Here is a 144,179-nt window from a genome sequence, read left to right on the forward strand (position 1 = left end):
TCAGATTTTTCAGATGCTGGATGAATAAAAACAAGAAAGTTAGTTTTTTAAATTTTTTTATTTTTTGCGCAGTTCACTGTGTGGTAAAACTGATTAGACTAATTTTTTTTCGGGTCAGTACAGTTACAGCGAAACTAGACTTGTATTGATTTTTTATGCTTTGTCACTTGTACGAGGGGCTGCTAAATCTTTCGCTTTGTGATCTTTTTTGTTTCTATGGTAATGAATGTTACATCACATGAAAGCCTAATGTGTCTAATATATGTTTTCAAAATTTTGTGTTTGTTGCTTATGGCAACAGTGTTCTACGCACGCGGGAAAACAAAATGGCCGAGTCTAATGCGATATTCACAGCAACTGAGAGCAGAGGAGTGATAAAATTCTTGTTTCTGCAAGGAAAGTCTGCGATTATATACTCATATATAATGTTTAGGTTCGAGACACCAATACATAACCATGCACCAATTTTTTATTTTATTTGATTTTTTATTTTATGGTAAAAACAATTTATCTGTCATCCTTTATTATATTTTAATTCTTGATAAGTTGTTTTTGCAGAAGTAATAGCTGATAATTGATGAATCTGTTGATATATCTCATTGTTTATTTTTGAGTTTGGTGAATCCCGCCAAGTCTTTTTCTTTGTGGGTGGTTCTTTGACATCATTGCAGCGGTATATAATGCCGACATGTCCATGCTATCAGTAGATTTGATGTTTTTTTGCCCGATGTCTTGATGAAGGGAGCTGAGTACTCCGGAAACTCTACATGAAAATAAAAAGACATTAATCATTCATAAGTTCTGGAGGTGGTGCACAGCTGCATTACCCAATTTCTTCCTTTTCAATTCCAACAGACATTGGGGGATCAATGCCCTTCATATTCGACAGTTAAGAACTCAGTTGACAAATTTAAAATGGGCCAATTTATCACCAATGATGAGGAATGTCCTGGACGACCGAGAGTGGTTGTTGTTCCGGAGATCGTTGATGCTGTGCACAATGTCATTCTGGAGAATGGACAAATTTCAGCTAAAGCAATAGCAGACATCATGGGGATTTCCAGTGAACGTGTTTGTGTCATTATCCATGAACATTTGTACATGAGGAAGCTACACACGTAGTCAAAATTGTTGGTACCCCTTGTTTAATGAAAGAAAAACCCACAATGGCCACAGAAATAACTTGAATCTATGATAGGCTCCCTGCCAGAGCCTGTTAGACCCTGTATATAGGAGAATCTAAAAGGCCACAATACCATGGGATTATCAGATGACATCAGGATATCATGGCAAAGATTGTCACCCATGATTACAATCGCGGGCGGGCCTATCTCCTGCCAAAGGGGGTCCTTTAAACCACTTTAAACCCTATTCTCATGTATCATGGTATTGTACTGCAGCACCTAAGATCTGTCAGTGTCTCACTGACAGAGCCTGTTAGATCTTGCATACAGTAGGATCTAAGAGGCCACAATACCCTGGGGTCTTCAGATGACATCAGGGTACCATGGCAATCATCGTCATCTGTTATTACGATTTTGTGGGGCCTATCCTGACAAAGGGGGTCTTTTAACCCCCTTTCCACCCCAGACATTGCTGTCGTGACTGACAGCGGTATTTAAGTGGTTAAATTATCCTCGATCGGTTCCAAAACCAGCTGTGGGTGATACCCGCGGGTGTTACCTGGCATGTACAATACAGTTGTCACCCGCGGGATTTTTGGCCACAGAGGGGGGGCGCTATTTACTTATTCCCGATTGCCATTTTAAAATGGCGATGAAGGAATAAGGCCCCTTATCGGTCTCCTTTTTTTGCATATCAGCGGTTGTTAAGGGGTTAAGTTTCAAATTTCTGTGAGGCATGGACTGTGCTCTGATTGGAATACTCAGCCGGATTATCGGATCTTGTTGACCTAATCTAACCGCCTCACATACAGTATACTAGTTCAGATAGAGACGCAGCCGCTGAATCGTGTATTGCGATCTGATTTCCTGGATGTATGAAACTGGCCTTGCCTGAATTATGGCTGAAGTTGGCAAATCCCTGCAACTTAAAAGTCATATCAGATTAAAACGGATGGGATACAATTTAGCTATACATATATATAGTAATTTTATATACTGACTTTAAATTAAAGTTTAAGAAATCTAGACGGGCACCGAAGTTAGGGAACAGCATCCCACTTTTCTGGATGGAAATTGGACAAATTTTTTATAGTTCCCTGACCCCAGCCTTATGCGGGCGTCATACGAGACAAGTGCGATATGTCATTGGGGTCAAGGTTTTCGTGACGCACATCCGACATCGCTTGCGACGTCATCCCGTGTGACACCTATGGGCGTCTGTAAATGATCGCAAATCGGTTACGAATCGCGAATCGCGTACAGGTCGCTCATTTTTAAAAAATCGTTTATTCTACTTTGCGCCGGTTGTTCATTGTACCCGGGGCAGGACACATCGCTCCGTGTGACACCCCGGGAACGATGAACACAGCTTACCTGCGTCCTGCGGCTCCCGCCGGCGATGCGGAAGGAAGGAGGTGGGCGGGATGTTTACGTCCCGCTTATCTCCGCCCCTCCGCTTCTATTGGCCGGCCGCTGTGTGACGTCGCTGGGACGCCGAACGTCCCTCCCCCTTCAGGAAGTGGATGTTCGCCGCCCACAGCGCGGTCGCTCAGCAGGTAAGTACATGTGACGGCGATTTAACGACTTTGTGCGCCATGGGCAACTAATTGCCCGTGACGCACAAACGATGGGGGCGGGTACGATCGCTCGTGCAATCGCACGATAGATCGTACCGTGTGAAGCCCGCATTAGATGCGGTGCTTAGAAAGCTGCTGTGTCCTCTGCAGCTCTGCACTGCATATGAACAACTACAATAAGGCTGTGTGCACATGTTGCGTTTTTTACCGCGGAAACGCTGCGTTTTGAACCACAGCGTTTCAGTGGCAAATTGCATGCGTTCAGCTTTCCCAGCAAAGTGTATGGGAAAGCTGAAAAATCAGTGCACACGCTGCGTTTCTTTCCGCAGCGTTTTGGATGCCAAAAATCGGCGCGGAAAGAAAAGCAGCATGTCACTTCTTTTGTGCGTTGTGGCTGCGTTCTCTCCCCCATTGAAATCAATGATGTGGGGTCAGAACGCAGCTACACCGCATGGACCTGCTTTTTTGTTGCGGTCCGCGGGCTTTGTCGGCACGCCAGAACGCAGGCATTTACCTGGAAGTGAGGTCAAGAGGTTTCCTGTTGACCTCACTTCCTGGCAAAGCCCCCGGTGTCGCCAAAGTGCCCGCCCCGACCCCCCTCCCGAAAATCCAACATGGCCGCGCGCACAGTAGCGCTCCGGCCGCCCTGCTCCTATGTTATCTGTCGCATGTGCCTTGAAACATGCGACAGAAAAATGCACCCAGGCCCTGCCAGGTCACCCCCTATTCCCCCCGGTGTCATACATACCTGTCCGGTCGCAGCGCTGATCCCCCGCGGCTCCCTCCTCCTTCACAGCAGACGCCGGCCGGTCACATGTGCTGAGCAGCTGACAGCCAGCACTGTGTTCAGAGAGCTGTGCTGGCTGCTCGCACTCTGCAGCTGTGACCCGGGGAGAGTGGGTGCAGATTTTTGCACCCACTCTCCTCAAATGGAGGGTCTGCCCTCCTAGAAAATGGGGGATACGTTCCCTGAGCGTGCCCCCATATTCTAGAAGGTCCAGAGCCGATGTGGGACATCCAAATGGATTTCTGCGGACCCATTTTTTTTATTAAATTGGAGAACAAGGGAATGATTTGGGGAGTGTTTTTTCTAATAAAAAATTTTTTGTTGTCTTTTTTTGCTTTTGTTTACTGTCAATTAGTTATGTCGGGTGTCTGATAGACACCGTGACATCACTAATTGCTGGGCTTGATGCCAGGTGACATTACACATCTGGTATCAACCCCATTTATTACCCCGTTATCCAACGCACCAGGGCGCGGGATGAGTTGGGGCGAAGCGCCAGGATTGGCGCATCTAATGGATGCGCCACTTCTGGGGCGGCTGCGGCCTGCTATTTTTAGGCTGGGAAGAGTCCAATAACCATGGCTCTTCCCACCCTGAGAATACCAGACCCCAGCTGTCAGCTTCACCTTGGCTGGTGATCTAATTTGGGGGGACCCCACGTTATTTTTTTTTTTATTCTTTATTTATAAATAAAAAAAAAAAGCCTGGGGAGCCCTCCAAATTGATCACCAGCCAAGATGAAGCTGCCAGCTGTGGTTTGCAGGCTACAGCTGTCTGCTTTACCCTGACTGGCTATCAAAAATAGGGGGGACCCCACGCCATTTTTTTCACTTTTTTTTTTATTGGATAAATACTAAGCTAGGCACCCTTTAGTGCCACATGAAAGGTACTAAAGGTGCCAGCTTAGAATATGCAGGCGGGGGTGGGACGTTCTATATATTTGACATCCCTTCATCCATTGACGCTTTTTAGGCTGTGTGTCCACAATCAGGATTTGCAGCGTTATGGGCGCTGAGTGTTTTCCCTGCGTCCATAACGCTGCGTTGTGCAGTAGAAGCACAGTGGAAGGATTTTTGGAGATCCCATGCCCACTGTGCTTCTTTTCTCCGCAGCATAAACTGACCGGTAGCGTGGCTTCCCGAGCCTCAGCATGTCAATTTATGCTGCGGAGACGAGAGTGTTCTCTGCAGGTAGCATAGAGCTCCACAGCAGCCTGAACCCAAATCGTGGGCATGGGCAGCTGCAGGAAGGCTGACACTGTGTACTAGACGCCGTGTCGCTGGATCATGGCCACATAGCCTTAGGCCCCTTCAGTGGCGTAACTAGAGTTTGATGGGCCCTGATGCGAAATTTGGACCGGGGCCCCCCTCTACGTACCCCGACACTTAGGGTACGGGATAATGACACTGACACTCAGTGTACAGGATAATGACGCTGACACTTGGCTTTTACCCTCAGCACCCAGGTTTCCCATGATCTGAAATCCCTCTATCAGCACCCAGCTTTCCTATGTTCTGATATCCATCTTGTCCTCGGCACCCAGCTTCCCCATGCTCTGCTACACATCTTACCCTCAGCACCCAGCTTTCCCATATCAGAGCATGGGAAAGCTGGGTGCGGAGAGATGTATAGCAGATTATGGGAAAGCTGGGTGCTGAGAGAAGATGTATAGCAGAGCATGGGAAAGCTGGGCGCTGAGAGAAGATGTATAGCAGAGCATGGGAAAGCTGGGTGCTGAGAGATGTATAGCAGAGCATGGGAAAGCTGGGTGCTGAGAGAAGATGTACAGCAGAGCATGGGAAAGCTGGGTGCTGAGATATGTATAGCAGAGCATGGGAAAGCTGGGTGCTGAGAGAAGATGTATAGCAGAGCATAGGAAAGCTGGGTGCTGAGAGATGTATAGCAGAGCATGGGAAAGCTGGGTGCTGAGGGAAAGCTGTATAGCAGAGCATGGGAATGCTGGGTGCTGAGAGAAGATGTATAGCAGAGCATGGGAAAGCTGGGTGCTGAGAGAAGATGTATAGCAGAGCATGGGAAAGCTGGGTGCTGAGAGAAGATTATAGCAGAGCATGGGAAAGCTGGGTGCTGAGAGATGTATAGCAGAGCATGGGAAAGCTGGGTGCTGAGAGAAGATGTATAGCAGAGCATGGGAAAGCTGGGTGCTGAGAGATGTATAGCAGAGCATGGGAAAGCTGGGTGCTGAGGGAAAGCTGTATAGCAGAGCATGGGAATGCTGGGTGCTGAGAGAAGATGTATAGCAGAGCATGGGAAAGCTGGGTGCTGAGAGAAGATGTATAGCAGAGCATGGGAAAGCTGGGTGCTGAGAGAAGATTATAGCAGAGCATGGGAAAGCTGGGTGCTGAGAGATTATAGCAGAGCATGGGAAAGCTGGGTGCGGAGAGAAGATGTATAGCAGATCATGGGAAAGCTGGGTGCTGAGAGAAGATGTATAGCAGAACATGGGAAAGCTGGGTGCTGAGAGAAGATGTATAGCAGATCATGGGAAAGCTGGGTGCTGAGAGAAGATGTATAGCACAGCATGGGAAAGCTGGGTGCTGAGAGAAGATGTATAGCAGATCATGGGAAAGCTGGGTGCTGAGAGAAGATGTATAGCAGAGCATGGGAAAGCTGGGTGCTGAGAGAAGATGTATAGCAGAGCATGGGAAAGCTGGGTGCTGAGAGAAGATGTATAGCAGATCATGTGAAAGCTGGGTGCTGAGAGAAGATGTATAGCAGATCATGGGAAAGCTGGGTGCTGAGAGAAGATGTATAGCAGAGGATGGGAAAGCTGGGTGCTGAGAGAAGATGTATATCAGAGCATGGGAAAGCTGGGTGCTGAGAGAAGATGTATAGCAGATCATGGGAAAGCTGGGTGCTGAGAGAAGATGTATAGCAGAGCATGGGAAAGCTGGATGCTGAGAGATGTATAACAGAGCATGGGAAAGCTGGGTGCTGAGAGATGTACAGCAGAGCATGGGAAAGCTGGGTGCTGAGAGATGTATAGCAGAGCATGGGAAAGCTGGGTGCTGAGAGAAGATGTATAGCAGAGCATGGGAAAGCTGGGTGCTGAGAGAAGATGTATATCAGAGCATGGGAAAGCTGGGTGCTGAGAGAATATGTATAGCAGAGCATGGGAAAGCTGGATGCTGAGAGATGTATAACAGAGCATGGGAAAGCTGGGTGCTGAGAGATGTACAGCAGAGCATGGGAAAGCTGGGTGCTGAGAGAAGATGTATAGCAGAGCATGGGAAAGCTGGGTGCTGAGAGAAGATGTATATCAGAGCATGGGAAAGCTGGGTGCTGAGAGAAGATGTATAGCAGAACATGGGAAAGCTGGGTGCTGAGAGAAGATGTATAGCAGAGCATGGGAAAGCTGGGTGCTGAGAGAAGATGTATAGCAGAGCATGGGAAAGCTGGGTGCTGAGGGAAAGAGCCTTTTTCCCTCACCACAAAACATTGCCATCCCCTGCTTGTATCTTTGTCCCCCTTGTATATAGTTCTCCAAATACTATAATGGCCCCCACATACTGTAGCCTTCCATATAGTATAAAGGGTCCCACATAACCCGTCATATATTAGAATGCACTCCCATAGTCCTCCATGTATTACAATGCATTTCCCATAGTTCTCGATGTATTATAATTCACCCCATAGTTCTCCATATTTTATACTGCACCACAGTCCTCCATGTTTTATTACCCCCATAGTCCATGTATAAGGTAGGCTCCATAGTCCTCCATGTATTATAATGCAGCCCCATAAATCATCATATTGTATTATGCAGCCCCATACTCCTCCATGTATAATGCACCCCTATATTCCATGTATAAGGTGTCCTTCATTTTGTATAATGCAGCTCCATAGACCTCCATGTATAATGCACCCCTAGTCCATGTATAAGGTGTCCTTCATGTTTATTATGCAGTCCCATAGACCTCCATGTATCATGCAGCCAGCCCCCCCCCCCAGGGCCTCAATGTGTCATGCAGCCAGCCCCCCCAGGTGTCATGCAGCCAGCCCCCCCAGGGCCTCCATGTATCATGCAGCCAGCCCCCCCAGGTATCATGCAGCCAGCCCCCCCAGGTGTCATGCAGCCAGCCCCCCCAGGGCCTCAATGTGTCATGCAGCCAGACCCCCCCTGGGCCTCAATGTGTCATGCAGCCAGCCCCCCCAGGGCCTCTATGTGTCATGCAGCCAGCCCCCCCCAGGGCCTCTATGTGTCATGCAGCCAGCCCCACCAGGGCCTGCATGTGTCATGCAGCCAGGGCCTCCATGTGTCTTGCAGCCAGCCCCTCCAGGGCCTCCATGTGTCATGCAGCCAGCCCCACCAGGGCCTCCATGTGTCATGCAGCCAGCCCCCCCAGGTGTCATGCAGCCAGCCCCCCCAGGGCCTCCATGTGTCATGCAGCCAGCCCCCCCAGGTGTCATGCAGCCAGCCCCCCCCAGGGCCTCTATGTGTCATGCAGCCAGCACCCCCAGGGCCTCTGTGTCATGCAGCCAGCCCCCCAGGGCCTCTGTGTCATGCAGCCAGCCCCACCAGGGCCTCCATGTGTCATGCAGCCAGCCCCCCCAGGGGTCATGCAGCCAGCCCCCCCAGGGCCTCTATGTGTCATGCAGCCAGCCCCACCAGGGCCTCCATGTGTCATGCAGCCAGCCCCCCCCCCTGGGCCTCCATGTGTCATGCAGCCAGTACCCCCAGGTGTCATGCAGCCAGCCCCCCAGGGTCTCTCTGTCATGCAGCCAGCCCCACCAGGGCCTCCATGTGTCATGCAGCCAGGGCCTCCATGTGTCATGCAGCCAGCCCCCCCAGGTGTCATGCAGCCAGCCCCCCCAGGGCCTCCATGTGTCATGCAGCCAGCCCCCCCAGGTGTCATGCAGCCAGCCCCCCCCAGGGCCTCTATGTGTCATGCAGCCAGCCCCCCCAGGTGTCATGCAGCCAGCCCCCCCCCCCAGGGCCTCTATGTGTCATGCAGCCAGCCCCACCAGGGCCTCTGTGTCATGCAGCCAGCCCCCCCCAGGGCCTCCATGTGTCATGCAGCCAGCCCCCCCAGGTGTCATGCAGCCAGCCCCCCCCAGGGCCTCTATGTGTCATGCAGCCAGCCCCCCCAGGTGTCATGCAGCCAGCCCCCCCAGGGCCTCTGTGTCATGCAGCCAGCCCCACCAGGGTCTCCATGTGTCATGCAGCCAGCCCCCGCCTCCATGTGTCATGCAGCCAGCCCCCCCAGGGTCTCTGTGTCATGCAGCCAGCCCCACCAGGGTCTCCATGTGTCATGCAGCCAGCCCCCCCCCCCGCCTCCATGTGTCATGCAGCCAGCCCCCCCAGGGCCTCTGTGTCATGCAGCCAGCTCCACCAGGGTTTCCATGTGTCATGCAGCCAGCAAAATAAAAAAACAAGTACCTCTCTTCTCCTTCCGACCCCTAGGACCGCGGTAGTTACGCCCCTGCCCCCATATGTCACACCCCTGCTCCCCATACATACAGCCTGTACCCCCCCATATCACACACACTACACCCTCATATGTCTCACACCCTGCTGCCTGTACCTCAACTTACCCCTCTCAAACACTCTGCACCCCTTCACAACCTTCTGTCACAGTCTGCAGCCCTCATATCCCACTCACCCTGCACACCCCTCATGTCCTCTCTTTTTTCATTACGAGTCATATGTCCAAAATCGTTCAGGATTCAGTATCTTCTGCTTCCTCCCCGGCATCCTGTGTCTCCTCCCACACAGTCACATGGGCGTGACATCATCGCAGGTCCTGGAAGGATGGATTCCCTGTGCTGTGCAGGAGCACTTCTGCTCTGCCGCAGGTCAGAGAGCCCCTCTCACAGGCCGGCCCCCTGACGGTCGCGTAGTCGGCCACTACACAGCGGCACTACACATAGGGGCCCGGCAGCCGGCTCTGCAGAGCGGCTGCCGGGCCCCTATAACCCTGCGGGCCCGGTCACAGTGGCGACCTCTGCGACCGCGGTCGTTACGCCCCTGGGCCCCTTTCACACGTCAGTGATTCTGGGACGTTTGTGCTTTTTTTTAAACGTACCAGAATCACTGACATACGCAGACCCATTCTAATGAATGGGTCTGCTCACACGTCAGTGATTTTTCACTGCACGTGTCTCCGTGCAGCGTACCCGCGTGTGCGTGATTGCCGCACGGAGACATGTCCATTTATTTCTGGCATCACTGATGTTCCACGGACCACGCAGTGGTGTGATCCGTGAAACACATGCCAGAAAAAAACGTGCTTTTAAAATAAAAATCATTTTAACTCACCCGGCTCCAGCGATGTCCTCTGCAGCCCGTGCAGCTTGCTGCTTCTGAGCCGGCTCATTATTGTCGCGCATATTCATGATGCACGACACAGCCGACCCGGAAGCAGCTGCTGCGGGGGTCAGCGCCGGCCGGATGCTGCACCGCGGGAGCGATCAGCACCATGGAGAGCGGGAGCGGGTGCAGGTGAGTTAATCTCTAAGTGCAATCACGGGCCACGGAGAACGGAGCCCGGATTGCACTTAGACAACCCATGTGTGCCGTGATTCACGGCACACGGAGGGACATGTGCGTGTTTTACACGCCAGTGAAAAACGTCAGTGTTTTTCACTGACGTGTGAAAAGGGCCTAAGGCTATGTGCGCACGTTGCGTACAAGCCCTGCAGAAATTTCTGCAGCGATCTGAAGAGCACATGTGCGCTTTAGATCGCTGCAGAAATGTCCGTAGTGAGCGCCGATTCCATGCGCTCTGCCTGCAGCTCCTGCCATAGACCGTGCAGGAGCTGCCGGCAAAGCGCAGGAAAGAAGTGACATGTCACTTCTTTTTGCGCAGCGCTTCGGCAGTAGCCGAAGCGCTGCGCTCTTAAACGCCACGTGCGCACGGCCCCTGCACAGTCTCCATAGACTGTGCAGGGGACGCAGGACGCATGCAGTTACGCTGCGCTACAAAGCGCAGCGTAACTGCATGTTTTTACGCGACGTGCGCACATAGCCTAAAAGTGAGAATATTGTTGCTACAGCAACATTTTGGGTGAAGTAGCTGTGGATTCAAAATGCTTAATATACTCCTGAATAAAATCCTTGATGGGTGCAGATTCCAAAATGGGGTCACTTGTGGGGGTTGTCTGACGTATAGGTACCTAAGGGGCTTGGTGCGCGAAGTTATTTCAACTTTTCCAAAATTCAAATGGTGCTCCTTCCATTCCAAGCCCTTCCATTTATCCAAACAGAATGTGGAGAAGGAAATGACATCACAGGTTTTTTTTTCCAAAGGTCTGTGTTCAACCAACTTTATTAACACTGACAAGTCTTAAAAAACGCACCTAAAAAAACGCATGAAAAACGCATGAAAAACGCATGCGTTTTCGATGCGTTGTTTCTCAAAAAGCATTGTTTACAATTCTCTCCTCTGCCAGAGGGTGCGTTTTTTTCCGCGCGGAAAAAAAAGCAACGTGTGTGCACATACCCTAAAGCTGTACTGAAGGGTTTTTCTCACCTGACAAGATGTTGAAAGAGGCAGCTTATCTGCTCTCTCTTATCTCTAAGTTACTTGCCCTTGCCAACACTTCAGATAACAGAAGTTCACACATTCCTCACAGCGCTACAAATTACACTTCCAGTGAATGGTAGAAAATTGAGTCATTTTAGACCTCAAAAAATGCAAACATCCTCTTCTGCGCTGAACAATCTATATAACCTATGATTTCATGTATATAGTACTGCACGTAGAAAGATTTTCCTGTCCATTGTCCCAACTATGATCATCTCTGATGAGGGCAACTGCATTGAAATAATAGTGAGATAAGATAAGCCTCCTTGGAAGATAGAGCCAGCTCTACACTGCTGTCTCCCTCATCACACCAGTAGAGATCACACACTGTTTTTGCAGCATTTTTTGAAGCCAAAATCCTGTTCTCTTAGGCTATGTGTCCACGAGAGAATGTACCTGCGGATTTTTCTGCATCAAAATCCGCAGCTTTCCCGCAAAATCCGCACCTTTTCAAAGGTGCGGATTTGCTGCGGATTTACCGCGGAATTGCCGCGGATTTGATGCGGATTTTGGTGCGGATTTTTTTTCCCCAATTTTAAAGCCAAAATCCGGATGAAAATCCGCAACAATAATTGACATGTAGCAGATTTTTCCGGATCAAAATCCGCACGAAATCCGCTGCGGAAAAATCCGCAGCGTGGGCACAGCATTTCCAAAATGCCATAGAAATGGCTGGGAAGTTCCTGAGCTGCAGATTTTCGGGAAATCCGCAGCTTTTCCGCGAGAAATCCGCGTCAAAATCCGCACATTCTCCGCAGCGTGGGCACATAGCCTTAGGCTATGTGTGCACAGTGCGTTTTACACAGTGTTTTTCCCCGTTTTTCGGGTGCGTTTTTGCTCAGAAAACTGCATGACTTTGCTTCCCCAGCAAAGTCTATGAGTTTTCATTTTTGCTGTCTGCACACAGCGTTGTTTTTTAGCTGCATTTTTGTGGTGCCCACAAAAACCCGGCCATGGCGCCGTACGGGAGCGGGCATGGCGCCGCACAGGAGCGGACATGGCGCCGGGCGGGAGGTGGAAGCAGCTGCGAAATTAAAAGTGAACAGTAGAAAAAAAAAAAGTCATATCTGCAGACTCTTGGTGCCATGTCCGCTCCCAGCTCCTCTCCCGGTACTGCCGCTCCGGCTGTGTGCAGACTTCCGATAGCTGTAGGACCTGGTGGTGATCACCTGATGCGATCACCTGATGCGGCACCTGACGCATCAGATGATCGTAAGTCTCGCAGTGACGCCGGCTTTTTACCGCCCGGCCGGCTTAAACTATCAGCTGATGCTGTCAGGAGACTTTATCAGCTGATTACCGGCAGCTCCTGCAGCGATCGGACGGGAGTCAGCATGGATGTGTGTGTTTTTTTTATTTTTTTTTTGCACTGATGCATCAGCTGATTGTATAAAAGCCGTTTATACAATCAGCTGCTGTGTCATGTGACTCAGGCCCTTGAACCTGACACATAATTTGATCGGTATGCCTTCCAGCAAACCGATCAGATGATATTGGATCTGGATTGGACGGCGCGGGACCTTGAACTAGGATTACTGTGGAGGGGGGGGTCTTTATTTCAATAAAGATGGAGTCACTAATTGTGTTGTGTTTTGTTTCTAATGAAAATATTTTTCAGTGTGTTGTGTTTTTTTTTTATCTTTACTAGAAATTCATGGTGGCCATGTCTAATATTGGTGTGACACCATGAATTTCGGTCTTAGGGCCAGCTGATAATATACAGCTAGCCCTAACCCCATCATTACCCAGCGAGCCACCCGGCATCAGGGCAGGTGGAAGAGTTGGATACAGCTCCAGAAGATGGCGCTTCTATGAAAGCGCCATTTTCTGGGGTAGCTGCGGACTGCAATTCTCAGCGGGGGTGCTCAGAAAGCTTGGGCACTCTGCACTGCGGATTCCAATCCCTAACTGCCTAGTTGTACCTGGCTGGACTCAAAAATTGGGCAAAGCCCACGTCATTTTTTTTTTTTTAAATTATTTCATGAAATTCCGTGTTCCGTGTGGCTGTACGTGTGTGTGCCTGTTACCATAAGGTAACATTGGTGCACGTGCGTTCTTGCCGCCGGCACGTGTCAAAAAGTCCCAAACCCATATCGGCGGCACGGATGTGGGTTGCAGGCCTTACCAGTAAAAATGATGCTTCCATTTTTTCAGCGTTTTAGCTGCATTTTTTGCAGTGTTTTCGGTGTGGATTACGTGTGCTTTCTCTATAGTACATTACTTTTATTCACCAAAAACGCAGCAAAGAATGGTTTTCTTTTTGCAGTGTTTTTTTTTTTTCATTTTCTCATTGCTTTCAATAAGTGAAAAAATGGTGCAAAAAAATCTTTAAATTTGAAGATGCTGCAGATTTTAAAAAAAGCTGCATCTTGATAATTCAGTCGGGATAAAAGTAACAGTCGTGTGCATAAGATTACTGAAATGTCATGGCCTTTACTAGAACTGCAAAAATGATTTTTGATTTACATTAAAAAGCTGAAAAATTAAAACAAAATGCAATGTGTCAACATAGCCTTACACTGCATGATTATTGATCCTTGGAGCACTCATGGTAATCATGCAAAACAGTCTGCCAATCACTCGGTGAACTAGCAAAACGTTGATCCGTCAGGGGAAATTTTTTTTGGTTTCCACAAATGACCATCAACAAAATGTGCATATGAAGCTCGGTCTATCTGTTTGAACAGACTATTAACAGATCACCGATGCACAATAGTAATTTTATACTGCCTATAGTCAGGATATTGTTGCTTTCGGATCCTACAAGAATGAGGAGGATAGGATTTGTCATTCCCTTTACACTAATTTTCTGCTGTCAAAAAGTCACAATTTGGTGCAATGTTTTGCATTTTGGCACTTTTAAAAATCAAAGTAAGTCATGGATTAGCACCATGCACCACATCTACTACTATGTAAGCTGGAAAATGGCATGGCTGGCATAGACTAGAGCATAGAAAGCTTCAAAGATGCACCATATTTATGAAAAGGCATGTGGGCTGCAGCAGAGTGTGGGTTCAAGGTCTGGGAGACAGGGCAAACAAACAGTACAAGGGAAACCGAGTTCAGGGAGAGATAAGCTGGGTAGCGGGACGGTTCAGGGCTAACTCACAAGAACCAGTTGCCCTGTTTAGTGCCCCTGAGCCATCAAGAGCTACAGGGAACTGCATCCTGTCATAGATGCAGGGCCTACCCCCAGGGACCCAGAACACCCAAACATTCATATAATCTCTGTTTTCTCCCCTCCAAAACTGGTGACGGGTTAGAGTTGGACTCAATTAATGGTCACCTAGGGGTGAAACCAATTCAGTCCACTAGACGACAACCAGGGAGGAGGGGCCAGACAGTCAGTAAATGGAGGCGAAAGGAGACGGACGTAAAAGTACTGACTGGAGAGTGTAGCAGTGACCTGTCAGATGGAGGCGTGTGGTTGCCGATGGAGTACGGCAGAGTACTCTCAGAACCATAGCACCGATGGGGTGCAGAGCTCTAGGTCAGGAAAACGCTCCAGGCAGACCTGATAAAAAATCTGCACGGTGAGAGGACCATCCAGAACCTCACCGACCATAAATTCCGGGGCACAGTAACGATGGGAGAACCTGGGAACGAGAACAGAGATCTGACCCAACAGGGTTCAAGTTACCTGCTGTATGGACTAAGACTGAAAGACAAACAGGAGGGGGCCCCCAGATGCTCCAAGCCATGGGTACTCACAAACCAGAGACAGGTGCAGGGAAAGTAAGCCACCAGGTCATCATACTGGCACTGGAACTAAGGGGACCAGTGGTGAGGCCCAGCCTCCATTGGGTTGCAAGCAACATCTCTGTGAGTTAACCAAATACACTGCAATTCTTTGTGTTGCCTACCTTCTTTCTGCGCCCCCGTATTATTAACGGACATAAACAACAACCACCATCATCTGTCCCCTGGGGCTTGGCCCTACCTGCGAAGAGCCGCAACATTCAGGCTGCCATTAACATCAGCCCCAACAGTGAGAGACTGTGCAGCGGCGGATCCACCTATGCAGCCGAGTGGCGTCACGACAAAAACCGATGTGCACAGACAGATGATAACTTAATATATGAAATTTAAAATAAAATTGATGTCGGTAAAGCTACCGCAAATGATATGACGGCGGAAAAAAGATGCTGGAAAAACACTGCCGACAATTTTCTTAAGCTTCTTTCTCAGGACACACAAAACGTGTACACTGGCTTCTGAAAGACGCTGTGTGTACATACCCATAGTGTTTTTTAGGTGGATTTTGAAGTGGATCTGCTCTAAAATCCACATTAAAAAGAGCGTAAAATACGTTTTGAATATTCTGCCTTTTCATTCTAATGAAAAATATAGATTTTTTCACCTTCAGGAAAACTCAATGTGCAGAAAGCCTTAAACTTGCTTCAAATATAGCTCGAGGGAAACACCTGAAAAAATGTCATACCTAGAATGTGCTAAGCTTCAGAAAAAAATGACACAAAAAATGCACTGTTTATGGAACGGTAAATATATTTTCTTACTGGCTTGCAGCCAACACCTGGTATGCCGAGGAGAAACACGGCAAAAATCCTAGGAAAAAACGCTGGCTTTGAGACCACCCTTTTTATGTTTAATGAAAAAAATTAACATTTAAGATCCCAACATTATTTGGGGTTTTTTTGCACTTTTTTATTCTTTCCCTTGTTTAAGAAGCATATTTTTTTATTTTTCCGATTATATAACCATGAGGTTTTTTGCAGGAACAGTTGTCGTTTTGACTTACACCATTAATTTTACTATATAATGTTCATAAAATACTGTAAAAAAAAGTACCAAGTGGGATAAAATGGTGAAAACTCCTCCCACAATCCTGCCATTGTTTTTTGGGTTACTACGATTCTTACGTTTTTGGGTTACTACGATTTTTTAATATTTTATTGGTTAAAACAAAAAAACAGACCCATGATAAAAAAATAAATAGTTTGCGTGGAGATTTTCATAGACCTGTGTATGGCCTTCTTCACACATCCGTGTTACCGGTATGAGAGACATGGACACACGTAGACCCATTAAATTCAATGGGTTTGTTCACAAGTCCGAGTTTTGACATGGACTGTCTGTCCGTGTGCTCCACATGGCGACATGCATGTCCGTTTTTGGCCGGCATTAGGGACGTCACACGGACTGCACACTGATGTGATCCATGTGACATCAGTGTGACATGTACCGGAGGACACCTCACTGAAATTAAATGGGTTTTTATACTTACCTGTCTCTGACTCTGCTGTCTCTGGCACTGCTGTTGCTTCCGAGTCCCCCTCATTATGCCTTGTGAATATTCACTGCACTGATTCTGGACCCGGAATTAACAGCTGCGTTGGAGACACCAGCTCCAGAGTCAAGTAAGTATACAAGCTCATGCTATCTGTATGCTATCCAGATGTCACACGGATAGTGTGGCGCCGCTGAATATATCAGGGTGCCACAGGGTACTGCAATCCTTACCCAGGGTGCAGGGCCTACCCCACCATGGTTCCAGGTTCCTAATAACTAGTGTCACACCATCAGCACTACAAATCCCAACCACACCTCACATCAAACCTGTCAGACACACCAGTGGTTTGGTCAGGCTGGGATAGCGCCACTCACCTAGGGGTCAGGCAGACTGGTGGGAGGGAGGAAGTGGAGAGCAGAGCTTAGAGTCAGTATGGAGTCAGCTCTCAAAGTGAAAGGGAGTTCTGTAGTAGTGAAATGACCAGCCAGGGAGGCCTCTGGCTGTGTAGTCGTGGCAGCACTATATTCAAGGCACATCCCTGGCTTCATCACTTCTTTAATGTTGAGAGAGTGTATGTCGGTGTCTTCATCGGCCGATGCACAAAGAGGCTGCAGGCAACAGTCCAGATGCAATAAAAACGACATTTATTCACAAAGTTAAAGAGGAAAAAAACACTCCGGTCAGCGGATTCCGGCAATATTAGTGGAGCTGGGGACAACCTGCCCAAACGCACCCTCTGATGGGGATATGCCCAGAGTACTTCTCCCACTCTTCAGCCAAGCATACACCGGACCCACACCGGCAGAATAGGCTTTGGGATTGCGCCACTGGACTCCCACTCTTCAGCCAAGCATACACCGGACCCACACCGGCAGAATAGGCTTTGAGGTTGCGCCACTGGACTCCCACTCTTCAGCCAAGCATACACCGGACCCACACCGGCAGAATAGGCTTTGAGGTTGCGTCCACCTCCTTATCTCCGGTGTCCCCTGATGTTCCGCTCACACAATCGCACTTGCCGCTCCAGATGTTCACACTCCGCTGACCCGGATCTTTCTATCTCACACACATTCAGACCTTGCCTAGCAATCCGGCCGACTCCTCCTCCCCGGTGGCAACAGCCGTCCCACCCGGCCACTAGGGGGTGCCCTAACACATCATAGAACAATAGTAAAACATTTTTAATAACAACAGTGCCGGGTTATCTATGCTAGACTAGTAGGGGGTAGGCCCACCCACTACATGCCTCCCCTCTTAAAATCCGAGCCTCCCGGCAAGGCTCTTAAACACATAAAAACATAAACACATAAAAACCTTTCGGTTCAGTCCTCAACAGCGGCACCAGTTCAGCGGCGCTCCCGGTCTTGAGGGGCGCTTGATGGCGCAGCAGCGCTCCCGGTCTCTGGATAGCGCCCGGAGGCTCAACAGCGCTCCCGGTCTTAGATGGGCGCCCGGAGGCTCAACAGCGCTCCCGGTCTTAGATGGGTGCCCGGAGGCTTCAGTAGCGCTCCCGGTCTTCGCTGGAGGGCAACAGGCCCGTCAAACTTTGCAACAACAAAAGAACTTTTTGCCGGTCTTGAACAACACCGGTCTCGGCAGGTGCTGGAGTCAACAACTTACTCTGGGGGCCAGGCTCTCTTCCATTCTTCCGCTTGAGCCTGGATGTAGGCCCCCAGAGATTGTCCCGGCTGGCGGCGGATTCGCCTGAAAGACACCGGGGCGTAGGACGGTTCCTCCGGCACCGCTGCTGCAGCTCCTCTTGGCGGTGATGGCGTTTCTGCCCGGGACGGTGGTGGCGCGGCGGGCGACGCGTCCAGCATGAAAACCGGTCTGTTGTTGACATTTTGCGTCACCGCTACCACGGCTGGAACCCTCTCCGGATCGGGGGTCGGTTCAGCCACTGCCTCTGGGATGACAGCCTTGATGCGCCTGGGGTGAGAGGGCTCAGACAGACTCGGCCTAGCGTGACTCCGGCGCCGCTCTTGCTGCTCCTCCCACTCAATCTCCTCCTGCCACTGCTCCGCTTCCCGGGAGGTCGGCATGCGGGAGACACAGACAGCAAACAGGCCGCGGCTACCGGCGTCCGGCAGGAAGGTGACTTTCTCGCCCGGCCAAAGGGTGTGCAATCGCTTAGGGAGTCCTTCGACATCGAGATGAACCCGGTTATAAAAATAGTCATCCCCGGTCTCTACTTCTCGGATGAAGCCGTATCCCTCTTGCTGGTTAAACTTGACTACCACCCCGGTCACAAACTGCTGGGCTAACTTCTCGCCACCGGAACCGGACAGCATTTCCCGGACAATGGTCTCAGCCAGGAGCCGTTCCTGGACGGGGTCAGGCTTCGGGGGCGGAACACTGGGGCGCGCCTTCTCCGGCGGGGCGATGACTGGGTCCCAGAAGAAGCCCAGGTGGTCCTCCTCTAGACGCCCGGCTAACTCCTCAGCCGACTCTGGCGCCGGGACAAATGGTGTGGCGACGGCGTTAAGCTGCGGGGTGTCCCATGGGAAAGCAGCAACCCCCGGACGGCTTGGCATGGGCGGGGTAGCATAGGTCGCCTTCACCTCTGTAATGGTGCTCCCGGTTTGAGCGTCCCATGAGGTCTTCCAAGAGACCTTGTCCGGTCTTGTAGAGCCTCCCGGCCCAATGGGAAGATCCGCTATCGCGGCCTCGCTAGCAGGGGCGAACCGGGGTCGGCCTCGGCCAAGGCTGATGAGGGCCATAGTCGTCGCCAACTCCGCAGGTTGCCCAAAGTTCTCCATCTCGGTTCTCAACAGAATCGCTGATAATGGCGGTGGTGTCGACGCTGAGACTGGAGGAAGTGGAGGCGGGTCTTCGTTTCCCGCTCTTAAACGGACTCCACCCCCAGCCTCACGCATCATCTTGACTCCTCCGCTGAGGTACTTTTTCCTCTTCTTCAATGCCCTGGAGCTGGCGCCTCCCCTCTTTGGGCGGAGTACTCCATGCTTTCTCTTCGGCACCGGCCAGCCCCAGGCTCTTCTTTCGGCGCCAACTTTTCGCGCCTTTTCTTCCTCACAGATAACGGCTTCCTGGTCGTCACCCTGTACCCGGTCCAACGCTGCGGGTACTTCGTTTTCTTCCCACCAGGGAACTGGGAAACTTCTTTCATAGTCCGAATTCCGTGCTTCAGGCACTACTTGGTCTTCAGACTCCTGGTTCTCCGGCAAGGGACTCGCATCCTGCCGACTACGCCACATGAAATGACCAGCCAGGGAGGCCTCTGGCTGTGTAGTCGTGGCAGCACTATATTCAAGGCACATCCCTGGCTTCATCACTTCTTTAATGTTGAGAGAGTGTATGTCGGTGTCTTCATCGGCCGATGCACAAAGAGGCTGCAGGCAACAGTCCAGATGCAATAAAAACGACATTTATTCACAAAGTTAAAGAGGAAAAAAACACTCCGGTCAGCGGATTCCGGCAATATTAGTGGAGCTGGGGACAACCTGCCCAAACGCACCCTCTGATGGGGATATGCCCAGAGTACTTCTCCCACTCTTCAGCCAAGCATACACCGGACCCACACCGGCAGAATAGGCTTTGGGATTGCGCCACTGGACTCCCACTCTTCAGCCAAGCATACACCGGACCCACACCGGCAGAATAGGCTTTGAGGTTGCGCCACTGGACTCCCACTCTTCAGCCAAGCATACACCGGACCCACACCGGCAGAATAGGCTTTGAGGTTGCGTCCACCTCCTTATCTCCGGTGTCCCCTGATGTTCCGCTCACACAATCGCACTTGCCGCTCCAGATGTTCACACTCCGCTGACCCGGATCTTTCTATCTCACACACATTCAGACCTTGCCTAGCAATCCGGCCGACTCCTCCTCCCCGGTGGCAACAGCCGTCCCACCCGGCCACTAGGGGGTGCCCTAACACATCATAGAACAATAGTAAAACATTTTTAATAACAACAGTGCCGGGTTATCTATGCTAGACTAGTAGGGGGTAGGCCCACCCACTACAGTAGCCCTCAGAGAGTGAGAAGCTAGGGAGTTGTAGCTCCCAGGGAGGCAACAGGTTGGGTCGCAGACGGTGATCCGGGACCACAGGAGTCAGGGACCGGTGGCAGTGACATTGAAAAGGGTGCGACAGGCATAGCCTAGGATGACTGTCGGCATCAGAACCCCAAAAGAAAAGACCGGTACCGAGCATGGCGGGGTCCAGGACCCTAGGTAAGGAGCAGGTTCATCCGTCCTGATCATTAACCTGGGAGGGAGAGTATCTTCACGAACGTCCCTAAGAGCTCAGAGATTGAAGGCATCAGCACAGTGCGGGGGATAGGGTTTTCCAGTAAAGCAACCCAACTGAAATCCCAAGTGCCAGCCATCAAGAGCACAGCTGCCATAGACACGGGTAGCGGTGCCCCAACAGCTTCACGCCAAGGAGCCACAATGAACACTAAAATTGTGCACGGAGGCAAAGGTCTGGACTATCAAGTCACACCGGTGGGAGCCGACACCTGGACGGGCTCCCCTGTAGTGAATGGATGCACAGAGACTTTGGTTTATCTTCAGTGTGAGAGTCTGCTTTGTAAAGCTGCGTTCACACATAGCGATAACGACGTCGCTGTTACGTCACCATTTTCTGTGACGCAACAGCGACCTTGTAAGCCGCTGTTATGATCACTGCTTAGCTGTCAAACACAGCAGACGCAGCAGCGATCATAAAGACACGCGTCGCTGTTCTACATGTGCAGAGAGCAGGGAGCCGCGCACACTGCTTAGCGCTGGCTCCCTGCACTCCTAGCTACAGTACACATCGGGTTAATTACCCGATGTGTACTGCAGCTACATGTGCAGAGAGCAGGGAGCCGCGCACACTGCTTAGTGCTGGCTCCCTGCACTCCTAGCTACAGTACACATTGGGTTAATTACCTGATGTGTACTGCAGCTACATGTGCAGAGAGCAGGGAGCCGCGCACACTGCTTAGCGCTGGCTCCCTGCACTCCTAGCTACAGTACACATCGGGTTAATTACGCGATGTGTACTGCAGCTACATTTGCAGAGAGCAGGGAGCCACGCACACTGCTTAGCGCTGGCTCCCTGCACTCCTAGCTACAGTACACATCGGGTTAATTACCCGATGTGTACTGCAGCTACATGTGCAGAGAGCAGGGAGCCGCGCACACTGCTTAGCGCTGGCTCCCTGCACTCCTAGCTACAGTACACATCGGGTTAATTACCCGATGTGTACTGCAGCTACATGTGCAGGGAGCCACGCACACTGCTTAGCGCTGGCTCCCTGCACTCCTAGCTACAGTACACATCGGGTTAATTACCCGATGTGTACTGCAGCTACATGTGCAGAGAGCAGGGAGCCGAGCACACTGCTTAGCGCTGGCTCCCTGCACTCCTAGCTACAGTACACATCTGGTTAATTACCCGATGTGTACTGCAGCTACATGTGCAGAGAGCAGGGAGCCACGCACACTGCTTAGCGCTGGCTCCCTGCACTCCTAGCTACAGTACACATCGGGTTAATTACCCGATGTGTACTGCAGCTACATGTGCAAAGAGCAGGGAGCCGCGCACACTGCTTAGCGCTGGCTCCCTGCACTCCTAGCTACAGTACACATCGGGTTAATTACTCGATGTGTACTGCAGCTACATGTGCAGAGAGCAGGGAGCCGTGCACACCGCTTAGCGCTGGCTCCCTGCACTCCTAGCTACAGTACACATCGGGTTAATTACCCGATGTGTACTGCAGCTACATGTGCAGAGAGCAGGGAGCTGGCACTGACAGCGTGAGCGGCGGACGCTGGTAACGAAGGTAAATATCGGGTAACCAGGGAAAGGTCTTCCCTTGGTTACCCGATGTTTACCCTGGTTACAGCTTACCGCAGCTGCCAGATGCCGGCTCCTGCTCCCTGCTCGCTTCATTTTGTCGCTCTCTCGCTGTCACACACAGCGATGTGTGCGTCACAGCGGGAGAGCGACGACCAAAAAATGAAGCAGGACATTCAGCAACGACCGGCGACCTCATAGCAGGGGCCAGCTCGTTGCTGGATGTCACACACAGCGACAGCGACGGGACGTCGCTGCAACGTCACAGAAAATGGTGACGTAGCAGCGACGTCGTTGTCGTCGTCACTGTGTGTGACACCACCCTAATCCTTATCCAGCACCACGACTACCCAAAGTGAGTACCCTGTTCCCCTGCACTCTGCGCTCCCAAATATCTCACCAAAACCCTAGAGGCCGGGGCCTTCCCTACTTGTGGAGGGACTGACACCTTGCTGCCCCACACCATCTGTCTCGGTACTTCCTTCGGCAGCGGCGGTACTCCTACCCACCCGCAGGAGGCATCACGAACATATATCCCCTGTAAATACCCCCTTTACATTTGAGTGGCCGTAAGCCCCCGGGTCCGGAGACCCTTGAGCCACACCAACCCCGGATCCGAGACGTTCGACTGCTGCAGGGGCAGCACCATAGCATATGGACAGCACACGTAGAAAACACACACTGACACACAGATGGCCCAGGAACTCCACAACGGACTGTGCAAAAAATGTGGGTTTTTTTGCATGGACATGTGAAAGGGATCTAAGGGCTTGTTGAGTTATCATTCTTATTCATATCTCTCTGGGTTGCATATGACATTTTGATTATTTACTATTGTTTTTTTTTTTGGGGGGGTGGGGACAGTATGGCAATTGAAAACTAGAAATTTTGTTTCATTTCTCTTTCCTTTTTGTATTTAGCACACAGTTTATCTAATCTTACATTTTGTTAGATCAGACGTTTTTGGACACAATGATACCAAATATATATTTTTTTTAACTTATTTTTTAAGGGAATTTTAACTTTTATATCTTTTTATTGTTATTTTGTTTTTTTTTGTCCTCATAAGAGACTTGAAGCTGATTGTTTGCTTATACTGTATACTACAACACCAAAGTCTTACAGTACATTGTGATTTTCTATGAAGCCGAGTCTATGGCTGAGCATCATATGATTAATTCAAGCAGTTACAGGGGGATTAATAATAATAATAATAATAATTTTATTCATTTATATAGCGCTATTAATTCCACAGTGCTTTACATACATTGGCAACACTGTCCCCATTGGGGCTCACAATCTAGAGTCCCTATCTGTATGTCTTTGGAGTGTGGGAGGAAACCGGAGTACCCGGAGGAAACCCACGCAAACACGGGGAGAACATACAAACTCCTTGCAGATAGTGTCCTTGGTGGGATTTGAACCCAGGACCCCAGCGCTGCAAGACTGCAGTGCTAACCACTGAGCCACCGTGCGGCTCCTGCCTACAATGGTAAGCCGATGGAAGTCAGTGCTTACGAGCATCAGCAATGGATTCATTTCACTGCCTCTGTCAGAGATTGACAAGCAGCTTTTAAATGGCTAAAGACAGCAATCATAGCTATCTCTGGCTGCTGTAGTACGAGGCAGATGCTGGCTCAGTAACACAGCCAGCATCTGCCACGTATGAAGTCAGTTTTTACATGGACAGCATTTGGACTGAAAAGGTTCTCCCATCTATTTCCATGAGACGTGCTGCCAATAACGATCGTTTCCATTCCGGCACCAACGATCCAATCACCCAACATATGAGCGTTCTGCTCGATCATCGGGTGGTTGTCGCTATGGTTACATTACCAGATATTTGCTAGACTATTTCCCAATTATTGCCATATAGAGCCCTCACGTCAGCCGAAACAGCCAGTGTTGGTGGCTCTGATGTGTATGGGGACCCCTGCCAGATGATGTTGGGGTAGATATGCATCAATCACATCTGATATCAAGATGATCCTTTTTGTTATTGGAGACATAACTGACATCACAGGATTCATTATTTTGTAAGTATTTCTAAGTACTGCTGCCTGTGCAGAGGTTTGCATTACCATGGACAACCCCTTTAAGGTCTGGACTGAAATAGAAAAAGACTGTTCATATTCACTGACAGCAAACAGACCCTGAAAGCAGCGCCAGCATGAGGAGACTATGCTGAGTGATGGTGAGCGGAGGTAGCAGGGGTCCAGCCTGCAGTGATGGACCGAGGTGTGAGGAGGAGGCGGGCTGCAATCTCCGCTCAGCACTCCCCCCTCCCCCACACTGAGGCGCAGAGCTTGTTTTCATCACGTGACGGGGGCTGCGCTGACCAATAGGAGCAGAGCCCCGCACCCTTCCTGGCCGGCAGGGGGGACGCGAAGGGGAAAGTTTCCTCACACAAGTGGGACTTTTCTTCTGCACGGACCGAGGCTCCGGGGCACTGCGACACTGCGGGCACCGTGCGCGTTATGCCAGTGGCCCGGCCCGGAGGAAGGAGTCGCCGCTAGTACCGGACTGTCATCGCGCACCATGGCCGCCTGCACCAGGATTTGCCTCCCGCTCCTGCTGGCTCTGGAGTGTGCGCTCGGATTGGGCTCTCAGTGGGGGTCGTGCCCGGCTCCCTGCCGCTGCCTCGGGGATCTGCTGGACTGCAGCCGTGGGGATCTACATATGATACCGGAGAACCTCCCGGGGTGGGCCGTACAGCTGTGAGTATACGGAGCCGACGGTGTGCGCGCGGGGCCCGAGAGGAGATGTGGTGTGCGCCATGTGTACCCAGGGCAGTGCCGTGCCCATCACTATAGTGTGCGCCATGTGTACCCAGGGCAGTGCCGTGCCCATCACTAAAGTGTGCGCCATGTGTATGTACCCGGGGCACTGCCGTGCCCATCACTAAACTGTGCGCCATGTGTACCCAGGGCAGTGCCGTGCCCATCACTAAACTGTGCGCCATGTGTACCCAGGGCAGTGCCGTGCCCATCACTAAAGTGTGCGCCATGTGTACCCAGGGCAGAGCCGTGCCCATCACTATAGTGTGCCATGTGTATGTACCCGGGGCAGAGCCGTGCCCATCACTATAGTGTGCGCCATGTGTACCCAGGGCAGTGCCGTGCCCATCACTATAGTGTGCGCCATGTGTACCCAGGGCAGTGCCGTGCCCATCACTATAGTGTGTGCCATGTGTACCCAGGGCAGTGCCGTGCCCATCACTAAAGTGTGCGCCATGTGTACCCAGGGCAGTGCCGTGCCCATCACTAAACTGTGCGCCATGTGTATGTACCCGGGGCAGAGCTGTGCCCATCACTATAGTGTGTGCCATGTGTATGTACCCGGGGCAGAGCTGTGCCCATCACTATAGTGTGTGCCATGTGTATGTACCCGGGGCAGAGCTGTGCCCATCACTATAGTGTGCGCCATGTGTATGTACCCGGGGCAGTGCCGTGCCCATCACTATAGTGTGCACTATGTGTATGTACCCGGGGCAGAGCTGTGCCCATCACTATAGTGTGCGCCATGTGTATGTACCCGGGGCAGTGCCGTGCCCATCACTATAGTGTGCATTTTGTGTATGTACCCGGGGCAGAGCTGTGCCCATCACTATAGTGTGCGCTATGTGTATGTACCTGGGGCAGAGCTGTGCCCATCACTATAGTGTGCGCTATGTGTATGTACCCGGGGCAGAGCTGTGCCCATCACTATAGTGTGCGCTATATGTATGTACCCGGGGCAGAGCTGTGCCCATCACTATAGTGTGCGCTATGTGTATGTACCTGGGGCAGAGCAGTGCCCATCACTATAGATGGTGTATGTACCTGGGGCAGAGTAGTGCCCATCACTATGGATGATGTATGTACCTGGGGCAGAGCAGTGCCCATCACTATAGATGGTGTATGTACCTGGGGCAGAGCCGTGCCCATCACTATAGATGGTGTATGTACCTGGGGCAGAGCAGTGCCCATCACTATGGATGATGTATGTACCTGGGGCAGAGCCGTACCCATCACTATAGATGATGTATGTACCTGGGGCAGAGCCGTACCCATCACTATAGATGGTGTATGTACCTGGGGCAGAGCAGTGCCCATCACTATAGATGGTGTATGTACCTGGGGCAGAGCCGTGCCCATCACTATAGATGGTGTATGTACCTGGGGCAGAGCAGTGCCCATCACTATGGATGGTGTATGTACCTGGGGCAGAGCCGTGCCCATCACTATAGATGGTGTATGTACCTGGGGCAGAGCAGTGCCCATCACTATGGATGGTGTATGTACCTGGAGCAGAGCCGTACCCATCACTATGGATGGTGTATGTACCTGGGGCAGAGCAGTGCCCATCACTATAGATGGTGTATGTACCTGGGGCAGAGCCGTGCCCATCACTATAGATGGTGTATGTACCTGGGGCAGAGCAGTGCCCATCACTATGGATGGTGTATGTACCTGGGGCAGAGCCGTACCCATCACTATAGATGATGTATGTACCTGGGGCAGAGCCGTACCCATCACTATAGATGGTGTATGTACCTGGGGCAGAGCAGTGCCCATCACTATGGATGGTGTATGTACCTGGGGCAGAGCCGTACCCATCACTATAGATGATGTATGTACCTGGGGCAGAGCAGTGCCCATCACTATGGATGGTGTATGTACCTGGGGCAGAGCCGTACCCATCACTATGGATGGTGTATGTACCTGGGGCAGAGCAGTGCCCATCACTATGGATGGTGTATGTACCTGGGGCAGAGCAGTGCCCATCACTATGGATGGTGTATGTACCTGGGGCAGAGCAGTGCCCATCACTATGGATGGTGTATGTACCTGGGGCAGAGCCGTACCCATCACTATGGATGGTGTATGTACCTGGGGCAGAGCAGTGCCCATCACTATGGATGGTGTATGTACCTGGGGCAGAGCCGTACCCATCACTATGGATGGTGTATGTACCTGGAGCAGAGCTGTGCCATCTGATGTATGGGGCAGAACTTTACCCATCACTATACTTGACTCGAGTGCAATGGCCTATATTGTGCTGGGTTTTCAGGAGATTCCACAAACCTAGGAGTTGTCACATTTTGCTAATACTGCATATACTGTACTCATCACCACCAGCCCAGGGCTGCCATATTGGTGGGTCAAAGCCTATGACAAAATGAAGCATAATATGAATTTATTTGAAGAATTTATTAACTACTAATAAAACATTAATTGAAAATAATAAAATATTTGACTAGCACACCTTGAAGACCTCTGCCCCACTGGCTACTCATGTCTTCTCCTGGGGTTTATTGCCAAGTGTTTCAATCTGGTAGAACAATCTTGGTCATTAAAAAAAAACCAAAAAAACAAAAAAAAACCCCTCTGCCTAGCCGTAAAGTAATTTGTCAGGCAAATTCTTCCCACACCTTGGTAATGTAACCCTATCCATGGAAGCTGGGAGCGCAGATCTCCGGCTGCACACATCTACAGCTGCGCTGTTATTTCTGTGGAATGAAGTTACGTATTCATAATGCAGATGTTTTACTCTCTAATTTGATACATTTTTGTTTTATTTACATTGCGATCAGATTACACACTTTCCAGAATATTTGCATTATTTAAAAAAAAAAAAAATATATAGCCCTAATGGGGACAGTGTGTGTGTATATGTGTGTGTGTGTGTATATGTGTGTATATATATATATATATATATATATATATATATATATATATATATATATATATATATATATATATATATATATATATATATATATATATATATATATATATATATATATTTATTTATTATCTCTGCTCTTGTTGATTTCTACACACGGGAGTGGTCCCTCTCGGGTGACAGGACAGGCATTTGGTGTTCTTTGAGGTTTTTATTATTCCTGACACAAATTAAGATTAAAATTTACTGGCGGGATGTGTTTTTATTTATTTATTTATTTTTTTTTATTGCTTCTGTTTTTTTAATTGTTATACCATTTTCGTGGAATAAAAATCTTGCTCCAGATTGGAATAAAATTTGGGGTGTAAGGTATGCCAACGAAGGTTGCTACAATTTTTTTTTATTTATTTTTATTTTTTTTGCCTCCATGGTAGAAACATTAGCTGTCAATTATTTGATTGTTTATGAGTTAACAACCACATGGACTTAACTAAAGTTATGAGATAGTTTACACTGGAGGCGTATACTTTGTCTCCTATGTGAGACTGACCAGTCAGCAACATAGAAGTGCGGAAGGAGCTATGATGTGAGATTATTGAACCTGAACAGTCAAGTTTGGTGTTCGGACTGAACACTGACTAAGGCTACTTTCACACCTCCGGTTTTTGCAATGCGGCACACTCCGGCACTTTTTTTTGCTGCCGGTTGCGATTTTCCTTTAGATAGACTTTAATTAGTGCCGCATTGTGCCGCATGGGCTCCCGTTCGGTCCGGTTTTTGCCGCATGCGGCAGATTTAGGCTACTTTCACACATCCGGTTTGAGCAGTGCGGCTCAATCCGGCTGTGAAAACTATGCAACGGATGTGGCGAAAACACCGCATCCTTTGCATAAGTTTTTACATGCGGCCCGTCCGTTTTTTTCCGGTTGCGGCATGCTACTGAGCATGCGCAGTGGAAAAAACCGCATGCGGCTGCCGGATGCGTTTTTTCCGCATCGCGCCGCATCCGGCCTCCATAGGGATGCATTGGGAAAAGCGCCGCAGCGGCCGGATGCGGCGCGATGCGGTGTTTTTTGCCGGAGCAAAAAACGTTGCAGGGGACGTTCGATCCGGCCGCGGCATCAGCTAAATTTGCCGCATGCGGCAAAAACCGGACCGAACGCAAGCCCCTGCAGCACAATACGGCACTAATGTAAGTCTATGCAAAAAAACCCGCAACCGGCGTTACAAAAGCGGTTTTTCTGCAGAACGCCGTATTGTGCCGGAGAGCAAAAATCCGGATGTGTGAAAGTACCCTTAGCCGATGCGGCGGCCGGATGGAACGTTGCCTGGCACGTTTTTTCGTGCGGCAAAAAAACCCGCATCGCGCCGCATTCGGCGCATTTTTCAATGCATGCCTATGGCGGCCGGATGCGGCGCGATGCGGCAATAACCGCATCCGGCCGCCGCATGCGGTTTTTGCCACTGCGCATGCTCAGTGGCATGCCGCAAGCGGCAAAAACCGGACTGGCCGCAAAGGAAAAACTTATGCAAAGGATGCGGTGTGTTCACCGCATTCGTTGCATAGCTTGCACAGCCGGATTGAGCCGCAGAGCTCAAGCCGGATGTGTGAAAGTAGCCTTAAAAGGAAGGTGTCGTCAAAAAAATTTCATTCTGTTTATTTATTTTCAATAACTGAAAAAATATAAATTATTAATGTTATGTTTAAATAATATTTTTAGTTGAGAAAAATATAAAAAAAAATGTAAGTTTCATATTTTCCACTCTTACACAGCAGCAGCTGCTGAAATCCTACTGTAGAACTAGCTCACAGCTGCAGTAAAAGTGGGTAGAATCTGCTCTCCTGTGTGTGATTTCACCTCCCCCTCCCAGTCTGGGTGTTTCCAACAGTATAAGGGAAGATGAAGTTTAGGATCACAGTGCGGCGCCATTTTGATGGTGACTGCAGATGTCACACCGCGATCACCGCTCCCAGCCGCATGCACTCACCTCAGACCCGCTTCCCCCGCAGCTTGTCCTGTCAGCAATCACAGTACATAGCAGCAGAGGCCCGGGTGGAGAGTGGCGGGGGGGGTGGAGTGGGGGGGTGAGCAGCGGCGGGGGGGGTGGAGTGGGAGGGGGGTGAGCGGCAGAGTGGGGGGCAGCATATCCGGATCAGTTACGGTGCAGTCACCGCTGTCTGGCACTGGTACTCGCCCCATCCATCCTCGCGGCTGACAGGGGGAAGTGGAGCACATAGCATATACTGTGAGCTCCACAAAGATGGCGCTGATCTCCTCCCTCTGCTGTGTTGTGGACAGCCCAGGGGGCGCATCCAGATGACAGCAGACGCTGGTTCTGTGTTGAGTATAGAGGTCGGAGCTAGACAACAGTCTTCTATGCACAAGTGCTGCCATAAAGGAGGTGAGTAACTGTCGTTACTCACAGCAAATCCAAGATGGCAGCCCCCAGTGCTTCAGTAACACTAGAATTAAATCAAAACTAAATAGTGAGTATTTTTTGGACCATAAGACGCACTTTTTTTCCCCCAAATGTTGGGGGTGCGTCTTATGGTCTGACTATTGGGCTGCAGCCGGGAATGAGGGTGCTGCGGTGGAGCGGGTCATCGGGGGCACGAGCAGGCAGTAGCAGCGCCTGCCGTGACCACGTGGTCCCGCTCATTACATATGCACGCCCATCCTCCCGCCCATTTCTCAGCGCTGAAGCCGGCGCTGACAGGTGGGCGGGAGGACGAGCGGGGACGCGTGCATAGTAAAGAGCCGGTCCGCATGATCACCCCTGGCAATTACAGCCTGGAGTGATCATGTGCGGCTGTATTCACTGCCCCCCGCGCGTCATAATCAGCGCGGGGTGCAGTGAATCAGTACACTCACCCGTCCCCGTGTGTGGAGCCGCCCCCTGCTGCACGCGATGTCTTCCTGTCTGTGCCGGTCAGCTGATCTGTGCTGAGCCGGTCAGCTGATCGGCACAGACAGGAAGACAGCGCGATGAAGCAGGGGAACGGCTCCACACACACAGGTCAGCGTGCCAGAGAGGAAGATGTGATCGGTGCTGCAGGGAGTGAGGAAAAGGTGAGTATAAACGTTTATTTTTTTTCTCTGTGCTATAGGATGCAGACCATATACCAGGATGGTATATGAGCACGATGGGGGCATATAGCAGGATGGGAGTATATGAGCAGGCAGGATGGGGGTATATGAACAGGATGGGAGTATATGAGCAGGATGCATGGGGGGTATATGAACAGGATGCGGGTATATGAGCAGGATGGATGGGGGGTAGATGAACAGGATTGGGGTATATGAGCAGGATGGATGGGTGAATATGAGCAGGATGGATGGGGGGGTATATGAACAGGATGGGGGGGTATATGAGCAGGATGGATGGGGGGGTATATGAGCAGGATGGATGGGGGGTATATGAGCAGGATGGGGGTATATGAGCAGGATGGGGGTATATGAGCAGGATGGGAGTTTATAGCAGAATCATGTACAAGGCAGGAGGATCATTACCAGGATGGGGTACCTTAGTAGAGAATTTGGGGACATTACCCCCATAACAGTGTCAGCAGCAGATCATCGCCCCATAACAGTGTGTCATGACCACATTTTTTTTGCTTAAAGATTTATTTTCCTATTTTCCTCCTCTAAAACCAGGGTGCGTCTTAGGCTGCTTTCACACTACGTTTTTTTTAACATGCGTCATGAACGTTTTTTTGCTGCAAAAGCGGATCCTGCTTTTACAGCAAAAAAAACGCATGCAAACGCATGTGTTATTTTAAAGGATCCTGTCACTTTAAGTTTATGGGCAGGCATTGGAGTCATGTGATCGGGAGTGAGGGGAACTGAACGTGAGACTGGGAGCCGGCATCTAACAGCTGTGGAGGCTCGTAACCAAGGTAAACATCGGGTAACTTGCTTGGATACCCGATATTTACATTGGTTACGAGCGTCTGCAGCTGCTAGGAGCCGGCTGCCTGCTCCCTGCACACGTAACCAAGATAAACATCGGGTAACTAAGACTGCGGTTACCCGATGTTTACCTTGGTTACGAGCGTCTGCAGCTGCTAGGAGCCGGCTGCCTGCTCCTTGCACACGTAACCAAGATAAACATCGGGTAACTAAGACCGCGGTTACCCGATGTTTACATTGGTTACGAGCGTCTGCAGCTCTCAGGCGGGGGAGAGAGGGAGGGGGGAGAGAGGGAGGGGGGAGAGAGGGAGGGGGGAGAGAGGGAGGGGGGAGAGAGGGAGGGGGAGAGAGGGACTGATCACCCGAGGCTGGTTTCTGGGCATGCTCAGCAGAGCAAGCAGGATCCTGTCTATCAGCATGCCAGCGTTCACATGCGTTTGTGTGCTGTTTAGTCAGGATCCAGTAATTTGCAGTATTTGGACGCAGCTCAAAAACGCTACAAGTAGCGTTTTTGAAATAAGTTAAAAAAACTGCAAGTCGCTGGATCCTCACTATAACGCACACAAACGCAGGTGAACGCATGTTGACGCAAGTCCATTGCAAATGCATTGAAATGAAAACTCATTTGCACTGGATCCGTTTTTGCGTTAAAAAAACGTTAATCACGGATGTTAAAAAAAGTGTGAAAGCAGCCTAATAGTCTGGTGTGTCTTATAGTCCGAAAAATACGGTAATTTTGTATTAAAAATACTTTATTTCATAATCACTACGAAAAAAAAACAAAACGCAACACCTTCCCTTTAACAAAAAGATTTCCTGTTCCAGTCCTTTTAACTCCCTCGATGGAACATCTGGGTGCTCGGGTATGCTCGGTACTCAGCCCAAGGCAAGCCGCTTGAAGTCTGTGTAGCTCTCCCTGGGGGTAACAACAACATTATCGGCTGTAGTATGTAGAAAAAAGAAGAAACCTCCCCCGGAAATGATCTGTATGTGGTGGGGTGTGGGGCGCCCAACTGCTCAATCACTGGCTTCCAATAGGGTTAAGATCAAGTCTGGGTTCCAAACGAAACTTTTTATCTAAAGTCCGTCAGAACCTGCCAAACCTGATCTTCAATGGGTCCACTCATCTCTACCTGTGATGTCATAAGGGTCACATGACCAGAGTTCACGGATCCTACCAGCCAAGTGTGCCGCCTAAATGAGCACTGAAGGTAATATTTCTACACTTGTGTTGTGTAATATAACTGTTCTACATGTTTGTGCCACGTATTATCTTCAATTCTTATTAGGCTGCACTCTAGCTGGCGGGACCTATGAACTCCGGTCATGTGATCTTGATGACATCAGAGGTCCTTCTGCACTTGTATGTTGATGACTGCTTGTGATTGGTCAGAATCCTAGGAGTCAGAAGTACATGCCTCCGGGGAAAACTATCTCATAACTCTGACTTGGCTGATATCTCTGCAATGTAGAATTAAAATTGAAAAAAAATCCACTATTACATGGTGAGTCCGGTTCAAAATGAAAAGTTGGTAAAACAGTTGCCTGAAATAATCTATATTTTAATGACACTTGTATAATTTGTGAAAACCTTTCCGGTTGTTTCTAATTTTAAGCTACAGATGAGGCTTGAAATGAGATGTGGCTAATTGTGAACAATTCCATCATCTGGAGGCCATGTTATCTTCTTCTGGACGCGGCTCCAATGCCAGCACAAGGGAAAGTACATTCCATATCAATTGTATGAAGGGCTTTTGGCTGCAATGTAGTCCAGAGGGCAAGCTACTCAGTGTGTGCAGTGGTACATTTTTCGTTTTTCTCCTCCTTTCTATATAGTTTATTATTATTAATAATAATAATAATAATATAATTTTATTACATATATAATTTATTATTTTTCTTTTTTTTTTCTTTTTTTACATTCCTTCTTGTAATCCCAAACTTATCCTGGATCTGTAGTAGATCTATTAGAAAAAAAAGATGCCTTCTCATGCATTGTATCAGGGGATTCTTCTCTGGTAGCACGATGTTTTACCCAAGGCTTAATGGGAATTTGTCACCAGCTTTTTGCTCCCCATAATGTAAAGACAGGGACCCTGAATCCAGTGATTTGTCACTTACTGAACTCTTTGCTGTTATTTTGATAAAATCTCTGTTTTCTCTGCTGCAGAGCTAGCAGTTGTACGGAGCTCATGAATATGCTGGCCTGGCAGCAGGACAAGGAGTGCTGTAATGATGATCTACTACTGATTAAACAGTGATTTTATCAAAACTACACTAAGTAGCCCAGTAAGTGACACATCACTGGAATCAGGATCTCTGCTCCTATGTTATGCTGCTCTCGGATTAGGTGGCAAAAATCTGACAGATTCCTTTTAATAAATCTTATAACTGCCTTCCCCTAATGTGAATAGGCGGAAAACCATAACTGAGTTCTAAATTGGAAGTCTGGAGTTGGAATGGTCACAAGTAGGCATTTGCACTAGGTGGCAACTGCCTAAGAACAGCCACAAAGTAAGCATTTTTTAAGCTAGTCCATTCTAACTATATAAAACCCTCCCCCCTCCCTGGCTGGGTGGTCAGGAACATGGCAGAGAAGGCATGTGACTGAGCCAAGAGTGTAGTCTGGTTTCCTGCCAATAAAGTTTGGTGGCAACCTGCCTGTAAGCTGTGGCCAAAGCTCCCACAAAGCCAGCACATCAGCCAGAAGCCTCTACTTACTACTGTCCCTGTCTTTCCTCTTCTTCTGATGTACTGTGCTGTGATCCACCTCCCACTTAGATTATATCATGCTGCCATAACATCTCTGTATAATAGATTTATCTTTTTCCAGTATGTGTTAGTGACTTATTGAGTCAGGATTTGTACTAAAATAGTGTATTATGTTAACATTCATGTTTCCATTCGCTAACTGCGCATGCTGGCTGCAATCCTATGTGTATAAACTGCCTAACAACAAGTCTTCACTCCGGGGTCCTCAAACACCCTCTCTGTAGCACACAGACTCATTCAGATGAGGCCGACTCTCAGGTTTAAGGGATGTGCTTTAAACCTATTCAGGTTTTTGACACTTGTGTGTGTGTGTGTGTGTGTGTGTGTGTGTGTGTGTGTGTGTTTTTTTTTTTTTTTTTTCTTTTTATTATTAGATTTGCGCTTCTTGTCCTTTCAGGAAGAGTTTCCAGAAGTGTCCTTATTCCCAGGCATGCCTTAATCCGCAGGCAGGCTTTATAATGACATGTTAGGCTATGTGCGCACGTTGCGTACAGTTCACTGCAGAAATTTCTGCAGCGATCTGAAGAGCACGTGCGCTTTAAATCGCTGCAGAAATGTCCGTAGTGAAGCCGACTCCATGCGCTCTGCCTGCAGCTCCTGCCATAGACCGAGCGTGGGGCTGCATGCAAAGCGTACGGAAGAAGTGACATGTCACTTCTTAGAACGCAGCGCTTCGGCAATAGCCGAAGCGCTGCGCTCTAAAACGCCACGTGCGCACGGCCCCTGCACAATCTCCATAGACTGTGCAGGGGACGCAGGACGCATGCAGTTACGCTGCGCTACAAAGCGCAGCATAACTGCATGTATTTACGCAACGTGCGCACATAGCCTAACACCTCTGTACACCACTGATAACACAGAATCCATCTTTCACAACAGGTGATGTTGGAGCTGACCCATTCCCCCCCCCCCTCCACCCCCCATTCACAATAACTTTTTATTTTATTTTATTTTTTTTCCTCATTAGGTGGGTCAGAGTCTGTTCATTTTGGCTATGTACAGGTGTTTACTGAAACAGGAAATTTTAGATTATGGAGAAGCTTCAGTGGCCAGTGTGAACAGCTTAGTGAACCTGTCAGGTGCAATATGCAGTGAGAATCACGAGCAGTTCTGGGTGTATATTGCTAATCCCTGCCTAACCATCCCTGTATATACTAGCATAGATAAAGAGATCTTTAGAAAACGTATTTCTAATTTCTAAGGCTATGTGCGCACGTTGCGTAAATACATGCAGTTACGCTGCGCTTTGTAGCGCAGCGTAACTGCATGCGTCCTGCGTCCCCTGCACAGTCTATGGAGATTGTGCAGGGGCCGTGCGCACGTGGCGTCTTAGAGCGCAGCGCTTCGGCTGCTGCCCGAAGCGCTGCGTTCTAAGAAGTGACATGTCACTTCTTCCGTGCACTTTGTCGGCAGCTCCTGCTCTGTCTATGGCAGGAGCAGCAGGCAGAGCGCATGGAGTCGGCTTTTTTTTTTTTTTCTACGGACATTTTCTGCAGTGATTTGAAGCGCACGTGTGCTCTTCAGATCGCTGCAGAAATTTCTGCAGGGCTAGTACGCAACGTGCGCACATAGCCTAAAGATCTATCATATGCTAATGAGCGAGGAGACTGGTCCCCTGGGCGTTATATCCCCCGAATATCCGCCCTCTAGTATGGTAGTACACCCACAGGGGCGTACCGACATGCTATTCAATGCAGTGCATACCTGTGTTTACTGTCAATGCGCTTCTGAATGCCCGGCACTTTCAGTCATGCGCAGTAGTCCTCTTGAAAGCCGGGACGCATACACCCAACTTCATACTGCACATGAACAGAAGTGCCCAGCATTCAGAAGTGCGAACACAGGTATGCGCGGCACCGCTTGTGAAGCTGCATTGAATAGCATGTGGGCGTACTACCATACTAAGAGGGTGGTTAGTCGGGTAATATAACGCCCTTGTTGTCCCTGCGCTCATTAGAATACCATAAAAGATCTTTACGAAAAGTATTTCTAAAGATGTCTTTATCTATGCTAGTGTATACAGGGACGGTTAGGCAGGGATTAGCAATATGCACCAGAACTGCTCATGGTTCTGGTGCATAATGGACCTGATAGGTTCCCTTTTTAAGATGTCTAATTTTAATTTGATCCGTATTACATTATAAGGGGGGGACAGTTTGCTAAAAATTAATTTTTAGCTGTCGCTACATGTTGATTAAAGTCTGTATTTCCTTATATTATCAAAGATGATAAACTCTACAAATAAGTGAACGTAGTGTTCAAGTATAGGTGGCAATGCACATCAATAACTGGCCGGTGAGTTCATCAGCTTTCACCTCTTCCATCTCCCCATACACATGCACTTTTGTGTGTTTTCAGCGTACGGTGGAGAATGCTGCTGCTGGGCTCCTCTGGTGACCTATCTTCAGACCTTGAAGTTCAGGAGCCTGATCCTTCTCCCCTGACATCCTCTGTCGAGGGACGATAGGTCAGCCAAACTATCTGGTGGGTCATTCATACAGCAAGACTGTCATGAGCAAGCCTTCCTAAGTGATGCTTGGTTCCTGATTAATCTTTCAGCCACATGCACACCTTGAGTTTGGGAGTTATTTACCTCAGTATTTGTAGTCAAAACCAGGAGTGGAACAATCGGAGGAAAAGTAGAATAGACACATGGCACCACTGCTGCATTTATTACCACTCCTGGCATTGGCTACAAACACTGAGTAAAAAAAACCTCACCAAATACTCCACGTGTGCACATGGCCTAAAATGGCTGCCAATCACCAGACAAACTAGTAAAACTCTTATGAGGGAAATCTTTTGTGCTGTATATGTTGTGAAAACAGGACCTGCACCCCCAATCTGGTACATATCTATTAGCAGGCTACTAAATGACCATTTACCCAATTGGTGCTACCTCACTGATTCTAGAACCGTTTTTGTTTTTTTATTTATTTATTTATTTTTTTTTCTTGCCCCTCCATTCCTAAGATTTATTATGTTCCGTGGTAACAACGATGGAAATTTTCACTTCAGTCAACTGGGCGTAAACCACAAAACGTCCACAACCAGTGCAGCAGCACCAATTAGAGGGGGACCTAGGTATACATTTTTAAAAAAAAAAAAAAAAATATCCAATGATGGGGCCTGTTTTGTAAATCCCAGTCCCGTGACAATACTCCTGTGGTCTCTGACTCCTGTGTTCCCTGTTTAGTTTCCTGGAGCAATAACATCCTGCAGCAGTCACTTGCCTGTGCAGAACATTGATGCTCCTGGACAAGGAATTAAGACTGGTTGGGAAAAGCCATCATGAGTAGCAAAGGATTTATTTATCAGATGCGTAATGCTTAATTTCCTTAAAGGTACTCAGGTTTTTACCACCTAATCTGAGAGCAGCATGATGAAGGAAAAGTGATCCTGATTCCAGTGATGTCACTTACTGGGCTGCGCAGTGTATCTTTTATGAAATTGCTGTTTAATCAGTTGTAGATCATCATTAGAGGACAACTTGGTGAGCTTCCGGGTAGTCCAGCTCATTCATGAGCTCTGTATAACTGCTAGATCTGCAGCAGAGAAAACTGATTTCATCAAAATGACAGCAAACAGCCCAGTAAGTGACACATCACTGGAAGCAGGGTCTCTGTCTCTACATGATGCTGCTGTCAGATGGGGGAGCAAAAACCTGATGACCGATTTTTACCTGTAAGGTTTTACTCACATTAGCGTATAAATCGGATAAGTGCTGTGCGAGGGGGGGGGATTATACTCAAATATGTGGTGTTCAATGAGGCAATGCAGATTTATTTTGCAACTTATTTCTAAGCAATCCTTAAACCCTAACTCTAACATGGACCTCCCCCAGCCATGGACCCCCAAGCTCAAACTTGCTGCTTCAGTCATATGGGGCTGTGAAGTTTTGGTCCATAGTCACACTGTGACACACGGATGTGTGAATTCAGTGTTACTGCCACATGCCTCTCTATTACAGTTCAGCGCCATTTGTGAATTGTGTTGCAATACTTTTCCCTTCTTGGTTTTGGCTTTGCTGCTCTCCTCTGTGTGTACACTCATGTCTGGCCGGGACGTGCCTTCAGTCCCCATTTTCTCTCAGGAAATTGCTCCTAATCTCTTCCACATGTCAATAAATAGTGCGATCAGGTAGTTAGAAATACCTCTCAAACAAATCTATTGCAGTGTGGGTCACATTTCTATAAGGGAACCAATCTGATCACATGCGTTTTGTGGTTTACGCCCAGTTGACTGAAGTGAAAATTTCCATCGTTGTTACCACGGAACATAATACATTTTTGGAATGGAGGGGCAAGATAAAAAAAAAAAAGCAGTAAATTGTTCTGTGTAGATATACAAATTGTCTCTTCAGAGAGGAAGAAGACTTAACTCTAGCCCACCTATTGGAAGCAGCAAACCTAATAGTCAATATTGTATTGTATTGTACCATCACCCATTCCCTATAGACTGTGAGCCCTCGCGGGCATGGTCCTCTCTCCTCCTATACCAGTCTGTCTTGTACTGTTAATGATTGTTGTACGTATACCCTCTTTCACTTGTAAAGCGCCATGGAATAAATGGCGCTATAATAATAAATAATAATAATAATAATAATAATAATAATATTGACCCTTTAGGGCACTTTCACACTTGTGTTGTGCGGCATCCGTCAAAATGTGTTGTGTAACGCATGTGACTGATTCCTTGCAAAAAGTTTGATAATAAAGGCAACGGATTCCAGTGAAATAACGCGTTGCGGTAAGTTTTCTTTAGCCGACAGCGAAAGAGCCCCCATCATCACCGCACACCCCGGCACTACCGCCCCCATCATCACCGCACACCCCGGCACTACCGCTCCCATAATCACTGCACACACCCAGGCAATACCTCAGTGACGTCCCTGCTGACAGCGCAACTCCCTTCAGTTTCTGCATGGAGCTCGCAGGAGCAGCGAAGTTCTACTGCTGCTCCTGTCAGCTTCATGTAGCAGAGCTGGATGCGTTGTGGGACCTCGTGGATTACACCGGACCTGGAGGGTTATTTGGGGATGTTAATAAAGTGGTGAAAGAGGGTGTGGTGTGGTGTGTTTTTTATTTTTTTTTTTGTTGTGTTTGTTTTTTTGTCTTTTATTCCACGTAAAGTGTTGTTTTGTTTTTTTTTTTTTTTTTTTTTTTTCAGGTGTATGTGTTTATTTACTTTCACTTACAGGTTACTCATGGAATGTGTCTCATAGACTCCTGCCATGATTAACCTAGGACTTGGTGGCAGCTATGGGCTGCCATTAACTCTTTTACCTTGATTGCCACCGCACCGGTGCAATTCTGGATGAGCCAGGTAGAGTCCCGGGACTGTCGCATGTAATGGATACGGCAATTCTGGGCGGCTGCTGGCTGATATTTTTAGCCTGGGGGGCTTCCCATCCTGAGCATACCAGCTTCCAGCCGTGTTGCTTCACCTTGGCTTGTATCAAAATCGGGAGGGGGGGGGGGTGAGACCGCACGCCGATTTTTAACATTTATTTATTGTACTGTACGATATAGACCCGCCCACCGGCGGGGGAAGCAGAAAATACGAGATTGAATAATGAGTGGCCGGCATTTTCAAAAGGGAAAAAGCCACCAGAGCTTTGTGACAGCCATGCAGCGCCAGTGATCGGGGAGTATGAGAGAGGGGGAGAGACCAGGAGTGATTTTAAACGATTTAGATTGATCTGCTGGACATGCTGAGCATGCTCAGTAGAACGTGACAGAATCAGTCAGCGGATTCCGCCGCTTAGCGGATAGCGGCGGAATCCGCCACCATAGACAATCATTAGACACCTTGGCGGATTCCAAGGGAATCCGTCAAGGTGCGTTATTTTAAGGACCAAAAAAAACCGCAACATGTAGTGTTCCTGACGCTGCGTCAAAATAGCAACTCTGCGTCGTCCAGCGGATGAAACGCAGACACTTGCGTTACAGTGCGTCGTTAATAAAAGTCTATGGAGAATAGCGCAGTGCGTTAACTGACTGCGCTATTCTCCATAGCGGTGGATTGCGCCGAACGCAAGTGTGAAAGTAGCCTTAACAGCATTGCCATATGACTTAAGATATCTGAGATTCTGGTTTGGCTTTCTATCCCAAGTTATAGGACAAGGTTCTTTTTAAAAGGTCGATATTGACTTTTAAGATTGCGAATTCCAATAGGTGGCCTAGAGGTCTGGTCCTCTTTCTTTCTGAAGAGGCAACTAGCATATATAATTTCCCAGAGGAGCATTGCAAGTGTTTAAGTTGCCTCATACTGGCATGACCTGGCTCGTCACTCTCCACCAGGAGGAACCTTACCCCTTGGGTACTGTGTAGATGACGCTACATCTCATGTAATTAACAAGTCCATATTCTATTCTGGTAAAATGGAATCTGATGGGTCAGGCGAAGTTCACATGTCCAGTACTCATCCATTAGAGCGGATCCAGCAGTAATCCATTGGCAAAAAAGTTGTGCAGGCAAAACTTTGACTGTTTAAAAAAACAAATAAAATAAATGAATTTTACAAGTTTTTTTTTTTTATTAGTATATATGGGAATTTATGGAAAACTGATGTTAACTGATTACTATTTAGCCATCTGTTTTCAAATGGAAGTTAAATAGTAATCTGTGAACGGATTTATTCTCCATAGACACCCATGTTTTAAAATAATAAAAAAAAAACCTGCAAAAATCAATTTTATATTTTTTTTTTCTCTCAACAAAAAGTTGTTTGCAGATCTTTTTTTGCACCAATGGATCTCTGCTGGATCCGCTCTAATGGATCATTACGGGACACTAGCTTCATTCCATGATGGCTTTTTTTTTTTTTTTTTTTACTTTTGAATGATCTACTGCATGTAAAAACTTGATTTTGTAGATTATTTTGTGTAGGGCTTTTCTTTTGTACCTTTTGCTTTGTTTCCAGAGGACTCAGCCAGCACATTTGCTGTTTACTTAGCTGCAAACTTGACTGTGTCAAATAAACACACATCTTCCAAGGCAGATTCAGTTCTGTTGTTCTTTTCAAGTGAACATTCCTAAAATTCATTCAGGAACATTGCATCTGTGTAAATAAGGCCGGAGTTGAAGACAGAATCCCCACTGTGTTTACTCAATTAACGGCTGTGACATTTGGCCCTGGAGTCGCAGGGCTACATCTCTGTAGGTGACGGACACATGTGGTCAAGGGGCTCTACAAACAGCCCTCACTACCTGAACTGTGTCTGGAAATGTGTGCTTAGGAGTCATCTGGGGAGTGCATGTATTAATTGTCTTTACAAAATCTGAGCACGTATATCCCCCTCACCCATCCCCCATCAATTAGGGAAGTCATGTGACTGCTCCTGCCAGTTACTGGCCGCCTGTGTAATGTGAGATGGCTACCTTTTAGGGTACGCTCACATGAGTGTATGACTCTGTTAAAAAATATACTCTTAAATATATTTTTCTTCAAATACGTAAAGCCGCATGAAAGAAAAGACCTCAAAAATGTAAAAAATAAATGTATTTTATCTATTTAAAAATGGTTGCCAAGGTTCAGTTACAGAAAGGAAAAAAATAATATACTTTGATAGCTTATGTAAAAAGAGTTCATTTAGTCCATATTGAACAATGGGAAGTCTTTACCCATCTCTCTTTGGCTCCTGAACGGCAATGCTGGGGATGTCATCTCTTAGCCTGGACAACGTGTCATATCTTGCAGCACTGGAGTCTTCTCACCGCAGGCAGTGTGGAGAGCGCCCCGTAGCCCCCTCCATCGTGTATTATATACCAGCTGTTCAAACCATATAGGGCATTCTAGTGTAACACAGTTGAATATAGTTCCATATTACGTAAGCTTCTAGAAGCTTCGAGAAGCTTCGGGAAGGATTTAAATATATCCCTCCAACATAAACAGAACTGTGGACTTGTATGTCTTACTATAACATATTTGATAACTAGATGTATTAATTTTAAGGTTTTTACAATTCCCCCTTGAAGCGGGTAGAATAACCCCGAAATTAATTAATACATCATTAAAACAACAAATCTTCTTTCCTTATTTGGCGATAATGGATTAGTATCAATAATAATGATGAATAATAATTAATTTGCATTATTCATGTTGTAAGTTCAATAATATAATATTGTGGATTCCTGTTATGACAGGCTGTGACTGATCAATCATATAAAAATGTATATAACTATACTTCGCTAGACCTAAAAAGAAATGCAAAAACCAAATCCGGTCACCATATGATGTCCTCTGAGTTGATGTCTTCTTATCTCCGATGTAATCCGGCATAAACACAGTCTCTTAGAAATAAATCCTTTGATAAAAATGAATGGTTACCGATTTAGTACAGTCCCGTATTGCGTTTATCATTGTTAGATCAAAGTCCATAAACTTTATTCTTTATTACAAAGTCCATAGCCAATGTTGATAAACCACAGTTCATGAGTGTAGAAGAAGAATGGCAAAAGTCTTTGATGTCTGTGCAGTGCAATTTACATTAGTCACCTTTTATCCTCCATGCTGCCTGTTGTCGAATAACAGATGTTAAGACGTTCTTGGTCAGCACGACAGGGGTTAACTTTAACACGTCATTGCTCTTCTTAGTAACTTTAGGGAGGTCTTAATGCACAGACCATGTGTCATTGTCCATCCTGAAATCATAGGACTATTGTGTTTCTGAGATGCAAGCACAGTAAGTGTATTTTGTATGTTACACAGTCTTATTTGAGACGTTACCTTTTGGACCTTTTTGCAAAATCCCTTTTAACTTTAGGAAAAAATATAAAGTCTTTTTATCTTCTCTAATCTTGATTGAAGACTGATTCATTCCCTAATCTAGATACCAAATATGGCAATAACTATCACTAATAAATGTCACAGCGTATCATAACTCTAATACTATAATACCATGTCATTATTATTATCGTAAAAGTATTAATATAATTGATACTCAGAATGATAAAATACTGCATAATGGTATAGACAATAGTATTTTCTTGTAATGACCTTTTTTTATCATTGGTGTATTACCCTTCCAAACCCATAGGTGGCAATGTGTTGAATGTGACCAAAATATAATGTAAAATATGAAACAATATAATGTGTACCTATAACATGTATCATATTATAAATATGAAAGGCAACAATGTGGCTTATTAGTTAGATCATTTGTAAATTATAAACCAAAGCAAATAACCTTTTAGAAAAGACTGGATGATACCATCCAAACACAATAATACCCATTATAAATTATTATTGATTAAAAATATAATATATATTATTTGTAAATATAGGAAGGTAAACCTAGATGTACCTCGATCTTCCATCTTTATTACTCTAATTTAATTTATTTGATTTGTCTATTATTTATTAAATAACCTACTATAAGGAAATGTGTAACTATAAGTAATGCTTCATCCTTATTGTGTTAACATACTAATATAAAAATAATGTATTACCAGAAAGTAAACAATTGTATATATGATGAAGGAAGTATCTTTTCTTCCAAAAAAGTGGAACTTTTCCCTTTTAATATGATTCATATTTAATAAAGTAATCTTATATTAGATATTACTGAACTAAATATTGAAGTGTTTTCTCAATTGAGATATTTAAAATCTGAAGAAAAAATAAAAATTGTAGAATTTAGATTTTGATTAAAAATGTGAATATTAAATAATAATTAATATAAAAAATAGGAATAAAAAGAAAAATGAAAATCGGAATAAAAATAAAACTTGAAATAAAAATAAGGCCTTCTATGTATATAACACCTATGTCTTTAATAATACATAACCTTAATGTTACCAGATAACCTTAATATTACCAGTATCTTATAAAATTACCAAACCTATCAATAACCAATAAAAATAATTAAGTCATGTAACCTTGCAAATAATACACTTCTCTTAGTATATAAATGCATTATGATATACTTTAAATATATTTTTTTATTCCCAATTCTTCCTTTGTACTTAAAATATTAATTATTAAAGTATCCTGTAAACACATTTATCAAATATAAATGTGTGTGATTGAGACCAAACCTCTCCCTTTCAATATCATGAAATATGATATTATAAGAATTAATATGTTTAGATTAAATTAATTCAAATCTGTGTTGTAAATCTTCAAGACCATTATAAATATCACTTCCATATTTGAAAAGAAAAATGATTTCCAATCTATGTACCAATAAAAAAAGTGACTAACACGAAAGACATAAAAAAAAAATCAAAACGTTATAACCTTATTCTAGAATGTAACTATTCAGAATAAACCCTTAATAAAAAATCCTAATATCTCTATACTAAAGAAATATGTCTAAGAATAATATATATATATATATATATATATATATATTCGGTATAAATTCCTTCATTTATACTTATGTACTATAACTTATTATCTAAAAGTATACATACATATAATATAATATAATATAATATAATATAACCTCGAAGTTAAAACAAAAATTCTCTTTTTTTTTCTCTCTGGATCCAAATACTTTGACTTTAGCAGCTGCTCAAACAATCAATCATTCATTGACACATCTATGCACACAAGACTGTAACATACTTTCACATAAAAACATTGACGGACTCAAATCCCTGTATTCCCAATTATTCTATGCGCATTTCAAAGATTATGTTACTAATTTGAAGTACTTCTCGAAAAAAACAAATTCCAATGTATTACACACTGTACATATGACCATGGAACAAACATTTATTTTTAGCTTTTAGTATCAAGTCATGCTCTGGTCACGTGCAAGGAACACCATTCCAAGACAGCAAGCAGTTTTACTACATTCCAAAGCTCAGATTACATTTCTAATAACTCTAAAGGAGATATATATATTCATAAAAAAAACGTTCAAGTATACTTCTCTGACCATTGGTACCTGAGAAAATAATAATTATTATTCAATCATGCTTTCGCGAATTAACCTTACACAAGAAAATATATGTTACCTGATTGAAGACAAGAACATATGTAAAAATAAAAAGTTAATACTTCATCAATCTGTTTTACTGATAAATTCTGAGGGAAATAAAAGAATAAAATTATTATCATATTTATGATAAAAATGAAACACTTAAAATCCGTTACTTTCTCTTATTATTTTATTTTAAATATTATTATTCATATACAGAGATCAAATTATTAAATTTATAACATTAAACTATCATTTGACTAAATGAAAATATGACCTTGATTTACTATCACTACTTCTAATATATAAATATATTCACTGTATATGAAAAATTATGATTATCAAATAGCAAAATTAATTTATCCAAAAATCCCCTTTTATCCAGCTAAAAACCAAACCTCAATTTTTGCAAGATTCGATTTATTACAGTAATTTCCAGAAAATTGGAATTGAAGTTATTTTGTAACTCAATTTTTTTCCTTAAATGAGGAAAAATATCTTTCTCTGGAAAACCACCCAGCTGTCGCTGCCTATCAAATTCTCTGGACGACTTTTTTTCTTTCACTAGTGACCAGGGGAGAGAATCCGCACAAGACACCTGTTTCTGTCTTTCAGGGCTTTTAAAAATCGCTTGTCTGAGATAATCGGTATCAGATTTTGTGACAATTTTCTCTTTCATTGAAGGTGACAAGGAAAGAGGGGGGGTGTATGACTTATAATTCACATGAAATTTCCTGCGAATTTCATAAATTTTGTCACAAAAATATTTGGATCTGGGAGACACTGTTGGTTTTTCACAAAAACTCACCCTTTTTTGTGTTGGTTTTTCAGAATTAATTAATTTCTGTTTTGATTGACTTTGGCGATTTCTAACAAAATCGATAAATGTCGTACATTCGAATAGGGACTTTTTATTTAATGCCACCGCACAGGCTGCATTGTCAAGGAAATTAAATTTCTTGATGAATAAACGTATCATTCCATCCAATCTGACATTTGGAATAACCGCCCTATATAAACGTTCAAAAACGGACATAAATGAGAACGTACTCTCATTCTGTTCAATTTGTAATTCCTTCAACATCTCATAGTTTGGATCAGATTCATTCCTTGTACAGAATATGAGATTTTTCAGCCTTATGATGTCGTTATCATTTGAACAATCAAATGTCTCATTGTCAGAAGACTTTTTTAATGCCAATTGTCTAAAAAAATGCTGAGGTAACCACATACAGAATAACTGATTCGTCTCACTATTGGTTAAATTTAACTTCTCGATGGAACCTTCAAAAACCTCTGAATTTCTGCAAACATGTATTTTAGGATTATATGCGGGAATTAATTTGCATATGTCCAATAAATTTTTTCTAAGTGTAATCCCTAACTTAGCCTGTTCTATTTTTAGAAACTGATCGTCGCCATTTTCTCTCTCCACGTGTCTTTTCTGCACGTGTCCCATTCTGGCTCCTCCCCCTTCTGGCTTCACTACGTCATTTCCTGCTTCTTTCTCAGTATCTTGAAAGGCACCTTGATTTCGTAGCACATGTCTGCCGCCATTATCAAAATTCTGATTTACAAAATTACAGCCAACATTACAGTCAGAATTCACAATATCACTGACTGACATTCCAGGTTCTAAGCAGTCTTTGGATCTCTCTGTCACTGACTCTCCTGACAATTCAGGTTGTCTATTTCCACCATTTTTACACTTTTCTACGATTAACTTGTGAAAATCATAGACTAAATGACAGACATTTCTGATTTTCTGTTTCTCTCTATTAAAAGACCTTGCACATTCTATACGTGAATTCTCAAGTTCACACTCCTCATAAAAGCGTAACCAAATCTCTTCTACATTAGAAATATCTGGATAAGTGAACTGAAGTTTACTTTGCTTCACATATGAAGAGATAAAATCCATTTTCTTACCTGAAATGATCAGATGATCTGATGGATGATCCTGTAAGACTTGATCCACCTTATTCAACACGTCCAATACTTCTTATGGACTGACTTTATCTTTCTTGCTCAAAAATACGTCGAAAGTTAACTCCTGTAACTTTGTAAAGACTTTAAAGTTCATTTAAAAAAAAAAAAACATTCATGCAACTTGACTTATACGTATTTCCTAGGTTCTACGTGATTTTTATAAATTGTTGATTCCTGATCCTTTGCAGGAGATACTTAAAATACTTATGACTTTGATAACTTCGACCCCCCTTATGCAAAGTGAAGGAACAACAAAAAAAATATAAAAAAAAAAAAAAAAAAAAATCACGAATAGCTGACTCGCCAAATGTTAAAAAATATACTCTTAAATATATTTTTCTTCAAATACGTAAAGCCGCATGAAAGAAAAGACCTCAAAAATGTAAAAAATAAATGTATTTTATCTATTTAAAAATGGTTGCCAAGGTTCAGTTACAGAAAGGAAAAAAATAATATACTTTGATAGCTTATGTAAAAAGAGTTCATTTAGTCCATATTGAACAATGGGAAGTCTTTACCCATCTCTCTTTGGCTCCTGAACGGCAATGCTGGGGATGTCATCTCTTAGCCTGGACAACGTGTCATATCTTGCAGCACTGGAGTCTTCTCACCGCAGGCAGTGTGGAGAGCGCCCCGTAGCCCCCTCCATCGTGTATTATATACCAGCTGTTCAAACCATATAGGGCATTCTAGTGTAACACAGTTGAATATAGTTCCATATTACGTAAGCTTCTAGAAGCTTCGAGAAGCTTCGGGAAGGATTTAAATATATCCCTCCAACATAAACAGAACTGTGGACTTGTATGTCTTACTATAACATATTTGATAACTAGATGTATTAATTTTAAGGTTTTTACAGACTCTGACAAGTGCAATGCACCAGACCAATGTTATTCAGTGATGGGGAGCAGATTGTCTGCATTTTTTTCTCATACAGATTCTGGATGAGCAAAAAGTACACAGCATGCTGCGATTGTCAGCGAGAGTCGTGTCACTCGCACTCATACAAGCCTATGGGTGCGACTGAAACATCAGACTGCACTCTGACACCGGAGTGCAGTGCAATAATCACATCAGCTGACAATGGAGGAGATGGGGAGTTACACTCTCCCTCTCCTTTGCAGCTGTGATCTGATTGCAGGATCGGATCACAGATGCATGATACTCGGCTCACGCTCGCAGCAGAGCCTGAGCTGAAGGTCATTAACATCGCATCTGATGCTGTCGCATAGGATGCAATACACTAGTGACTCCAGCCTTAGGCACAATTGATAATGTCAATAGAAGTTACTCACACCACCTTCATTAGCGGAAATGTTACTAGTAGTAACTGGAGAGGCACGTCCAACCAAGGGATCCTCTTGAAATAGTGGCACATCAAATATAGAAAAGGACAGCTCCTCCTGGCTGATTCAGTGAAGAAATATCTTTATTCCATATGTAACGTTTCGACTGGCGTAGCAGTCTTTTTCAAGCATACTTGGAAAAAGACTGCTGCGTTGGTCGAAACGTTGCATATGTAATGCATATGGACTGCAAGGAGTTTGTATGTTCTCCCCGTGTTTGCGTGGGTTTCCTCCGGTTTCCTCCAGCACTCCAAAGACCTACAGATAGGGACTCTAGATTGTGAGCCCCAATGGGGACAGTGTTGCCAATGTATGTAAAGCGCTGTGGAATTAATAGTGCTATATAAATGAATAAAATTATTATTCTTATATGGAATGAAGATATTTATTCCCTGAATCACCCAGGAGGAGCTGTCCTTTTCTAGATTTGTCCAGCCTTAGGCATAGGCTAAAGTTCTCAATAAGGGTGAGATCACATGTGCAGTAATTATCCACTAGAGCTGATCCAGCCACAAACCATTGGCAAAAAACTTGTGCATGTGCAAATTTTGTTTGTTTTTTTTTTTTTTTTTCTCTGCTAAAATTTTTTTTTTTTTAATACAGCTGGATTAGTTTTCTTAACCTTGAAGCCTATGGAAAATAGATCTGTTGATAGCCATCTGTATTTCTTTTATTTTAAAGGGATCAGGTTTTTGATTATTATAATAATAATTATAATAATTTTTTTTTTTTTTTCCTTACTACAACCCCTGGCAAATTATGGAATCACCTGGCTCTGAGGATGTTCATTCAGTTGTTTTTAGTTTTGTTTTTATTAAAGCAGATCACAGACATGGCACAAAACTAAAGTCATTTCAAATGGCAACTTTCTGGCTTTAAGAAACACTTAAAAAAAAAAAGAAAAAAAGCCAGTAATGGTTACTTTTCATGACTAACACATTGTTTTCAAGACCAAACAGGGGGAAAAATTATGGAATCACTCAATTATGAGGAAATAATTATGGTATCGCCCTGTAAATTTTCATTCCCAAAACTAACACCTTCATCAAATAAGATCTGGTCGTTAGTCTGCATCTAAAAAGGAGTGATCACACCTTGGAGAGCTGTTGCATGAAGTGGACTCCTCCTTCCGCCTTCCCTCCCCGGCTTACCTCCTCTCAAACAAAAACGCAAATGTTTGAACTGTTTACTAAGAAATTGTCTAATGTTTCTACTTTGTTCCACTAAACTAATGTAATATATAAATGTTCTAACATGTAATAAAAATATTGTAACCAAACAAAGGTGAGGATTATCAAACTCTTAAAAGAGGGTAAATCATCACTCAATGTTGCAAAAGATGTTGGCTGTTCAGTCAGCTGTCTAAAATCTGGACCAAATACAAACAACATGGGAAGGTTGTTAAAGGCAAACATACTGGTAGTCCAAGGAAGACCTCAAAGCATCAAGACAGGAACCTTAACGTAATATGTCTCCAAAACAGGAAATGCACAACAAAACAAATGAGGAACGAATGGAAGGAACTGGAGTCAATGTCTGTGACCGAACTGTAAGAAACCGCCTAAAGGAAATGGGATTTACATACAGAAAAGATAAACAATAAAAAGATGACTGCCTGAAGAGAACATGTAAATTTCCACAGTCATTGATGATATGGGACTGCATGTCAGGTAAAGGCACTGGGGAGATGGCGGTCATTACATCTTCAATAAATGCCCAAGTTTACATTGAAATTTAGGACACTTTTTTTCTTATCCCATCAATTGAAAGGATGTTTGGGGATGATATCATTTATCAAGATGATAATGCATCCTGCCATAAAGCAAAAATTGTGAAAACATTCCTTGAAAGAAGACACACAAGGTCAGTGTCATAGCCTGCAAATAGTCCGTATCTCAATCCAATTGAAAATCTTTGGTGGAAGTTGAAGAAAATGGTCCATGACAAGGCTCCAACCTGCAAAGCTGATCTGGCAACAGCAATCGGAGAAAGCTGGAGCCAGATTGATGAGTACTGTGTTCACTCAAGTCCATGCCTCAGAGACTGCCAGGCATTATAAAAGCCAGAGGTGGTGCAACAAAATACTAGTGATGTATTGGAGTGTTCTTTTGTTTGTTTTTCATGATTCCATAATTTTTTCCCTCATAATTGAGTGATTCCATAATTATTTCCCCCTGTTTGGTCTTGAAAAGAAACAATTACTGGCTAGCACATTTATGTTTTTCATGAATTTTTTTTTAGTGTTTTTCTTAAAGCCAGAAAGTTGCCATTTGAAATGATTTTAGTTTTGTGCCATGTCTGTGATCTGCTTTTTATAAACAAAAGTAAACAACTGAATGAACATCCTCAGAGCCAGGTGAGTCCATACTTTTTGCCAGGGGTTGTAGATCCGTTTCAAAAGGAAGAAAACTGATGGATATTTCACAAATCTATATTACAGACTCCCAATGTTAAAGGATCCATCAGAAATTTTTGTCACCAGATTGCTGCAGGATCTGTTCGAACGAATGATTACTGGACAAGTGAACATAGCCTAAGTTTTTATTTTTTGCCATGTTCAGTTGAATCCCTGACGCTAGTGTAGATATTTACTGAGTTCCTTGGTGTCATTACATGCATTATATGTCTCATCTTTGTATTAAAGTAGGAGACCAAAAAAAATTTTTTTTTTTTTTTTTTTTTTCTGTATTATGCATATTTTGTTGACATTTTTACTTTTTTTTTCTGATCTCAAAGAATATAAAAAGTGGCCTTTCCACAACAAAATAGGTGTGATGTGGCTATCAAATGGATTTGAAGGACATGTGAACAGAGCCTAACTATTTATATAAACATACAGCTTCCCTTTAAATGGAGGGTCTCAATGAGAATAACAAAACCAAAAAAGATCCCAGTGGTCCAAACACACCAGTAAATAAAATAAGCAGAAGACCACTGGTAAAAGAGACCAAGGACAAGTACTTAGTGAAATACAAAATCCATTTTAATGAAGTGCACGTGACATCAGGACCGACAGTAGTGACGAATGGGATCTAAAAATCGTCAGACACAAAGTTGCACAAACACCACCAGCAGATATAAGGCTGCTAGATACAAAGGGTTAATGTCAGAAACCAAATAGCCAGAAGGGTAGGGAAATCATGTAATTAATAGTGAACTAGTTATAGTCACCAGTGTGTTTCTCTCCCTATATAACCGCTAAAGTAACATGTCACTTAAATAAACATCTAAGGAGAGTTACCTTGAGACATGTTGGAGAGTGCTAGCAGACGGTGGGGTGTGGTGGCGGTGGGCGGGGCCTCGACGCGCATTTCACTGGGCGTGGCTTCTTCAAGAGGCTAACTATTGCAACTTTTATTAGTTGGAATAAAAAACTATGATTGTTGTTCAGTCTTTTGCTTGTATTTGGGGTTATGGGATTTCTTTTCATTTTAAAGTCAAATTAATTTGTTCAAAATGTGTAATGTTCAACATCACACACACACACACACACACACACACACACACACACACACACACACACACACACACCTTCCTGCAGCCCATTTTGTCCATGCTCCTTGCATTTCTAGTGTGGACAGATTGTGGTTACAGCTGCTGCTGGTGTATTCAGAGGTATATGGCATTAAAAATTGATTGAAGTTGCAAAAACATGTGCTAGCGAGACCACCGCTGTAGGAGTCTTTCCAAATAATGACTTTCACAGATCCAGGTGCGTTTGCAGGAGGGTGTCTGCTTTTTGCAGAATTTACCAGCCATTCATATGAAAAAGGGACTCGGTGGTGCGCATTTTAACGTTCCACTAAGATTTTTGGTTGTTTTTATGTCTTGGTGTCAGCGACAGGTTTATTTTAGCTCCCCAATTATGCATGGTTGTAAAACCTTTCCAGTGATCTCCTTTGTGTGCGCTAGATTAATGTAAAAAATGAAAGCTGTGCATTTTTTTCAGTGTTTAAAATACCAAAGTGTGTTTGATTCATGGTGGAAGTTGTTCCGCTTGTGGCTGCGGTGATGGAATCCAGATGGACGGGGGCTCACGCTTCCAGTGAAAGTGTCTGGCTCCACTGTGGTCCATCACGCAGTATTTTAATACTTTCAAAGCCCTGCTCTTTTGTGTTTGGGCCTAATCCCACCAGACCAGATTTTCTCACCTCTTCATGTGCTGCGTGAATAGGAAAAGGTGTTTTTTATTAGTAGGGCTGGAGTTTTTCTTGTGTTTAAGAATGTGCTTAAATGTAGTTTTCCCAATATGGAATGGTTTAAATTTTTTTTTTTTTTTTCTTGTAGATTATAAGGGGCAATTAAAGGAGTTTTACAGTTTTAGAAAACCCCTGTCCCCCTGCAGTTTGTGCTAGGGTTTGCTCACACTAGTATATAAATCAGATAAAAATCGGATTGCACTCGGACCCATGTTCATGTTATTGCTGGTCTGCATATATATATATATATATATATATATATATATATATATATATATATATATATATATATATATATATATATATATATATATATATATATATATATATATATATATATATATATATATATATATATATATATAATTTATTTTTATATATATTTTTTTTATTTATTTATTTATTTTTTTTTTTGCACCGATGCATCTGCTGATTGTATAAACGGCTTTTATACAATCAACTGATGTGTGATGTGATTCAGGCACTTGAAGCTGACACATCATCTGATCGCTTTGCCTTCCAGCAAACCGGTCAAATGATATTTGATCCGGATTGGACGGCGCGGGACCCTGACCCAGGATTACTGAGGAGGTGGGTTCTTTATTTCAATAAAGATGGAGTCACTAATTGTGTTGTGTTTTTTATTTCTAATAAAAATATTTTTCTGTGTTGTGGTTTTTTTTTATCTTTACTTGAAATTCATGGTGGTCATGCCTAATATTGGCGTGACACCATGAATTTCGGGCTTAGGGCCAGCTGATAATATACAGCTAGCCCTATCCCCATTATTACCCAGCAAGCCACCGTCACCAGGGCAGCTGGAAGAGTTGGATACAGCGCCAGAAGATGGCGCTTCTATGAAAGCGCCATTTTCTGGGGTGGCTGCGGACTGCAATTCGCAGCGGGGGTGCCCAGAAAGCATGGGCACCCTGCACTGTGGATTCCAATCCCCAGCTGCCTAGTTGTACCCGGCTGGACACAAGAATTAGGCGACGCTCACGTCATATTATTTTTTTTTTTTTTCCTTCATGAAATAATTAAAATAAAGGTCTTCTCTATATTTTTGGTTCCCAGGTGGGTACAAATAGGCAGCTGGGGGTTGGGGGCAGCCCGTACCTGCCTGCTGTACTCGGCTAGCATACAAAAATATGGCGAAGCCCACGTCATTTTTTTTTTGTTTGGGGGGGGGGGGGGGGGGGGGTTTAAGAAATCCTGCATACAGTCCTGGAAGGAGGATGCTGAGCCTTGTAGTTCGACAGCTGCTGTCTGCTCTCCTGCATACACTATTGGATGGAGGATGCTGAGCCTTGTAGGTCTGCTCCCCCTGACTCTCCCTCCAGCATACAGTCCTGGATGGAGCATGCGGAGCCTTGTAGTTCTGCAGCTGCTGTCTGCTCTCCTGCATACACTAGTGGAGAATGAAGAAGGAAATGACATCAGACTTTTTTTTTTTTTTTTCCACTGATAAAAAAACGCATAAAGACGCAGTGAGCAAAAACGCAGCAAAAAAAACGCACTAAATCGCGGCAAAAAACGTGTGCGTTTTCTACCGCTTTTTTTGACGCGGGTGCGTTTTTGTGCGTTTTTTGCCGCAAAAAAAACGCACAAACGCAGCGTAAAAAAACCGCAGTGTGTGAACCTAGCCTAAATGGTCCTGTAACAGATTTGTGGAATCATGGCTGCTTAGGAAAAAACAGATTGCATACAGAAGCTAGAACCAATTGATTTTTATATCTATGCGCCCGCTCTTGTGTGAGCATGCCTTTTTAAAAAGGCAAACTGTGCTTTACTTGCATTTCCCAGATCCAGCGCCAAGGGGAGGGCAAGGGAGAACGCAATAGAGCTATCATAGCTGATTCTTTGTGAGGTATAACATTTCCCTGCATGTTTTTAAAAAATGTTTAAGCACAAAGATTTTTGTGATCTTGTGGTGTACTGTTAGTATAATCCTGCGTCCTCCCCGGCCCAGGAGCTGTGGTATGATCAGACCATGTCCCTGTACGGTCAGACACAGCCATTACACAGTACATAGCAGGGACACCTATATACGATTATCTAAGCACAAGAACCATATATTCGTGTTCCTTACAACATTGTAAAGTATGAAAAATTGTCTTCTTAGCCTACATTCAATAGTAAATTATTATTCTAAACTTAAGTAAAAAAAAAAAAATCCAGTAATATTCCCTGGCTCCCTCGTACATGATCTTTTATAATATAGAGAAGCATTCATAAAAAAACAAAAAAAACCCCTGTATATTCTTTGTCAGAAGTGCCTTTTATCTGTTACGATGATGATGATGATCTATTTATCACCACTTTTTTATTTTTTTTCTTCAGGGATTTAAGCCAGAACAGACTTTCTTCAATCAATGCTAGCTCATTGAGTCACCTCCATAATCTGCGTGAACTGTAAGTCTGCTTTCCCCATCAAGTTTTGGTACTTCTTTTTCTCGATTTCTTGTAATGTTTGAACCTTAAAATGTTTCCATTTTTGAACAGGAGGTTAAATAGAAATGATTTGAAGATGATACCCAATCTTGGCCCTTTGTCAGCGAATATTACACTTCTTTCCTTGTAAGTATACCATTTTATTTTTTTTTCTTATAAGATTATCATTCGGACCTTTAAATCAGCCGAACAAGTTAGGTTCTGACTGTGGCCTGTGTAAGCATACTGTCATATGAAAAATATGCAAAATGTTAATTTGTCATTGTCATTCCTTAGGTTTCTTTTTAGAGCTCACTTATCTTCCACAGAAGACCAGGAATGAGGTGATGGAGAAGAGTAGTAACGGGGGCTGGCTTTGGCCTACACTACCTTACTAGGTTAAAGGGAACCTGTCACCAGATTTGGTGACAATAAGCTGCGGCCACCACCACTGGGCTCTTATATACAGCATTGTAACATGCTGTATATAAGAGCCCAGGCTGCTCTTAGAACGTAAAAATCACTTTAGAATACTCAGCTAAACGGTCAATGCGTTGCAGACTGGTCAGATGGGTGTCTCCTCTTTCGGCCATCTCTGTCCTCCTTCTGAAGCCAGGGTGCATGACGCGTCCTACGTCATTGACACAAGCCAGCATTGAGGTCCTGCGCAGGCACACTTTGATCTGCCCTGAGCAGGGCAGATCAAAGTATTATAGTGCACCTGTGCAAGACCTCAATGCCGGCGCGTGTGCATGACGTATCACACGTCATGCACCCCAGCTTCAGAAGGAGGACAAAGATGGCGCTGGTACCAGAGAACTGAGCCACTCATCCGACCAGTCTGCACCGTACTGACCGTTTAGGTGAGTATTATAAAGTAATTTTTTCTTTCTACACAGTGGCCTGGGCTCTTATATACAGCATGTTAGAATGCTGTATATAAGATCCCACTGGTGGTGGCCGCAGCTTATAGGCCCCAAATCTACTGACAGGTTCCCTTTAACTGGATTCTTACTGTACAATCGTGGGGAGAGACTTGTCAGCCGATAACTATTTTGGTTACTAGTCTTCTCAGTCACTTTTAGTGCCTTCCACCCCACACCCATCCAAAGTATGTTTTTCTCAGAATAAAACATGGATATTTGTAATGAAGCCTGTCTCTACTTCATACCGCCCATGGAATAGTAAATGTACGCTCATATTTGTGTATAAATCTGACAAGTGCAACCTGATTTATTTGATATTACTTGCTCAATTATTAAACTATGGGGCAGTGCAAATCTGGTTTTTTTTTTTTTTTTTTTTTCTTTCCCCTCATCCCGCTTTGGCATGAGAAAACAATGGCAACATGCTGTGATTGGCAGCGTATATTTGACGGCGTCCACTCATTCATCTCAATGGGTGTGTGCAAATCATCAGATGACATCTGACACACACAATGGAGAATATGGAGAAATTAATCTCCTCTCCGCGCCTGTGCTCCTCACAGACTCTCATCACAGTACAATAACACTCTGCGCATGCTCACAGCAGTCTGAGCCGAGTGTCACTAGCATAATGTATCCCATTTTCTCACCTCGGATGCTATACGCCAGTGTGACCCCAGCCTTAGGCCATGTGCATAGGTTGAGTATTTGGGAGTTATTTACCCCAGTATTTGTAGCCAAAACCAAAAGTGGGTGATACATACTGAAGTGGAGCCGTGTTTCTATTATACTTTTCCTCTGATTGTTCCACTCCTGATTTTGGTTACAAATACTGAGGTAAAAAACTCACCAAATACTCAATGTGTGCACATGGCCTAAGAGCTTCCTTGTTTTTTTTGTTTGTTTTTTTTTGAGGTGTAAATTGGATACAAGGAGTCTGTGTGTATACACCCTTGCCCCTAATATCTAAAACTGAAAATTGAGAATATGAAAAATTTAAAGTATAAATTCCGTAAATATGAGAAAAAAGAATAATTGTTTGGGAAATTATATATTATTAATTATTATAATAATAATAATAATAATAATAAATAAAATTATTATTATTATTATTATTATTATTAATAATAATTTTATTTATTATTATTATTATTATTATTATTATTATTGCGCCATTTATTCCATGGCACTTTACAGTGAAAGAGGGTATACGTACAACAATCATTAACAGTACAAAACAGACTGGTATAGGAGGAGAGAGGACCCTGCCCGCGAGGGCTCAGTCTATAGGGAATGGGTGATGGTACAATAGGTAAGGACAGAGCTGGTTGCGCAGTGGTGTACTGGACTGAGGGTTATTGTAGGTTGTAGGCTTGTTGGAAGAGGTGGGTCTTGAGGTTCCTCTTGAAGCTTTCCATGGTAGGGGAGAGTCTGATATGCTGAGGTAGAGCATTCCAGAGTATGTGGGAGGCACGGGACAAATCTTGTACGCGATTGTAGGAAGAGGAGATAAGAGAGGAGCAGAGAAGGAGATCTTGTGAGGATCTGAGGTTGCGTGCAGGTAGGTACCGGGAGACTAGGTCACAGATGTAGGGAGGAGACAGGTTGTGGGTGACTTTGTATGTCATGGTTAATGTTTTGAACTGGAGTCGTTGGGCGATGGGAAGCCAGTGAAGGGATTGGCAGAGTGGCGAGGCTGGGGAGTGGCGAGGCTGGGGAGTGGCGAGGCTGGGGAGTGGCGAGGCTGGGGAGTGGCGAGGCTGGGGAGTGGCGAGGCTGGGGAGTGGCGAGGCTGGGGAGTGGCGAGGCTGGGGAGTGGCGAGGGGAGAGGTGGATTATGCGGGCCGCAGAGTTTAGTATAGATTGGAGGGGTGCAAGAGTGTTGGAAGGGAATATAATGAAACCTTTCTTTATCGCTCCTAATTGGGAGACCCAGACGATTGGGTGTATAGCTACTGCCTCCGGAGGCCACACAAAGCACTACACTTAAAAGTGTAAGGCCCCTCCCCTTCTGCCTATACACCCCCCGTGGGATCACGGGCTCCTCAGTTTTCATGCTTTGTGCGAAGGAGGTAAGACATCCACGCATAGCTCCACTGTTTAGTCAGCAGCAGCTGCTGACTATGTCGGATGGAAGAAAAGAGGGCCCATATAGGGCCCCCAGCATGCTCCCTTCTCACCCCACTTTTGTCGGCGGTGTTTGTTAAGGTTGAGGTACCCATTGCGGGTACGGAGGCTGGAGCCCACATACTGCATCCTTCCCCATCCCCCTTAGGGCTCTGGGTGAAGTGGGATTTTACCGGTCTCCAGGCACTGAGACCGTGCTCCATCCACAGCCCCTGAAAGGAACTGCTGCATATGGAGCTGAGTATCGTCAGGGACAGGACCCTGCTTCATCAAGGTACTCTGTGTCCCCACACAGACGCAGACACACTGCAGCATTGCTGGGTGTGTTAGTGCGCCGGGGACAACAGCGCGCACGCTTGTGCCACTGCTCACTACAGCTCTGCTGAAGGAGTATATGTATTTGGAACTGCCGCGCCGGCCGCTGCTGTCAGTTTGCTGCGGCGCGGCTGGGACTTGTGGTGCGCCGGGGACTTCCGCGCTGGCCGTGCATGTATGACGGCCGCGCTTATTACTCGAGTCCCCGGCTTTTGCGGCCTAGTTTCGTTTCGTTCCCGCCCCCAGGCCTGCCAGTCAGGGGAAGGGCGGGACGCTGTGCAGAATGTCAGCACAGAGGGCTGGAGTCTACTTTACATACTCCAGCCCTCACACTGGGCACAGTGGGACACCAGTTTCCCGCACTTTGTCTGAGGCACGCCCACGGTCCGCCCCTCTTCACAGAACGCCGGCAGCCATTCCTGTGTGCAGTCTGAGCTGGAAAGGGGAGACAAGTTTTGGGAGACCCAGACACGGGATTCTGGCGACCACACACCCGCGTTTGAGCGGGCGGTAAGCGGCGCCTCTGGTGCTGAACCCACTAGTGCCGAAGTGTACATTTGTATTTTTATGCTTGTACGCTATACATTGCACTTTACGGTCGCTGGTGCTTCCTGGCTATATACCCTCCTAGATTGCTCAGAGGAGACAACAGCATGTCATCCGCAAAAAGCAAGGGTGCCAAGGCACAGGCTTTCTATGCTGCTTGTACCGCATGTGAGGCTTCTTTACCGGCAGGTTCCACTGACCCCCACTGTGTGCAGTGCTCGGCCCCTGTGGCAACTGCTCGGCCGGGGCCTCTGCTAGAGGTGACCCAGGGAGAACCACCTGTGAATACTGTCCAGGTGACGGGGACAGAGTTTGCAGCTTTCGCTGATAGATTGTCTGTCTGTGACTATGACTAGAATTCTAGAAACGTTGCAGTCTAGACCAGTAACTCAGACCATGGGCACTGTTCAATCATTGCTCCCTGGTCCCCCTCTGTTGGAACTGCCCGGGGCTCCGGGGGTGTCCCATGCATCCCAGTGTGACGGTTCGGACACGGACGACAGTCCCAGACAGCCTAAGCGAGCTCGCTATGAGCGGCCCTCGACTTCATCACACTGGTCAGGGTCCCAGCAGGAAGGCTCTCTGTGTGATGAGGCGGAGGTAGCTGATCAGGATTCTGATCCTGAGACCGCTCTCAACTTGGATACACCTGATGGGGACGCCATAGTGAATGATCTGATAGCGTCCATCAATAGAATGCTGGATATTTCTCCCCCAGCTCCTCCGGTGGAGGAATCAGCTTCACAGCAGGAGAAATTCCATTTCAGATATCCCAAGCGTAAATTGAGTTCTTTTCTGGACCACTCTGACTTTAGAGAGTCAGTCCAGAAACACCACGCTTATCCAGATAAACGTTTCTCCAAACGGCTTAAGGACACACGTTATCCCTTTCCTCCTGACGTGGTCAAAGGCTGGACCCAGTGTCCCAAGGTGGATCCCCCAATCTCCAGGCTTGCGGCTAGATCCATAGTTGCAGTGGAGGATGGGGCTGCACTTAAAGATGCCACTGACAGACAGATGGAGCTCTGGTTGAAATCCATCTATGAAGCTATCGGCGCGTCGTTTGCTCCAGCATTCGCTGCCGTATGGGCACTCCAAGCTATTTCAGCTGGTCTTACACAGGTTGACACTGTCACACGTGCATCTGTGCCGCAGGTGGCATCCTTAACCTCTCAAATGTCTGCATTTGCATCTTACGCGATTAATGCTGTTCTGGACTCTACGAGCCGTACGGCAGTGGCGTCCGCCAACTCCGTGGTTTTACGCAGAGCCTTGTGGTTAAGGGAATGGAAGGCAGATTCTGCTTCCAAAAAGTGCTTAACCAGTTTGCCATTCTCTGGTGACCGACTGTTTGGTGAGCGGTTGGATGAGATCATTAAACAGTCCAAGGGTAAGGATTCATCCTTACCTCAGCCCAGACAAACCAAACCCCAGCAGAGGAGGGGACAGTCGGGGTTTCGGTCCTTTCGAGGCTCCGGCAGGTCCCAATTCTCCTCGTCCAAAAGGACTCAAAAGGATCAGAGGAACTCAGATTCTTGGCGGGCTCAGTCACGCCCAAAAAAGACAGCCGGAAGACCCGCTACCAAGGCGGCTTCCTCATGACTTTCGGCCTCCTCTCTCCGCATCCTCGGTCGGTGGCAGGCTCTCCCGCTTTGGCGACATTTGGCTGCCACAGGTCCAAGACCGTTGGGTGAGAGACATTCTGTCCCACGGGTACAGGATAGAGTTCAGTTCTCGTCCTCCAACTCGATTCTTCAGAACGTCTCCGCCTCCCGACCGAGCCGATGCTCTTCTGCAGGCGGTGTGCACTCTAAAGGCAGAAGGTGTGGTGATCCCTGTTCCTCTTCAGGAGCAAGGTCACGGTTTTTACTCCAATTTGTTTGTGGTGCCAAAAAAGGACGGATCCTTCCGTCCCGTTCTGGACCTAAAACTTCTCAACAAGTACGTAAAAACCAGACGGTTCCGGATGGAATCCCTCCGCTCCGTCATCGCCTCAATGTCTCAAGGAGATTTCCTAGCATCAATAGACATCAAGGATGCTTATCTCCACGTGCCGATTGCTCCAGAGCATCAGCGTTTTCTACGGTTCGTTATAGGAGACGAACACCTTCAGTTCGTAGCTCTGCCTTTCGGTCTGGCGACAGCCCCACGGGCCTTCACCAAGGTCATGGCAGCAGTAGTAGCAGTCCTGCACTCTCAGGGACACTCTGTGATCCCTTACTTAGACGATCTGCTTGTCAAGGCTCCCTCTCAACAGGCATGCCAACACAGCCTGAACGTTGCACTGGAGACTCTCCAGAGTTTCGGGTGGGTCATCAACTTTTCCAAGTCAAATCTGACCCCGACCCAATCGCTAACATATCTTGGCATGGAGTTTCATACTCTCTCAGCGATAGTGAAGCTTCCGCTGGACAAACAGCGTTCACTACAGACAGGGGTGCGATCCCTCCTTCAAAACCAGTCACACCCCTTGAGACGCCTCATGCACTTCCTAGGGAAGATGGTAGCAGCAATGGAGGCAGTCCCTTTCGCGCAGTTTCATCTGCGTCCACTACAGTGGGACATTCTACGCCAATGGGACGGGAAGTCGACGTCCCTTGACAGGAACGTCTTCCTTTCTCAGGCGGCAAAGGAATCTCTTCAGTGGTGGCTTCTTCCCACCTCATTGTCAAAGGGAAAGTCCTTCCTACCCCCATCCTGGGCGGTGGTCACGACGGACGCGATTCTGTCAGGGTGGGGAGCGGTTTTTCTCCACCACAGGGCTCAGGGTACGTGGACTCAGCAAGAGTCCACCCTTCAGATCAATGTTCTGGAGATCAGAGCAGTGTATCTTGCCCTACAAGCCTTCCAGCAGTGGCTGGAAGGGAAGCAGATCCGAATTCAGTCGGACAACTCCACAGCGGTGGCATACATCAACCACCAAGGAGGAACACGCAGTCGGCAAGCCTTCCAGGAAGTCCGGCGGATTCTGACGTGGGTGGAAGACACGGCATCCACCATATCAGCAGTTCACATCCCAGGCGTGGACAACTGGGAAGCAGATTTTCTCAGTCGCCAGGGTATGGACGCAGGGGAATGGTCTCTTCACCCGGACGTGTTTCAAGAGATCTGTCGCCGCTGGGGGATGCCGGACGTCGACCTAATGGCGTCCCGGCACAACAACAAGGTCCCAGTTTTCATGGCGCGGTCTCGCGATCACCGAGCTCTGGCGGCAGACGCCTTAGTTCAAAATTGGTCGCAGTTCCGGCTCCCTTATGTGTTCCCACCTCTGGCACTGTTGCCCAGAGTGCTGCGCAAGATCAGGTCCGACTGCCGCCGCGCCATCCTCGTCGCTCCAGACTGGCCGAGGAGGTCGTGGTACCCGGATCTGTGGCATCTCACGGTAGGCCAACCGTGGGCGCTACCAGACCGACCAGACTTGCTGTCTCAAGGGCCGTTTTTCCATCGGCATTCTGCTGCCCTGAACCTGACTGTGTGGCCATTGAGTCCTGGATCCTAGCGTATTCAGGATTATCTCAAGACGTCATTGCCACCATGAGACAAGCTAGAAAACCAACCTCCGCCAAGATCTACCACAGGACGTGGAAGATATTCTTATCTTGGTGTACTGCGCAGGGAGTTTCTCCCTGGCCATTTGCATTGCCTACTTTTCTTTCCTTTCTACAATCCGGTTTGGAAAAAGGTTTGTCGCTCAGCTCCCTTAAAGGACAAGTCTCAGCGCTATCTGTATTTTTTCAGAAGCGACTAGCACGGCTTCCTCAGGTACGCACGTTCCTGCAAGGGGTTTGTCATATCGTCCCTCCTTACAAGCGGCCGTTAGAGCCCTGGGATCTGAACAGGGTTCTAGTTGCTCTCCAGAAGCCGCCTTTCGAGCCTATGAGGGATGTTTCCCTTTCTCGACTTTCACAGAAAGTGACTTTTCTAGTAGCGGTCACCTCGCTTCGAAGAGTGTCCGAGCTAGCAGCGCTCTCATGCAAATCTCCCTTCCTGGTGATTCACCAGGACAAGGTGGTTCTGCGCCCGATTCCGGAGTTTCTCCCTAAGGTGGTATCCCCCTTTCATCTCAATCAGGATATCTCCTTACCTTCTTTGTGTCCTCATCCAGTTCATCAATGTGAGAAGGATTTGCATTTGTTGGATCTGGTGAGAGCACTCAGAATCTACATTTCCCGCACGGCGCCCCTGCGCCGCTCGGATGCATTCTTTGTCCTTGTCGCTGGTCAGCGTAAAGGGTTGCAAGCTTCCAAATCCACCTTGGCTCGGTGGATCAAGGAACCAATTCTTGAAGCCTACCGTTCTGCTGGGCTTCCGGTTCCCTCAGGGCTGAAGGCCCATTCTACCAGAGCCGTGGGGGCGTCCTGGGCATTACGGCACCAGGCTACGGCTCAGCAGGTGTGCCAGGCGGCTACCTGGTCGAGTCTGCACACTTTCACCAAGCATTATCAGGTGCATACCTACGCTTCGGCGGACGCCAGCCTAGGTAGACAAGTCCTTCAGGCGGCGGTTGCCCACCTGTAGGAAAGGACTGTTTTTACGGTCCTGTCACGAGGTGTTATTTTACCCACCCAGGGACTGCTTTTGGACGTCCCAATCGTCTGGGTCTCCCAATTAGGAGCGATAAAGAAGGGAATTTTGTTTACTTACCGTAAATTCCTTTTCTTCTAGCTCCAATTGGGAGACCCAGCACCCGCCCTGTTTTCTTAGGGATTTTTGTTTTTTCGGGTACACATGTTGTTCATGTTAAATGGTTCAGTTCTCCGATGTTTCTTCGGATTGAATTTGTTTTTAAACCAGTTATTGGCTTTCCTCCTTCTTGCTTTTGCACTAAAACTGAGGAGCCCGTGATCCCACGGGGGGTGTATAGGCAGAAGGGGAGGGGCTTTACACTTTTAAGTGTAGTGCTTTGTGTGGCCTCCGGAGGCAGTAGCTATACACCCAATCGTCTGGGTCTCCCAATTGGAGCTAGAAGAAAAGGAATTTACGGTAAGTAACAAAATTCCCTTCTTCCTTTTTAAGGCAATTTGTATAGGTTTATCTAGCCATGTGCTCATTTGTTATTGATATCTTGGGTATGAAGACATCTGTGCATGTCGCCCCCTCCCCCCAGGAGAGAAGTGCAGTAAAATATCCAGATATTCAGGAATCTTGAAGATATATTAATCTATACTTTCACATTACTTAATCCTGGAGGAGGCAGTGCTATGTTTTTTGTATAAATCTATTCTGATTTTATTTTGAGAACATTAGGCTATGTTAGGGTTTTTTTTTCTGTACCATACAGAATCCATTATTCATTCAGCCATAATAAATATGTGTGTATAATGAATGCTGTGCACAAAGGCGTCCCTGTGCACCAGTCTGGATTACAACTGAACACTTTCAGGCTGCAATTTAGAGGGTGTGCAGTCAGGAAATTGCTAGCCCCTGCCATAACCAGCCGCGCTGCAGAAGACTTTATCACTCAAGTCATTTATGGGTTTAACACCTTGTCAGTAATTACCTTCTTATTAAACCACTATTGTGTCCTGCTGCTTTTGCACATTTAATTTTTTTTTGAGACGCTACACCTGTATCATTTATTACAGTCCCTCAAGCTAATTTTGGTCTTAATTATGGTGTTAAAATAATACTAATATGCCATCTGTAGCGTTGTTTTGTGTGTGGGGTTTTATTTATTTCTTAAACCCCTTTCTCCTAAACCATTACTTTAAATTCTGCATAAAGTCACATTTCAATTCCAAATCAGAATCTCTGTACAGCGGTTTCAGCCAGATGTGCTGTTTTCTAAGGGGTTGGCTAGGTACCTGAATAGTTTGTCTGAATTTCATAGCCAAATTAATAAACTACTGGTACTTTCAATGTGAAATGTACACCAAGATCCTGATCTCATTCCCACCCTATGTAGATTATTTAAGGCTGCATAATTTTGCCAAAATTTCTCGACCCCTTATCACGGAAAGGGGTGGAGATATTTTATTGAAATTTGGCCAATATATTCTAGACCAAAACTGCTGAAATGTCCCAAAATTTCAGCCCTCTACGGCTTTTCGAAAAAAAAAAAAAAATATTGCAATTTAAAAAGGGAATAGTTACAATTGTACCTATTCAGCCGGACGAAGGTTAAAGGGGTTGGCTTTCTGGCTCAGTCCATTAGCTATATATTCACCATGTAGTACACTGAGGCAGATAGCCACCTGTACCTACTGTGTTTTTCCAAAAATAAGACACTGTCTTATATTCCACCCCACACTTTAAAAAAAAAAAAAAAAAAGCACTAGGGCTTTATTTTTGGAGGAGGTCTTATTCTTGGATAAACACGGTTGGGGGGTAAGTTTACCCCCAAAAAAGCAGACCCCTATCCTTCCAGGAGGCTCAAACTTACCAGACCTGGACGTTTGCGTGGCTCCCAGGTCCTCCCTGTGAACTCCGGTGGGTGCTGCACGCCTGTCTGGCTGGCACACACACTGACACTGACACACACTAAATCGCACACTCACATCACATCCAGCGCTTCCGGCTGCAGGGAATGACGGGAGGAAGTCGCATGTCTGGCCGCAGGTCCTTGCGCTCCACTGCACTGCCTCTCAGGATTCTGCTGGTGAGAAGAGATCGGTTTCGCTGGATGAGGTGAGTGTGTGTGCGATCCAATGTGTGAGATCTAATGTGTGCAGGTGTGCGATCACTGCAGGTCCTCTGCTCAGCATCGGGTGAGTGATTATGGAGTGCCCGCTGTCTATAATGAAGTGTCCTGCAGTATCTGTAACATTTTTAGTTGCATGGACACTTCATTATTAATCCGCGACTAGGGCTTATTTTCGGGGGAGAGTTTATATTTAAGCCTTGCTCCAAAAATGCTGAAAATCCCTGCTAGGGCTTATTTTTGGGGGAGGGCTTATTTTTGGGGGAGGTCTTATGTTTGGAAAAACACGGTATCATGTCTGTCAGACATGGAAGGGAAGGAGGCTCAATGACCCTTATCGGATTGAGTGGAAAGATGGAGCTTCCTGGGCTGCACAGACATTTTGGGATAGTTCTGTATAGTTCATAAAGTGCATTAGAAGCGTCTATCCCTTTTCTAAAACTTACAAGGTTTTTTTTGACACCAGGCAACCACCTTAAAGGTAACCTTTCACCACGATGATGACATCCAAATCTGCAGGCAAAATGTTATTAGAGCAGCAGGATCCAACCAGTATATAGTGTGTGTGTGTGTGTGTGTGTGTGTGTGTGTGTGTGTGTGTGTGTGTGTGTTATAATATTATCTTATACTATTTTATATATAAGAAAAGATTTAGGATAACCGGTGTTTAGATCATTTACACATCTGCGCTTGTTCTGTGTTTTTTTTTTTTTTTTTTTTTTTTTTTTGTTTTTTTGGTCCATTGGGCGGTCTGATTAGTGATTGACAGCTATCACTGTATGCAATCTTATACAAAGAAAGCTGTCAATCTCTGATCAGACTGCCCACGGGACTGAAATCGGAACAAGAATAGGCCTAAATGAATAAAACATAGGTTGTACTGAATCTCTTCTCACAAAACTAAATGAATCTACTCTGCTGTGTAACACTGTGCCTGCTGATTGAACAATTTCATGGTGACAGCTTCCCTTTTAATAGAGCTTTCCAGGCTTCCGGTAAAGTTCTGTAATCAGTTAGAGCAGGGTTCCCCAACTCCAGTCCCCACCAAGGCCCACCAACAGTGCATGTTTTCAGGATTTCCTTAGCATTGCACTGCTGTTGGAACCAGCACCTGGGCAGGTAATTACATTATCACCTGTGCAATACTAAGGAAATCCCAAAAACCTGCACTGTTGGTGGGCCTTGAGGACTGGAGTTGGGGACCTCTGAGTTAGAGTAATCTATCTCCAGCTCGAGCAGTCGTCACGTTATTGGAAGTGTGCAGATGGCATATATTTTGTCATGCTTACTAGCTACTTTTCCTGCTTCTCTCAATATTCTCTTGATAGAAGAGAATGAGGAGTTTTTCTGAACCTGACCGCTACTATGAGAATCAAATCGCGATCACATGATTACCGCTTGAGCTGGTGATGCAGGGGCATCCTGATGTCTATATTGCGTAACCTCAAGATCCGGCAATCTGCAGTCACAATGTATAAGTTTTCAAATTGTACTATGTGATAAGGGGGGTTTATAATTTCCTCCAATCACTACAGGATTTTTAAGCATCTGTTTTTGTTTTCTTAATGCCATATTTCAGAACAAACAACAAGATTGATTCTGTGATGCCAGAACACCTGGAACCTTACCAATCTCTGGAAACCTTAGATTTGAGCAATAATCTTATCACGGAGATGAAAACTCCATCATTTCCTGTATTGAGGCTCAAATATCTGTAAGTTATTCCAACGGGCAACTCGCTGCACTGTGTGGTGTGATTAAAGTAATGCTAATCACTACGTATATTTGTGTTACTTAAAGGGGTGGTTCACTACTCTGCAGTAGTGACCACATCTCTGTAAAACTGATGGGGGAGGCTTTCTCTAGGTCCCTTGTGTTGCCAGTTCTGCCTCTGAGTGACCACCCGCCCCCATCCCCCTTTTTGGCTTCGTGACCTCTAGGATCTGGTGATGTCACAGTAACTTCCCGTTGACCTGACCACCGCAGCTGGCCCCAGTCTTCCTGAGTGACTGAACTATGGGCGGAGTCTCACCGCTTGTCACAGCCCAGAATCTCTCCTGCTTGCGGTGCTCTACAGTGAAAGAGAGAGCGCGTGACATACTGGGCTCTGTCGAGCAGGGAAACTCCGCTCACAGCCCAGTCACTCAGGAAGACAGGGGCAGACCGCGGTGATGTCACATTAGCTTCCAGTTGACCTGACCTCACTGGATTCCAGAGGTCACGGAGCCTGGGAGGTCACGCGATGGGGAAGAGCGGATCGCGATAGCGCCGCTCAGAGGCTGAATTGGCAACACAAGATATTTAGAAAAAGCCTTCCCTATCAGTTTTACAGAGATATGGTCACTACTGCAGAGTAGTGAACCACCCCTTTAATTTACACATTTGTTTACATGCTATTTGATAAAAATATGAAGCCATTTAGTACTGCTGGCATAATACTGTACTGAGTTATTAGTGAATGTGCCTTCTGTTAAGCTTTTGCTCTTACGTTTGACCTGTAGGTACATCAATAAAAACCTAATAACATCTATGGAATCTGGGGCATTTGATAATTTATCTGCTACATTGCAAGTGCTGAAACTTAATAAGAACAGGATTGCCTACATCCCAACAAAAATGTTCAAACTTTCCAGTCTCCAGCATCTGTAAGTGTACATTTCAGTTTTTATAGGGTCTTGTTTTATGTTAGTGCCTGAAATTTCACATAAAACCTTTTTGCATTCATCAACCAACTTTTTCATCTACTTAGTCTCTGCTCATATATTCAGCTTTTTATCACCTGTTTGATAGTTAAAAATATCTGTCTTTCTGCTTTTTTGCTTGTACATTTTATTTTCTTTTAAGGCCTCGTGTTACACCTCCCTTGCTGAGACCTATGTATTCTGCAAACCTTGCTATATGACATGAGTTTTGTTTTATGTTGTGTTGTTTAAATGGAAACCCTTTTTGAGGAATCCCATTTTGTACCTCTCCTGAACTCTCAAGTGACATTATTGACTTTATACTGGCTTGGCCATAAGACTGGAGCTCTCTATTGATGATAGACCGGCCGAGCACACTTTCATGTGCACATGCAATGTCAGTGTTCTCGGCAGCACATGTCCTGTTTAGGCTACTTTCACACTTGCGTTGAACAGCATCCGTTGCATTGCGTTGTGTGACAGATGCAACGGATGTGTTGCATATAGTGGCACAACGGATCTTACAAAACAACGGAATCTTCTTCTTTTTTTTTTCCCCCGTCTTCTTTTGTTTTACCGGCGGCAGACTATTTTGAACGATCAGCTGATCGCTCACAGCAGCCGGTCGCCGGGCGATCAGCTGATCGTTCGGCCACCGAGAATGTGGGAGGGGGGGTGACTGAGTGCTGGGTGGGTGGAGCCGAGCGGGACCATGGCGCTGAGGACGTCAGTGCAGCGAGGAATGAAAGGCTGGGGACGTGTGAGTGTAAGTGTACATGTGGAGAGCGGGAGGGGGTGGAGCTGAGTGGGAAAGTGTCGGGCTCCCTGCGCCCGTAGCCAGAGTAAATATCGGGTAACTAGGCAAAGCTCATTGCTTAGTAACCCGATGTTTACCCTGGTTACGTGTGCAGGGAGGCAGAGAGAGCATGCGCAGCAAAATCCTACGGATTGCGCTGCTAAAAAAAAAAAAAAAAAAAAAAGCTACATGCAGTGTTCCCTCCGCCCGATGCAGCGTCAAAATAACGAAGCTGCGTTGTGCAGCGGATGCAACGCAAGACCATCCGTTGCTATCCGTAGCTAACAGAAGTCTATGAGGATTATAACGGTTTCCTGCAACTGTTACCGTAATTCCTCAAGGCTGCGGATAGCAACGGAAGTCATCCAACGCCAAGTGTGAAAGTAGCCTTACACAGATCAATGTTCTTCCAGGAATAATGATTAAGTGGCAGGACCTCAGGTATCCATAGTTATGATCACACATATAGTCACAGCCAGTTAGTTGCTAGTGGTCATAATCATGGATACCGAAGGCCCTGCAATGCCCTGAACATGAGTTAAGCGACAGTGAATCAGAAGAACTATGCTACATTTCCAATTGGAGGTATTTGCTATTGTTGTTATTCCTCCTTCTACATATTTGGGTAGGATCTTGGAGATGGGAATACTCCTTTTATGTCACCATCACTTGCTTATCGGCTTGTATAACCATGCAGCCAATCAGAGGCAAGTGTTTCTAAGAATGCTCCTTCTATCGGCAAAAGTAAATGCATGCTAAGTATTGCAGTTCTCTATTTGTATGTGAATCTTCTCTTTTTCTGTTATAGGGAGTTGAAGCGCAACCGAATAAAACACATAGATGGGCTCACCTTCCAAGGCCTTGATGCGTTAAAATATCTCAGCATCCAGAGAAATGGGATCACACGGCTTATGGATGGTGCCTTCTGGGGATTAAGTAACATGGAAGTCTTGTAAGTCTATATAACCTTGCCTATTTCTGTGATGGAGAACCTACAAGCTACATTTTCTAATGGGAAAGGAGAACCACAAGAGTTGATGCTAAATTGTAATTACCTTTTATTAAGTTGAAATATTCAAAACGCATATCTACAAAAAAACACACAATTGCTGGACAAACAAAACAGCGGATAATTGCAGTGACATGGAATGAGATTACAAAAAGGCCCCAGATATCTAAATGCACAATTGAACCCCCTAGTACATATAGTATGAAAAAATAAATTTAGTCAAATCATTGGGACAATATCATGTGGAGGAACACAGAGTGCAAAAGAACATCAGTGGGATCACATACCCGTATAGTGAAGGGGTTACAGGAATCTCATGTGAAAGACCCCATCAAAGTGTGTGTAAGCTTATAATCTGTAAGAAAATAGTGGTGGTGCAAAAAGTAACAATGCTTGTATAGTATGATTCAGCCATCTTCATGAGGGTGATCTATATAAATCTGCATGAAGCCGTCATCAGCCAGTATATCTGTCTATATACAAAGTACTACTGAGTGCATGTATGGTATTAAGGATCAGATTCTTAGGCAAATTTAGGAAGGAAAACCGTGCAGTTAGATTGGTGCATTGATGTGCTAGGTCTGTGTAAAAAGATGTTTTTTAGGGCACGCTAAAACTGCATACTGGGTATAAACCCAAATTTCCAGGGTAGCTTATTCAAGAGACCTGGCGCAGCACGAGAGAAGTCTTTGGAGTTCTAGATGTAGGGGATGTGGTTTCATCAAGGGTACTTTTCAATGTCTTATAAGTGATGAGCGAATAGTACCTATTCATGTTCAGATTATTCATAACGAATCCCAAAGTAATATTCCGGTATTCGTCACAAATAACAAACCTAATGCAAGTCAATGGGGAACCTGAGCATTACTATTTGCGTATCTCAAATTCTAATATATTAAAGCTACATCAGGACAGGAAAGAGGAGTTTGGGGGCAAATGACTGCAAATTCTTCACAAGTTGCTGAGTTTGATGATCTGTTGATATATGCATGTGTGGCATGTCACTGTGTCCGGAGTGGGACAAGAAATATTAATGCTGGGAAAGAGGTTGTGGCCAGAGCATGAGAGGCAAGTTACTAAATACATCGAGCAAAGTCAGAAGACGATTAGGTCTTGTGTATTCCCGGCTTCATGGTAAGCAGTGAAAGGCTAAGAGGAAGTTAAAAGATGAGCGGTAGATGGGAAAAGTGGGTTATCAATGGCCATGTTAAGTGCCCCCTGATGAGACTATTGTTTAGTATTTTCATACTGTTAAAATAGCCAAGTATTTGGACATTTAAAAATAAGTTTTCCCAGCCAAAAAAAGAAATAGAAAATCCTGTGACCCAGGTGGTTCTTAGATCTTCGTTTTTAGTTACCACAATACTTTGGCAAAGCATTGCTTTGTTTTCTCTCCTGTTCATTTTGCATCGTTATGTATGTGTTTACACTTGCATTTTTTCCCCATTTCTAAAGGCTGTTGGATCATAACAATCTCACAGAGATTAGTCGAGGCTGGTTGTATGGCTTGCTTATGTTGCAGCACCTCCATCTCGGCCAGAACACCATCAGCAGGATCAGCCCCGATGCCTGGGAATTTTGCCAAAAGCTCAGCGAGCTGTAAGTTGCTTTTATTTAGCTCCAGTTTTCACTAGAGTCCATGCCAAGACAGTTCTTACCACAGATTTTTACTTTTTACAGAACAGCATTACCAAGGATTTTTTTTTCTTCCTGACTTTCTGTAGACTTATTTGTTCAGCCTTCCCCTTTTATGGGACATGTTGTTTCAATTAGGACTGTCCTGCATTAAACTTACATCAGATTGGGAGTCCAATTTTGTTTTTCACACCTAACTCAGTTTTCTCTTTCACAGAGATTTAACCTTCAATGAACTAACAAGATTAGACGAGTCAAGTTTTATGGGATTAAGCCTTCTCGGTAGACTATTTATAGGCAACAACCAAATTAGCAATATTGCTGATGGTGCTTTTCATGGGTTGTCCAGTTTGAACACATTGTAAGTGACCATGTTTCTCTTTTATGAAACTGTTATATTGATGATGATGATTCCTGACCAAACTGTTTCATGTTGAAATGCAGCCTAGTAATTCTGTTTACTCCTTAATAACTGGAAAAACTCTGTGCTCGATAACATTGAGCTTGCTTGAAGGTATTGGAAAGGCTGGAGCTCCATTGTAAGATCCCGGTGACTACCTTATTTTGTTTCAGTAATACTCTATTTACATATAGATCAATGGCCTAATCTTAGATATTGGCCTCATATCTAGCATACATTGATTAGTGGTCTAGAAACTTCTGCTTGACAATTTAATGAATATTGGAGGTGATCAGAGCGAGACCAACATAAATAAACTGCCTCGCTGCAAATATTACTCAAGTTGGTGACTGAAGTACATTTCTGCCGAGAAGTACGCCATTAAATTGCCATAATTTTGGATGAATTTGCCGACCGGGCTTCACCACAATGCCAAAACTGAACCTTCAATTGGGCCAAAGTGTTTTACACCAGAATTCAGGTGTAATCTCTTTTGATGAATCGGGCCCACAGTATGTGGTCTTGTGTTCAAAAATTGTGAACTAGAGAATTTGATCTAAAAAAAATTGTCACAAGCAGATTCGTTTGAATCAACCAAGAGACCAATTTCTGCCTGAATAAAATTCATCCAAATTCAGTCTGTCCAAAAAAGCAATTGTGTTAGAAGGCCTGTACAGACCTCTAAAGCAGAATAAACTCAGAGATGAGCATTATTCAGGTGTCCTAGGCCTTCCCGCCAGCACACCATCCACTCCTCTGGTCACTTTTGGAAAGGTTTTTAGTGCGTCTTCTGTAGCTGACTAGGCTTCTTATGGTCATATGAGGACTAATGCACATTGATGACAAGCATCACCTCATGCTATCACTTGCATGTGACCGAGTGAAGCCTAGACAGTGCCAGAAGATCCAGGTGAGTAGCTTCAGAAAATGTGAGCATAATCATTTTACCCCCCACCCCACCCCCCTCAATATAATCGGGCAAAATTGTGTCCAAGTGACTCCATTTTACTGACTGACAGACTGGCTTGCAAAGTCTCCTTAAGGAGAATAGTGTTCCCCCGTGGTCCCCACATAGCTTTCTCATGAGCCAGATCAGACACCCCATACTTTGCACTGACGAGGGGCAAGCACCCCGAAACACCGTGTCTGCAAATTGGGATTCTGATCTGGCATATCTACTGAGTCATATTGCAAAGGATTGTTAAAAATCCACTTGTGACTTTTAGGATCGCTACTTCCAATAGGTGGCGCTGCACTAGAGTTTGTCTCCTTTACTGGAGAGACAAACTGAATTTGTATTAATCGATTCCTGAAAATCTTTGATTCTGGGACGTTCACACCAAACTCAATTCATTACAAATCAATTCACTTAATTTTGGTCAGTCGGCCATATTGAAGTCAAATCTTCACATCTTTAGGTGAGTTCAGATGTCCATCAAACACTGTCAGTTTTGTATGGACCGCTACGCACAGACTGGTCGTGGTCTCCTGTCATGAGCTCCACATCCTTATAGGCATACATGTCAAATTTGGGTCAGGAGATCCGCACCATTCGCTGCCTGTAAACATAGACTGTGTTTTGTTTCATGCTTGTCTGACTTCCCTTAGTGGCATCCCGGAAGACAAGCTACAACACAACATATTGACCTTTTTTTACATGATGTTCCCACCAGCTCTTTAAGGTGCTAAGTTTTAATATCCAATTAAACTACCCATGAGGTTAAAAGCATGTTAATTCCTCAATAAGTCATTATTATTCATTCAGTGCCTACAGAACACAGGAAAAAGTTGAGATTTGCAAAATACTTGAAAATCTGTATTGTCCTATACCCCCAAAGAACTCACTAGGGGGCAAAGCAATCAACAGTATCAATTTTTATGAATAGCGGGTCATCCAAGGGCTAAGGGGTGCTTCACACATAGCGAGATCGCTACTGAAATCGCTGCTACGGCACGGTTTTGGTGACGCTACAGTGACCTCATTAGCGATCTCGCTGTGTGTGACACTGAGCAGCGATCCGGCCCCTGCTGCGAGATCGCTGCTCGTTACACACAGCCCTGGTTCGTTTTCTTCAAAGGTGCTCTCCCGCTGTGACACACAGATCGCTGTGTGTGACAGCGAGAGAGCGACGAAATGAAGCGAGCAGGGAGCAGGAGCCGGCATCTGGCAGCTGCGGTAAGCTGTAACCAGGGTAAACATCGGGTAACCAAGGTGGTTACCCGATATTTACCTTAGTTACCAGCCTCCGCAGCTCTCACGCTGCCTGTGCTGCCGGCTCCGGCTCTCTGCACATGTAGCTGCAGTACACATCGGGTTAATTAACCCGATGTGTACTGTAGCTAGGAGAGCAAGGAGCCAGCGCTAAGCAGTGTGCGCGGCTCCCTGCTCTCGCGGTTATGATCGCTGCTTCGGCTGCTGTGTTTGACAGCTAAGCAGCGATCATAACAGCGACTTACAAGGTCGCTGCTACGTCACAGAAAATGGTGACGTAACAGCGACCTCGTTGTCGCTTAGTGTGAACCAGCCCTAATGCTGGCCTGTCCTAGGGTTGACTGATTGTTATCAGGGCCTTAGGTTATGCAACCTCACCTCACAGATGGAGGAACAATATTTGACGATACTGTTCCAAAAACATTTACAACTTAAACAGATGCTTTTACTGCCTTTTTGATAGTGTTTTTAAATATGTGATCTTAACAATAGCATTTTTATTTGTTTTGTTTTATGTACATTTCCAGAGATCTCAAAAATAATGAAATTTCTTGGACTATTGAAGATATGAATGGGGCATTCTCTGGGCTTGACAAATTAAAAAAGCTGTAAGTAAATGCATTACAATCACATTTAGTCAGATACAAACCTCCAGCATCTGAGTATATCTGCAACAGAATGTAGCAATTACTGTGTCTTTAACTTAACCCGATATCTACCCTGCAGGATGCTACAGGGCAATCGAATAGGATCCATCACAAAAAAGGCATTTTCGTGGTTAGAAGCGCTCGAATACTTGTAAGTCCATCCTTTGTGTTGTGAACAGTCGCTTCATAGTGTTGTTTTTGATTCTTATTTTGAAACCAGAATTAAACAATCGTTTTAATTTTTTTCTATCTTGACAATTGGACTTTTTTTTTCTCAATACTTCTATTTTTTTTCCCTCCTATCTTTTTTCCATCCTTTTAGGGATCTGAGTGACAATGCCATTGTGTCCATGCAGAGCAATGCGTTCTCACAGATGAAGAGGCTTCAGCAGCTGTAAGTGTGTTTTTGTTTATTTTATTTAATGATGGTCCTCTCTTATGGAGTCATGCATCAGTAGTCATTGGCATGTGTTTGTCAATATCATCCATAGCAATAAAAATTCATGTTTTGTAATTTTTAAATTCTTTTCTTTCTGTAGACATCTGAACACATCAAGCCTTTTGTGCGATTGTCAGCTGAAATGGCTGCCTCAGTGGTTGACGGAAAATAAGTTACAAGCGTTTGTAAAGGCAAACTGTGCACATCCCCAAACTTTGAAAGGCAAAAGTATCTTCTCTGTGAACGCTGATGGATTTGTGTGTGGTATGTATCTATGGTGCAATGGTTTTTCATTTACTTCGTTGTTTGCCTTGGACCTTTTCTTTTCTAATTATCTAGAAAACATAGTGGACACATTTTTATATTGCCTTTTTCTATGTACTCACTCTTGGTCTTGGCATAGAAAATAGTATTGATAAGGTAACTTAAAGGTGTTGCCCGGTCCTAAATCCTAAAGTTTGCAGTCACTTTGACTGTAAACTTGTGAATCCTCTCATTGCACACACTGAAGATTCTCCAGCGTTAAAGCCAAAAATGGCGGTCACCTAGCCGCGAGTATGTGATATGTAGACTCCTGGATAGATTCTGACTAGAGGGTGATGGCCTCGCTCAGTGCAAGTGTATTGAGTGAGGCTGGTCCCTTCTAGTCAGATTCTGTCCAGAAGTCTGCATATCACATATTCACGGCCACATGAATGCCATTCTCTGTTTTGGAAACCAGCAAATCCTCAACGTACTGTGTGTGCGATGTGAGGATTCAGAATTCACATAGTGACCACAAACTTGTGGATTAAACCGGCCAACTCCTTTTTAAGGGTGGATATGGCCATAGGAGAACCATGTTTGAGTATAATAGTTATTTTGTTTTGTGTGTGGTTTTTTTTGTTTTTTTTTGTCTGTTTAGTCATGTAGTTGTACAATAATTAATTTTTTTTCTTTCTATTAAAAGATGATTTTCCAAAGCCCCAGATAACCGTCCAACCTGAAACCCAGTCTGCAATAAAAGGTTCCAATGTGACCTTTGTATGCTCGACGGCTAGCAGCAGTGACTCCCCAATGACATTTTCTTGGAAAAAAGATAATGAAATTCTACACGACGGAGAAATGGAAAGTTATGCTCATCAACGAGTACAAGGTGGGGATGTGATGGAGTACACCACGATTCTGAGGCTGCGAGATGTGGAGTTCATCAGTGAAGGAAAATACCAGTGTGTCATCTCCAATCATTTTGGAACCACTTACTCTGTCAAGGCCAAGTTGACTGTTAACAGTATGTATCACTTTTACTTTTATGTACCTTTTTTGACGTACGTCAATGTAAAAACAAACCTGAAAATGTAAAAATGTCTTGACTTTTATTCCAGTGCTTCCGTCATTTACAAAGATGCCTATAGACCTTACTATACGTGCTGGATCTACAGCTCGACTGGAGTGCGCTGCAGTTGGTCACCCAACACCACAGATTGCCTGGCAGAAAAATGGTGGTACAGATTTTCCTGCGGCCCGCGAGAGAAGGATGCATGTAATGCCAGAAGATGATGTGTTTTTTATTGTGAATGCAAAAATTGGAGACACTGGTATATACAGCTGCACAGCCCAGAATAATGCAGGCAGCATATCCGCCAATGCTACACTGACTGTGCTAGGTAAGCATCTTCTGATGGGGTTATTAGAATTGTGTTTAACCCCTTAACGACCCATGACGTACTGAATACGTCATGGATCGTGTGCCGGTAAGCCCCGCCCCCTGCCGCCGGTCGGCGGCGGCGAGACGCGCACATATCAGCTGTTATCAACAGCTGATATGTGTGCCTGCTAGCCGCGGGTGGAATCGCTTCCACCCGCGGCCATTAACCCCTTACATTTCGCTGCCAAAGTCTTGGCAGCGATATGTATATGGACGCCGCCATGACAGTGACTTACCCCGCCCCCGCCGGAAGTCACGTGACATGATCACGTGACTTTCGGCGGTTGCCATGGTAGCACAGGGTCATGTGATGACGCCTGTGGCTAACATGAGTCACTTCCTCTCAATGCCGGAATACAGCCGGCATTGAAAGTGAAGCAGCAAATCTGCAGATAGTGCAGAGCGATCGGATTGCTGATCGCAATAGCCCCCTAGGGGGACTAGTAAAATAAAAAAAAAAGTAAAAAAAAAAGTTTTAAAAAAATAAAAAAAACCTAAAAGTTCAAATCACCCCCATTGAAAATTAAAGGGTTAAAAAAATAAAAAATACACACATATTTGGTATCGCCACGTTCAGAAATGCCCGATCTATCAAAATATAAAATCAATGAATCTGATCAGTAAAAGGCGTAGCGGCAAAAAATTTCCAAACGCCAAAATTACGTTTTTTGGTCGCCGCAAATTTTGCGCAAAATGCAATAACAGGCGATCAAAACGTAGCATCTGTGCAAAAATGGTACCGTTAAGAACGTCAGGTCGAGACGCAAAAAATAAGCCATCACTGAGCCTCAGATCCTGAAAAATGAGAACGCTACGGGTTTTGGAAAATGGCGCAAAACGTGCGCCACGTTTTTCGGACAAGCTTGTGAATTTTTTTTAACCCCTTAGATACAAGTAAACCTATACATGTTTGGTGTCTATAAACTCGCACCGACCTGAGGCATCATACCCACACATCAGTTTTACCATATAGTGAACACGGTGAATAAAATATCCCAAAAACTATTGTACAATCCCACTTTTTTTGCAATTTTTCCACACTTGGAATTTTTTTGCTGTTCTCCAGTACACTATATGGTAAACCTTATGGTTTCATTTAAAAGTACAACTCGTCCCGCAAAAAACAAGCCCTCATATGGCAAGATTGATGGAAAAATAAAAAAGTTACGCCTCTCGGAAGAAGGGGAGCAAAAAACAAAAACGCAAAAACGGAAAGTGCCCGGGGGCTGAAGGGGTTAAAACAAAAAGTTTAACCATATACGATCCCTTAAAATATAAAATGAAAACCCTACCCCTTCTGTTACGCCAAAGTATTTCCAATTCAGGTGGAGGTAGATTTTGGCACCTTTTTGATAGATAGCGTGGTGTGGTTTGTTTGGGTTTTTTGGGTTTTTTTCCCCCCCTCTATACCATTTAGTGTGTTACAGAGAAAAGTAGGTCTATTGGTACAATTTGTAGGAGCGATGATAGAAGTGATATATGCCAATGGCCTCTTTAGAGTGCATATGAAATCTAATGCCACCTATTGGAAGTGGTAATCCCAAGGCAATGTCCACCCCTGTTAACGAGCCTTGCCGCAGGAATTGGTATATAATTATAGAAATGGCGTAATGCAGAAAGAACTTCTATTTTTGGCAGAAAAACACACACACACACACACACACACACGTCATTAATGCATTTCTAGAATTGATCCAGCAATACAACACTTTGAAACTTTTATCTTACGGACCGGGTATACTCTAAAACATTTTTCTTTCCCAATAACAGAAACCCCATCATTTCTACGTCCATTAGTAGATCGAACTGTATCAAAAGGAGAAACCACAGTCCTGCAATGCATCGCAGGGGGAAACCCTACACCAAAAGTGAATTGGACAAAGGACGACAAACCATTAACTGTAACAGAGAGACATTTCTTTGCTGCTGGGAATCAACTTCTCATTCTTGTAGACACAGACTTTGAAGATGCTGGAAAATACACTTGCGAGATGTCCAATATTCTTGGAACGGAGAGGGGCAATATACATCTTTCTGTAATTCCTAATCCAACTTGTGATTCCCCAGCAAATGCCACCCCATCGGTGGAGGATGATGGATGGGCCACAGTTGGGGTGGTGATTATAGCCGTGGTTTGCTGTGTTGTGGGAACCTCCCTTGTGTGGGTGGTCATCATATACCACACACGAAGAAGGAATGAGGATTGCAGTGTTACAAACACAGGTGGGTATGGCTGGAGAGCAAGCCAAGACATAAAAGCTGCGAACTTTCAGTTTTAGTTTAATCAAATTGCTATTCATCAGTGGTTAGCGGGACACACAAGTTTGAAGAACATATGTTGGGCAGTGAGCTGGCGGAAATTATCTGTGGTTTCTATAAACAAAAAAAATATTTTTTTTTTACTTTAAAGTATACCACAGATTACAAGATGTGCTGTATTTATAGCTTGAACTACCGGAATATTCAAAATCTCTTTGCAAATGGACATATCCATATTGTAACTAAATCGTGCAACCTTCTCGTTTTTACAGATGAGACAAACCTGCCAGTGGATACTCCAAGCTACTTGTCTTCCCAAGGAACACTTGCCGACAGACAAGAAGGATACATCTCTTCTGAAAATGGAAGCAATCACTACATAACCTCCTCCATGAGTGGTTATTTCTTGCAGCAAAGAGACACTAATGGTATTTTAGACTTAACACCCCTACTTCTCGCGTTGACTTTACATTTTTAATTTTTATTAGATTAGGGTTGGAGAAAGGATTACACAGCTCTTAGTGAGTTAAGAAGGATCTCTGTTAGCAAAATAATGATTACATATAGAACATGTGTGTGTATAATATACATTTTACAGTTGATGCTTTAAAATTGTTTGGTGGAGGAGCTAGATGCACAGAAGTTCATACGAAAATAATAGATTGCATGTATGTATGTATATATATATATGTATATGTATGTATGTATATTATATGTATGTATGTATGTATGTATGTATGTATGTATGTATGTGTGTGTGTACTAGAAGGTGGCCCGATTCTACGCATCGGGTATTCTAGAATTTACGTATTGTGTAGTTCATGTATGATTTTTGTTATATAGATAGATAGATAGATGTGTTTGTGTAGAGCGCTGTACATGTTCTGGGTGTGGCGGGGGGTGAGAGCGGTGTTGTATGTGTGTTGCGTTGTTTGTGGAGCGCTGTGTGTCTGTAGCGTGTGTGTTGCGCGGTTTGTGTGGTGTGTTTTGGGGGAGGTATGTTTTGTGCAATGTGTGTGTTGTGTGGTATGTGCGTATATTTTTGTATGCCGCGGTGTCTGGGTGTTTGTGTGTGTGCGTCGTTGTCTGTGTCTATGGGTGTCTGTGTGTGTGTGTGTGTGTGTGTGTTGGGGGGAGGTGTGCACCTCCCATCGTGCTCCATCCCCTATGCTGCGCATTCCCCATCGTGCTCCATCCCCTATGCTGCGCATTCCCCATCGTGCTCCATCCCCCATGCTGCGCACCCCCCATCGTGCTCCATCCTCCATGCTGCGCACCCCCCATCGTGCTCCATCCCCCATGCTGCGCACCCCCCATCGTGCTCCATCCCCCATGCTGCGCATTCCCCATCGTGCTCCTTCCCCCATGCTGCGCATTCCCCATCGTGCTCCTTCACCCATGCTGCGCACCCCCCATCGTGCTCCATCCCCCATGCTGCGCACCCCCCATCGTGCTCCATCCCCCATGCTGCGCACCCCCCATCGTGCTCCATCCCCCATGCTATAATAGTTCTCCTATTATACTCAGAGAGGAGTATAATAGGAGGACTATAATAGGAAGAGTAGTCCTGGGGGGAGAGGAGTATAATGCCGGCTCCCTGCACATGTGTACCGGGAGCCAATGTACGCTGGTAACTATGATACACATCGGGTAACTAAGGGACCTTAGTTACCCGATGTGTATAATGGTTACCAGCGTTCACCGGCTCCGTCACGATCCCAGCAGCGCAAGGTTATGTCTGGCGATGCGTGCGGAGGGCCGGGGCGAGTGGCCAATCCATGCGGAGGGCGGGGCCAGGCTGAGGCGAGCGACCAATCCGTGGGGGGGCGGAGCCGAGGCGAGGCGAGCGGCCAATCCGTGCGGGGGGGCGGGGCCATGGCGAGCCCAGCGGCCAATCAGCTTTGTGTCACTGTAAGGACACAATTTTGGAGACAGACAGACAGACTAAGGCAAATATATATATATATATATATATATATATATATATATATATATATATATATATATATATATATATATATATATATATATATATATATATATATATATATATATATATATAAATATGGATGGTGGCAAGTGGTCAGCTGTGTCCCAGATTAAATACACAGTGAAGTGAGACGCAATTAGTTGTTCAGTCTCAGTATTAGGAGGGCTGCGCCCCCAACTTGCAAAAAAGCAAGATAACATACAAAAAACACCAAAAACCTGAGCTGAAACAATGTTCAGTAAACATGCAATATATATATATATATATATATATATATATATATATATATATATAATATATATATATATATATATATATATATATATATTCTATATACATTATAATATGTATATGTGTGTGTGTGTGTATCTGTCTTTGTCTTCCCCTAGCTCCTCCTCTACTCGCTTCATAGAATTTTTAAAAGCACTATCATCTGTTACTAATGGAAAATTCAGTATTCAGAGTGAAAAATCAGTACAGCAGAAGAATTTTGTTTTTAGAATTTGTTTTTTCTGAGATATAAATTAGATGTAGTGAAATGTGAGCACTACTATGCTCTGTACTCGTAACGAGCGATCTGATGCTCGAACGGGCTCGACTTGTGTACTGAGCATAAGTAATGGAAGTCAATGGGAAATTTAAGCATTTTTATGAAAGATCTTCCTGAAAAAATGTTTCAATTTCCCATTCCATTATACTCTGTACACAAGTCGAGTGCATCTGACTGCTCTTTACGAGTCCAGGGCATGGTAGTGCTTGCTTATCACCGTTTAAATGTCATAAAACAAATAGTACACATTAAAATCCAAAAATTATATTTACTCCTTTTCAAGTCCTATTAAACCAAAACTCAACAGTATATAAGTTACTATTTTTTTTTTTTTTTTTTTTTTTTTTTATTGTGCCTTGAAAGTGGTTGCATATGGCTTCAATCGCCTATCTCTGGGAAAAAATAATTTTATATTGTTTTATTAATAGGAATTTGTCATTTGGATAATGGAAGTGAAGCTGACTTAGAAACCGGAAATGACCCACTTCACTATCCCTTCCTGGGTCAGCCAAGCTCAGTATATTTAAAAGGAACTGTATACAACCCTGAAGGATGTGACGTCTACCAAGCTAGTAGGTGTAAATGTGCGCATGCCACTCTGGGGTGCCAACTTAACTGCTCAATAAACCAAATTGACAATGTTATTATTTTTTTTTTTTTTTTTTTAATGGACTCATTAGAAGTAATGATAAATCAGTAAGACTACAAGTCCACTGAAACTGTAAAATGATGATTTGCAGGCAAAATAAAGTTCATTCAGCCTCAACAAAACATATTATATGTGTGTGTGTGTGTATATGTGTGTGTGTGTGTGTGTGTATGTATATATATATATATGTGTGTGTGTGTGTGTGTGTATATAATAATATTACTAGAAGGTGGCCCGATTCTACGCATCGGGTATTCTAGAATTTACGTATTGTGTAGTTAATGTATGATTTTTGTTATATATATTATATATATAGAGAGAGATAGAGATGTTGTTGTGTGTAGTTACCAAGTGTTTTTGTGTAGGGGCTGTACATGTTCTGGGTGTAGCGGGGGGGTGAGAGCGCTGTTTGTGTGTTGCGTTGTGTGTCGTTATTTGTGGAGCGCTGTGTGTCTGTATCGTTGTGTTTGTGTGTGTGTGTTTTGGGGGGAGGTATGTTTTGTGCAATGTGTGTATTGTGCAGTATGTGCGTATATTTGTGTGTTGGGTGTTGTGTGTCTGCGGCGTTGTGTGGGTGTCTGTGTAGGACGGTGTTTGTGGTTCCCAGTGTGTGTGGTGTGTTGTGCAGTGCGTGCGTGCGTGCGTGCGTGCGTGCGTGCGTGTGTGTGTGTGTGTGTGTGTTTTGGGGGGAGGTGTGCACCCCCCATCGTGGTCCACCCCCCATCGTGCTCCATACCCCATGCTGCGCACCCCCATCGTGCTCCATCCCCACTCCCCATTGTGTTCCATCCTCCATGCTGCGCATTCCCCATCGTGCTCCATCCCCCATGCTGCGCACTCCCCATCGTGCTCCATCCCCCATGCTGCGCACTCCCCATCGTGCTCCATCCCCCATGCTGCGCACTCCCCATCGTGCTCCATCCCCCATGCTGCGCACTCCCCATCGTGCTCCATCCCCCATGCTGCGCACTCCCCATCGTGCTCCATCCCCCATGCTGCGCACTCCCCATCGTGCTCCATCCCCCATGCTGCGCACTCCCCATCGTGCTCCATCCCCCATGCTGCGCACTCCCCATCGTGCTCCATCCCCCATGCTGCGCACTCCCCATCGTGCTCCACAGTCACACATCAGACAGTAAACACGCACACATCTGATCGCATACACTCACACACACACCCCACTTCTCCCTGTGCCCACCGGTGGGCGGTCCCAGCAGCTGTGCTGCACGCCGTGCTCCTCTGCCGACACTCACAGATCCAGTCGCGCGCGCACACACACACACACACACACACACACACACACACACACACACACACACACACACACACACACACACACACACACACACACACACACACATCTGATCGCATACACACACACACACACTGACGATATCGCACATACGCGCTGACACACTCACAACATCCGGAGATACCACATGCTTCCGGCCATGTGATCCTCCGGCAGGTCCTGGAAGATCACTGCACAGTATCGCCGCCGAGAAGCAAGCGATATCACGGGATGTTGTGAGTATGTGGATGCGATCTGAAGTGTGTGTGAGAGTGAGTGTGATCTGATGTGTGTGTGTGTGTGTGTGTGTCTGTTCTTATGTGTGTGTGAGGTGTGTGTGTTCCGCCACTGCAGGACGTGGATGCGATCTGATGTGAGTGCGAAAGTGTGTGAGTCTGAGTGTGAGTCTGAGTCGCGGCCAATCCGTGCGGGGGGGCAGATCCGAGGCGAGCGGCCAATCCATGCAGGGGCAGGAGCCGAGGCGAGGTAAGCGGCCAATCCGTGCGGGGTGCGTGGCCATGGCGAGCCCAGCGGCCAATCGGCTTTGTGTCACCGTATGTCACTGTAAGGACACAATTTTGTAGCAAGACAGACAGACAGACAGAATAAGGCAATTATATATATAACACATACATACACATACACGCACACACACATATATATGTTTTGTTTTTTAGACAGGGCATAAAAGTGACTAATTTTTACTGACTGTCTTGAAATCTCTACACAATAGGCAACCCTGATACCGCTTTGTTTGGTAGAATAGTATTTGACACAAACCTTAAGTAATATTTCTTTCTTTTTCGCTCCTAATTGGGAGACCCAGACAGTGGGTGTATAGCTACTGCCCTCTGGAGGCCGCACAAAGAACTACACTTAAAAGTGTAAGGCCCCTCCCCTTCTGGCTATACACCCTCCCGTAGGAGTACAGATTCCTCAGTTTTAGCTTTGTGCGCAAGGAGGTCAGACACGCACGCATAGCTCCATTGTTTTTAGTCAGCAGCAGCTGCTGACTATGTCGGATGGAAGAAAAGAGGGCCCATAAACAGGGCTCCCAGCATGCTCCCTTCTCACCCCACTGTATGTCGGAGGTGTTTGTAAGGTTGAGGTACCCATTGCGGGTACGGCGGCAGGAGCCCACATGCTGATTCCTTCCCCATCCCTTTTTACAGGGCTCTGGGTGAAGTGGGATTTACTGGTCTCCAGGCACTGAGACCGGGCTCCATCTACAGCCCCTGGAGAAGATGCTGGATGGAGCGGAGTACATCAGGGACATGGCCCTGCTTCCTCAAGGTACTCTGTGTCCCCGTGCATTTGGCGCTCACACCGCAGCATGCTGGGTGTTGTAGTGCGCCGGGGGACATCAGCGCTACGGCGCTTGTGCCATGGCCTCATTCAGCTTCGCTGAAGCAGGCACACTTCTAGGAATCGGTCGCGCCGGCCGCTGGGACTGCGGCGCGGCTGGCACTTGTGGTGCGCCGGGGACTTCAGCGCGGCCCGCGCTTTTACGGCGGCCGCGCTGATAACTCGAGTCCCCGGCTTTTGCGGCCTGCTTCCGTTCGTTCCCGCCCCCGGACCTGCCAGTCAGGAGAGGGGCGGGACGCTGGCCACGTCTAGGAATCGGTCATGCCGGCCGCTGGGACTGCGGCGCGGCTGGCACTTGTGGTGCGCCGGGGACTTCAGCACGGCCCGCGCTTTTACGGCGGCCGCGCTGATAACTCGAGTCCCCGGCTTTTGCGGCCTGCTTCCGTTCGTTCCCGCCCCCAGACCTGCCAGTCAGGAGAGGGGCGGGACGCTGGCCAGTGCATCAGCGCTGAGGGCTGGAGTCGTTTTTACATACTCCAGCCCTCACAATCGGCACAGAGGGGACACTGTTTCCCGCACTTTTGTTTGGGAACTCCCACGGACCGCCCCTCTCCACAGACGCCGGCAGCCATTCCTGCTGACACGCTGAGCTGCAGAGGGGAGCCGGGGAGACCCAGACAAGGAATTCTGCAGCCTCTTACCCGCTATTCAGCGGGCGGTAAGCAGCCCTCAGGGCTCACCCCCTCTTGTGCCAGTAGTATTCTTAGTATTTTGTTTCTACAAATACTTTGTATTGCATAGCGCTGGTCGCCCTTTGGCTATAGACTCTCTCACATTCAGAGAGCCAGCAGCATGTCGTCCGTAAAACGCAAGGGTGCCAAGGCACAGACATTATATGCTTCCTGCACCGCATGTGGGACTTTTCTACCGGCAGGCTCCACGGACCCCCATTGTGTGCAGTGCTCGGCCCCTGCGGCGCTTGCACAGTCGGGACCTCTGCTGGACGTGACCCAGGGTGTACCACCTGTGAATGCTGTCCAGGTGACAGGAACTGAGTTTGCAGCTTTTGCTGACAGAATGTCTCTCACTATGTCACAAATTCTTGACACATTGCGAGCTAGGCCTGTACTTCAGGCCACGGACACTGTGCAATCATTGCCCCCTGGTCCCCCTCAGCTCCAAGCTCCGGGACGGGCATATACACCTCAGGGTGAAGACTCTGACTCGGACGATGGCCCCGGGCAGCCTAAGCGGGCTCGCTATGACGGGCCTTCACATTCATCTCAATGGTCAGGATCCCAGCGAGATGAATCTATGGGTGATGAGGCGGACGTAACTGATCAGGATTCTGATCCTGGGACCGCTCTCAATCTAGATACACCAGATGGTGACGCCATAGTTAATGATCTTATATTTAACATCAATAAGATGTTAAATATTTCCCCACCAGCTCCTCTTGTGGAGGAGTCAGCTTCGCAGCACGAGAGAATCCATTTCAGATACCCTAAGCGTACTTTAAGCACTTTTCTGGACCACGCTGACTTTAGAGACGCAATCCAGAAACCCCACGCTTATCCTGAAAGGCGTTTTCCTAAACGGCTTAAAGATACACGCTATCCTTTTCCCCCTGAGGTGGTCAAGGGTTGGACCCAGTGTCCAAAAGTGGATCCTCCAATTTCCAGGCTTGCAGCTAGATCCTTGGTTGCAGTTGAAGATGGAGCGGCACTTAAAGATGCCACTGACAGGCAGATGGAGCTCTGGCTGAAATCCATCTATGAAGCGATTGGAGCGTCATTAGCGCCTTCTTTTGCAGCCGTATGGGCACTCCAAGCTATCTCAGCCGGGCTTGCGCGAGTTGACTCCGTCACACGTGCATTTGCCCCGCAGGTAGCACCATTGACCTCGCAAATGGCGGCATTCGCGTCGTACGCGATTAATGCTGTTCTTGACGCTACAAGCCGCACGGCAGTGGCGTCAGCCAACTCCGTTGTTTTGCGTAGGGCCCTGTGGTTGAGACATTGGAAAGCAGATTCTCATTCCAAGAAGTGCTTAACCAATTTGCCTTTTTCTCGTGACCGATTGTTTGGAGAGCGTTTGGATGAAATCATCAAACACTCCAAGGGTAAGGACTCATCCTTACCGCAACACAGACAAAACAGACCCCAACAGAGGAAGGGTCAGTCTAGTTATCGGTCCTTTCGAGGACCGGGCAGGTCCCAATTCGCCTCGTCAAAAAAGACTCAAAAAGACCAGAGACGCTCAGATTCTTGGAAGTCTCAGTCACGCCCAAAAAGGACAGCCGGAGGAACCGTTGCCAAGACGGCGTCCTCCTGACTTGCGGTCTCCGATTCCCACACCCGCGGTCGGTGGGAGGCTTTCCCACTTTGGCGACATCTGGCTGTCACACGTCAAAGACCGTTGGGTGAGGGATATTCTGTCTCACGGGTACAGGATAGAGTTCAGTTCTCGTCCGCCAACTCGTTTCTTCAGAACTTCTCCACCACCAGACCGAGCCGATGCTCTGTTGCAGGCGGTGGCCGCTCTAAAGGCGGAAGGAGTGGTGACCTCCGTCCCTCTTCAGGAACAAGGTCACGGTTTTTACTCCAATCTGTTTGTGGTCCCAAAAAAGGACGGATCGTATCGGCCCGTCCTGGATCTAAAGTTGCTCAACAGACATGTAAAAGTCAGGAGGTTCCGGATGGAATCCCTACGCTCCGTCATAGCCTCAATGTCTCAAGGAGATTTTCTAGCATCAATAGATATCAAAGATGCGTATCTCCACGTGCCGATCGCACCAGAGCATCAGCGTTTCCTACGCTTCGTCATACACGACGAACACCTGCAGTTCGTAGCGTTACCTTTCGGTCTGGCAACAGCCCCCCGGGTCTTCACCAAGGTCATGGCAGCAGTAGTAGCTGTTCTGCACTCGCAGGGTCACTCGGTCATCCCGTATCTAGACGACCTGCTTATAAAGGCACCCTCTCAAGAGGCATGCCAACACAGTCTGAAGGTGGCACTAGACACTCTCCAGAGTTTCGGGTGGATTATCAACTTTCCAAAGTCTCATCTAACCCCGACCCAATCTCTGACTTATCTTGGCATGGAGTTTCATACTCTCTCAGCGATAGTGAAGCTTCCACTGGACAAGCAGTGCTCGCTACGGACTGGAGTGCAATCTCTCCTTCAGAGCCAGTCGCACTCACTGAGGCGCCTCATGCATTTCCTAGGAAAGATGGTAGCAGCAATGGAGGCAGTCCCGTTCGCGCAGTTTCATCTGCGCCCTCTACAATGGGACATTCTACGCCAATGGGACGGGAAATCGACGTCCCTCGACAGGACTGTCTCCCTCTCTCAGACTGCCAAGGACTCTCTGCGTTGGTGGCTTCTCCCCACCTCATTGTCACAGGGAAAGTCGTTCCTTCCCCCGTCCTGGGCAGTGGTCACGACGGATGCGAGCCTATCAGGGTGGGGAGCGGTGTATCTCCACCACAGGGCTCAGGGGATGTGGACTCTGGAAGAGTCCACCCTGCAGATCAATGTTCTGGAAATCAGAGCAATCTATCTTGCCCTGCGAGCCTTCCAACAATGGCTGGAAGGCAAGCAGATTCGGATTCAGTCGGACAATTCCACGGCGGTGGCGTACATCAACCACCAAGGGGGAACACGCAGTCGCCAAGCTTTTCAAGAAGTCCAACGGATTTTGACGTGGTTGGAAAGCAGAGCGTCCACCATATCCGCAGTTCACATCCCAGGCGTGGAAAACTGGGAAGCAGACTTTCTCAGTCGCCAGGGCATGGACGCAGGAGAATGGTCCCTTCACCCGGACGTGTTTCAGCAGATCTGTTGCCGCTGGGGGACGCCGGACGTCGATCTGATGGCGTCACGACACAACAACAAGGTCCCAGTTTTCATGGCACGGTCTCACGATCACCGGGCACTGGCGGCAGACGCCTTGGTTCAGGATTGGTCGCAATTCCGACTCCCCTATGTGTTCCCACCTCTAGCATTGTTACCCAGAGTTCTCCGGAAAATCAGGTCCGACTGCCATCGAGCCATACTCGTCGCTCCAGATTGGCCAAGAAGGTCGTGGTACCCGGATCTGTGGCATCTCACGGTAGGTCAACCGTGGACACTACCAGACCGTCCAGATTTGCTGTCTCAAGGGCCGTTTTTCCATCTGAATTCTGCGGCCCTGAACCTGACTGTGTGGCCATTGAGTCCTGGATCCTAGCGGCCTCAGGTTTATCTCATGAAGTTGTTGCCACAATGAGACAGGCTAGAAAACCATCCTCAGCTAAGATCTATCACAGAACGTGGAAGATATTCTTAGCGTGGTGCTTGGCTCAAGGGTTTTCTCCCTGGCCATTTGCATTGCCAATTTTTCTTTCCTTCCTGCAGTCTGGGTTGGAAAAAGGTTTGTCGCTTAGCTCTCTTAAGGGTCAAGTCTCCGCGCTATCCGTATTCTTTCAGAAGCGCTTGGCACAGCTTTCTAAAGTACGCACGTTTCTCCAAGGAGTTTGTCATATCGTTCCTCCTTACAGACGGCCATTGGAACCCTGGGATCTGAACAAGGTTCTCATTGATCTCCAGAAGCCGCCTTTCGAGCCTTTGAAAGAGGTTCCCCTTTCTCGGCTTTCACAAAAGGTAGTTTTTCTTGTGGCGGTCACGTCTCTTCGAAGAGTGTCCGAGCTAGCGGCGTTATCTTGCAAATCTCCCTTCCTGGTGTTTCACCAAGACAAGGTAGTACTGCGTCCAATTCCAGAGTTTTCTCCCAAGGTGGTTTCTTCCTTTCATCTCAATCAGGATATCACTTTACCATCTTTGTGTCCGCATCCAGTTCACCAATTTGAAAAGGGTTTACATCTGTTGGACCTGGTGAGAGCACTCAGGATTTACATTTCTCGCACGGCGGCTCTACGCCGTTCTGATGCGCTCTTTGTCCTAGTCGCTGGTCAGCATAAGGGATCGCAAGCTTCCAAATCCACCCTGGCGCGGTGGATCAAGGAACCAATTCTTCACACATACCGTTCTGCTGGGCTTCCGATTCCATCTGGACTGAAGGCCCATTCTACCAGAGCCGTGGGTGCGTCCTGGGCATTGCGGCATCAGGCTACGGCTCAGCAAGTGTGCCAAGCGGCTACCTGGTCGAGTCTGCACACGTTTACCAAACACTATCAAGTGCATACCTACGCTTCGGCAGATGCCAGCCTAGGTAGACAGGTCCTTCAGGCGGCGGTGGCCCACCTGTAGGAAGAGGCTGTCTGACAGCCCGTTCATGTGGTATCTTTTTACCCACCCAGGGACTGCTTTTGGACGTCCCACTGTCTGGGTCTCCCAATTAGGAGCGAAAAAGAAGAAGGGAATTTTGTTTACTTACCGTAAATTCCTTTTCTTCTAGCTCCAATTGGGAGACCCAGCACCCGCCCTATTTGTTCTTAGGGTTTCGTTTTTCGGGTGCACATGTTGTTCATGTTGTTTCTTAAGTTCTCCGATCGTGTTATCGGATTGAATTTGTTTTTGAAACTGTTATTGGCTTTCCTCCTTCTTGCTTTGGTACTAAAACTGAGGAATCTGTACTCCTACGGGAGGGTGTATAGCCAGAAGGGGAGGGGCCTTACACTTTTAAGTGTAGTTCTTTGTGCGGCCTCCAGAGGGCAGTAGCTATACACCCACTGTCTGGGTCTCCCAATTGGAGCTAGAAGAAAAGGAATTTACGGTAAGTAAACAAAATTCCCTTCTTTAATAGGTTATACTTCAGATCAAAGATCGGCTATCCTCAATACTTATGAGCCAAGTTACGGAACACAAAAGGACTTTGGATCATTATTTACACAACAAAAAGACGATCCTTACATCAGTAACTCGGATGTCAATAGAAGTCTTCCTGTGATTTATGCTTTTCCTGGCTCTGTCTGTGACCAAAGTGAAGATTATAGTGCCAACACTGACTCTGAGACAGACGTTTTTGGAGTTAAGGAGAATTCAGATAAAGCGTTGCACATGGGTACGGTACATTTTATCTTTAAAACTGCTTTTGTTTAGGGCAATTGGACCTTTTTATATGGGCTGATTGGCGGGAACTGAAGTTCATGGGATCAATTATTGCCAGTTTTTGCCCAATGTAAAGATCCAGCAATCAACCAGATTTGCAGCTGCAGACATGAAAATCAGTCAATTATTGGCAGCACATCCCTTTGTTTAACTATAAATGTGCTGCCAATAATACTAACAATCTGTATCTGAAAATATGTTTCAGCACATTTTCCAATAGTTAACAATGAGGTCCAATCCATTGATTTATTGTAGATAAAACTCATTTGAGTGGTTCATTTGCCTGTGCAGATGGACGTATAAGCATAGCAAAATTAGAATTTTCGCACGCAACCTAAAATCTGTTTCTGGTAGTCTTCATTTGGGGAATACAGAGTCATGGGATAGTCTGCTGCCACCTGGATGCTGTCACCTGATTCTATTGATGTATCTAAATCTTTACACCCCCAAAGTCAACAAAATTTGCTCAAACACTTCTAGGTAGAGAGATCATTTGCCCCTCGGGAAGACTGCCTCACAATTGTCCACCCCTGGTATATGAACTGCTGAAATTAAATGGATTTTTGTCTTCTGCCCATTCCAAAATGTCTGCGACTTAATCATGGCAGATGAGCTTCATGTGCCTCCTTGGTGATTGATATAGGCCACTGCAGTAGCATTTTCCGACTAGATTTTGATAGTCTAGCCCTTGGTCCGAGGGTTGCCTGACTGCTCTGAGCTCTAACCCTCTGCAACAGGGTGCGCCATTACTCTGGTACCCATGAGATATTCATCTGACACAAACAGAGCAAAAGAGAACTGCACCTAACCTAAGACAGGTCTCAGACAGTCCTTGCCTCCAGCTGACACTACTAGAGACTGGGAAGGCCTGACTCCAACAGGCCAAGGTAGTCTGCTTGGAAGGAGCCAATTTTATTAAGATCTAAGAAGTGTCAGCCTCCAGGTGGCAGCAAACTAACAGACATGTGATTTTTAAATATTGAATGCTAAACTGGCCGTTAACTATGGTCACATAGACTTGGTAGCTCACCTACATTTCTATGCTAGGCCAAATGTAAAGAAGAAGATTACGTTTACAAGCATTTTAAAAAAATTGAAAAAAAATCCCAAATTTGTAATTCTCAAATCACAAATCCTCAAGACAGGCATTTTATATAACAGTCCTGATGAGTGCGGTGGAGTAGGGTACACAATTACTTTCAATAGGCATGCTCTTTTTATTGACAAAGCTGGAGGACAATACTGGCGGAGACTGCAAAAATGTGCTAAAGGTGTGTCAAACATTTAATGACTTTTCAACAAACTTTAAGCCAAAAAGCTGCCTGATGAATCTATAAATATGGTATTTTATATTTTTGTCTGATCAGAATGGCTCTACATAATTGTACTTGTGGTCAGTGTTTGACATTTATGAAAGGTTGGTTTTAAACTTTACGTTTTTGCTCAGTCTTTTCTCTTTTTTTTTTTTTTTTTTTTTTTTCCTTTCCTTTTTTTTTTTTTTTTTTTTTAATTTTTTTCTTCCCAGTTTCCCTTTCCCTTACCCCCTTTTCCCCTCCCCTTTTTTTTTTTTTTTTTTTTTTTCCTTCTGAAATTTTACAACAATGTGCAGTACAAATACCACTCGTACTACTCTTAGTACAGGTCAAAGTAATATTCCTGCAGGTCCTAATTTATTATTCATATATAATAAAATATTTGTTTTTTGTTTCCCCCCCCCCCCCCTCCCCCTGCTCCGTAAAGATCTTGTGAAACCTCTGAAAAAAAAAAAAAACTGTCTTTAACATGTGTTTCTTTAATTTCCAGGCACATTTGGGAAGTCTGTATGGAAGCCCCCTCATGAACCTTGCCAGCAAACAATGGGATATGTGACCGCACTTGCTAATAATCATTCCTCACTCGATATACATTTAGACTGTAATACAGAAGAGCCATCAAAAACTGCATTTACAGATGAGACTGGGAACGAACCCTACCAGCAAAAGAATTGTGACGATCATAGGACTATGTTTTATTGCTATGAAATAGACACATAGCAGCTTACCGGATTTGCATTCCTTAATCCAAAGACTAACTTTCTACCTCAACTATAGACTTTGCCCAAAGGGAAAACCATAATGAGTTTGAGTTTAATGCAAAGTCACAAGCAATGGATTTCAGACAAAGAATCTGAAGGAAAAAAAAACTTTGCATAAAATATCTGCTTATTTTAGAGCTTATTTTGATATAAAGAGAAAAATGCTGCCATAATTTAAAAACTGTAAATATTGGTTATAAATATTTTTGTATTTTTATATCAGATTTTCTATGGAAAATGAATAATGTATTCTAAAGAAGTTGCCAAATCTTTTTGGTTTTTGGCTCTTTGAACGTATTGTACATTTGCACAGTATGATGAATAAATAAAAAGGTGCTAATATGTATTATTGGTGGGGCCATATGATCTTTAGAGTGGAAATTGTTCGCCTTTGTATGTAGGATCAATATTCGTAAAATGTGCAGTATCACTTAATTGGGTAATAGTTTAAATAGTGAACTTAACCTCATAAAGGGATGTCTACTTTCAGTAAAATGGTCCCCAGCGTGTGTAACCCAAACACAGAAAATGATGGCTCATTACACCCGCATTACTTCTATCCTGTGTGCACAACAGCCTGAGCAGGCAAAGATGTAGATTGGCAGAAGACATTTGGTACTTTGTTTTCCTTAGTTCAATACTTTATTGAAAATCCATGTGCACACATTGACATACAGTGCGCTCTTCAATACATCTAAATGGATGTATTGAATGATTCTTCTCATGATATAACCAAATGTGGTAAAGTCCATAAAATTACAAGCTTAGCAGGTAGTTTCCCTCACTGCGTCCATGCTTCATGCGGTTAGTGTGGCATCAGTATTTTGACTTTAGCAGTGATGCCTCGTTAGCTGCACACCTCACCACTCTAGCCATTCATTGAGCTTACTTCTCAGTTGATGGCATGTGCCACTGAGCTGAGGACTGCCTAGTTAGAGCAGTTGTCACCACTTTAGCCAGTGGCCGGGTATGAGCTGCGTATGCCGTTAACCTCTGCACATCCATTGAGCTCAGTGAGTTGCTACAATGGTGGCTCATCCTGTTGATGTTGCGTTACAATACTTGGGTCGCCTCAGTGGCGGAAATCTGGCATCTGTAACAAAGTCTCCTCTTCCTCTCCTCTAATAATGAGTGGCTGTCAGTCAATACTGGGAGCGTGGTTACAGTTTCCATTCTCCACACACAGAGTAGTGACTGAACCCACGCAGATGCCGCCCAGCGACTAAAGCCGGAACAATGCTAGGAGGATTAAAGAAATTTTCTCCCTGCAGCAGGTTTAAAATGCTATTATCACTATATCTGCAGGTTAATAATGTTTGTTTTTTTTCATGTGACGGGTTCCCTTTTAATATCACATAATCTACAGTGTGTCCACCCATATCCTGTCCCCCGCCATTAACTTGAGAATGGTGGCAGCAGCTATAGGCATAGAAGTGGTGTCTAGGTATAGTAAAGTAGCCATGCACTATGCAATGAAACAAACTATAGCGCCACCTGGTGGAAAACAACGGAGTTGGCATTTTTATCTCAAACGGAACGAGATAGAGGGGAAAAAAAGTGAATTAGAAAGTTGTAGGGCATCATCAATTCAATACGAATCGACACCTTGCATACAGAAATGCTATCATTAGAACGTGTAAAACTCACAAGGCTGCAGACATGAAGCGATGCCTCATGGAGACCTTCCTACAAGTCATTGGGTATGGTGGCTGCGTGGAGTGGCCTCCACGTTGACCTTACCCTATTGGACTTCTTTCTATGAGGTCACATCAAACAGCAGGTGTATGCGACCCCTCCACCAACATTGCAGGACCTACGATGACGTATCAGATGCTTGTGCAAATGTTTCACCTACCATATTGCACAACATGCAGCAAGATACAGTATGCTGTCCAGAGTCCAGATGTGCATTGCAGCTGATGGTGGCCACTTTGAGCATCAAAGTTAAATGAAGGCCATATGCGTGACCAGCATTCAATGTTTTTGGGGAGGGGGGTCATGGGATTAATTTCATATGATTTCTGTATGCAAGGTGTCGCTTTGTATTGAATTGATGATGCCCTACAATCTTTTAATTCACTTTTTTTTTTCTCTATCTTGTTCCGTTTTCGAGATAAAAATGCTAACTCCGTTGTTTTCCACCAGTTTGCGCTATAGGTGGTTTCATTGCGTAGCGTATGGCTACTATTACTATACCTAGCCACCACTTCTATGCCTATAGCTGCCGCCGTTCACAAGTTAATAGCGGTGGACAGGATATGGGTGGACAACACTGTATATGGTTCAAGGGAGAAACGATCTGAAATTTCTTCAGCGCTCTATTGGGAGACCCAGACGATTGGGGTATAGCTACTGCCCTCTGGAGGCCACACAAAGCACTACATCAAAAGTGCAAGGCCCCTCCCCCTCTGGCTATACCCCCCCGTGGTATCACGGGTTCTCCAGTTTTAGCTTTGTGTGCGAAGGAGGTCAGACATTCCATGCATAGCTCCACAGATTTTAGTCAGCAGTAGCTGCTGACTATTTCGGATGGAAGAAAAGAGGACACATTTAGTGTCCCCAGCATGCTCCCTTCTCACCCCTGGATGGTGTTGTAAGGTTGAGGTACCTATTGCTGGTACAGGGCTGGAGCCTGACATGCTGTTTTCCTTCCACATCCCCCTGAGGGGCTCTGTGGAAGTGGGATCCTGCCGGCCTCAAAGCTCTGACGCCGGGCTCCATCCACAGACCCATTTGAACCTGCTGGATACGGAGCTGGAGTACCGTTCAGGGACATGGCCCTGCACCATTACAGGTACTCTGTGTCCCCGTACACACAGGCACAGCACACTCCAGACTTGCTGGGTGTGCTAGTGCGCCGGGGACAGTAAAGGGTTACAGTCACTGCAGCTTTGCTGAGTGACTTTGTGTATTGGGAACTACCGCGCCGGACGCTCCGGGAGCGGCGGCGCGGCTGGGACTTGTAGTTCGCCGGGGACTGGGCGCCGACCGCGCTTTTACGGCGGCGGCGCTTATAAATCCAGTCCCCGGCTTCTGCGGCCTAGTGCCGCTTCGTTCCCGCCCCCTCCCTGTCACTCAGGGAAGGGGACAGGCGCTGAGCAATCAGCAGCGCCGAGGGCTGGAGCATTTTTACATGCTCCAGCCCTCTCACTGCAACACTGTCGGGCGCCGGATTCCCGCTCTGCCTTGGGGGCACGCCCACGGCCCGCCCCTCCTCACAGGAGCTGGGGAAGAAGCCGGCAGCCATTACTGAAGTCGGACTTTCGACCAGGCAGGACGGTGGCGATCACACACCCGCTTATAGGCGGGCGGTAAGAGGCACACATAGTGCTGGCCACAGATAACTGCAGTGTGTACATGTGTTGATTTTAACTGCAATGCCCGCTTGGGGAGCGACAAATTAGCAGCAGGAAAGCAGGTGTGCTAAAGCACAGGCTTTCTAGGCTGCTTGTATTGCACGACTGAGGTGTTCATTTGTGTTTATGTGTTATACATTGCACTGTACAGTCGCTAGTCTTAGCTATATTCTCCTGGAATGGCTAGACTACAGCAGCAGAAAACCAAGGGTGCTGGGGCACAGGTTTTTTTCTATGCTGCTTGTATTGCATGGGCTGCAGTGTGCATTTGTACTTGTGCTTGTATGCTATACATTGCACTGTATGGTCACTCTTCTGGGCCATATTCCCATAGATGACTAGTCTATAGCAGCAGAAGAGCTGGGGTGCCAGGGCACAGGCTTCTATGCTGCTTGTATTGCATGTGCTGCAGTGTTCATTTGTACTTGTGCTTGTATGCTATACATTGCACTGTAGGGTCACTCTTGGCTATATTTCCCTAGATGACTAGTATACAGCAGCAGAAGAGCAGGGGTGCCAGGGCACAGGCTTCTATGCTGCTTGTATTGCTTGTGCTGCAGTGGTCATTTGTACTTTATGCCCGTATGCTATACATTGCACTGTACGGTCACCAATCTTGGCTATATAATTCTAGATAGCTAGTCGGCAGCGGCAAAACAGCAACACAGATTTTCAGTGCTGTTTTTACTACATGGGATGCTGTTCATGACACCGTCCCATTGTGTGCATGCTTCCCTGTAGCACGTCGTCTGCCGGGGTCTCTAGCACTTCGTCTGCCTGGGTCTCTACTAGTTGTGGCCAAAGAAACCATCTGTCAACCCTGTCCATGGACAGGGACGGAGTAGTCATAATATAGAGACTTGCAGTCCAGACAGGCCATGGACAATCTACTTGACCAAAAGGCAGCTCTTCAGGGCTTTGATACTGACATAGCTATCGATCCGGATACACCGGGTGGTAACGCCATACGGAATGATCCTATACCGTCCATCAATGGAAGGTTGGATCTTTCTCCCTCAGCTCCCCCAGTGGAGATAGGAGACGAACAGGAGAAGTCCCTTTTCAGTATCTCACACAGATATTGAGTATTTTTCTGGCCACGCTGACTTCAGAGAAGCAGTCCAGGAACACCACGCTTACCAGATAAGCGTCTTCTCCAAACGTTTTTTTAGGATACACGTTATCCCTTTTTTCCCCTGACGTGGTCAGCGCTGGACCCAGGGTCCAAAGGTGGATTCTCCAATCTCCAGGCTTGCATATAGAGCCATAGTTGCACTGGAGATGGGGCTTCACTTCAAGATGCCATTCACAGACAGATGGACTCTGGTTGAAATCTGTCTAGGAGGCTATCGGCGTGTCGGTTGCTCCGGCATCCACAGCCGTATTGGCAACCTAACCTTTTCTGCTGTTCTTGCGCAGCTGACCTTGAGCAGGGACATCTGTACCGCAGAGGCGTCCGTAACCCCGCAATGTCTGCACTGCGACTTACCCTGTTACTGCTGTCCTAAAAGTACAGTCGAGGTTTCGGTCCTTCCTAAGCTCCGGCAGGTCCCAATTGTCCTCGTGCAAAAGGGCTACAAAACCTCAGACGGGCTCAGATTCCGGCCGGGCTCAATCTCGCCCAAGGAAGGCAGTCGGAGGAACCGCTACCAAGGCGGTCTCCTCAGGACTCTCAGCTCTCTCTCTCTCTCCGCATCCGCGGTTGATGGCAGACTCCCCCGCCTTTGGCGACATTTAGCTGCCACAGGTTACAGACCGGTGGGTGACGGACATTGTGCTCACGTGCACAGGACAGTGTTCTGTTCTCGTCCTCCGACTCCATTCTTCAGAACGGCCCCACCTCTCCACCGAGCAGATGCCCTGCTGCAGGCGGTGGACGCTCTAAGAGCAGAAGGAGTGGTGATCCCTGTCCCCCCTCAGGAACGAGGGCGAGGGTTTGTACTCCAATCTCTTTGTGGCTCCAAAAATGGACGGTTCCTTCCGTCCTGTTCTGGTTCTGAAACTGCTCAACGAGCATGCGAACGCCAGGCGGTTCCGGATGGGCTCCCTCCGATCCGTCATTGCCTCCATGTCTCGAGGAGACTTCCTTGCCTCAACAGACATCAAAGATGCCTATCTCCACGTGCCAATTGCTACGGAGCACCAACGTTTTCTACGTTTTGTGATAGGAGACGAACATCTTCTGTTCGTAGCTCTGCCATTCAGTCTGGCGACAGCCCCACGGGTGGGCACCAAAGTCATGGCAGCAGTGGTAGCAGTCTTGCACTCTCACGGACACCCGGTGATTCCGTACTTGGACGATCTACTCGTCAAAGCAACCTCCCTCGAGGCATGCCAACGCAGCCTGAATGTTACGCTGGAGACTCTCCAGACTTTCGGGTGGTTCATCAATTTGGCAAGGTCAAATCTGTCTCCGACTCAATCACTAACGTATCTCGGCATGGAGTTTCATACTCTATCAGCAATAGTGAAGCTTCCGCTGAGCAAGCAGCGTTCACTGCAGACAGAGGTGCAGTCTCTCCTTCAAGGCCAGTCGCACCCCTTAAGGCGCCTCATGCACTTCCTAAGGAAGATGGTGGCAGCCATCGAGGCAGTTCTCTTTGCGCAGTTTCATCTGCGCCAACGGCAATGGGACATTCTCCGCCAATGGGACGGGCAGTCAACCTCCCTGGACAGGGAAGTCTCCCTTTCCCAGACGGCCGAGGACTCTCTGCTATAGTGGCCATAGCCCCCATCCTGGGCACTGGTCACGACAGATACGAGTCTGTCAGGGTGAGGAGCAGTTTGTCTCCGCCACATGGCTCAGGGGACGTGGACTCAGCAGGAGTCCACCCTTCAGATCGATGTTCAAATCGGGGCAGGGTATCTTACCCTATTAGCCTTCCAGAAGTGGCTAGAAAGGGAGCAGATCCGAATCCAGTCGGACATCTCCACAGCGGTGGCATGCATCAACCACCAAGAAGGGGCGCGCAGTCAGCAAGCCTTCCAGGAAGTCCGGCGAATCCTCATGTGGGTGGAGGACACAGCATCCACCATATCCGCAGTTCACATCCCGGGCGTAGAAAACTGGGAAGCAGACTTCCTCAGTCGCCAGGGTATGGACGCGGGGGAATGGTCCCTTCACTCGGACGTGTTTCAGGAAATCTGTTGCCGCTGGGGGGTGCCGGACGTCGACCTAATGGCGTCTCGGCACACCAACAAGGTCCCGGCATTTATGGCACGATCGCGCGATCACAGAGCTCTGGCGGCAGACGCCTTAGTGCAAGATTGGTCGCAGTTCCGGCTCACATATGTGTTTCCACCTCTGGCACTCTTGCCCAGAGTACGGCGCAAAAATCAGATCCGATTGCAGCCGCGTCATACTCGTCGCACCAGACTGGCCGAGGAGATCGTGGTACCCGGATCTGTGGCATCTCACGGTCGGCCGACCGTGGTCACTACCAGACCGACCAGACTTACTGTCCCAGGGGCCGTTTTCTCCATCGGAATTCTGCGGCCCTGAACCTGACTGGGTGGCTTTTGTGTCCTGGATACTAGCGTCTTCAGGATTATCCCAAGGGGTCGTTGCCACCATGAGACAGGCTAGGAAGCCCACGTCTGCTAAGATATACCACAGAACGTGGAAGATTTTCTTATTCTGGTGCTCTACTCAGGGAGTGTCTCCCTGGCCATTTGCATTGCCTACTTTTCTTCCCTTCCTACAATAGGAGTCAGAAAAGGGCTTGTCGCTCGACTCCCTCAAAGGGCAAGTCTCAGCACTATCCGTGTTTTTTCAGAAGCGTCTAGCACGTCTTTCTAAGGTGTGCACGTTCCCGCAGGGGGTTTGTCATATCGTACCCCCGTACAAGCGGCCGTTAGATCCATGGGATCTGAACAGGGTTCTAGTTGCTCTCCAGCAGCCGCCTGTCGAGCCTCTGAAGGAAGTTTCTTTTTCTCGCCTGTCACAGAAGGTGGCGTTTCTCGTTGCGATCACATCGCTTCGGCGAGTGTCTGAGCTGGCAGCTCTGTCATCCAAGGCTCCCTTCCTGGTGTTTTCACCAGGACAAGGTAGTGCTGCGCCCCATTCCGGAGTTCCTCCCTAAGGTCGTATCCTCGTTTCATCTTAATCAGGATATCTCCTTACCGTCTTTTTGCACTCATCCGGTTCACCGGTATGAGAATGATTTACGTTTGCTAGATCTGGTGAGAGCACTCAGAATCTACATTTCCCGCACGGCGCCCATGCGCCGTGCCGATGCATTTTTTGTCCTTGTCGCTGGTCCGCGCAAGGGGTTGCAGGCTTCTAAAGCCACCCTGGCTCGATGGATCAAAGAACCAATTCTAGAGGCCTACCGTTCTGCGGGGCTTCCGGTTCCTTCAGGGCTAAAAGCCCACTCAACCAGAGCCGTGGGTGCGTCCTGGGCATTACGTCACCAGGCTTCGGCTCAACAGGTGTGCCAGGCAGCTACCTGGTCCAGTCTACACATTTTCACAAGCATTATCAGGTGCATACCTATGCTTCGGCGGATGCCAGCTTAGGTAGAAGAGTCCTGCAGGCGGCAGTGACACCCCCGTAGGGGAGGGCTGTTTTGCAGCTCTAACATGAGGTATTTCTTTACCCACCCAGGGACAGCTTTTGGACGTCCCAATCGTCTGGGTCTCCCAATAGAGCGCTGAAGAAGAAGGGAATTTTGTTACTTACCGTAAATTCCTTTTCTTCTAGCTCTTATTGGGAGACCCAGCACCCGCCCTGTTGTCCTTCGGGATGTTTTTTTGTTGTTTGCGGGTACACATGTTGTTCATGTTGAACGGTTTTTCAGTTCTCCGATGTTATTCGGAGTTAATTTGTTTAAACCAGTTATTGGCTTCCTCCTTCTTGCTTTGGCACTAAAACTGGAGAACCCGTGATACCACGGGGGGGTATAGCCAGAGGGGGAGGGGCCTTGCACTTTTGATGTAGTGCTTTGTGTGGCCTCCAGAGGGCAGTAGCTATACCCCAATCGTCTGGGTCTCCCAATAAGAGCTAGAAGAAAAGGAATTTACGGTAAGTAACAAAATTCCCTTCTTTTTATTGATTGGAAAACAACAAATGTGGTTGAATAAATATGCACTCTCTTAATCCCAAGACTGGTTTCAGTTTCCTGACCAGGCCAGTTTTTTTTTTCAATTATGACCACTATCACTTTGAGTTACTGACTCTGGAATACTTTAAACTTAAATCACTATTTTTTAAATCATTATTTTTTTTTTTTTCCTTCTTCATGAAATGTACTTTGTTAGTGGTACATTTTGCACAATATAATTTGCGTTTTATTTATGAAAAGATCAAAACTGTGTGGCAATTTGCAAATTATGCCATTTATCATGCTTTTTCATTTTAAGCCCTTTTAAACCAGATAATTATATCACATAAAATAGTTAAACATTTACTGCATCTTCTTTACATCCACAGATTTCTTCATTGATTGATTGATTTTTTTTTTTTTTTTTTTTTTATAAAGAAGGGTTAAATGTTTATCTGCAATTTCTCCTTTTTTTCAACAAAATGTACAAAATAGGATAGATGCCATATATTACTGTGCCACCCATATGCTCATAGAAATTGGATAAGTTGGATCAAATTGTTTAAAAAATCTTTGTACTCAAGTTGCCTTGCAGGAATAAGATTCCTGTGGGCAGCTTGTCATGCCTTTTGGTCTTCAAAGCTGCCTTAAATTGGTCCAAATGTTCAATGTAATACCTTGCATTGATGGTGGAACTCTTTTGAAGGTAGTCCACTAGCAACACGTCCTATTTATCCCAGAACACAGACTCCATCACTTTTAGTGGTTGATTTTTGCACCCTGAACTTTTTTGGACGAGGAGAACCACTGTGCCTCCACTCTTGACTGCTCCTTGTTTTCAGGGTCATACAAATAAATCCAGGTCTCATCCATGATGACCAGTCGATCCAGGAAGTTCTTTTCAGACCGGAAACTGTGACAAATGGATTGGGACGTTTCACTCGCATGCTTCTCTGATCTGTTGTCAAACATGTGGGGACCAACTTTGCAGATAGTTTCCTCATGTTCAAATTTTCATGGATAATGACACAAACGTTCATGAGAAATCCCCATTATGTCCGCTATTGCTTTAGCTGAAATTTGTCGAATATCAAGTATGAGGTGGTGCATAGCATCGACAATCTCCAGAACAACAACCACTCTCGGTCGTCCAGGACATTCCTCATCAATGGTGCTGAAGTGGCCCTTTTTTAAATTTGGCAACCCAGTTCTTAACTGGAATATGAAGAGAATGGATCCCCCAATGTCTGTAACATATCACCATGAATATCCTTCGTGGACTTTCCTTGCAGAAACAAGTTTAGCTCTTCTCTGCGCTCAGTTACTGTGAATATCGTTTTAGACTCCGCCATTTTGTTTTTCTGCATGCGTAGAACACTGTTGCCATAAGTAACAAGCGAAAACTTTTGAAAACCTATATTAGACACATAAGGCTTTCATATGATGTAACATTTGTTACCATAGAAACAAAAAAAATCACAAAGCCAAAGACTTATCAGCAGCCCCTCATATTTTGCTTGATTGGTGCTATTAGGTTACCCGAAGTAGAAGATTTTCCAAAAACAAAGTGGTTTTTCAGAGAGCAGTTCTTATCATTTTGACCATTTTTAGAATTGGACAGTGTTTACGGATGAGCTTTTTGATATTTTCTATAATTATCATGGAATTAGGTGATAAAGGGAAATTGATTTGGAGAGAAATACTGGTTTGTGGACTCGTAGGTTAATCAAGTTTTGTGCAGTAAGTTTCCCCTGAGTATTACTTGGACCTCTTTACTTAAATATTCAATTAATTTGGTCATAGCTAGCGAAGGGCTCTGTACTTGATCAAGCATTTTGCTGCTCGGACGCCGTGCTAAAAACCCTGTGCCGCATGTTTGCCATGTTTCCCCGAAAATGAGCCCTACACCGAAAATAAGCGCTAGCAGGAGTTTTCGGTGTAAGAAACACACACTCCCTCGCCCTAATTGTGTTTCCCCGAGAATAAGCCCTACCCCCAACATGAGCCCTAGCGCTTTTTACGGGGCAAAAAAAAATTTCTTTTGAAGAAGCAAGCAGGGGAAGGATCCAGCTCAGACTCCCAAGGATTTGAATAAAAGGCATTTCTTTTATTTCAACTTTGTTAAAAAGAATATATTCAAAAAGGTATAATAACACCAACTGATAACACTGACAGATGGTAGATGATGGAAAAAAAAAAGACGCGTTTCGGCAATACGCCTTTATCAGGTCATAGTCACCATAGCACTAAAAAAGGATATATATAGCCATTTTCTCCTGGGCAAAAGAACCCTCCCAAATGTTCACAATCAACTAAAGGAGTATACGTTGCTCAGGACAAAGTAACTAAATAAAAAAAAAACAAAACTAAAAACATCATAGTGTGACCATGAATAATCATTTAACCCAGTGTACAGAGCTTTTATCAGGCTGACTTCCACTGTGGTGAGCGGTGCAAGTGTTCTCTGTCTACAATCTTTCTTTTGAGGAAGCACAGTATCAGCAATTGGTCGGTCACATAGCATCATCAGGCCTATATAAGTTCTAGAGAAGCCATGTTTGCTGTACTGTACCAAGAAATAATGTAGGGACTAGGGAGAGATTCTGCTGGAGAAGGAACGGTGTGTGATCGCTCAACCAGACCTGCTGGTACAACAGTAAACCAACAGCCCTTTTCCGAGCTAATTGAAAGCTATTCTATTATCTAATAGTATTGGTCTTATTTTGCAGTTAGTGTAGGGTGAGTTTCTGAAGAATGTTTAATGAATCAGAAACCTGTAGACAGGGATTCAAGCCTTTGACTGTGCAGCTGATACGGTACCACCCCCCCAAAAAAAAAAGTTATTTAGCCTCTAATAATACTGCTCTTAGGCTATGTGCGCACGTTGCGTATTTACATGCAGTTACGCTGTGATCTGCACCGCAGCGTAACTGCATGCGTCCTGCATCCCCAGCATAATCTATGAAGATCATGCAGGAGCCGTGCGCGTTTTAAGAAGTGACATGTCACTTCTTTTGTGCGTACTGGTTGTAATGTTGGTCTCTCTCTCTCTCTGTCTGTCGGTCTCTCTGTCTCCCTGTCGGTCTCTCTCTCTCTGTCAGTCTATCCCTCTCCCCCCTCTCTCATACTCACCGATCAGCTGCACAGCTGTCACACTGCTCCGGCGGCATCTCCTGCTTTTGAAAATGCCGGCCGCCCATTATTCAATCTCGTATTCCCGGTTTCCCCCGCCAACCGGCGCCTTTGATTGGTTGCAGTCGGACACACCCCCATGCTGAGTGACAGCTGTCTCACTGCAACCAATCACAGCTGCCGGTGAGCGGGTCTATGTAGTGCAGTAAAATAAATAAATAATTAAAAAAAAACGGCGTGCAGTCCCCCCCAATTTTGATACCAGCCAGGGTAAAGCCACACGGCTGAAGGCTGGTATTCTCAGGATGGGGACCTCCACGTTATGGGGCGCCCCCCAGCCTAAAAATATCAGCCAGCAGCCGCCCGGAATTGCCGCATGGATTAGATGCGACAGTCCCGGGACTGTACCCGGCTCATCCAGAACTGCCCTGGTGCGGTGGCAATCTGGGTAATAAGGAGTTAATGGTAGCAGCCCATAGCTGCCACTAAGTCCTAGTTAATCGCTGCAGGCGTCTATGAGACACCCCCAATGATTACCCTGGTGAAAGTAAATAAACATATACACTTGAAAAATACTTTATTTGAAATAAAAGACAAAAACCACCCTCTTTCACCACTTTATTAGAATCCCCAAACACACCTCGAGGTCCGGCGTAATCCACGAGGTCCCGCAACACATCCAGCTTTGCTACATGAAGCTGACAGGAGCGGCAGTACAACACCGCCTCTCCTGTTCGCTCCATGCAGAAACTGAAGTGAATTGCGCTGTCAGCGGGGACGTCACTGAGGTAATGCCAGTGTGTGTGTGTGCGGTGATGATGAGGGCTGTAGTGCCGGAATGTTTGTGGGGATGTCGGCGGTAATGTCGGGGTGTGTGCGGGAATGTCGGTGGTAATGTCGGGATGTGTGCGGGGATGTTGGGTTGTGTGCGGGGATGTCGGGTTGTGTGCGGGGATGTCGGCGGTGATGTCAGGATGTGTGCGGGAATGTCGGGATGTGTGCGGGGATGTAGGCGGTAATGTCAGGATGTGTGCGGGGATGTAGTCGGTAATATCAGGATGTGTGCGGGAATGTCGGGATGTGTGCGGGGACGTTTCTCAGGTTACCCGCGGCCACAGGTCTTGGGTGGAGGACTCGAGCTGACCGCGGGTAACCTGAGTGATGGCACCGGTGATCGCGTGGCTCACTGCAGTCACTCAGATTTGCAGTCACAGGTGAGTCTTTCACCTGTGACCGCAAATCAAGCCGCACGATCACAATGAAGTCGGGTGAAGTTCACCCGAGTTCATTCTGATCGCGCGGCTGTCTCCCGCAGCCAGCCATAAGCTCTTTTTGACATTCCGGTCCCAGTCGGCTCTGCTGCATGTCTATGGGGATGCAGCAGAGCCGAGTGGGACCGCACTATCAAAAATGTGCGCTCTGGATGCTTTTCCCATGGCAGAGCAAGCATCCAGAACGCATGAATTCTGCAGGAATGTGTGCAGGTTGCGTTCTGCCGAATGCATCTCAGAACGCAGCTTTTCGGCTGCGTTCTGAGACGCACATGCAGTGACTATTTTACGCTGCATAATAGAACGCAACGTGCGCACATAGCCTTAGTTGCATACATAATTTAAAAAGTGCAAGGCCTGCAGTAAGGGATGTGGAAATGGCATGCCTGTGAGCTGGGTCAAACTGGGACTGCTGTGGGAGCAAAGCAAACATGCTTATCATCTAGACCCAGCGTCCTGTCTGATTGCAGGGGTGCGCTGGACTCCACTGTTGAAGCCAGAACAGTGCAAGCAGGTTGTGGGCTGGAAGGCCGATGATGCTTCCAGTCTGTTCACGAGCACCACCCTGTGTTCCACACAGTCCAGTCTGATTAGCCAACACTCAGGACCACATAATCCTCACCCTGATCCTCCTTCCTCCCACCATGGTGAGTGTAAGGAGACAAGTGACATCACACTTGGACATTCCGAGGAGCTCTTTATGTTTCCATTTATGGATGCTTCTGCTCTCTCAATGTGCACATTTCAAGATGCACATGAAGAGATGGTATGCAGTGATGGCCAAATGTATTTGAGCAGTCGTAGTCAGAAGTAGGCGACCGTGGTGAACGGCAGTCAGGAGGAGGATCAGTGTGTGGAAGTGGAAGGCGAAGTGATAGATTATGAAGTCACTGACCCAACATGGTGAGGTGGTATGCAGATGGTAGCTTAGAGGGAGAGGAATCCGCAGCGCAGCAAGAGGCAGTGGGAGGTGGCTAGAGGGAGAAGATGGACAACTGTTCCCCTAAGCACACACGCGGCAAAATCCCAGGCCAAGTGTTAGTAGGTGTCCCCAAGTCTGGCTTTTTTGGGGTTTTTTTTTTTTTCGTTTTATAGAATCTGCAGCAGACACGAAAATGGTCATTTGCAAGCTATGCCATACCAAGCTCACTAGGGGCCAAACCACTACCAGCCTGACAACCAAGTGCATGCTCAGGCACATGGTATACAAACACCCAACTAGGTAGGCCGAATGCCTGGATCCATTATTTGCAGGCGATCCTACAGCCTATTCCCTTGTGCTTCCCGCTGACTAATCTCCTGTTCAGGACACAGGTGCAGATGTCTCTCGCCTTGAAGCTGTCTTTGACCATTTGCAAACCAATTGGACAAGCAGGTACACTTCCTTATCCCAGTACAGCGTCCAGCTATCTCTACCCCAGGCTTTGGAAGGCAAGCAGAAATACTTAGCTACTCACCCATAAGTCCAATCACTAAACTGCCACATTTCTGCACTGCTTACCCTGGGAATGTTGACATTTAGGCTTGTGAACCCGCAAACCGATGGCAACAGCCAACCATTGGAATTCGGTCTCCAGCCGTCACTATTTCTCCTGGTGTGAGGTTCCTGCCTTACACAAGCACGTGCCCCATAACATCATCCATACCTTCATTAACGCAGTTACTGACAAGGTCCATTTAACCACGGACATGTGGACAAGTGCTTGTGGCCAGGGATATAACATTTCCTTGCCAGGACACTGAGTGGAAACTGAGCTGGAGCCTGGGCGGCACATGTGCTACCGACAACTAGATCCTCGGGCCATAGTTCCACTGGGGTTTCCTCCATGTTCTACACCTGTTCCTGCACCCCTTCCTCCTCCTCATCCTCAGATTCCAAAATGTCATTCCTATCAGTCACAAGCTGGAAGCACTGCAGCACTGCCATGAGAGACAGCAATAGGCGCCTCTCATGGCAGTGAGCTGTTGAAAGGTCTTACAGACCAGACATATTTGTGGCTCTCTCCATTGAGTCTCCAACCAGGGATAGTTGTGTGTTATAATGGGCATAACCTGGTGGCAGCTTTGAAGCTTGGGAAGCTGAAACATCTACCATGTTGGCCCATGTGCTCAAGTTAGTAGTTCAGCGCTTTCGAATAACATTCCCAGATTTGCCTGAGCTACTTGTAAATGTGTATTGGTGTTGCACCCATATCCACAAGTCAGCTAAAAGTCACCAACTGATTGCAACCTGCCCACGCTCTGAGACTCAAAATTATATATGTTGGAAAAGCTTTGTTAGCAGCAGAATAGACAATTGGCCATAGATGCCTGACATCTGTGCTGTTCTCTAAAACGTTGAGGACTCAACCAAGATTGTCCGCGGCAATGACACCATACTGCTTCTGTGCTACTGAAATGCTCGTGTGACGCCCTGGCCTATCAGGTCGTCACAGGGTATTGTGCAATCTGCCCTTCTGTGCAATATCCATCTCCTCCTTGGTTACGGGTCCCTCACCTTTGGTGTTGCCAAGAACAGGCTAATCAAAATCCTAGGAACACTCTGCACCACACCCACCAGACACACCAGTGGATGGCCTGAGTGGAATAGGGCCGCCCACTTGGGAGGTTGGTAAGGGGGGTCAGGAGTGTTAGGAGACAGTTAGTTGATAGTTACTCTCAAGAGGAGAGGTCAGGAGCTGGGCTCTGTGAACTACTAGGTGGCATACGTTCTGGGCCTGGTAGGAGCTGGACCTCGGTCACAGGGGATCGTGACAAGGGGCACAGACTGTCGAGGAGGACAGCCGGCGGCCTTGTGCCATCACCGGGCAGGGGCCAGGGCATGACGGGGTACGTGGACCCTAGGTCAGGGAGTAGCTTCAGGCGTCCTGACAATTTACCCGACGAGGACGGAGCCTTCAAGATCCGTTCTCCATCCCCTCTAAAATCGGGGTACTAGCGCAACGAGGGGGAAAGGACTTTCCCACTACACGGTCCAGAAAATCCCAAGCGTGAACCCTGAGATCAAGCTCACCCAGTTAGCCATACTGGGGAGCGGGACCCGATTTAGTTTCAGGCTAAACGGACCAACTAGAAAACAAGGTGCCACGGGAAAAGGTCACAGGCCAACAGGCAACACCAGCGGGCACGGGACCCAGGCGTGCTCCCTCTCAGCGGCAACAGTGTCCAGAACTTTGTTTTACTACAGTTGTCGGTCTCAGCGTTATTGGACTGAGTGAGTACGCAAGTTACCCTTAGCATCCCAACGGCACCTCCCCGTCACCTTCACCGAGTCCCGGGGCATCTCCTTACCCGTGATGGGATTAAACACCTAGCTGCCCACACCATCGCCACCGGGTACTCCCAACTGCAGTGGTGGTACTCCACCTTACCATGCACCACGGGTGACGTCACAAACTTTCCACACCATCCCCTGTACATAACCCCCCCTTGGTTTGAGGAGCCGTACGACCTCCGGGTCCGGAGCCCTCTTGAGCCACCGCGGATCCGGATTCGAGTAGCCTGGCTGCTGACGCAGAAGTGACACACCCTCTGCTCACAATGAAAGAGGAAGCTTTCCATGTAGAACAGGTGGAGATGGAGGAGGAAAATACACAGGGTGATTGTATCCACATCTCATCTTCACAGCGTGGATTGAGTGATAATGAGGAGGAGGAAGAGAAGATGTTACCTGTGCTACAGAGGATACTACTCCCAACAGCTTTATCACCGCTGTTCAGAGTGAATGGCCTGAAGAGGAGAAGCAGGAGGAGTAGAGGGAGGATGGGCAATGCAGATTACTAATTGTGCACCCTTCTGGACCCACACTACAATGAGACTTTTACATCTCACATACCTGTGGTGGAGAGGGCTGCTAAAATTGTGCAATATAGTGATGGGCAGTCCGGCTCTTTTTGGTGAGCCGGTTCTTATGGCTCCGTTCACCAAAAAGAGCCGGATCTTTCAGCTCGTTCTCGGCTCCTTATTAAATATGTGTTCACCCGCAGGTGAACACATATTTAAGATTATAGTAACGCCGCCAAAGTCCCGCCCACCCGCGACTAAGCCCCACCCACTTACAAGCGGCCAATTAGATTGCTGAGTAGGCGTAGTTTAGCCGCGGGTGGGCGGGGTTTTGACGGCGAAAAGAGCCGTTTAGATATTTCAGTGGCTCACACTAGTGATCCGCCTCCTGTCGTTCACAGCAGGGAGCCGGATCTTTGTGTCGGATCGTTCGCGACCGACACATCACTAGTGCAATACCATAAGGCCATAGTTGAAGAATTGATCAAAAATGTTCTGTCTAAGGGCTGCTTCTCACTTGCGAGTTTCTCGCAGTAGAGCAATGCGAGAAAATCTCGCATTGGAATCGGACACGTTAGTGAATGATTCAGCTCTCATCTGCGATTTTTTTCTCAGTCCAAATCGGACCGAGAAAAAAATCGCAGCATGCTGCTTTTTTGCGAGTTTCTACTGCGAGTTTCTCCAATGCAAGTCTATGGGAGCGTGTAAAAAATCGGATGTCACGGGACGGCATTCACACCATCTTAGTGACATCCGATTTTCTAAATACATTTCTCGCATGTTTCCTAAAACACTGGAAACGAGCGATGTCTCCCAATGTCTGTCAATCACTATTCCCTATCAGTCGGTCTCTCCCTCTCGGTCTCTATTCTCTCTCTGTCGGTCCGTCACTATCTCTGTCCCTCTCTCACAGTCTGTCGGTCAGTTTCCCCCCCTCTCTCATACTCACCGTTCCCCGATCCCCGGCGCTGCACGGCTTTCTCACTGTTCCGGCGGCTTTTACTATTTTGAAAAAGCCGGCCGCTTATTAAACAATCTCGTATTCCCTGCTTTCCCCGCCCACAGGCGCCTATGATTGGTTGCAGTGAGACACGCCCCCACGCTGAGTGACAGGTGTCACACTGCACCCAATCACAGCAGCCGGTGGGCGTGTCTATACTGTGCATTGAAATAAATAAATAATTAAAAAAAATGGCGTGCGGTCCCCCCCAATTTTAATACCAGCCAGATAAAGCCATACGGCTGAAGGCTGGTATTCTCAGGATGGGGAGCTCCACGTTATGGGGAGCCCCCCACCCTAACAATATCATCCAACAGCCGCCCAGAATTGCCGCATACATTATATGCGACAGTTCTGGGACTGTACCCGGCTCTTCCCAATTTACCCTGGTGCTTTGGCAAATCGGGGTAATAAGGAGTTATTGGCAGCCCATAGCTGCCAATAAGTCACACATCGGTTGTCACCATGACAGAGATTGAAGCCTTCTTTAATAACAGTCATTTCCAAGGGATAGGCCACCAAGATCGCCTGATGTAACACTGCCATATTTTTTTCTTTACAGCGGTTTGAAAGGTTGGGTGTACAGTATGCCATGTACTGCCAGATGGAGCTGAGATGAGTGATGTACTGTAGTAAGTGGCTGTATATAACAGGATAAGAGAGATGTACTGTGCAAAGCATGATCCCAGAACCAAAATCACCAAAAGGAGACTCTACACCCATAATATAGTTTATTGGCGAGTGCCATTTAGTTTTATATATATAAAAAATGTTTTATTGTACGAAGCTGTATAACACAAGACACGGCCCCCATTACATCTCTAGGGGTCTCTCCCAGATTTCTAAAAATTTCTCAGTTTTTTATTTAGTTCAACATCTATCACTGAATTTTCCCAGAATCCTTAGTGGCTGATCCTCCGGCTCTAGAGCTGTGAATTCAGGGGAAACATCGATTGCACATTCACTTTTTATAGCACTAAGTCCTCTGCTTTGTAACTAAACAAGAAAACTGAGCACTGACATCTGTGCGCCGCAGTCATGAATGGTTCAGATGATACTAATGACCAGGCCCTGAATGGAATGTTCATGTCTGTTCTCATTGTGGTGACATCAGAGGTTTATGGCATCATGAAATATGCAGATTCCATACAACTTTATAGAATATGCAAATTGCATCTGACCACACCCGATAGGTAAATAAAGGTGCCCCGCCTGCTTGCCTATGTCATCAAGCCCACACTTGATTAGAGTTGAGCGCGGTTCGTGGTTCGAGGTTCTCCAGTTCGAGGCTCGAGTGATTTTGGGGCTGTTCTACATCGAACTAGAACTCAAGCTTTTTGCTAAAGCTCGATAGTTCTAAATACGTTCGAGAACGGTTCTAGCAGCAAAAAAACCAGCTAATTCCTAGCTGGCTTTTCGCTGTAATAGTGTAAGTCACTCTGTGACTCACACTATTATGACATTTCAGTGTATAGTGTGCGGGAACAGCGCCTTCAGATCACTGCTGTATGGATAATGGCGATTACCATTTTTTTTTTTTCCCTTGTCTTCCTTCCCTAAGCATGCGCGTGTAGTGGGGCGGGCCAGCATGTCAGCCAATCCCAGACACACACACAGCTAAGTGGACTTTTAGCCAGAGAAGCAATGGCATGTGTGATAGGATGTCCATGTCAGATGTCCCTGCATTATAAAAAAGGACATTTTCCTCCAGCACGCCATTATCTGCCTTCTGGGTCCTTGGTGTCAGACATCACTGGCGCAGCTCCTATCGCCGATACTGCTGTATACGCTCCATACACAGCGCTGGACAGCTTAGGGATAGCACTTTCTATCAGTCCTTTTAGGGGCTCATACCGGCAGGGTCAGAGCCATAGGTGACAGAGTTTAAAACAGAGCTTAACAGCTATACAAGATGACAGCGTCTGTGTAGCTAAGGTCAGGGATTTCCTCGCTGCATTTCCCCATTAGGAGGGAATAGAAAGGCAGGCTTCCTTTCCTCTACCCAGAGACCCACAACCCTGCCACTGTACCCTCCTGCCCTTTGCACACTCAAACTCATTGTTACTAAGCCATTATACTAGCAAACACTGAGTGAACTTAGTGGCATCCTAAACGTGGCTATTGGACTTCTGTATAGTCCCACAAGTGCAAAGATATTTGCAGCACCTCTGCCTGCATTGCACACTCAAACTCATTGTTACTAAGCCATTATACTAGCAAACACTGAGTGAACTTAGTGGCATCCTAAACGTGGCTGTTGGACTTCTGTATCGTCCCACAAGTGCAAAGATATTTGCAGCACCTCTGCCTGCATTGCACACTCAAACTCATTGTTACTAAGCCATTATACTAGCAAACACTGAGTGAACTTAGTGGCATCCTAAACGTGGCTATTGGACTTCTGTATCGTCCCACTAGTGCAAAGATATTTGCAGCATGTCTGCCTGCATTGCACACTCAAACTCATTGTTACTAAGCCATTATACTAGCAAACACTGAGTGAACTTAGTGGCATCCTAAACGTGGCTATTGGACTTCTGTATAGTCCCACTAGTGCAAAAATATTTGCAGCACGTCTGCCTGCATTGCACACTCAAACTCATTGTTACTAAGCCTTTATACTAGCAAACACTGAGTGAACTTAGTGGCATCATAAATGTGGCTGTTGGACTTCTGTATCATCCCACAAGTGCAAAGATATTTGCAGCACGTCTGCCTGCATTGCACACTCAAACTCATTGTTACTAAGCCATTATACTAGCAAACACTGAGTGAACTTAGTGGCATCCTAAACGTGGCTATTGGACTTCTGTATAGTCCCACTAGTGCAAAGATATTTGCAGCACGTCTGCCTGCATTGCACACTCAAACTCATTGTTACTAAGCCATTATACTAGCAAACACTGAGTGAACTTAGTGGCATCATAAAAGTGGCTGTTGGACTTCTGTATCGTCCCACAAGTGCAAAGATATTTGCAGCACCTCTGCCTGCATTGCACACTCAAACTCATTGTTACTAAGCCATTATACTAGCAAACACTGAGTGAACTTAGTGGCATCCTAAACGTGGCTATTGGACTTCTGTATCGTCCCACTAGTGCAAAGATATTTGCAGTACGTCTGCCTGCATTGCACACTCAAACTCATTGTTACTAAGCCATTATACTAGCAAACACTGAGTGAACTTAGTGGCATCCTAAACGTGGCTATTGGACTTCTGTATAGTCCCACTAGTGCAAAGATATTTGCAGCATGTCTGCCTGCATTGCACACTCAAACTCATTGTTACTAAGCCATTATACTAGCAAACACTGAGTGAACTTAGTGGCATCATAAAAGTGGCTGTTGGACTTCTGTATCGTCCCACAAGTGCAAAGATATTTGCAGCACGTCTGCCTGCATTGCACACTCAAACTCATTGTTACTAAGCCATTATACTAGCAAACACTGAGTGAACTTAGTGGCATCCTAAACGTGGCTATTGGACTTCTGTATAGTCCCACTAGTGCAAAGATATTTGCAGCACGTCTGCCTGCATTGCACACTCAAACTCATTGTTACTAAGCCTTTATACTAGCAAACACTGAGTGAACTTAGTGGCATCATAAAAGTGGCTGTTGGACTTCTGTATCATCCCACAAGTGCAAAGATATTTGCAGCACCTCTGCCTGCATTGCACACTCAAACTCATTGTTACTAAGCCATTATACTAGCAAACACTGAGTGAACTTAGTGGCATCCTAAACGTGGCTATTGGACTTCTGTATAGTCCCACTAGTGCAAAGATATTTGCAGCACGTCTGCCTGCATTGCACACTCAAACTCATTGTTACTAAGCCATTATACTAGCAAACACTGAGTGAACTTAGTGGCATCATAAAAGTGGCTGTTGGACTTCTGTATCGTCCCACAAGTGCAAAGATATTTGCAGCACCTCTGCCTGCATTGCACACTCAAACTCATTGTTACTAAGCCATTATACTAGCAATCACTGAGTGAACTTAGTGGCATCCTAAACGTGGCTATTGGACTTCTGTATAGTCCTACTAGTGCAAAGATATTTGCAGCACGTCTGCCTGCATTGCACACTCAAACTCATTGTTACTAAGCCATTATACTAGCAAACACTGAGTGAACTTAGTGGCATCATAAAAGTGGCTGTTGGACTTCTGTATCGTCCCACAAGTGCAAAGATATTTGCAGCACCTCTGCCTGCATTGCACACTCAAACTCATTGTTACTAAGCCATTATACTAGCAAACACTGAGTGAACTTAGTGGCATCATAAAAGTGGCTGTTGGACTTCTGTATCGTCCCACAAGTGCAAAGATATTTGCAGCACGTCTGCCTGCATTGCACACTCCAACTCATTGTTACTAAGCCATTATACTAGCAATTTATGCTGCCAGTTTAAGGGCCGTAGTTGCATTGTCAGGGATAATTATTCTTTATTATTCTGCTGTTAATAAAGCTAGACCACCGCTGCAATCTACACCACCTCTCAATTTTTACTACCACATTTTAAGTGCACAATCTTGTCGCAATCAACATGAGTGGCAAAATGACAGATGCTGGTGGAAAGGGGAAGAGGCGTGTTGGAAAAGGAAAAAAAGGGTTTGTCCGTGGGGAAGGTGGCAAAGCTCCATTAACATCTGCTGAAGATAGACCATCTACCAGCAAAAGTAAGATGTCTACTACTTACCGTGGACAATCCGATGTGCTCCCTTTTTTATGGACACGAACAACAGGAACAAAGGTAGATGATGGCCAAAATAGGAAAATGCTTGAATGGATCTCAAGTGGTCCAACAAGTGCCCTCTCAGCCACCTCAACTACCGCATCCAAAAAACACCAGTCCTCTGAGTTGTCATCCCAATCAAACTTGCTTTCTCCCACCTCTGAAGTCTCCATCAGCCCTGCACAGTATGGTGGAACTGAGATGGCTGAGTCTGCAGAGCTGTTCAGTCACACTATAGTCTGGGAATCAGAGGTCTGCACCCAAGCTACAGTGAGTACAGACCAGGAAATGGTCTGCAGTGATGCCCAGAACCTTTGTGACTCTGATTCAGGCTGTGAGGACCAAGTTTCTGAGCATAATGTTGACCCTTTTTCACAAACTGTAACACCTGTTGTTATAGTCAATGAGGAACATACTGATGACGATGAGACGCAGATACCAGATTGGGATGACAACTTAAATATTCGGTCAGGGCAAGAAGAGGCTTGGTCTGAAGGTGAGGGGAGTGCAAACACACCAATTGATGAGGAAGTTCCAGATCCCACCTACTGTCAACCCACAGTTAGGCACTCGAGGAGGTCAACAGAGGCGGTGGAGGAGGATGCAACCGACGACGAAGTTACCTTGCGCCTTCCTGGACAGAGTCGGAGCACTGGTAGCACGTCTACAACTGCATCATCAGCCACCACTCTGCCTCTGAGCACTAGTCGGGGGGGCTCAGCAGGTCGCATGCCCTCTAAGCCTTGCCTAGCCTGGTCCTTTTTTGACATAGAAAAAGATCGCCCAAATTATGTGATGTGTAAAATTTGTCGTGATTCTGTTAGTAGAGGTCAAAACCTCAGCAGTTTGACAACTTCTTCCATGAATCGTCACATGAATAAATATCGTAGGTTCCAGTGGGAAGCTCACCGTGCTGCAATGCGGCCTAGCAGAGCGAACCATCCACCGCCTGCCCCTTCCAGTGCATCCGCGCGCTCTTCATCTTCTAGGACTGTGGGGACAGCTGTCACACCTGGTTTTCCACGCACAACTTCCACCACTGTAACCGCAACAGGCAGTTTGCTTGGAAGGTCGTCAGTTGGTTTGGAAGGGGAAACAAGTGCGTGTGTACAGCTCTCTCAGACATCGATAGCACCAATGTTGGATGAAGGAAACATCATGTCTCCGACTGCACTTTCTTCACAAACCTGCATTTTTCCAGGGACACCCTACTCAACACCGTCTCCACGCAGCAGCCAGATCTCTGTCCCTCAGATGTGGACAAATAAAAGGCCATATCCTGCGACCCATGACAAAGCTAAGAGGTTAACTTTATTCCTCTGTAAGCTCTTGGCTACCGAAATGCTGCCTTTCCGCCTGGTGGACACACAGGATTTTAGAGACCTTATGTCTGTCGCTGTGCCCCAGTACCAGATGCCCAGTCGCCACTACTTCTCTAAGAAAGGTGTGCCCGTGCTACAGCAGCATGTCGCACACAACATCACCGCTTCCTTGAGAAACTCTGTGTGTGAACGGGTGCATTTTACCATCGATACTTGGACCAGTAAGCATGGACAGGGACGTTACATGTCGCTGACTGGGCACTGGGTAACTATTGTGATAGATGGTGAAGGGTCTGCTGCACAAGTCTTGCCGTCCCCACGACTTGTGTGTCAATCCTCTGTCTGTCCAAGTTCCGCCACTGCTTCTGCCTCCTCCACCTCATCTGGGTCCTCCACCTCCGCCCCAAGCCTGCCTGGTCAGGCCACCAGCGTTCTCACTGCGCAGAAGGAATCACGCACCCCTCATTACTATGCTGGCAGCAGAGCGCAACGTCATCAGGCGGTCTTTAGCTTGACATGTCTTGGGAATAAGAGTCACACAGCTGAGGAGTTGTGGTCAGCTCTGCGGTCCAAGTTTAATAAATGGTTGTCTCCACTCAACCTGCAGCCTGGTAACGCCGTGTGCGACAATGCTGCAAACCTGGGTGCGGCCCTTTGCCTGGGCAAGGTGACACACGTACCTTGTATGGCTCACGTGTTGAACCGTGTTGTCCAGCAATTTTTAACACACTATCCCGGCCTAGATGGCCTTTTGACCAGGGCACGAAAACTGTCTGCTCACTTCCGCCGTTCAAGCGCCGCAGCTGAGCGACTTGCATCGCTCCAGAAGTCTTTCGGCCTGCCGGTTCATCGCCTGAAATGCGATGTGCCGACACGCTGGAATTCGACTCTCCACATGTTACAGCGACTGTGGCAACACCGCCGAGCCCTGGTGCAATACGTCATGACGTATAGCCTGGGCCAACGAGATGCAGAGGTGGGGAACATCACCCTGATGGAGTGGTCTCAGATCAAGGACCTATGCACCCTTCTGCACAGTTTTGACATGGCGACGAATATGTTTAGCGCTGACAATGCCATTATGAGCATGACAATTCCAGTCATTTACATGCTGGAGCACACGCTAAACACTATTCGGAGTCAGGGGGTGGGACAACAGGAAGGGGAGGAACTACAGGAGGATTCATATGTGCAAGAGACAACAACATCACAAAGGTCCAGACGTTCATCATCACCAAGGCGGCAGGCATGGGACCATGGGGGACAGGGATCAACAAGGGCGCATGGTAGCAGGCGAAATGTTGAGGAAGGTTCAGGAGAACATGAAGAAATGGAGGACGAACTGTCCATGGACATGGAAGACTCAGCGGATGAGGGAGACCTTGGTCAAATTTCAATTGAAAGAGGTTGGGGGGAGATGTCAGAGGAAGAAAGAACGGTTAGCACTTCTATGCCACAAACACAGCGTGGACTTGGTCCGCATGGCTGCGCAAGACACATGAGTGCTTTCTTGCTGCACTACCTCCAACATGACCCTCGTATTGTCAAAATTAGAAGTGATGATGACTACTGGCTTGCCACACTATTAGATCCCCGGTACAAGTCCAAATTTTGTGACATAATTCCAGCCATAGAAAGGGACGCACGTATGCAGGAGTATCAGCAGAAGCTGTTACTCGATCTTAGCTCGGCTTTTCCACCAAACAACCGTGCAGGTGCAGGGAGTGAATCTCCCAGTTGTAACTTGACAAACATCATCGTCATCTTCAACAGTCTACCCGTACCAGTAGGACTGTATCTGGTGCTGGTAACAGCAATTTTATGGAATCTTTTCATAATTTTTTTAGACCCTCCTTTGCAAGGCCAACAGAGACAACAAGTCTAACACATAGTCAACGGCTGGAGAGGATGATACAGGAGTATCTCCAAATGAACATCGATGTCATGACTTTGCAAATGGAGCCTTGCTCATTTTGGGCTTCAAATCTTGAAAAATGGCCAGAGCTCTCCACTTACGCCTTGGAGATTTTGTCGTGTCCAGCTGCCAGCATTGTCTCTGAACGTGTCTTCAGTGCTGCTGGGTGTGTGCTGACAGATAAGCGCATGCGTCTGTCCAGTGACAATGTGGACAGACTAACGTTCATCAAAATGAACAAGTCATGGATCCACAAGGAATTTACTACCCCTGGGTCATCCTGGGGAGACTAAATGCTTGTGGATTTGGAATGTGCTTGATGCGGCGTTTTTGCGCGTTTTTCGGGTGCGTTTTTGGCCTCAAAACTGCAGGACTTTGCTTCCCCAGCAAAGTCTATGAGTTTTCATTTTTGCTGTCCGCACACATCTGTTTTTTTTACCTGCGTTTTTGAGTTAAAAAAAAAAATGGACATGTCAGTTCTTTCCTGCGTTTTTCTGCGTTTTCCGCCCATGCAATGCATTTGAAAAACGCAGCAAAACGCAGAGATCAAAAACGCAGCAAAACGCAGCCAAAAATGCACCAAATCGTGGCAAAAACGCATGCGTTTTTTTATGCGTTTTTTCGACGCAGGTGCGTTTTTGTGCGTTTTTAGCAGCCAAAAACGCACAAAAATGCAGCGTCAAAAAGACGCAGTGTGCGAACCTAGCCTTACATTGTTTTTAAAAATGATCCAAGATGAACAGAGCTGGGATCAGGAAAGACTTTGCTACCTACCCCGGTGTCATCCTGGGGACAGTTAATTATGGCGTATTTTTGAATGTGCTTGATGCAAATCAAAACATCCTGTTTGCAACTAGGGCACAAGTGCTGCCACTGATGGGGTGTCTGTGTGGCCCAATTTTTTGAAAAAAGGGAGACTCCGCTTGGAGTAACCCTTGCTTGCTGTGTTTTTTAAAAATGATCCAAGATGAACAGAGCTGGGATCAGGAAAGACTTTGCTACCTACCCCGGTGTCATCCTGGGGACAGTTAATTATGGCGTATTTTTGAATGTGCTTGATGCAAATCAAAACATCCTGTTTGCAACTAGGGCACAAGTGCTGCCACTGATGGGGTGTCTGTGTGGCCCAATTTTTTGAAAAAAGGGAGACTCCGCTTGGAGTAACCCTTGCTTGCTGTGTTTTTTAAAAATGATCCAAGATGAACAGAGCTGGGATCAGGAAAGACTTTGCTACCTACCCCGGTGTCATCCTGGGGACGGTTAAGAATAGCGTATTTTTGAATGTAGAGATAAGGGTATCCTCAGCTCACCTGTTCCTCTGGCTGCCAGTCCTTGCGGGTGCCTGGGATCCACCGGTAAGTCCCAACCGGTTTAGGAATAAATGCAAAAAGGGTAAGGATCCGACACAAACTCCTCTTAATAAAATGTCAAAGCTTTATTAGCAAGTATTAAAAAGGTTCCATCCGTGTAAACAAAAGTTTCCATGGGATAACTCCCTCTTTTTGTTTACACGGATGGAACCTTTTTAATAAGAGGAGTTTGTGCCGGATCCTTCCCCTTTTTGTATTTTTGAATGTGCTTGATGCAAATCTAGCTGTGAAGTGTACAACTAGGGCACAAGTGCTGCCACTGAAGGGGTGGGTGTGTGTGTGTGGGGCACAATTTTTTGAAAAAAAAGGGAGACTCCGCTTGGAGTAACCCTTGATTGCTGTGTTTTTTTAAAAGGAGTCAAGATGAACAAGTCATGGTTTAGCAAAGACTTTGCTACCTACCCCGGTGTCATCCTGGGGACGGTTAAGTATGGCGTATTTTTTAATGTGCTTGATGCAAATCTAGCTGTGAAGTGAATAACTGGGGCACAAGTGCTGCCACTGAAGGGGTGGGTGTGTGTGTGGCCCAATTTTTGGAAAAAAGGGAGACTCCGCTTGGAGTCACCTTGCGGTGTTTTACATGATTTTAGAAGGACGTGCCATGCCTATATCTGTGTCTCATCCTCTTTTTCCTCGTTACGCTCTTTTGTTTTCGCATGAGAATTTGTTCTTGTCACTTTCCCATGTGTTTGTGTAGTGTTGTGAGTTGTTTGTCACCTTTTGGACACCTTTGAGGGTGTTTTCTAGGTCTTTTTATGTGTTTGTGATTGCCTGCCATTGTTTCCTATGCGGTTCGAGTTCGGTTCGTCGAACGTTCGACGAACCGAACTCGAACGGGACCTCCGTTCGGCGAACCGACCTCGAGCCGAAGCGCGACCGGTTCGCTCATCTCTACACTTGATAAGTAAATAAAGGTTTCCCGCCCGCTTGCCTATGTCATCACGCCCACACCCGATAAGTAAATAAAGGTTTCCCGCCCGCTTGCCTATGTCATCACATTGTGATGTCACAATGATCAAAGGCCCTAAATAAACTGCTCCTGGGAGCTTTACATCCATTTCTCACTTTTTTCTATAGAGACAGGATGATAGAGCCGAACTATGGCAGCCAGAAAGACACAAGTGGAGCTCTTGCCTTTTTGGTGAGAAACGGGATAAGAAAGCTACATTTTCATCAGAATGGAAAAAGCGCCGATGGAGGACGACCTAGGACCACGAGCATCAGGCGACCCTGGTGACGTATAACACCCACCTCCTCTGTATCTGCTGAAGTCATGTAGCCCTTTGGTGGCTTTAATCGAGGCTGGTGTTTTTCTATACCAACCTTCATGAAGTGCCCATTGGAGTAAGATGCACCAAATTCATTTCCTGTTAACGAATTTGACTCATCTTTTAAAGGGAATCCGTCAGGAGGTTTTTGCCACCTAATCTGCATAATTTATGGGTAGATATCCTGATTTCATTGATGTGTCACTTACTGTGCTTCTTAGTGTAGTTTTGATAAAATCCCTGTGTAATCAGCAGGAGATTATCACTACAGGACTACTTGGCATGCTACCAGGTAGTCCAGCATATTCATGACCTTTGTATAACTGCTACATCTGCAGCAGAGAAAACATTGACAGCAAACAGGCTCAGTAAGTGACACATTGCTGGAATCAGGGTCTCTTGTGACTTCTCCCTGTATCTTCAACTCCTTGGGAGACTCATGTACAGGGTGCAGTGTAAAATATGCAAAACAATTAGCAATTTTTTTTTCTATGAGATTTCTGGTGATAAGTACTGTGAAAAACTCTATGTGTAAATATTGTTTTTCAGAATTTTAATTCAGGTTTGTTAAAGGGGTTTTCCAGGCTTGAGGGTAAAAGTCTGCAGTTGCTCTAGGTGTCAGGACCTGAACGCATGTATGCAAGTCACATACTTGTGGTCACGACTGACAGCTACTGGCACAGGCGCATCCTCACAGCGCACAGTGCAGTTCCCAGTTAGGATTCACCTTTAAGACAAAAGTTACATTTTATTATATATTAAATATATTAAAATGATTGTTCCCTACTGGAAATCCATTTTATTAAAGTTAAATAGTTATCTTTATAACATTTTCTGGTGCAAACTGCTTGAGGAGTGAACTCCTTAGGGTGCGTGCCCACGATCAGTGTTGGCAGCGTTTTGGATGTAGCATGCTTCAGCTCCGTCCAAAACACTGCGTTGTACAGTACAAGCACAGTGGATGTGATTTCTAGAAATCCCTTGCCCACTGTGCGTGTGCGTCCCGCAGCAAAAAACGACCTGTGGTGCGGCTTTCCTGAGCCGCAGCATGTTGATTGTTTGCTGCCGAGTCGCAAATATCCTCCGTAGGGAGAACACAAGCGAGAGACCGCAGCGCCCTGAACCCTGATTGTGGGCACGGGCCGCTGCAGTGTCCTGCATTCTCCTACAGAGGAGACTTGGGGAAAAAGTGGACGCGGGGTCCAAACTGCGATGGTCGAGAGGGACCTGGATGCACTATCACACCTGCGGCGGTCAAGTGGGACCTTGTTTAGTTAGTAGAGTCCGCGCCGGTGGTGCTCTGAATACCTGATTTTAGGAACAGGTATTCTTATATGTGAATTTCTATTAGTAACACTGAGTGACTGAAACGTCCACGTTTCAAAAGTGGACGCGGGGTCACAACTGCGGTGGTCGAGTGGGACCTGGACGCACTTTCACACCTGCAGTGGTCGAGTGGGACCTTGTCACGATCACTGTGGAGTTAGTAGAGTCCGCGCCGGTGGTGCTCTGAATACCTGATTTTAGGAACAGGTATTGTTATATGTGAATTTCTATTAGTAACACTGAGTGACTGAAACCTCCATGTTTCAAAAGTGGACGCGGGGTCACAAGTGCAGTGGTCCAGTGGGACCTGGACGCACTTTCAAACCTGCGGTGGTCGAGTGGGACCTTGTCACGATCACTGTGGAGTTAGTAGAGTCCGCGCCGGTGGTGCTCTGAATACCTGATTTTAGGAACAGGTATTGTTATATGTGAATTTCTATTAGTAACACTGAGTGACTGAAACCTCCACGTTTCAAAAGTGGACGCGGGGTCAGAAGTGCAGTGGTCCAGTGGGACCTGGACGCACTTTCAAACCTGCGGTGGTCGAGTGGGACCTTGTCACGATCACTGTGGAGTTAGTAGAGTCCGCGCCGGTGGTGCTCTGAATACCTGATTTTAGAAACAGGTATTGTTATAAGTGAATTTCTATTAGTAACACTGAGTGACTGAAACCTCCACATTTCAAAAGTAGACGCGGGGTCCAAACTGCGATGGTCGAGCGGGACCTGGACGCACTGTCACACCTGCGACGGTCGAGTGGGACTTTGTCATGATCACTGTGGAGTTAGTAGAGTCCGCGCTGGTGGTGGTCTGAATACCTGATTTTAGGAACAGTTATTGTTATATGTGAATTTCTATTAGTAACACTGAGTGACTGAAACCTCCACGTTTCAAAAGTGGACGCGGGGTCACAAGTGCAGTGGTCGAGTGGGACCTGGACGCACTTTCAAACCTGCGGTGGTCGAGTGGGACCTTGTCACGATCACTGTGGAGTTAGTAGAGTCCGCGCCGGTGGTGATCTGAATACCTGATTTTAGGAACAGGTATTGTTATATGTGAATTTCTATTAGTAACACTGAATGACTGAAACCTCCACATTTCAAAAGTAGACGCGGGGTCCAAACTGCGATGGTTTAGTGGGACCTGGACACACTGTCACACCTGCGGCAGTCGAGTGGGACCTTGTCACGAGCACTGTGGAGTTAGTAGAGTCCGCGCCGGTGGTGCTCTCAATACCTGATTTTAGGAACAGGTATTGTTATATATGAATTTCTATTAGTAACACTGAGTGACTGAAACCTCCACGTTTCAAAAGTGGACGCGGGGTCACAACTGCGGTGGTCGAGTGGGACCTGGACACACTTTCAGACCTACGGTGCTCGAGTGGGACCTTGTCATGATCACTGTGGAGTTAGTAGAGTCCGCGCCGGTGGTGCTCTGAATACCTGATTTAGGAACAGGTATTGTTATATGTGAATTTCTATTAGTAACACTGAGTGGCTGAAACCTCCATGTTTCAAAAGTGGACGCGGGGTCACAACTGCGGTGGTCGAGTGGGACCTGGACGCACTGTCACACCTGCGGTGGTCAAGTGGGACCTTGTCACGATCACTGTGGAGTTAGTAGAGTCCGCGCCGTGGTGCTCTGAATACCTGATTTTAGGAACAGGTATTGTTATATGTGAATTTCTATTAGTAACACTGAGTGACTGAAACCTCCACATTTCAAAAGTGGACGCGGGGTCACAACTGCGGTGGTCCAGTGGGACCTGGACGCACTTTCACACCTGCGGTGGTCAAGTGGGACCTTGTCACGATCACTGTGGAGTTAGTAGAGTCCGCGCCGTGGTGCTCTGAATACCTGATTTTAGGAACAGGTATTGTTATATGTGAATTTTTATTAGTAACACTGAGTGACTGAAACCTCCACGTTTCAAAAGTAGACGCGGGGTCACAACTGCGGTGGTCGAGTGGGACCTGGACGCAGTGTCACACCTGCGGTGGTCGAGTGGAACCTTGTCATGATCACTGTGGAGTTAGTAGAGTCCGCGCCGGTGGTGCTCTGAATACCTGATTTTAGGAACCGGTATTGTTATATGTGAATTTCTATTAGTAAGGCCCCCTTCACACGTCCGTGAAACACGTGCGTGTTTGGTCCGTTTCCGTATATACCGGAGACACGGACAAACGTGCACCAATGTTATTCAATGCTTGCAGTTACACGTGCGTTTTTCCATACGGTCCGTGTGTCCGTGTGCGTGACACGTATGTGTATGCGTATCTCAAGGATGCATGTCCGTTTTCTGCACGGATCACGCATACACGCACCCAATGTAAGTCTATGGGTCCGTGAGTACACGTACGTGTCACGGATGCATCTCCGTGTTGTCCGTGTCCGTTTTTTAATCATTTATGGCAGCGATTGCTTCAGTTGGAATCAGGTGGCTGTAATGTGATACTTGCTGTTATTACCGTTCATTTAGCTGCCCACACCCAGTGTTGGAAGGAGTGTTTACCTAATTCTCTGCTGGATTTTTGGTCCCATTTGGATTCTAATCTTTTTGATCCATGGGTCCACGTGTTGATACAGAGAAAATAATTTCTGTGGTTGAGTGTCACCCAGAATTATGGGACACTCGATCTGAAGGCTACCGTGATCGGGCAATTGTTGACAGAACATGGAAGGTTGTTGCTTCAGAACTTTACCCCAACAATGGATGGGACCGTTGTTCACCAGGGAAAAAAACACGATTTGGTGAGTGTTTTATTTTTTAAAATTGTTTTGTTTTTTAATAAATAATATTTTATATGTTAAAAATAAACAAATAAATTTTAAGGCATTATGATTTATTAGTAAATTAAAAAATATAACTTATTCATAAAACTAAAAAGTTAATTGAAAATGGAAGTCAATTTCCTTACAAATATGTTTTATTTTTTTATTTATTCATAGTAATATTTTAAATTAATTAATTAAATTAAATTAAATAAATTTAAATTAATTTATTTTAAACATTCAAAAAATAGCATTGTGAGGTTTTTTGTTTTTTTTTTCATTTTTTTCATTTTTTTTAATTTTTTTTATTATAAAACATAAAAACCACAAAAAAAAATAGTTGATTTAGTACGACGCCGATGGAGATCTGCCCGGGATCAGTATAGACGCGAGTTCAACCCAATTCCATCAACATCAGCAAATCCACGAAAGAGAAGATATGTTTATTTTGAAAAACTAGAATTCCTACGACCAATTATGGAGGTGACTCAGTAAGTATAATTTGTTAATTATACTAATGACATTGTTTTTGAGTTTTGTTTTATTCTGAAATGGTTTTTTTTTTATCCTTTTTTTTAACAAAAAAAAAAAAAAAACAGGACTGACGACAACATGGATGAATCAGATGAAAACCCATCAGCTGCACAATCAGCTCCTGCAACTTCTGCTTCTGAGGTGGACCAGCCACATCCCACTGCAGAAATACCACAAACACAAAATGAACATACAGAACAGGTATCCAGTGAGGCTGATACTGAGACAATAACAAATCCAACACAAACCCAAACACAATCTTCATCTGTTAATGTCCAACCATCATCTCTATCTAATTCTGGCCAACGTTTTCAAACCAACACATATCGGGCACGTCGGATAAGACGTCCTGAAGATTTAAGATCACTGCCAGAAATTATTGACACAAGAGTCATGTCAATTATGAATTCCTTATTGCCGGAAAATGACATCGAAAGATTCTGTCGCTCACTAGCACCATGTTTGGCCAAAGTTGATTCCGACCACCAGGAACGCTTAAGGGCAGCCATACTCACTTTAATCTCAGCTTGCCAAACACGCCCATTGCCAAACCACGTACTATTAACAATCGAACAGTGGAGGACAAACTACAATGATTCTAATACTGATGCTTCATTACCCAACATAACACAACATATGACAAACCAGACATCATCATCAGTTGTAACCAACATTGCCCACCAAACTGCACAAAATATTGACACAACCAACATCATTAATAGACCTATCACAACAATTCCAAATATAGTGTCAGGACAAATCAACAACATGATGACTCAGATGTCTCAACATCCAAGTCAAAATATCCCAATAAATTACATACAACAACCATCACAAGGCCAAAATTTCATCAATACCTCAACCTTTCAAACAAGACAGCCAGTTAGCCAATTACAAACACCCACAATCTGTCATTTTTGCCCAAAATGCCAATCAACCGTTTCTACAAGCTCAACATTATCCAACAAATATATCATACTCACATCAGCCACAAATGCAGCAGCCACTAATGTTTTCACAAGCTATCCCACAAGCCATGTATGCATCTTCATCAAACATTTTACAAACTACAGCTACTCAGGAACCCAATATAGCAACATGCGCCACTAAAACTAATACCAGTACATTAATTGTCCAAGCAATCTCAGAACATGATTCGAATATTCCATCAGCACAGGATACAGTTGAAAGTCTAGAGGACTTAATTGATTAGTTTTTTTTTTTTTTTTATTTGTTTTTAAAATAAAAAAAAAAAAAAAAATTGTTAATAGACACAACATTTCCTAAAGTTACATTCTAATAATATAAATATAAATAATTGAAAACTAAAGGTGTAAATTATTTGTATTATTGCCACATAATATGCAAATTAATATTATGTATTAAAAATTTCATTTTGATATAAAGGGTATATTTTTTTTTTTTAATTTACCATTTATAAAAATATGTTGAACACAAATTAGTCAATATGGTAAATGATGTAGCTAAGAAATGTTGTTGACCATTATGTGTGTGCATACTAATAGAAAAAAAGGCTAACTTTGTTCTGCGAGTGGCATTTTTTTTTTTTTATTTGAAGAATTTGTGTGGAAATAACACATTTGTTTTTGAAAAATTACATGTTTATGTTCTATGATTGTATATCAACAAATATCAAAATTGTGTTCATTTTTTAAAGACTTTCATTTCAAAAATTCAGGACATGTATCAATAAAGATTTTTGTTTCATGAAATTTTTGTGCTTTATGTTTCAAAATTAGATTAATATATTGAAAATTTATGAATACAAATACAATATATATTATGCATAAGCAATAAAAAAAATTTTTTTGGGTATCCCAAATTAAATAATAAACCAGTTTATTATCATATTTGACTGAAAGAAAAATATGTATTGATGACATACCTTATTTTTAATAAACATTTTGAACATATTTATTAATTTTTAAACACATATGGTTTTTTGCAATAAAAATTCGAAAACACAAATTAATGATCAACAAAATAACGCATATAATTATTTCTAATTTGCAAACCAGACAAAACTGGTTGGGTATTCTCCATTTGAAAATTTGTAAAATTAGCTACATAATGGGAGTTCAAAGAGTCTAACAGGACATTTTCCTCATGAATTCTACAAAAATTATGTAAAACTAATGTAGCTTTGATTACTGATTGCACATTCGTTGGGTTTAGCTGTATTGTTGTTTGATATATGCGCCATTTGGAGGCTAAAATACCAAAAGAACATTCAACATAACTACGGGCTGTTTTTAAACGACTATTGAATTGGCTTTTTAAATCATCAATTCCACGCCGAGGAAAAGGTCTCATTACATGTGGTGATAAGGCAAAACCCTCATCTGCAACCATCACAAAAGGTACTGTTGGTCCAGAAGTACCAGGCAGTGGTGATGGAGTAGGTAAATTTAAGTCCATTGAAACCATACGTCTGGCCAATCTAGTTGAGCGAAAAATCCGTGCATCGGAAGCACTACCATACGCACCAATATCTACATAAATAAATTTATAATTAGTGTCAACTAATGCTAATATTACAATTGAAAAATATTTGTGAAAATTAAAATATCTAGATCCTGAATTTGGTGGCTTCCGAACCCTAATGTGTTTACCATCCAATGCCCCAATACAGTGTGGAAATTTAGTGACTTCATGAAATCCATGGGCTATTTGAAGCCATTTTTCGCAAGTTGGTTGTGGCATAACTTGATATTTAAGATGTAACCATAAGGCATCACAAGTCAGACGGACAATTCCACAGATGGTTGACGTACCAAGGAGGAAGTCGAAATGTAGAGCTCCATATGACATGCCTGTAGCCAGAAACCTAAAGATTGTGTAAGTGTATCCCAAATGAAAAAAAAAGGACCGTTATTTTTTTTAAACATTTTAAAGAAATGTTGAATGTTAAGCCATAAAATAGAATCATAAATAATAATTTTATGATGTATATTTTAGTCTAATGATATATATTTAAACATTATAAAGTAAAAACATTATTTTAATACAAAATGTTTAAAATAAACCCACCTTAATGTAACAAGCAATCTTTGTTCAGGTGAAATACATTGGCGCATGCTTGTGTCCTGGAGTTGGAGATGAAATTTTGCAGGATATCGCCTTAATTCACCATATAGACAATGGAAATGTCCATGAGTTTGACGCATTTGAACAATTGGATGCACCCACATTCTTCTTTGAGACATTTCTGCTGAAGAAATCATAAATCGCCTTACACCAAATCGTCTAGAAACCATCCATGCCAGAAAAAGCAGAGCCTCATTTGATATGGACATTCTCAACTAAAAACCACACACCACTATGTCAAAAGGAAAAAAAAAACCACGCACAGCATTCATTTATCCAAAAGGTAGTGAAAAGTCAATTACTGCCAGCAGTAACACATTAACAAATTAATGTGATGACTAACCACAGCAAAACGCAATCAAAAAACGGATTGGAAACGCTAGTGGCACGGATCACACACGGAGGTAAAAAACGTACAAACGGAAGTAAAATACGGAATCACGGATGCAACACGGATATCACACGGAACTTAAAAACGGATGTAAAAACGTAACACGGACAAGAAAAACGGACAACAAAAAACGCACGTGTTTTTCACGGACGTGTGAAGGGGGCCTAACACTGAGTGACTGAAACCTCCACATTTCAAAAGTGGATGCGGGGTCCAAACTCCGATGGTCGAGTGGGACCTGGACGCACTGTCACACCTGCGGCGGTCGAGTGTGACCTTGTCACGATCACTGTGGAGTTAGTAGAGTCCGCGTCGGTGGTGCTCTAAACAGCTGATTTTAGGAACAGGTATTGTTATATGTGAATTTCTATTAGTAACACTGAGTGACTGAAACCTCCACATTTCAAAAGTGGATGCGGGGTCCAAACTGCGATGGTCGAGTGGGACCTGGACGCACTGTCACACCTGCAGCGGTTGAGTGGGACCTTGTCACGATCACTGTGGAGCTAGTAGAGTCTGCGCCGGTGGTGCTCTGAATACCTGATTTTAGGAACTAGAACGTCTCTGGATATAAAGAGGCGGTGTCGTTGGACTTTATCTCAGCACTTCAGGTCTAGGAGTGCGAGGGAACTTTTATCTCATCTTGTCTTGTATATTGTCCTTGTCTGTTGCTGGAGACATTGTCTAAGGGGTGCTTCACACACAGCGAGCTCACTGCCGAGATCGCTGCTGAGTCACGCTTTTTGTGACGCAGCAGTGACCTCATTAGCGATCTCGCTGTGTGTGACACTGAGCAGCGATCTGGCCCCTGCTGCGAGATCGCTGCTCGTTACACACAGCCCTGGTTCATTTTCTTCAAAGGCGCTCTCCCGCTGTGACACACAGATCGCTGTGTGTGACAGCGAGAGAGCGACAAATGAAGCGAGCAGGGAGCAGGAGCCGGCGTCTGACAGCTGAGGTAAGCTTGTAACCAAGATAAACATCGGGTAACCAAGGTGGTTACCCGATATTTACCTTAGTTACCAGCCTCTGCAGCTCTCACGCTGCCTGTGCTGCCGGCTCCGGCTCTCTGCACATGTAGCTGCTGTACACATCGGGTTAATTAACCCGATGTGTACAGCAGCTAGGAGAGCAAGGAGCCAGCGCTAAGCAGTGTGCGCGGCTCCCTGCTCTCTGCACATGTAGCTGCATTACACATCGGGTTAATTAACCCGATGTGCACTGTAGCTAGGAGAGCAAGGAGCCAGCGCTCAGTGTGCGCGGCTCCCTGCTCCCTGCACACACAGCTAAGCGGTGTGCGCTGGTAACTAATGTAAACATCGGGTAACCATACCCGATGTTTACCTTAGTTACCAGTCTCCGCAGCTTCCAGACGGCGGCTCCGTGCAAGCGCAGCGTCGCTTGCACGTCGCTGCTGGCTGGGGGCTGTTCACTGGTCGCTGGTGAGATCTGCCTGTTTGACAGCTCACCAGCGACTATGTAGCGATGCAGCAGCGATCCTGACCAGGTCAGATCGCTGGTCGGATCGCTGCTGCATCGCTAAGTGTGAAGGTACCCTTAAGTACTGAAGGGAATTACCCTTGAGTGTTATTATCAACAGATATGGTATATCTTATTCTAAATTGCAAGGTACCAGATTAAAATATTTCGCAAGTTCTAATATTATATTGGCTTATTGTCTGCATGTCAGTTATAACATATTGTGTTATGATTGGAGATGAGCGAACCTGAACTGTAAAGTTCGGGGATCATACCAGACACTGAGTGTTCAGGGCTCAAACTCCAACACAGACTTTTAAAAAAAAGTCTGTGTCTGAGTGTGAATCCTGTTCGTTTGCTAATAAAGTTTGTTGAAAGGCTTCAGTGCAACCAATTAACAAACTTTATTGCATGAGGAAGATTGCTGTGAACAAAATAAATAAATTTAAAAAAAAATGGAGAGGGCTCCCCCTATGTTTATAACTAGCTAAAGCAATGCAGACAGCGGGGAGTTAGTATTATCAGGCTGGGAAGGCCCATGGTTATTTGGCCCTTTCCAGCCTAAAATAGCAGCCCCCAGCCCACTCAGAAGTGGCACATGCTTTAGATGCAGCAATTCTGTTGCTTTGCCCGGCTTTTCCTGATTGCCGTTGTGTGGTGGCAATCAGATTAATACTTTTGCAGTTGATGTCAGGTGTGAATTGACAGCTGGCATCAACCCCGGGGGTTAGTAATGGAGAGGTGTCTATCAGACATCTCCATTACTACCCCGGCTGAAAGAAAAAAGTTCATGGATAACATATGTGCTTTTTGTGAATAATAGAATATTTCAGGTTATTGTTACTAGATTTTGTTATATGGGACGTTGATCCAGGGAGCTAGTCTGATTGCCGTATGTGGAGTCGGGAAGGAATTTTTCCCCTAATATGGGGCAATTAGCATCTGCCTCATGGGGTTTTTGCCTTCCTCTGGATCAACACATTAGCTTTTAGGCTGAACTTGATGGACTTAAGTCTTTCAACCTTAAGGCTATGAAACTGTCTTTGTATTGAGGCTCAAGGGTGTAGGCCGGGGTTTCTTTGGGACCAGCATTAATGGAGTATTTTGCTCCAAGTCTATCCCAGGAAGTCTTTTTGAGCTGACGTGCTTAGACAGATCCCAACATTTAGGGTGGAAAAAAGCTTTAGTTAGTTAAAGGGGTTTTCCCATGAGGAAACCTTATTTTAACATAAATTTTAATCAAATCTTGGAATAATCATAATTTCCAGAATTGGATGTAATTAAAAAAAAAAATGTTCCTGTGCGGAGATTATCTTATATATGTGCCCCTGCTACTGTAATGGCCGTGTCTGACCGTACAGGGACATGGTCTGATCATACTCCTAGGCAGGGGAGAACTTGATAACAAATTATTCTTTCTCTGAGGTAAAAAAAAATTTAAAAGCAAGTAGGGAAATGTTTTACCTCACAAAAAGAATCAGCTGGGATCCTGTTTAATTGATTAAGTTTAACTTTATTCATGGGGAAACTCATTTAAGGGTGAATTAAAAGCAAAGCCACCGAAAGATTTAGGGTTTTTTCTTGCTATATTGAACTTACGAGCTTTCGGGGAATTTTAATTCCTTTTTCTGTGGCTTTGCATTTAATTTTAGGTAGGGACTCGCAAGATAATGAGGACCCTTGACGTGGGTTGCGAGCTTGTATATTTTGGCCAAAATATTGGCCCATGCCACATAAATTTATTATACATTTTTGCACGTAATATCTCTTTATGCAGGATGAAGCCAAGCCCATCTATGTTGGCCTTGTAAACTGGGGTGTCTGTGATGGTGGGGTGCACTGATAGAGTGCTGGGCGGCCCGCCTAATCTAATACTATAGTGGGGTGCACTGATAGAGTGCTGGGCAGAACGCCTAATCTAATACTATGGCCATCACAGGCTGTAAGCCAGGCACTGGCACTTCATGTGTGTGACAAGCACCCTATACAGGCCTTATCTGTGTGCGATGTTAATACTGAGCAATCACCCCTCCATAATTTGGCAGGTTATGAGTGGTTGTCTCATCAGCATTAGATGCTGTAACCTGGGCAGATGAATACCATTGCCCATTTTTTGCTACATTGAACTTATGAAATTTTGGGAAATTTTAATTTTTCTGTGGCTTTGCTCATAATTTTAGTATAGGGACTCAAAAAATAATGAGGACCCTTGACGTTGGGTTGTGAGCTTGCGTATTTTGGCCAAAATATTAACCAATACCTCATTTATTTATCATATTTTAATGTACATGATTCTTGATTTCAGCCAATCCCATCTATGTTGGTTTTGTAAACTAGGATGTCTGTCCCGGTGGAGTGCAATGATAGAGCATACTTCCCAACCTTTGAAGAAAGGAAAGAAGGACAAAGTGTGCGGCGCGCTATACGCACCGCGGCAAATTTTTACCACACCCTTAGCCACACCCCTAGCCACACACATTTGTCAGTAAAGGTCATTCAGCAGATGCCCAGAACTGTTCATTCATAGTCATAGCAGCCAAAATGTTCTTATATTTATGTGTCACTATCTAATATATAAAGCTGAATGTGTGTATGTATGTATGTATGTATGTGTGTATGTCCGGGATTGGCATCTGCACCGTCGCAGCTACAGCCACAAAATTTTGCACACTCACACGTCTGGACCCCAAGAGCATCATAGGCTGTATTGTGAGGCGAAGTTTTAACTCCGCGTGTTCCAATTTACTAATCAATTTTGCCCCTATCTACATAATGGGGAAAAAGTGAAACGAAAAGTGTATCCGCAGCGTCGCATTTACAATCACAAAATTTTGCACAGACTCCTCATGTGACCCAGGGAACGTCGTAGACTATGTTTTGACAGGAAAATTTAACCCCGCGCTTTACAGTTACTTTCCAAAAAACATGCCTTCATTAAAGTAAATGGAGCCTGGAACTACAGGTTATTAGTAGGAGCTGTGAGTGGTTGCTATAGGAACAAAAGACATTCATAGTATAAGAAGCTTATGTGAATAAGATGTTGGTGGGGAGACGGCTAGAGAGAGACACAGAGGGACAGACAGAGAGACAGACAGAGAGACAGACAAAGACAGACAGAGAGACAGACAGGGAAAGAGAGAGAGATAGAGACAGACAGGGAAAGAGAGAGAGATAGAGACAGACAGGGAAAGAGACAGACAGAGACAAACGGTGAAAGAGACACTGCGACAGACAGTGAAAGAGACAGACTGAGACAGATGGTGAAAGAGACAGACTGAGACAGACGGTGAAAGAGACAGACCTGGAAAGAGACAGACCTGGAAAGAGACAGACCTGGAAAGAGACAGACCTGGAAAGAGACTGACCTGGAAAGAGACAGACAGAGACAGACCTGGAAAGAGACAGACAGAGACAGACCTGGAAAGAGACAGACCTGGAAAGAGACAGACCTGGAAAGAGACTGACCTGGAAAGAGACAGACCTGGAAAGAGACTGACCTGGAAAGAGACTGACCTGGAAAGAGACAGACCTGGAAAGAGACAGATGGGGAAAGAGACAGATGGGGAAAGAGACAGACAGACATGCAGACAGGGACAGAGACAGGCAGACAGGGAAAGAGGAGACAGCCAGAGAGACAGACAAAGATAGATGGGGAAAGACACAGACCTTGATAGAGACAGACGGGGAAGGAGACAGAGAAATAGAGACAGACAAGGAAAGAGACAGACAGAGACAGGCAGACAGGGAAAGAGACAGACAGGAAAAGACACAGACAAAGAGACGGGGAGACAGACGGGGAAAGAGACAGACCTAGAAAGAGACAGATGGGGAAAGAAACAGAGAGATAGAGACAGACAAAAAAAGAGACAGATAGAGACAGGCAGACGGGGAAAGAGACAGACGGGGAAAGAGACAGATGGGGAAAGAGACAGACCTGGAAAGAGACAGACCTGGAAAGAGACAGATGGAGCACATTACTTGGCCAATTTAGTTAAATCTCTGTGGAATATCTGTGGTGTTGAAATATATATTGTGAAATGCTTCTATTAGTATAGTTTTTACCTTTTAATAATTACATTTCTATCTATTTGTTTTGTGGTTTTTGTGTGCAGAATAAATTTTTGTTAATACATTCTATTTTGTTAACAACAGTTATTAACCCGGGCAAAGCCGGGTAGTACAGCTAGTATGACATATTGCTTATTTCTGACTGTAAGGCCGTGTTCACACGTTGCATAAATTCTGTTTTTTTTTCCTGCCGCTGTCTGTACCAAACTACACAATCCATTTTTGCTGCATTTTGTATGCCTTTTCTCCATTATTTATTATTAATAATAATAATAATAATAATAAAATATTATTATTATTGTTATTATTATTATTATTGTCCAAGCAAAGTGGATGAGACGTCATGAAATCTCCGCCCCTTTTGCATCTATAGACAACGCTGAACTGTGTGGATTTGAGGTTTATTTTTCTTTTTTTTTATTTTTCAGGATTCACATCTGCACCAAACATGTATCAAATAAGGGAGACAATGCATAAAAAATACCGCAAACACGCAATAATCAGAGAAGATTGTTATTGCACTCGTGGTGCGGACACCTGCAGAAAAAACGCAGCATTTACGCTACGTGTGAACATGACCTCAACAATACATTTTATTACATTTTTTATGAGTTTTAATAGAGAAAAATAATAAATTGCGCCTTTTTTTTTACGCCATTTACCGATCCCCATAAATAATCTGATCGCTGTCTTGTTCAGGTCGTAACAATTACAGAGACACCAAATATGTCTATGTTATTTGCTTTTTTGTGAAGTTTATTATTTTATAAAAAAAAGTGTAATAAAATGACATTATTCTATTTTTTTTCATTATTTTAGTAATTTTATTAGAAGAAAAGAAAAATCTCTTTTCTTCTCCCTCTAGAATACAGAACATAGAGATGCTGCTCTGTACAATGGAGCTCTGTATCCTGTGTGATCAGCTGTGTAATCAGAGGCTGCATTGTAAGTTCTTCTATATAAAATCCTCCCTCTAACATCATTGTTCCTTGTGGTTGAGCAGCTAAGGGCTGCTGGACACATGTTTGAAAGTTACTGGTTTGAATCCAAGGTGGTGAAAATAAAGAATAACTTTCTATATCTATTTGTATTTTTTTATAGTAATTTTATGGAAACAAATGAATCTGACTCGTTCCTTCACCTAAAAAGAGATGCAATATCTATCTATCTATATATTATCTATCTATCTATCATGTATCTATCTATCTATCATGTATTGTCATGCTCCCCAGCTCCCGTGCCACACTTCCCGGCTCCCGTGCCACGCTCCCCGGCTCCCGTGTCACGCTCCCCGGTCCTCTGCTCCACAGCCTCCTTGCCTCCTCTCCCTCACCTGCGTCCTCCAGGCATCCTGGTCCCCGCTCCTGGCACCCTTCCGCGACTCTGAGCCCTCTGCCGGGCACTCCTGCTTCTTGTACACTGCTTCCTGCCCTGGCTTCTGGCACCCGGGCCTCGCGCATGCGCGTTAGGGCACGCGCGCGGTCATTGACCCTTTCTTAAAGGGCCAGCGTCCACTGACAGGATATTACACACACAGGTACAGGGTATAAAGGAGTTTCCTTTCCAAGTGGGCGGGGCCTGTTCTTCGTGTTTAGTAAGCTAGGAGTTAGGTCCCCCTGTGCCTTGTCCCGTACTGACTTATCTGTCTTGTAGAGCCGCTTCTGCCTCACCAACCGGTCCTGATGGTTCCAGAACTCCGGACGGTGACTGCCCGCCATCTCATCAGTCCCTACCGTCTCCGATCTCTGGATCTGTGTGGTGACCGACCTCCTCGCTCAGCTGGTTCCGGATTCTGCCTGACATCATCCCGGCCTCCGAACCTGAGCCTCGTCACCCGGACTACCTTCAGAGACTCTGTGGTCCCAGGGACTTCTTCACTCCGGTCCTCTGAACGGACTGTCCTGCAACCCGTAGTGCTCCGGCTACCGGGCACCTTGCCCTCGGTGGGGTGCTCAGTCCAGTGGATCCACCTCCTGGGCCTACCCTTCCTCCTGGTCCTAACATGTATCTATCTGTCTATCTATATATCTATCCATGTATCCATCTATCTATCCATGTATCCATGTATCCATCTATCTTTCCATATATCCATCTATCATCTCTCCATGTATCCATCTATCCATGTATCTATCCATCCATGTACAGTTAGGTCCAGAAATATTTGGACAGTGACACAATTTTTGCGAGTTGGGCTCTGCATGCCACCACATTGGATTTGAAATGAAACCTCTACAACAGAATTCAAGTGCAGATTGTAACATTTAATTTGAAGGTTTGAACAAAAATATCTGATAGAAATTGTAGGAATTGTACACATTTCTTTACAAACACTCCACATTTTAGGAGGTCAAAAGTAATTGGACAAATAAACCAAACCCAAACAAAATATTTTTATTTTCAATATTTTGTTGCGAATCCTTTGGAGCCAATCACTGCCTTAAGTCTGGAACCCATGGACATCATCAAACGCTGGGTTTCCTCCTTCTTAATGCTTTACCAGGCCTTTACAGCCGCAGCCTTCAGGTCTTGCTTGTTTGTGGGTCTTTCCGTCTTAAGTCTGGATTTGAGCAAGTGAAATGCATGCTCAATTGGGTTAAGATCTGGTGATTGACTTGGCCATTGCAGAATGTTCCACTTTTTACCACTCATGAACTCCTGGGTAGCTTTGGCTGTATGCTTGGGGTCATTGTCCATCTGTACTATGAAGCGCCGTCCGATCAACTTTGCGGCATTTGGCTGAATCTGGGCTGAAAGTATATCCCGGTACACTTCAGAATTCATCCGGCTACTCTTGTCTGCTGTTATGTCATCAATAAACACAAGTGACCCAGTGCCATTGAAAGCCATGCATGCCCATGTCATCACGTTGCCTCCACCATGTTTTACAGAGGATGTGGTGTGCCTTGCATCATGTGCCGTTCCCTTTCTTCTCCAAACTTTTTTCTTCCCATCATTCTGGTACAGGTTGATCTTTGTCTCATCTGTCCATAGAATACTTTTCCAGAACTGAGCTGGCTGCATGAGGTGTTTTTCAGCAAATTTAACTCTGGCCTGTCTATTTTTGGAATTGATGAATGGTTTGCATCTAGATGTGAACCCTTTGTATTTACTTTCATGGAGTCTTCTCCTTACTGTTGACTTAGAGACAGATACACCTACTTCACTGAGAGTGTTCTGGACTTCAGTTGATGTTGTGAACGGGTTCTTCTTCACCAAAGATAGTATGCGGTGATCATCCACCACTGTTGTCATCCGTGGACGCCCAGGCCTTTTTGAGTTCCCAAGCTCACCAGTCAATTCCTTTTTTCTCAGAATGTACCCGACTGTTGATTTTGCTACTCCAAGCATGTCTGCTATCTCTCTGATGGATTTTTTCTTTTTTTTCAGCCTCAGGATGTTCTGCTTCACCTCAATTGAGAGTTCCTTAGACCGCATGTTGTCTGGTCACAGCAACAGCTTCCAAATGCAAAACCACACACCTGTAATCAACCCCAGACCTTTTAACTACTTCATTGATTACAGGTTAACAAGGGAGACGCCTTCAGAGTTAATTGCAGCCCTTAGAGTCCATTGTCCAATTACTTTTGGTCCCTTGAAAAAGAGGAGGCTATGCATTACAGAGCTATGATTCCTAAACCCTTTCTCCGATTTGGATGTGAAAACTCTCATATTGCAGCTGGGAGTGTGCACTTTCAGCCCATATTATATATATAATTGTATTTCTGAACATGTGTTTGTAAACAGCTAAAATAACAAAACTTGTGTCACTGTCCAAATATTTCTGGCCCTGACTGTATCTGTCTATCTATCTATGATGTATCTATCTATCATGTATCTATCTATCTATCTATCTATCTATCTATCTATCTATCCATATATCCATCTATCTATCCATGTATCCATCTATCATCTCTCCATGTATCCATCTATCCATGTATCTATCCATCCATGTATCTATCTATCTATCTATCTATCTATGTATCCATCTATCCATCCATGTATCCATCCTTGTAGCTGAATAATCTGCTTCTGTTTCTCTACTGCACTACAGAGGTCAAGATGATCAAATCTTCCTATGTTTTTCAATAGAGGCAGTAGCTCAGTGGTAAAGCTGCTGCCTGTGGACAATAAGTTCATGAGTAGAGTTGAGCGCGGTTCTCCAGTTCGTGGTTTTGGGGGCTGTTCTAGATCGAACTAGAACTCAAGCTTTTTGCTAAAGCTCGATAGTTCTAGTTACGTTCGAGAACGGTTCTAGCAGCAAAAAGCCAAGCTAATTACTAGCTGGCTTTCCGCTGTAATAGTGTAAGTAACTCTGTGACTCACACTATTATGAAATTTCAGCGTATAGTGTGCGGGAACAGCGCGTTCAGATCACTGCTGCTGGGATAATGGTGATCACTTTTTTTTTTTTTCTGTTCTTCCTTCCCTCCCTAAGCGCTCGTGTAGTGGGGCGGGCCAGCATGTCAGCTAATTCCAGACACGCACACAGTTAAGTGGACTTTTATCCAGAGAAGCAATGGCATGTGTGATAGGATTTCCATGTCACATGTCCCTGCATTATAAATACGGGCATCTGCCCGTCTGGACGCCATTATCTGCCTTCTGCGTCTGGGTGTCAGTCACCGCAGGTGCAGCTCCTGTCTCCGATACTGCTGTGTACGCTCTACACACAGCGCTATACAGAATAGAGATAGAAGTTTCTTTCAGCCCTTGTAAGGGCTAATTACAGCCATAGGTGACAGTCAGGTCCGTGGAAAGAGTTTTTAACAGCTACAGATAAAAGCGTCTGTGTAGCTAAGGTCAGGGAGTTCCTTGCTGCATTTCACCATTAGGAGGGATAGAAAGTGAGGCTTCCTTTCCTCTACACTGACCCATAACCCGGCCACTGCACTCTCCTGCCCTTTGCACACTCAAGCTCATTGTTACAAAGCCATTAAAATACCAAACACTGAGGAAACTTAGTGGCATCCTAAAAGTGGCTGTTGGACTTCATTAGTGTCCCACTGGAGCAAATCTATTTGCAGCACCTCTGCATTGCACACTCAAGCTCTTTGTTACAAAGCTATTAGAATACCAAACACTGAGGAAACTTAGTGGCATCCTAAAAGTGGCTGTTGGACTTCATTAGTGTCTCACTAGTGCAAAGATATTTGCAGCACCTCTGCATTGCACATTCAAGCTCATTGTTACAAAGCCATTATAATACCAAACACTGAGGAAACTTAGTGGCATCCTAAAAGTGTCTGTTGGACTTCATTAGTGTCCCACTGGTGCAAATCTATTTGCAGCACCTCTGCATTGCACACTCAAACTCATTTTTACTAAGCTATTATACTAGCAAACTGTGCTGCAATTTTAAGGGCCATAGTTTCATTGTCTGGGATAGTTATTGTTGTTTATTCTGCTGTCAATAAAGGTAGACCACCACTGCAATCTACACCACCTCTCAATTTTTAATACCACATTTTAAGTGGACATTCTTGTCGCTAGCAAAATGAGTGGCAAAATGACAGATGCTGGTGGAAAGGGGAACAGGCGTGTTGGAAAAGGAAAAAAAGATTGTGTCCGTTTGCAAGGTGGCAAAGCTCCATTAACATCTGCTGAAGATAGGCCACCTTCCAGAAAAAGTAAGATGTCTACTACCTTCCGTGGACAATCGGATGTGCTCCCTTTTTTACAAACACGAACAACTGGAACAAAGGTAGATGTTGCCCAAAAGAAGAAAATGCTTGCATGGATCTCAAGTGGTCCAACAAGTGGCCTCTCCTCCACCTCAACTACCGCATCCAAAAAACACCAGTCCTCTGAGTTGTCATCCCAATCACACTTGCTTTCTCCCAGCTCTCAAGTCTCCATCCGCCCTGCACAGTATGGTGGAATAGAGATGGCTGAGTCTGCAGAGCTGTTCAGTCACACTATAGCCTGGGAATCAGAGGTGTGCTCCAAAGCTACAGTGAGTACAGACCAGGAAATGGTCTGCAGTGATGCCCAGAACCTTTGTGACTCAGATTCAGGCCGTGATGACCACGTTTCTGAGCATAATGTTGACCCATATTCAAAAACTGAAACACCTGTTGTAATAGACAATGAGGAACATACTGATGACGATGAGACGCAGATACCAGATTGGGATGACAACTTAAATATTCGTTCAGGGCAGGACGAGGCTCGGTCAGAAGGGGGATGGGAGTGCAAACGCAACGCTTGATGAGAAACTTCTAGATCCCACCTACTGTCAACCCACAGTTAGGCACTAGAGGAGGTCAACAGAGGCGGTGGAGGAGGATGCTACTGACGACGAAGTTACCTTGCGGCTTCCTGGACAGAGTCGGAGTACTGGTAGCACGTCTACACCTGCATCCTCAGCCACCACTCTGCCTCTGAGCACTAGTTGGGGTGGCTCAGCAGGTTGCATGCCCTCTAAGCCTTGCCTAGCCTGGTCCTTTTTTGACATAGCAAAAGATCGCCCAAATCATGTGATATGTAAAATTTGTCGTGATTCTGTTGATAGAGGGCAAAACCTCCGCAATTTGACAACTTCTTCCATGAATCATCACATGAATAAATATCATATGTCCCAGTGGGAAGCTCACCGTGCTGCAATGTGGCGTAGCGGAGCGGACCATCCACCGCCTGCCCCTTCCAGTGTATCCGCGCGCTCTTCATCTTCTAGGACTGTGGGGACAGCTGTCACACCTGTTTTTCCACGCACAACTTCCACCACTGTAACCGCAAAAAGCAGTTTGCTTGGTAGGTCATCAGTTGGTTTGGAAGGGGAAACAAGTGCGTGTGTACAGCTCTCTCAGACATCGATAGCACCAACGTTGGATGAAGGCAACATCATGTCTACGCCTGCACTTTCCTCACAAACCTGCTTTTTTCCAGGGACACCCTAATCATCACCATCTCCACACAGCAGCCAGATCTCTGTCCCTCAGATGTGGACAAATAAAAGGCCATTTCCTGCGACCCATGACAAAGCTAAGAGGTTGACTTTATCCCTCTGTAAGCTCTTGGCTACTGAAATGCTGCCTTTCCGCCTGGTGGACACACAGGATTTTAGAGACCTTATGTCTGTCGCTGTGCCCCAGTACCAGATGCCCAGTCGCCACTAGTTCTCTAAGAAAGGTGTGCCTGCGCTACACCAGCATATCGCACACAACATCACCGCTTCCTTGAGAAACTCTGTGTGTGAACGGGTGCATTTCACCACAGGTACTTGGACCAGTAAGCATGGACAGGGACGTTTCATGTTGCTGACTGGGCACTGGGTAACTATGGTGATAGATGGTGAAGGGTCTGCTGCACAAGTCTTGCCGTCCCCACGACTTGTGTGTCAATCCTCTGTCTGTCCAAGTTCCTCCACTGCTTCTGCCTCCTTAACCTCTTCTGGGTCCTCCACCTCCGCTCCAAGCCTGCCTGGTCAGGCCACCAGTGTTGTAACTGCGCAGAAGGAATCACGCACCCCTCATTACTATGCTGGCAGCAGAGCGCAACGGCATCAGGCGGTCTTCGTCTTGAAATATCTTGGAAATAAGTCACACAGCGGCTGAGTTGTGGGCAGCTCTGGAGACTGAGTTTGGTAAATGGTTGTCTCCACTCAACCTGCAACCTGGTAAGGCCGTGTGCGACAATGCTGCAAACCTGGGTGCGGCCCTTCGCCTGGGCAAGGTGACATGTGCCTTGTATGGCTCACGTGTTGAACCTTTTTGCCCAGCAATTTTTAACACACTATCCCGGCCTAGATGGCCTTCTGAACAGGGCACGAAAACTGTCTGCTCACTTCCGCCGTTCAACCGCCGCAGCTGAGCGACTTGCATTGCTCCAGAAGTCTTTCGGCCTGCCGATTCATCGCCTGAAATGTGATGTGCCGACACGCTGGAATTTGACTCTCCACATGTTACAGCGACTGTAGCAGCACCGCCGAGGCCTGGTGCAATACGTCATGACGTATAGCCTGGGCCAACGAGATGCAGAGGTGGGGCAGATTACCCTGATGGAGTGGTCTCAGATCAAGGACCTATGCACCCTTCTGCACAGTTTCGACATTGCGACGAATATGTGTAGCGCTGACAATGCCATTATCAGCATGAGAATTCCAGTCATTTACGTGCTGGAGCACACTCTAATCACTATTCGGATTCAGGGCGTGAGACAACAGGAAGGGGAGGAAGTACAGGAGGATTCATATGCGCAAGTGTGGCGCCCCAGGACCTGGTCGCCACAACAGCATTGCCCCTCTAAAGGGTTAATGCTGAGCCTGGAGGTATTCGGGAGGTCTATTGGCCAGTAAGTTTAACATCCAACGCAGTTCTCCCTCAGACCAGCAGGGGGAGCTCTGAACCTGGAGTTCCAGGGAGCATTCCTTAAGTCTGACCTGAGGGAGGAGTTAGTGGTCAGTCTGTAGAGAGAAGTGATAGGAAGCAGACGCAGAGTAGTGCTGTCCTGTGGAACTGGGGCCTAGAGCTGGAGCAGCTTGGCCCAGTGAAGCAGGGGGAGCAGAGAGGCACAGAAGAGACTCGGACATCGGAGTCTGTGGCAACCAGGGCCTAAAATACTCCCTGGTAGCCGAATCCGAAGGGCAGGAGAGCTGCAAGCACCTGGCCCATAAACAGCCCGAAGGTACAGCTGCATCATCAGAGCCCGGTGTGGACTCCAGCAGAGAAGCACCAGAGAGGGCCTGTGCAGCCCACCACAGAGGGAAAGGGACGTACCACCGGTCCCAGCAGCAAGAGGGCC

General features: G+C 45.8%; 1 protein-coding gene across 3 annotated transcripts; it reads left to right on the top strand.

Annotated features, from left to right (window-relative positions):
- Positions 1-24,460: 24,460 nt before the first annotated feature.
- On the top strand, positions 24,461-93,908 carry LOC142303521 (leucine-rich repeats and immunoglobulin-like domains protein 3). Of its 3 annotated transcripts, none has more exons than XM_075344950.1 (19): positions 24,461-24,806; positions 55,244-55,315; positions 55,406-55,480; positions 67,467-67,601; positions 68,389-68,532; positions 70,173-70,316; positions 71,829-71,972; positions 72,226-72,369; positions 75,148-75,228; positions 75,347-75,418; positions 75,590-75,661; positions 75,807-75,970; positions 76,656-76,976; positions 77,071-77,352; positions 79,164-79,616; positions 79,925-80,080; positions 82,621-82,764; positions 91,184-91,441; positions 93,292-93,908. In XM_075344950.1, the coding sequence occupies exons 1-19, from the start codon at positions 24,628-24,630 to the stop codon at positions 93,519-93,521; spliced, it is 3,270 nt and encodes a 1,089-aa protein (XP_075201065.1). In that variant the 5' UTR covers positions 24,461-24,627; the 3' UTR covers positions 93,522-93,908. The 3 variants fall into 3 exon arrangements, with proteins under 3 accessions (XP_075201065.1, XP_075201066.1, XP_075201067.1); XM_075344951.1 differs by having other exon boundaries at positions 91,196-91,441; XM_075344952.1 differs by lacking the exon at positions 91,184-91,441.
- Positions 93,909-144,179: the final 50,271 nt, after the last annotated feature.

The sequence above is a fragment of the Anomaloglossus baeobatrachus genome, chromosome 4 (assembly GCF_048569485.1).
Source record: "Anomaloglossus baeobatrachus isolate aAnoBae1 chromosome 4, aAnoBae1.hap1, whole genome shotgun sequence".
Classification (NCBI taxonomy): Eukaryota; Metazoa; Chordata; class Amphibia; order Anura; family Aromobatidae; genus Anomaloglossus; species Anomaloglossus baeobatrachus.

Bases quoted from the DNA above. Each gene is read 5' to 3' on its own strand.
- LOC142303521 (XM_075344950.1), top strand. From the start codon at position 24,628: ATGGCCGCCTGCACCAGGATTTGCCTCCCGCTCCTGCTGGCTCTGGAG. The intron at 75,971-76,655 runs GTATGTATCTAT...TTCTATTAAAAG, and splicing joins CGCTGATGGATTTGTGTGTG to ATGATTTTCCAAAGCCCCAG. The intron at 76,977-77,070 runs GTATGTATCACT...CTTTTATTCCAG, and splicing joins GGCCAAGTTGACTGTTAACA to TGCTTCCGTCATTTACAAAG.